This window comes from Pipistrellus hanaki (assembly GCF_964339955.1).
Source record: "Pipistrellus hanaki genome assembly, chromosome: 4".
NCBI lineage: Eukaryota > Metazoa > Chordata > Mammalia > Chiroptera > Vespertilionidae > Pipistrellus > Pipistrellus hanaki.
In genome coordinates this window covers 92,826,053-92,955,749 of record NC_140506.1, presented here as the reverse complement: position 1 = coordinate 92,955,749, position 129,697 = coordinate 92,826,053, and the positions used below count along the sequence as shown (strand labels likewise).

Here is a 129,697-nt window from a genome sequence, read left to right as displayed (position 1 = left end):
ATTGATTTTTGTACAGAGAGGAAGGGAGAGAGATAGAGAGTTAGAAACATCAATGAGAGAGTCATTGATCAGCTGCCTCTTGCACACCCCCTACTGGGGATATGCCCGCAACCAAGGTACATGCCCTTGACCGGAATCGAACCTGGGGCCCTTCAGTCCCCAAGCCGACACTCTATCCACTGAGCCAAACCGGTCCTGGCAGCAGTGTAGTTTTATATAAAAAAATTGATTATACCACCTCCGGTCAAGATGGTGGCAATGACTCTGGCAGGCTTGGCTCAGTGGTTAGAGCAAGCATGTAGAACTCATGACCAGTGCCAGCTGCGAGTTTGACATGCTTGGGTTAGAGTGTTGGCCCTTAGACCCAAGGATTGTGGATTTGATTCCCAGTCAAGGGCATGTACCTCTGTTGCTGGTTCAATCCTGTCCCTAGTTGGGGCATGTGGGAGAGGCAAAACCAGTGGATGTGTCTCTTCACCTTGATGTTTCTCTCTCCCTCTACCCCCTCCCCACTCTTCCCTCCCTTCCACTCTCCCTAAAAATCAATAGAAAAAATATACTCAGGTGAGGATTAAGAAAAAAAAAAAAAAAAAAGATGGCAGCATAAATAAATGTAATACTTGAATCCTCCCACAACCACAAAAAAATTACAACTAAATTACAGAACAACCATCATTCAGAAACACCCCAAATTTGGCTGAATGGAGTCCTATAGCTAGGGAATTGAAGACGTTACATCAAGACTCATAGGAAGAGGTGGAGACATGGAACATATGGTGGATAAAAATTGGGAGGGAGCCGAAACTGGTTTGGCTCAGTGGATAGAGCGTCGGTCTGCGGACTGAAAGGCCCCAGGTTCGATTCCGGTCAAGGGCATGTACATTGGTTGCGGGCACATCCCTGGCAGGAGGCAACTAGTGGATGTTTCTCTCTCATTGACATTTCTAGCTCTCTATCCCTCTTCCTTCCTCTCTGTGGAAAATCAATAAAATATATATTTAAGAAAAATTGGGAGGGATATTTTGGCTATGGAGGTCCCCCCTAAGGAGAGAGGAGTCCCAGCTCCATACTAGGCCCCCCCCACACACCCCCGCCCCCAGCCCAGGGTTCCAGTGCCGGGAAGAGAAGTCCTCATAACTTTTAGCTGCAAAAACCAGCGGGGATTGAGGCTGAGGGAGATGGAGGGCTGTTGGAGACCCAGGCAGTTCCTCTTAAAGGGCCCACACAGGGACTTACTTGGATTCACTCCCCGCTGAGCTTCAATACTGGGGCAACAGCTTGAAAGGCACCAGAGACATAAGGGGGGTGGAACTGAATTGTCTGGCATAGGGTGAGAGATGCGGGGGCGGGGCAGCTTTCTCCCAGACAGAAGTGCTGGCAGAGGCCATTGTTCCTTTGATAAACTCTCCCCCCACAGACCAGCAGACAGGTGCCTTATCAGAGTCTCCATCAACCTGGCTAACACTGTTTACTCTGCCCTGGTGATTCCCTGAGACCCCACTCCACCCAACTTTCAGGCCCACCTAAGCTGTTTCCTATGGCTTTTCCATACAAATGGCCTGACTTGGCTCATGCTTCCTAAAATCTATTAAACAAGAAGCATCTGGCTTTAGTGTGCCCTGTACCTCTCATTATGTGGTTCCAGGCCAGCACGCCATTGTGTGAGAGACAGATCCATGGTACCATCCACCATGAGGCTTCAACCTCAGCATGAACTGAAAACTCAAGCAACAGCTGTGGGCAATTGGATTGTGAAAAGAGAGTAAACTCACAATGGATAAAAGTCTTAAATGGAAGCTGTGAAACCATAAAAATCATAGAAGAAACCATAGGCAGCAAAATCTCACACATCTCTGGTAGCAACATGTTTACTGATATATCTTCTAGGGCAAAGAAAACTAAGGAGAAAATAAACAAGTGGGACTACATAAAAATAAAATATTCTGCACAGCCAAAGAAACCATCAACAAAATGAAAAGAGAGCCCACTGCATGGGAGAACATATTTGGCAAGGATACATCTGATAAAGGGTTAATATCCAAAATATATAAGGAACTCCTACAACTTAATAAAAAGGAGACAAACAATTTAATAAAGAAATAGGCAAAGGACCTAAATAGACACTTCTCCAAAGAGGACATACAGAAGGCCAAGGGACATATGAAAAAATGCTCAGTCACTGATCATCTGAGAGATGCAAATAAAAACTATAATGAGGTATCACCTCACACCTACCAGAATGGCTGCCATCAATGAGTCAACAAATGACAAGTGCTGGTGAGGATGTGGAGAAAAGGGAACCCCAGTACACTGGTGGTGGGAATGCAGCTGGTGCAGCCATTATGAAAAACAGTATGGAGTTTCCTCAAATCATTAAATATGAAGTGAGCTCACAAGGGATGCGATGAAGACCGCAGCCAGCGGACTAGCTGGCAGATAAAATGGGTCATGCTCAGAGCCACACATGACCAAAACTGACTCAAGACGAAACAGACCACCTGAACAGCACTGTAAGGGATGTAGAGACTAAAGGAGTAATTTACAAATCTACCAGAGTAATTTACACATCTGCTCGGGCCCAGGCTGTGTCGCGGTGACTGTATTAAACGTTGAAGGAAGTCGGGCCGTGAGCTGGGGCAGCGGCTCCTCAGGCCGGGGGAGGACCGTGCTCTCGGGACAGCTCTGTCTGAGTGCTGCCCTGGGGCAGGCGGTAGACCCTGGTGAGGCCGTGGTCTGGTGTTGGCCAAGGCCCTTCTGCTTGGGTGGCTCCAGGGGACGCCCTGTGTGAGGCACAGGCCTTGTCAAGGTTGTGCCTTTTCAAGGATTAAAATCTTTGCAAAATGTCAAAATGTTAGAATGGCCCTAGCCGGTTTGGCCCAGTGGATAGAGCGTTGACCTGGTGACTCAAGAGTCTTGGGATCAATTCTAGTCAAGGGCACATGCCTGGGTTGTGGGCTCGATCCCCAGCAGGGGGCATGCAGGAGGCAGCCAATCAATAATTCTCTCTCATCATCAATGTTTCTCTCTCTCTCTCCCTCTCCCTTCCTCTCTGAAAATGAATGAAGCTATATTTTAAAAAAGTTAGACTGGTATCTGAGGAGACCGCCTGGTCAGAGCCTTGCAGCCTAACCAGCCAGCCAAGGGGCCCTGGAATCTGGGCCAGCCTCTCCCGCCTCTAGCTGTCATGGATGATGGTACCCCGAAATCACGCCCATGTGGTGATGTCTCTCTGAGGGTCCCCAAACCAAGAGTCCTTACTTGGCTGAGCCTGGATCCGGGGAGACCACACTGGGGACTGCAGCCTCTTTAGCTCTGGGCTCTGAGGACGGGGTGGGGGTGGGGGTGGGGGGTGGGCGGCGGGTGTTGAGGGGAGAGGAGTCACCTGCAGAAGTGGATGCAGGGCCATGGGTGGTCCGGGTGACACTCTGGGACATGGTGCGCATCTGCCATTCTCTCCCATCCGAGGTGATGGCCGCCCTGCCTCTCCCGGACTGCCTGCCCCTCCTGCCCCGGCTCCTCAGAACAAAGGGGTCAGTTCCCACTGTGTGGTCAGACGGTACTGTCCTCCAGCCCCGGGCATGTGTCTGTGAGCTCGGAGGCCACCTGGTGGGAGCCCAGCCATGTGTGCCTGAGACCCGGGTGGGAAGCACTGAGGGAGCCTGTAGGGCGCCCTGTGAGCACAGGGGGAGGGTGGGTGGGGAGAGTTCGCAGTCGGAGGCCCTGTCCTCACTGTGGGCGGTCCCAGAAGGGGCACAGAGAGGGATTGGCCTGGGGGTGCCCTGGGGTCACAGGCTGTGTGTGAATATGCAGGGCTGGGTGATGGCAGCCCGGCACAGCAGGGGCCAGGGCACGGCCCGGGACCCTCTGGGCTCAGAGGCTGTGCTAGCTGTGGTGCCTGCCGCCTCCCAGCCCCCCAACAGTATGTTCTCCAGACCCGTGAACGTGACTTTGTCTGGAGAGGATCGTCACAGATCCTGAAGTGAAGGGTGAGGGGTCAGGCTATGGGGTGGGACCCTCAAGGCCTTAGCCTCACCGGGGCTGTCCCTCAGGAGGAAACCCAGGCCCGCAGAGGACCAGAGACAGCGGAGGCCCCGCACGCCTGCCGTTGGCTCCTTATATCATGAAGCAGTGACCCTACAGTTTGGTGGCTTTGGGCAAATGTTCCCTCAGGAGTGATCCTGCCTGTCTGTCCCAGCACCCAAAATCCCGCCAGCCTCTCCGTGAGCCGGGAGGAGCCCCGTGGCTGACACCCACCTGTTCTACGGCCGCCCGTGCCTCCCTCAGCGCGATGACCTCTCCCTGCTGCTTTGTTCCCTTTTTGCCCCTGGCTGCTCTGAGGCCCCGCCTGGTGCTGACAGGGTGGGAGCGGGATGGGGAGCGGGATGGCGGGTGCAGGGCCTCGTCTTGCCCAGGTCTCACCGAAGCTGTCAGTCCTCCCGGCGGCCTGTGAGGACAGCTGTGGGCTCTCCACCTGCCTTTACCAGTTAAGAAAATTCCCTCCTATCTAGTTTACAGAGTTTAAACAAAAATTATAAATGCACGTTGAATCTTTTTTCTGTATCTATTGGTATGACCATGTGGTTTTTCTTATTGAGCCCTTTAACTGGTTTTGAAGTTTTGAAGTCGCCGTGCGTCCCCGGGGAGGCCCAGGCCATGGCGTGGAGCTCCCGTGTGTGCTGCCGGCGCAGGGGCTGGGGCTCTTCTGTCCGTGCTCACGAGGGTGCCGTTTGCTGCGCCGTCCCCTCCTGGCTGGCCTCAGGGTGCCCTCCTGGCCCCTCCCGGAAAGAGCTGGGTGAGCTGGTGCTACTTCCTTAAATGCGGGGGAGGCATCTCCAGTGAGACCGCCTGGGCCTGAACTGGGCCTGGACCTTCCTCTCACGTTTTTATCTGCAGATTCAGTGTCTTTGCTGGCGGTGGGCCTCCTCGGCCCGGCCGCCTTCCAGAAGGGCGTGGTGTTTGGGGTGCGGAGGAACTGGTCCGTCTCCTCTGAGCTGTCAGGGGAGATGTCTCTGCATCTGACTCGGGGTGTCCAGTGTGGCCAGAGGCCACGGGCGAGCCTTGATGGGGCCGCGAGGAGCAGGTGCCGGCAGGGCTGACGGAGGGGGAGGAGGAGGCCTGGGCCGTGGGGCCGCTCCCATCACACCCCCATGCGGGCTGCGGGGTGGCGGGCGGGCTGTCTGTGACCGCATAGCAAGCCGGCACCCACTGGGTAGCTTAGCACAACGGAAACCTACTTTCTCCCTTTGGGGTCAGAGGTCGGAGGTCAAGGTGCTCGGGGCTGTGCTCGCCCCCGGGCTCCAGGGGAGGCTCCCATCCCAGCATCTAGTGGCTTCAGGCATCCCTGGGGCTGTGGCTGCGTCACTCTGGTCCCTGCTGCCATCTCACGCGGCTTCCTCTCTGTGTCTGTCTGTCTGTCTGTCTGTCTCCTCTTTGGTCTCCTGTAAGGACACCTGTTGTTGGATTTAGACCCATCCTGGTAAGCCAGGTGATCTCTTCAAAAGATCCTTAATTTGATTAGAATGCAAATTCCCAAGGAAGGTCATATCCACAGGTTTTGGGAACCAGGGCAGGGACACAGCTTTGGGGTACGTGGCTGAGCCCCCCTGGTCGCAGCTCCTGCTGAGGGCTGCTCGCTGTGGAGGGCACATGGCTCGTGTTGGGATGGGGGGTGGGTGGGGAGGGGCGAGGGATGGGGGGTGCCTCCCCTTCCTGGCCCAGTTTGGACTCTGAAAGGCAGAGCTGGAAGCTCTTTGAACCCTCGGGGCAGCTCACTGGCTGTGGCTGCAGGGTGATCTGGGAGGCGGGCTGGTTCCCCCCCACAGGCCAGTGAGGCCAGCTCCACGCTGACCCGTCTGCCAGCCCCTCGCCTGTGCCGGGCTCTCTCCTGCCTTCACTGGGGCCCAGCGGCTGCGGGGTGGTGGGGAGGGGGCGGCGGGGTCTCCAGGGCCTCTCAGGGGGACAGAGACCCGGGCTAGGAGCTCCCGATGTCCGTCCGCCTGGCCCAGGGTGGGCGCTGCCAGCCGTGCCGCCCGGAGGCCTGCCTCTGGCTCCTGCCAGCAGTGTGTGGCACCGATTGGAATTCCGAGCACAGCGTGGGCACTTTGTTCTCCTGGATCCGAGTCTGGGCTCTTGCCGTCGGCACAGCTGTGGTGCCTGAGCCCTGACAGGTGACGGGCCAGCTGTCCTCGGCCCGGGGTGGGGTGGCGTCCCTCTCGCTGCTTAACCCTCGCCTGCCAGGCTCGCCCGGACGGAGGGCAGCTGCGTGCCAGCTCCTTGGCCCGCCCCCCCCCCTCCCCCAGCCTGCCTGGGAAGACAAGTTCCATTTACATCCTATTCCCTGGGGACCTGAGTGGAGACCCTGGCCCCCAAAAGGAGTATTCCACTGAGCCCAGGACCCTTGTATCTCCCTTTGGCCCGGGCAGAGGGGGTGCCCAGGGTCCGAGTGGCCCAGATCTGTCTTGTGGCAGCGCTGTCCCCTTGGCCTGTAGGCAAGGCAGGGCTGGGGAGAGCTGATGCGGGAAGCTGGGTCCCTCCAACACCCCTTTACCAGCTCTGGGACGTGAGGCGGGAATAGAAACCGCTGTCTCAGGGGCGGCAGCTGGTGGAGCTGCGGAGTTGCTGCCTCCCCCCGGAGGCCCTCCAGGCTTTGCCGCTATTTGGCCCCAGCTCTCAAGGGGGGTCCCCTTAGTAACTGTGTCCCACCACCGGGACCCTGACACCAGCAAATGTGGGACGAGCTGATGGGCTGCTGCCGTGGGCCTTGGGCTCCTGCCTGGGCTCACTGCTGTCACCGCTGCCGGCGGGCCAGTCAGCGCAGCTCCAGTGGCCAGGGGCTCCCTGCAGCCAGATGGTGTCATCCTGGTGCCGTCTTGGCTCCTGGGAGGGCCTGGTGGACACAGCGCGGCCAGGAGTCCTTGGAGAGAACGCGAGGACAGGTCCCCAAGAGGAGGGGGCAGGTGCCAGGCAGGCTGAGGGCGCCCTCCCTCTGGGAGGCCTGTGGGAGAATTTAATGACGTCCTCTCTCTGGACCTGCCCTTCGTTGGTGGTTCTGAGAGCAGCATCCTGCCGTCCGTGAGCACAGGACCAGGGCAGGGAGGTGCTGGGGGCCTGGGGCCCGCTCCTCCCCAGGGAGAGGCTGGTCCCTTGGGCCGTCAGTGTCACCCTCCTCCAGGGACTTTTCACTGTTGATCCTCGTGCAGTGAGGACAGCGCGCCCTGGGCAGGCACCTCGGGACCCGGTGGCTCTGGCTGGGCGGGAAGGGCTCGAAGGGGGAGCCAGGACTCCCAGGGCCACGTGAGCATCAAGGGTCCAGACTGTTTGGGGTGCTGTGTGGGCTGAGGGGGTCCTGCTGCCTTGCACTCCTGATCCTCTCAGGTGGGGCCACTGCTCCAGGAGGTGCCCCGCCCCCTGCCCCCTACACAGCCTGCACAGCCAGAACCGGCAGGCGAGGCTCCCTGAGTCCGGAGTGGCTGCCTGCCCTCCTGGGGGTGAGTGGCCGGGGCCAGGACACGGGGAGCTGAGGAAGCAGAAAGGCAGCCTCACTGGAGGCCGGAGGCTGAGACGAGGTGTCTCCAGGCCTCGGGGGGCGGGCCTCTGCCTCCCAGCTCCCGGCGGCTCTGCATCTCCTGGGCGGTGGCTGTATCCCCCATCTCTGCCTGTGGTCACATGGCTTTTCCCGTGCCTCTGTGTCTCCTCTTATAAGGACATTGGACGTGGGTCCCACCCTTTTCCAGCATGACCTCCAAAGGTCACATGCTGAGGTTCAGGTGGATGGGAATTGGGGGACACTATTCAACCCACTACAGTTGACCCACAGGCCCTTCTGGGGGGCTGGTGCTCTATGAGGGGACGGAGGCAGCAGGAAGCTCCAGGCCCCAGTGACGCCGGCCCAGGGAAGGGCAGTGGAAGGAGGGCCTGTGAGCTGAGACCCAGGGGATGGGGAGCCATCCTGTCAGGGGTGGTTAGTGTGGGGAGGGCTCTGCACGGGTGGCCTGACTTGATTGACAAGAACCACCCGTCCTCCCCAGGGGAGCTGGCCTGGGACCGGTTGGGGGAGGATCGGGACCCCTGGGGGCTGTGCAGCCAGCCAGGAGGGACAGCAGTGAGGGGCTCTGAGTGAGGGTGGGGTGTGGGTATTGGCTGGGCTCGTCCCCTCAGGCCTGTGCATGAGCTCTGAACACGGTGTCCACTTCCGCTTGGCGGCTCAGGGGAAGGGCACGGTGGGTGCGGTGCCCATGACCTCAGACAGACGGAGGGATGGAGCCCAGCCTGGCGGCTTGCTCAGCGCTAGCCCTGCAGCTGCGCAGCGGCCACAATGGACTGAGGGGCATTGATGGGGACACAGTTGGTCCCTGATAACTTGCTAATAGCGCTTCATATTTTTTTTTTTCTTCGTTTAGAAGAATTGTGTGTGAAAACCGAGTGGGGAGATGAGGCCACTTGATGAAGAGCCTGGAGCCCACCCCTTAAAGGAACAAGGCGCGTTTTCCCCCCATTTTTTTCATGTGGCTCAGACAGCTGGCTCCTTAAATATTAATCAGGAGTTATTGAGATGCAAATGTGTGCCCACCACTGAAAGCCTGCAGCTGCGGGGCTGGCGCTGAATGCCCTCGGCCCAGGTGCAGGGCCTGGCCAGAGCCAGCGCAAGGAGGAGGTGACTTGTGGCCGACCCTCCCTGAGGACAAATGGAGTTGGTTTACACCCTTGACTGGAGACAAGGGGAGGGGAGAGGCATCGCCTTGTCTTATTGACTTTGCCTGGAAAATAAGGTGACCTGACAGGTGGACATGGGGTGAGGGGCCTCCGCTCCTCTGAGGGAGGCTTTGAGAAGTGAGGACACGTTGCTGGGTTCCAACGACTTCAGAAGCTACACTCACAGGAGCAGCAACGCCAGCCTGAGCAGAGGCCCGGGGGTTCCCATTCCTGCCCGGGGCCCCGTCTGGGCCCCAGCAGGTCAGACTTAGAAACTTAGGGAACAGAAAACATTTCCAAAGAGTGAACAGGGAGGGAGGGGAGGGGTTGCAATAACCAGGGACGTGCAGTCAAAACACAAAATAAGTTGGACGAAATCTGGGTCATGTCTGGGGTTTCAGTGCACCCAGATCTGCTTACACTTTCCTACACATGCCTGTGCAGACAGACCCAGCCCAAGGCTCTCCGTAATAAACACATCGGAAAGGAAGTAGGATCTAACATTCGACAATGAAACAGATTTTCCTGCTTAAAAACGTTTTCGCTGTGAATCGGAACACATACAGACAAGTCCACCCCACGTGTGAGCTCAGGAAATGTCCACAATCTGGATGTCCGCGCGACCACCACCAGCTCAAGAACTCGGACCTCGTGGCCCCTTATGTGTCCCGGGCAGAAGCACGCCCCTGGTCTTGGCGCGGTCTGGTCCGTATGCCTGTGGGTGCGGAGTGACATCCTGTGGCACGCGCGTCCTCCTGCCGATGATTTGGTTTCTATTGCGTCTCACCTTCTGCGCAGCGGCACGCCCGGGACATTCACCCTGTGTCCCCCGTATGGATTCTCTGGGCTGTGAGACATTCCATCGGGGAAGCACACGAACGTCATTTGATCATTTGTCCATCCTCCTCTTGATGGACTTCGGGTTGTTTGCTGCTTTTGTCTTGAACGGGCTGCTGTGAACGTTAGCACATGCCTCCTGGGGACATCTGTCCCTGCGTGTCTGCACCCCCCAGAGATGGGCTGCTGGGTCCTGGGCATGTACCTACAGTTCGGTAATGCTGCCAACTCCGATGCCGACCAGCACTCCCACGGCCCTCCTCAGCGTTAGCACTGGCATTGCGTTTTACTTTTTCCAGCCTGGAGTAATGGTATTTCAGTGTTTTTTCTTTGTTTTCAAAATCAGCTCAACAAAGGTGTAAGTGGTGGTGTGCTGGCGCTGGCTTGTTCCACTGCACAAGATCCAGCCATCCACATCCTTCTGGCTCTGTGTTGAGCGGTGACACTGTGGGGGTACTTCCATCACAGACATTAAGCCCACACTGCAAGTCAGGGCTTTAGCCAGAGTCAGTTATAATACACATAAAGTAAAATGTGATCAGCTTGGTGGTTTTTGACAAATGTGTACACCTATGTATTTACCACACAAGAGAGATACAGAACATTTCCAGCCCCTCCCCCGATGTCCCCTTGTTCTAGGTCCCAGTCAGTTCCTCCCCAGCCCCAGGTAACCAAGGGCCGGTTTTCTGTCACTGTAGTTGAGACTGTTTCCCTCCTAGAGTTCTGTATAAATGGAATCATATGCTATGTATTATTCTGTCTCTGGATTCATTAGCTAAGCATGTTTTAGAGGTTTACACATGTTGCTATGTGTCAATTAACTTGATCTCTCTTTTTTTTAATTGTTTAAAGCAGCAGTCATCAACTGGTGGTCCGTGGACCACTGGTGGTCCATGTTGGCGACGGCTGGTTTAAAGTATTACGCACATATGTCTCATTTTCCCTGATTGACACCCCCCCTCCACCCAATTTGATCTCTTTATTGCTAAGGATAATTTGTTGTGTGGACACAACACAGTGGGATCATCCACTCCCCTGCTGATGGACTCCTGGACAGTTCTGTGTTTTGGCTCTTATGAATAAATCTGCTAGTACCATTGCTTACAGGTCTCTTTGCTTTCATTTCTCTTGGGTAGATACGAAGGAGAAATGGCTGGGTTGAATGGTAGCACATGCTTAATGTTTTCAGAAATGCCAAGTTGCTTTCCAGTGTTGTACTTTGTTATATTATGATCAGTAGTGAACAAGGTTTCCTCTTTCATTTTCTGAAAGTTTATATAGCACGATATAATTTCTTAATTAAATGTTGGCTAGAACTCACCAATCCAGTCATCTTGGCCTGAAATTTTCTTTGTGAGATTTTAAATTATGAATTCAGTTTCCTAAATTGTTACAGGGCTAGTTGGGCTTTCTCTCTCTTCATGAGTCAGTTTTAGTAATTTGTATCTTTCATGGAGTTTTATTTCCATGTCTAGGATGTAAAATCTATTAGAATTGCTGTTCACAATAGTCTCTATCCTTTCAGTGTTGATAGGATCTGTAGTGATGGCCCCTCTTCTCTTCTCAATATTGGTAATTTGTGTTTTCTCTTCTTTTGCTTAATCATTGTAGCTGGAGGTTTACCCATTTTATTGATATTTAACTTCCCCCCTCCCCCCAGATTGAGTTTCATTTTGTTCTCTGATGTTTTAGCCCTGAAAGGGTTCTAGTTTTATGCAAAGGCCTTTGGACTCAGTGCGAGTACATCAATCACAGAAATTTAAAAAACATACTACAAATCAGGGGTTTATCCAGAGTCATAAGGATAAAGTACTTCTTCCCTTCAGCTTGGGATGCACCATTCTGGTTTTAAGCTTCTCTTCTTTTATTGCACCCAGATTATTCCTTCTTCTTCTTCTTTTTTTTTGTTGTTGTTATTCTTCCCTTTTGTTTTTCTTGAAGTTGACATTAACATAAAATTAAGCATTTGAGAAGTGAATAATCAGCAGCATTTAGTACATCAGTGTTGTATAACCAGCACCTCCATCTAGTTCCAAAGTATTTCATGCCCTCCAAAGGAAACCCTGTGCATCGGCAGTTACTCCTCATTCTTATCTCCCCCAGCCTCTGGCAATCACTCATCTTTCCATCCTTATGGATGTACCTATTCTGGGTATTTTGTGGAACCATATAATAGGCAACCTTCCATGTCTGGCTTCTTTTACTGAACATAGTTTTCAAGGTTTACCCACATTGTAGCATGTGTCAATGTTTTATTCCTTTTTGTGGCTGAATAATATTCCATTGCATGGATAGATCACATTCTGTTTATCCATTCACCTATTGGTGGATATTTGGGTTGTTTTGAGTATTACGAATAATGCTGTTGTGAACAAGTATCTCCTCGAGTTCCTATTTTCAATTTTTTGGACGTATACCCAGAAATATTGATGAATCATATGGTAATTCTATGTTTAACTCTCCATTTCCCACAGTGGCTATACCATTTTACATTACCACACACAATGGACAAAGGTTCCAGTTTCTCCACATCTTCGCCAGCACTTGTTATTCTCTATTTAAAAAATGAAAGCAATCCTGTTGGGTGTGAAGTGGTATCTCATTGTGGTTTTCATGTGCATTCCCCTAATGACTGAGAATGCTGAGCATCTTTTCATGTACTTGTTGGCCATTTGTATGTATTCTTTGGAGAAATGTCTATTCAAGCTCTTTTAAATTGGGGTGTTTGTCTTTTTGTTGCTTCATTGTAAGAATTCCTTATATATTGTGAATACTAGACTCTTATAAGCTATATGACTTGCAAATATTTTCTCCCATTCTGTTGGTTGTCCTTTCTTCATAACATTCTTAGATGCACTAACGTTTTAAATTTTGATGAAGTCTAATTTTTCTTTTGTTTCTCCTGCCTTTGGCATCACATTTAAGAATCCATTGCCAAATCCAAGGTCATTAAGATTTACTTATTTCCTTCAAGAGTTTTAATAGTGTTAGTTCTTATGTTTGGGTCTTTCATCCACTTGAGTTAATTTTTGAATATTGTGTGAGGTAAGGGTTCAACTTCATTCTTTAGTGTTTAGATCCTTCCCCCTCCCCTTCCCCAGCACCATGTGTTGAAAAGACTCCTTTCCCCATTGAATCATCTTGGTACTCTTGTCAGAAATAATTTGAGCAAATGTGTGAGGGTTTATTTCTAGGTTTTCCATTTTTTCCATTGGTCTATATCTGTGGTCGGCAAACTGCGGCTTGTGAGCCACATGCAGCTCTTTGGCACCTTGAGTGTGGCTCTTGAAGTGGCGTTGGAAGTTTGTTTAAAAAATTTGGCTCTCAAAAGAAATTTCAATTGTTGTACTGTTGATATTTGGCTCTGTTGACTAATGAGTTTGCCGACCACTGGTCTATATGTCTGTTCTTATGCCAGTAGCACAGTTTTGATTACTGTAGCTTTGTACCAAGTTTTGAAATCAGGAAGTGTTAGTCCTTCAACCCCCCCCCACCCAAGATTATTTTCATTATTTGGGGCCCTTGCAATCCCATATGAACTTGAAGACTGTCTGTTTCTATTTCTTCAAAAACAGCCATTGGAATTTTGATAGTTTCATTCACTTTGTAGACCACTTTGGGTAGTGTCATCTGAACAGTATTAACTCATCCAACACATGAACACAGATGCCTCTCCATTTATTTAGATCATTTTTAACTTCTTTTGCAATGTCTTGTAGTTTTTAAGAGTACAGTCTTTCACCTCCTTGGTTAGATTTATTCCTAGGTATTTTATTCTTTTGGATGCTATTGTGAGTGAAATTGTTTCTTTTTGTGATTGTTCATTGCTGGAATATAGAAACACATCTGACTTTTGTGCGTTGATCTTGTACTTTTCAACTTTGCTGAATTAGTTTATTAACTAATGTGTTTTTGTGGATCACTGGAACTTTCTCTGGTCATTCACTACATAATGATGGACCAAATGTATGACGGTGGTCCCAAGTTTATAATGGAGACAAAAAATTCCTATCACCTGGATGTCATGTGTGACATCATACTGTTTGTGGTGATGACAGGCATATAAAAGTATGGCAAAAACAATTATGTTAGGTACATAATACTTGGTAATAATGACTATGTTCCTGGTTTATATACTTACTATAATATATATTTTATCATTAGAGTCTATTCTTTTGACATAAAACAATAAGTTGGCTGGCCCTAGCTGGTTTGGCTCAGTGAATAGAGCGTCAGCCTATGGATTAAAGGGTCCAGGGTTTGATTCCAGTCAAGGTCCCTTACTTTGGTGGCAGGCTCCTCCCTGGCCCAGGTCCTGGTCAGGGCTCATGCAGGAGGCATCCAATTGATGTGTTTCTCTCACATCGATATTTCTGTCTTTCCCTCTCTCTTACACACACACACACACACACAACGTTGGCTGGAAAACAGTATACCTCATACACTTTGTCAGCCTCTCGAGTGCATCATTTTGTCCTGAGCTTGACTTAATCTCTGGTTACTTTGTATAGTAACATGCTATGCAGGTTCATAGCCTAGGAGCAACAGGTATGTATTAGGCTATGCCATCTAGGTTTGTGTAAGGGTACTCTAAGATGTAACAACAAAATCCATGACTGTACATAGGATCATGTCATGTGATTAATTTCACTCCTGGTGAATGGCAGTGGGCATCTTTGTCTTGGTCCTGTTCTTTTTCACCATTATGATGTTAGCTGCGGATTTTTCATAAATGCCTTTTTGTTAAGGAGTCCCCTTCTACTCCTAGTTTTATGTGTGATTTTTATCATGAAAGCATGTTGGATTTTGTCAAATGCTTTCTGCATCAATTGAGATGGTCATGTGGCTTCCCCCACTCTGTATTCTGTTAACGTGGTGTCTTGTGTCAATTGATTTTATGTTGAACACTCTGACATTCCTCGGATAGTTCCCACTTGGTCATGGTGTATGACCTTAATATGTTGTTAGATTTGTTTTGCTAGTTCTTTTGTTGAGAATATTTGCATCTATAGTCTCAAAGGATATTGGTATCTGTCTATCAGGGTAACGCAGGCCTCACAGGATGAGTTATGTGTTCCCTCCTAAGTCTGTGGAGGAGCTTGAGGATAAATTCTTGGTAGAACTCAGTAATGAAACCTCAGGCCCAGTATTTTTCTCTGTTGGGAGGTTTTTGGATTATCGATTCAAGCTCATTACTCCTTACAGATCCATTCAAAATTTCTGCTTCTTTCGGAGTCACTTTTAGTAGTTTGTGTGTGTCTAGGAATTTGTCCATCTCATCTAAGTTATCTAATTTGTTGGCACATATTTGTTCATAGTACTGTTTTCATTTCTGTAAGGTCGGTAGTAATGCCCTCACTTTTAAAAATGTTATCTGCATCTTCTTTTATCAATCAAGTTAAAGACGTGCCAATTTTGTTGATCATGTTAGCAGTTTTGAAGTTGGTTGGCTGATATATTGAGTTCCACCTTACCTAGTGGCACTGGAACTGAATCCCTGAGGACGAATGTCTCACCTGAGCAAGGTTGAGGGGAGCACATGCTTGGCCTAAGCAGGAGCCAAAAAATGCACTTTATCACCTTTAAGTGAGTGAAAAACCATCTCAGCAAATGTGACACCAAGAGCCCCTTTGGCTTGGTAAAGGCTCAAACACACCCTGCCTCATGTGCCATGGAGCTGTGCCCTGTGCCCCTCATCTGGTTGCTAGAGCAGGAGGGGAGGCAGGGTGTGAGTCCTCCCTGCGCAGGCTGCTGGCTAAGCCTGCTGCTCTGGGTGGGGCTAACGGCCAGCCCAGGGGGCCATCGGACACAGCACTGTCTGATGGGTGATGCCTTGGTGTCTAGAGTCCCGTCTCACGTCCCGGGAGAGGCAGTGGCACAGGTGGTCCTCCCTATCTGGTGGGGCAGCGATCTCACCTACAGGCCCCTCTACCTAGGTGTTTTCAGAGGGGTGAGCGAAAGGGGAAGGATATGCCTCCATCCTCTCAGACTCAGCTGTCTGGAGGGAAGGGGGGGGGTGCTAACACCCCGGCCTCATGTCCCTGAACACTTGTCTCATCCCCCACCCCCACCCCCCCGTTCCTTTTGGGCTGACCAAGAAACAGTAGATCTGCATGAGAGAGGGCAGTGCCAGGTGGAGCAGATGTGAAGTGTTTGGGCCTTTTTCTGACAATAGATGGATGGCTTACCCAGAAGACCTGTGGTGCCACTGGCACTGGGGCAGCAGGTCCAGATCCCCACCAGCCTAGAGCGTGATCAGGAGCAGCTTGGGCTCCGGTGAGGGCAGGCCTGACCCATGGGCAGGTGTGCGGAAAGAAGAGGATGCAGATGTGGCTGGGGTAATGGGCAGTGACCCAGATTCATGCGCAGCAGGTGGGGCTGTGGGAGGGTTCTGAGTGGAGGAAGGGTCTAGCGGACTCCCTCTGATGGCAGTGGCCGTAGGCCAGGCTCCAAAGGCTGGACAGACGTGGGTGGTGGGGGGCACCGTGCCTCTGGGAGGAGGAGAGGCTGTGGGAGAAACAGGTCTGGTGGGTCCTCCTGGGTCAGAACCGGCCACTGCGCCCTCACAACCTGGACCTGGAGTCACCTGTGATGTGTCCTGTCCCAGGATGGGGACAGGGCTGCCTGGTTCCTGAGGGCCTGAGCCAAGGGGCCTCCTATGACACTTGGTCATTGGCTCCATCCCTGCCCCCACCTAAACATCCCCTCCTGTGTGTGTCTTAGGGGGTTCTGGAGGCTTGGGGGCATGGCTGGATGGGGGCCCAGAGGAGTCCATAGTCAGCAGTGCGGGGTCCTAGGGCTCCCTTGTCCAGCCCCGGTGGTAACAAGGCTGGGGGGAGGGGTGAACCACCATGGCCCCTGGCAGGGAGGCCTCTGAGGTCGGGTAGGGAGTGTGCAGAACCACCGGAGCCGAGGTACAGGGTCTCTTCAGGCCCCCTGGTGCCCCCACCCATTGGCAGAGCCCCCAGGACGACCCCCCAGGAAGGGCTGCCGGGCTGCGGCTGGCGCTTGGCTGCCGCGGGCAGACTTGCTGGCTCCAGGCTCCCCGTCTGAGGCCCTGTCTGTCCGCTCAGACACAGGGCGCCTGTTCCCTGTGAGCAGGAACACGGCCTCTCTGTTGGCACCTGGGCCGGCCCCCCAGGCGGCAGGGAGGCCGCTCCACACAGACCTGTGCTTGTACCACCTCAGCCAGCCTCTTGGCCGGCACCACCTCTCCGGCTCTCCGCAGGATGGCCAGGCTGGTGGGTGGGGGTGGGTGGGAGGAAGGGGAGGAGGGAGGGCTGCCAGCACCCCTGGCCCCTGTCCCCTGGCTGAGCGGGGCTGGGGCGGCACCACTGGGTGCCAGCTTATTTGTCTGGCAGGACCCTACCCTGTTCACTCACAACTCACGTCAGGCAGCAAAGATTCTGGGCTGCACCCAGTTCTCACTGCCACGGAGCCCCTGGATTGCCAAGCAAAACATAATTAGTCCACTTTAACTTCTGACAACCGGGCCTCAGAACCGCTCCGTGGGGACCCTGCCGCCCCAGCACCCAGGCTGGGCCTGCGGCTCTGCTGTCCCCTGCCCGCAGGTCAGCAGCAGGAGGCCATGGCGGGCTGCGGAGACGCGGTCACAGGGGACACGAGGATGCACTTCGCTCACTGGAGGGGGACAAAGGGCTCTGGACGCTGCCTCTGGGGAGGAAGCAGGGCCCAGACCAGCTGTGGGGGGGGGAGGGTTTGAGGAGGGGCGGGCATGAGGGGGGATTGGGGGGAAGGTGAGGGGCAGTGGAGGAGAGGCAGGGGGCGAGGACTCCTCACGCCACACCCGGTGCACACCAGGGGCTTGGCCTTCTGTAGACCAGCAGCCCAGGCGCCTAGGACCCTGAGGGAGCCTCCTGGCCCAGCCATGGCCAATGGGGGAACCGAGCTCCGGGTAGTGGGTGCCGGATCAGCCACAGCTCCCTTGGAACGCCCATGTCTGGGGCCTGTGACAAGGGAGATGACCAGGGGCTCCTGGGGACCCTCTGTGAGGGATGAGGAAAGCAGAGAGGCCGCCCACAGCCCCAGCGGACCCCAAGGCCACCCTGGCTTGCTCTCCTGGACATCTGGTGCAGGTGGGGTGCGGGGTGCTAACGTCTCCCCACTTTATTTCTCTGCCGGCGCTGGGAGCGGCCACTCCCGTGACCTGAAGTAGTCCTTCAGGTTCTGGAGGCTGAGAGGCGGGAAGTAGGGGCCGATCCTCTTCCGGATCCACCACTTGCCATCTGTGGCGTGCAGGCCCCCGGGGCGGCTGAACTTGTACCTGTAGTGCTCTCCCCGGACCCACCTGCAGGGAGAGGACTGTCAGCCCGCAGCTCCCCCAGAGCGGCAGCCTCCAGGGGCCCCAGGGCTCAGGGCCCAGGTTCGCACTCAGGAGGGGCTGTGTCTGTCCAGGCGCTCCTGGGTGTGAGAGGCTGCTCAGGGGGCCGGAGGGACCCCGAGGAGTCCCCATCACCACCAGGCCCTGGCCCAGGGGCCGTGTTTGGCCTCCAGGAAGGCTGAGTGCTGGGTGGCAGCTTCCAGAGCCACCAGGACGGAGGCTGGGACTGGCTATAGAGGGCCCACCCCCTTCCCAGAATCGGGTCCTTCCAGCAGGTGAGCGGTGCTAGGAAAGGGGTCACGGCCCGAGGGCTATGGATCTTTGCACCTGGCACACCCCAGGAGTGGGGCTTGGCCCCCAGAACACATTCTGCATTTGGGGGAGCAGCCAGGAGAGGCAGCTGAAGCCACTGTGGGTGGGGTCCCGTCTGGGAGAGGAGTCTTACCTGGGGGGGCCCCTGTCCGCAAAGGGGTTCAGGGCCAGCAGGGACAGCACCTCGGCGTCGTTGGCCAGGAGCCGGCCCGCCAGGTGGATGACCCACTCGTGCTGCTCGTAGGTCTGGGGGCAAGAAGAGAAGGGGGGCTTGGGCTGCGGCCGCTGGGTTGGCACTGGGTGCCCGCAGGACCAGGCCACCAGCCCGAGCCCTGTTGTGGGCAGGAACCCTCAGGGAGGGCACGCTCTCTGCTCCCTCCCGCCCTCCAGAGGGCCCTGCCCGGCCGGCCGGTCACTCCATCAGGCTGCTGTCCTGGTGTCTCACTGCCGTGTGGTCAGTGGCTGCTCGGGGGCCACACCCCATTGCTTTGGGTTAGGTCCCCCCAGAGGGGCTGCCAGCTTCTGTTATCACCCGTCAGCCCGATGAGTGTGAACTGTTCTTTCGTGTGCCGGGCCCCCGCCCCGTCCTGTCCTTGGGTAACTCGGATGCAGCAGGCACAGGGCCCAGCCAGCTCACCTCTGGGCTTTGCCACCTGGGAGCCCTGGGCTCTCAGGCAGGAGACGGAGCCCTCCTGAGGCTGTCACCTGGGAGATGGGTCAGCAGGAGATGTGGCCCCTCCGGCTCTCTGGCCTGAGCTAATGTCTGTCGTGACTTTTGTGGTGAAAAGGTGCTCTGAGAAGCTGGCCGTGGCGCCTGGTCCTTGTGCGAGGGCATCTGAGAGAGGCCCTGGGGACCCTGCCTGAGGGGCCCCATGTGCAGAGGCAGAGCCTGGCCTCTGACCCCCACACAGCCGGATGTGAGCCTGGGTGCCAGCTGCTCAGGGGGAAGACCCTGCCCCAGAAGGGTGGGAGCCGGGAGAGTGTCGTGTATGCTACGGCCGGGCCTCAGTCGCAGCCCCGATCTCAGGCGGCTGGCAGTGAGGTGAGCCCTGCCTCTCGGTCTGGGGCGGGAGTGGATGAAGCTGCTCCATAGCTGACGCCCCCACCAGGAATCCAGCCTGACCTCCATGTCCTCAGGGGCCCAGGTGGGTCGTGTGAGGCTGGTCAGAGTCGGGGCTGCATGGGCACCCAGGGCTGAGTGTGAGTGGCCTATGACACTGTTTCCGGCGGGGTCACATCACCCCACCCCACCCCACATCCGGCGGGGTCACATCACCCCACCTGCCCTCTGAGGGCCCAGCCTGCTGACACCTCCATTACAGCCTCAGACTCTACTGGAGGGCCCGTAGCCTTGGGGATGCTGGAGTGTCGGAGCCTGAGTCCACACTGAGCACGGGACATGGGGTTTGGGGAGATGGTGGAGCGGGAGAAGAGGGCCTTACCTGGAAGGCTGCGAACCACATGAGCCAGTCGAGGCGGTGGTGGTAGGGGGAGATGAGGCATGGCCGTCTCCTCAGGTCACCCGGCTTGCACTTGAACTCGTAGTCCTCCCACACAGCGTCCGGAGCGCTGGCGTTGGGGCTGGCCGTGCCCTGCAGGATGACTTCTGTTCGCTCCCTGGTGATGCTGTCGGGGAGACCAAGTCAGGGCGGGCTGGGCTCTGTGCAGTTGCAGGCGGTGGCTGCCTCTCCGCCCAGAGCAGACCAGGTGGGGCTGGAGCTGTGGCTGTGGACGGAGCAGGAGCAGGTGGGGGCTGGCCTCGGGGGAGGGAGAGCAGACCCCTCAACCCCACCCTGGCCAAGAGTGCCCACCTGGCTGGTCAGGGCCGGGCCTCCCTGGGGTCTCCATGTGGTGGATGGAGAGCAGAGACCACACCCAGGCCAGAGAGGCAGCCGAGACGGGACCCGCCGGCAATCACAGTACCTTCCAAAGGCTCCGTATGTGTTGACGATTCTGAGGGGGTTGAAGGAGGTGTTCATGACCTGCTTGGGGCTCAGCAAGTTAATGACCACAGGGATGCTGAGCCAGGCGAGCAGGACACCCAGGGCCAGGTTGGCCGCCTGCCGCACCATGCAGCCTGGGCTCGGAGAGAGAGGGGGGCAGTAGGTAAGCTTCCGCCCCCTGGGCCGGGGCCCCAACCACAGGGAGGAAATGAGGCTGTCCCATGCCCCGTCAGTGGGCCCTCCAGACCCTGGCCTCTGTCTGGCCCCTCTGAGCTCACGGCTGAGGGTGGTGCCACTGGCCCCGACTGGGAGTCTGCCCACAGCTCCCATCTCCCCCAGCCAAGGACACTTTCTGAGGCTGATGTGGAAACTGAGTCATGACAACTGCCCTTATGGGGTGGGCCTGGCTATCGCTCAGTAAGAATGGGCCAGCACTTCTGAGGACCAGCTATCCTGGGCCAGGAGTAAAAGCCTCTGTCCATGTCCCCAGGTGTCCACCCACCGTATGTCGGCGTAGGCCGGGCCTCCCGGGCTTCCTCCTCCTGCATCTTTAGGACTTGGTCCTTGAGGCTGCCAGGCCCGGAGGGAAATAAGAACCCCACGGTGGCGTCATCGAAGCAGGCGATGCTGGGCACGATGGTCAGCCAGTTCAGGAAGCTCAGGTTCCCGCTGACAATGAGGACCACCTGAGGGAAGGAGCAGTGTGAGCGAGACCGAGGACAGCTGCCTGCCCCAAACTCGGGGCTTGGTGTGCTTGTGCTGGTGGCAGCCTAGATGTCCCCTCCAGCGGCCTGTGTGTTCCACCTACTCCACCAGGACCCAGCCACTCACAAGAGTCCCGGCAACCCAGAGGTGCTGGGGTGGAGGGATTCTGGTTTCTTCCTGGAAGCACACGCGGGTGCCTGTGCTATTTCCCAGGAGACCAACATGGCAGGCGACCATGGTCCTGGCCCTGCTCCCCCCACAACAGGTTGCACACCTGGCCTCCCTAGACCTCTGGCCCAAGGATGACCAAGCCCCAAATGACCCTGAAGGCAGACTCTTCCCAGCGCCCTCTGTAGGAGTGAGGGCCCAGTCTGCTGACACCTCCATGCTGCCTCTGAAACTATTTGAGGCCACAGCCAAGGCTGCCCAGATTTCTGACCTCCAGAACTGCGCAGTCACACGTGTACTGTTTGATGCTGTGGTCTGCGTTTGGTGCAGTTGTTACGGTGATTATTAATCAACTAGAGGCCTGGTGCACGAAATTCATGCACGGGAATGTGTGTGTGTCCCTCAGTCCAGCCTGCACCCTCTCCAATCTGGGACCCATTGAGGGATGTCCAACTGCCTGTTTAGGCCTGATCTCACCTGTCTGCCTTCTGATTGCCCCTAACTGCTTCTGCCTGCCAGCCTGATCATCCCCTACCCACTCTCCTGACAGCCTGATAGATGCCTAACTGCTCCCCTGCCAGCCTGATTGCACCTAACTGCTCTCCCCTGCCAGCCTGGTCACCCTTAACTGCTCTCCCCTGCCAGCCTGGTCACCCTTAACTGCCCTCCCCTGCCAGCCTAGTTGCCCCCAACTGCTCTCCCCTGTAGGCCTGTCCCCCCCCCCCCGCCCCCCCACCCCAACTGCCCTTTCCCGCAGGCTTGATTGCCCTCAACTGCCCTCCCTTGCAGGCCTTGTCCCTCCCAACTGCCCTCCCCTGACGGGCATCTTGTGGCAACCATCTTGTGCCCACATGGGGGCAGCCATATTGTGTGTGGGAATGACAATCAATTTGCATATTATTCTTTTATTAGATAGGATAGAGGCCTAGTGCACGGGTGGGGGCTGGCTGGTTTGCCCTGAAGGGTGTCCATGATCAGGGTGGGGGTTCCCTTGGGGATTGGGGTGGCCTGGGAAAGGGGCCTGTGGTGGTTTGCAGGCCAGCCACGCCCACCAGGAACCAAAGAGGAGGCCCAGGTGTCTGGGATTTATTTATCTTATAATTGAAACTTTGTAGCCTTGAGCGGAGGCCAGGGTGGGGGAAACTTGACTTCCTCCATCGCCGGGGGCAACCCAAGCCTCCAGCTGGCTCCAGCTCTGTGGCTGTGGCCATCTTTGTTGGGATTTATTTATCTTCTATAATTGAAACTTCTATAATTGAGTGGAGGCCAGGGCAGGCCACGGTGGGGGAAGGTTGGCTCTCTCCATCGCCGGGGGCAATCCAAGCCTCTTGCTTGCTCAAGCTCCGTGGCTGTTTGGCTAGGTTAATTTGCATACTCACTCCTGATTGGCTGGTGGGCATTGCTAGTGAGTATAGCAGAGGTACGGTCAATTTGCATGTTTCTCTTTTATTAGATAGGATATAGGCCCAGGGTAGGGTCCTACAGCCTGGGCTCCTTTCCAGGGAGGGGCTCTGATGTCAGGACTGTGCCTGGGTCATGTGAGAGGTAGGTGGGGTTCACTGCTCTCCCTATCAAGGTTGGGGGAGATGGGGATGCATGTGCCTGGGCACCCTGGGATGGGTATAACAGGTTCTTAGGGGGCTGTGTGTTGAGCTACCTTTGGATATGGCTTAGATGAAGCCCAACTTCCTGTACTTTCTCAGTGACCACAGGAAAAGGGCCAGGGCTGGGCTGTCTGCTGGGCAGCTGTCTGAGAGGCTGGTCACTGCTCCTCCTCAGAGGCCTCGAGCTGCCCAGGTGCTTCTGATGCCAGGCCCGTGGTGACCCTGGATGGTGCAAGGTCCAGGAAACCCAAATATGCTCAGTGAGAAACTGGCATGTCCCCTAAATCCCACTGAAATGGTGACCAGGGAGGAGAGGCTGCTCTGTGTCCCAGACCCGCCGGGTTCATCTCTGGCATGGCACCAACTCAGTGACCCAGAGGCTTTCCGATCAGAACCACCCCCAAACGCCTGAGGCTTCTGTCCACGAACTAAGGCCATGAATGGATGAGGTACTGACAGCAAGGGGATTTCCCACGCCCAGCTGTCGCAGGGCCACATCCTGGAGCCGCCTGCCAGCCAGAACTCCCGGAAGTTCCTTCTCAAGGGCACTCCTGAAGAGAGCACCTTTGTGTGCCCTGTTGCTGGGTGGTTGGTAGCACAGAGTGTGAATGGTCTTCCCTTGAGGGGAGGCCTCAGGGCATCCCACACCCCTCAGAGGACATCTGCGGGTGTCTTCCTGTCCTGTGGCATCAGGTGCTCAAGTCTACATGAATATTTACGCAGAGGTGTTGACAAGTTTGGGGTCATGTGGCAGTCTGACGCCGAGCCCTGCCCTGGGCCTGTGACAGAAGCTGGCTGATCTTACCTGCTGTTTCCTGTTGGCAGCGACCTTGAGAGTCTCTGCCTGTGCTCGCTGGACTTCACATGTTCTCTGTGAAGTGCTTGTTCAAGTTTCTCCCCATTTAAAACATAAACAACTGGCCGAGGCCTTGGGTTTTGGGTGTCCTCTGTCCGATATGCCTATGTTGTGATGTTTCTGCCAGCTGGTGTGGCCTGCCCTTTTATTCTGGTTATGGTATCTTTGGAAGAGGTTGAAGTTTTACTTTTTTGTGAAGTCCAAGTTATCAATTTTTAAAAAAGTTTACAATTTGTGCTTTTGTGTCCCATCTAAGAAATCTTTGCCCCAAGGTTATAAAGATCTTCTAAAAGGTTTGCAAGTAGAGCTCTGGCCTATAAAAAAACTACCTCACCCGAGGATATGTTTGATTTGAGAGAGAGGAAGGGAGAGAGAACATCGCCTGGTTGTCTCCGCACAGGCCCCGGCCAGGACTTGAACACACAACCTTTCAGTGCACGAGAACATGCCAACCAATGGAGCCACCCGGCCAGGCTGGAACTCTGATCCATTTGTTAGTTTTCCACATGTGGTGTGAGTTGAAGTTCAGAACTCTCCTCTCCTTGTGGAAACTCAGTATGATTCAACCCCACCAGCTCCCTTGCAGGCCCAGGAACCAGCCCAGGAGGAGAGAGAGGATGAGGGCGAGCCGCGGCCAGGCCTACAGCGCGAGTCCCAAGTCCTAGGAAGAGCAGGAAGGTGGCCACGCCTTCCAGGAGGCGCAGGGAAAGGGAGCAACCAGGACGGATCAGGAGTCCAGGGTGACTGGGCAAAGGAGGGGGCAGAGCCAGGGGTGCTGGGAGGTGAGGGGGGTGGACCGTCCACGGTGGACACAGAATGCCTGCAGGGAGATGAGCTGCCCTGGCCTCAGAAAAGAGGAAACAAGAGCCTGGAGCTGGAGGAGCAGCCCCCGGAGGCCAGCAACACACACGAAACAAAGGACAGACTGGAGCGGAACTAAACAAGAGCACAGGCATGGGTCACGTGAGGGAAGTGGCCAGAAGGACACACTTCAGAAGGGGCTTTGCGAAAAAGATGAAACAAGAACAAATAAACAGGGAATTTCATGAAATTCAACGTGTAAAAATCCTCATACCTACACAAGTGAACACATTTTGAAAGAAACAAGACGGTAACAAGCCAACAGTCACTAAGCAGACAGACACCGCCTCCCACCAGGTGACGTGACAGGTGTGTATGAATCCCAGAGAGCAGACAGCGGGTCTGTGCTGTTACTGCGGAAAAGCGCGGAGAGGGAGCAGCACAGAAAGAGGGGAGGTGACGGGCGCGGGGGTGACGGCTGCCCACCTGCCCCAAGGGCACTCCTCCTCGGAGGGCAGCAGGGACTGTCATCTCTGTGTGGCCCAGCCCCAGTCGCCCTTCTCCACGGCCGATGCCCTGCCCCTCACTTTCTGCATGGTGCTGAAAGCTGGTCTTGATCCCAGCCGTCTGGAGGAGCACGAGGTCACAGACGACAGCCTAATGAGGGGCTGTGGAGGAGCCAGGCTTTCGATGGGTCTTGTCAGTTTTATGGATCATGATGGAGTTTTATGATGTGTGACACGAGACTGGATTCACAGCTCTCCCTGCATTAATCTGGAAAACTAGTTTTCCTGGCTCTGGGCCCCCCCACATTATTTCTTATTCTTCTCTGCCCATATTAACAAGCCCCATGCCAAAACACGGCCGCCCCTGTACCTGCCCGGGGCTGGCGAGCTTCTTCCTGTGTCTGTGGAGTGCCACAGGCTCCCGACAGCTTGGGCATTGGGCGCCTGTACTGTGGCTATTGCAGGAACCGTGCAGGTGGCAGGTGGGGTCATTGTCCATACCCCAGCCCCTCTTCCACCCCGGGGCAAGGTGTGGGGCTGGGACCGAGCCCTTCGGCCACTCCAGCGCCAGCCTCTTTCACATCCCCTTGTGGTTGGTCTAAGCCAGGGGTCCTCAAACTTTTTAAAGTGGGGGCCAGATCACGGTCCCTCAGAGAGCTGGAGGGCCGGACTATATGAACTACTAATTCCTACTGTAACACCTCGGCTGCGCTCACTGCCCAAAAAACCTGGCGGGCCGGATCAGACTCCTCTGTGGGCCGCATGTGGCCCGCGGGCCATAGTTTGAAGACCCCTGGTCTAAGCCAACCTCGCCCAGGATGGGAGAGCATCCCTCTCACTGTCCCTCCTCCTGTGAGTCTGACCTCGTTCTCATCCCCACAGACCTCTCCCAGCTGTGCTGGCGACCTGCAGGGACCATGTCACAGACGTTCCCCTCTCTGGCATTTTGGCTGCTCAGGAGCTGGTTGCCCTGCACTTTCTGGTAAATGCCTCACGCTGTCGGGCGTGGCTCAGTGGCTCAGTGGACAGCGTGGCTGCAGCACTGGAGTCCTGTCTCTGTGGCTCAGCCATGTGGCTAAGGCCACTGTGCCTTAGGACAGGACAGGACAGCCGCCACCCTGAGGGGCTGCTGTCTGGGGCACATGGTGAGAAAGCAGTGACGGTCCTTCCCTGCTCAGCTCATGGCTTAGATGGCTGCCGAAGCCAAGGAGCCCAGAGCATGGCTTCCCTTCCACTAGAAATGCTCCACAGCGAAGGTGCTGCAGGAGGGAGACGGAGGGCGGACAACCAGCTCCTGCCCTTGGTGCCCACAGGCCTCAGGAGGCCTGGTTCTAGAAGCTCCCCTCTGGTCCGGCCGGGACACTGTCCTCCTGTGCTGGGAGGGCGACGGGATACAGGCCTGGGGGGAAGCACCTCACACCCGCTCGGAGCAGGCCCTGCAGGAAGCTGAGGGATTCGGCAGCTGCCTGTCCTCACACTCTCCACCTGATAGCCCTCTTGCCCTGTGGTGCCCTGTCCTCTGCGGCAGCTGCCCTCTGGGCAAAGAGCCACACCCACCTCCACCCTGAGGGCTCGTCTGGGCCACCGGCAGACAGGGCCACCATGACCTGCAAGACTTAGCAGGGCGGCCGAAACCGGTTTGGCTCAGTGGTAGAGCGTCGGTCTGTGGACTGCAAGGTCCTGGGTTTGATTCTGGTCAAGGGCATGTACCTTGGTTGCGGGCACATCCTCAGTAGGGGGTGTGCAAGAGGCAGCTGGTCAATGTTTCTCTCTCATCGACGTTTCTAGCTCTCTATCTCTCTCCCTTCCTCTCTGTAAAAAATCAATAAAATAAAAAAAAAATAAAAAAAAAGACTTAGCAGGGTGGGCTGGTGGCTGACTGGGTGCTGACCTGCCCAGGGAGCCCACTGTGATGGGCCTGCTGGCCTGGTCCCCCAGCACATGCACTGAGGCCCAGTCATGGCTCCTCGGAGACCCAGAAGGCCTGGTGCAGGGAGAGGCATGCGGAGAAACACAGGCCAAAACCCCGCTAATATGGAAGTCCCCATTCAGTAAGGCGTTATTCAGCCACACCCGCTGTAACAGGGGGCACAGCGTAAGGACTGTAACAAGTGCACAGCAGATGGGACTGCTGAGGCCTGAGCCAGTGGTGGGAAAGCTGACTGGAGAAACGCCGCCTGAACGTGTGCAGAAATGGAAGAACCAATGAGGGAAACGATACAGGTCCAGCCAGGTCGCTGGCTTTGTGACCAGCTTTCCAGGAGAAGAATGATGTGAAGAGACAGAACCGAGACTCCCAACGCAGGAGCAGCCGGGCCTCGGGTACAGGACGGATCACAGGAGCGAGAGGCAGCCCTCAAAGTCGGGCAGTTTCTCGTTTCCATGGATGAATCAGAGTGAAAACAATACAAACATTTAGACTGAAACTATAAAAAATGAATAAAAAAGCAAAGAGGGAAACCATGGGAAAGGTAGTCCAAGTAGGGCCGAGCCTCTCGCCTGAAAATGGAGAACCAGGCCCTGAGCAGTGCTGGCGCGCTCTGGGCGAAGGACCGCCTTCTGTTCTAGGTCTGCCACATGGGGCTCCTGTGAGGGCACAGAGAGGGCCACTCGCCCACCTCTTGTGAACCACATCAGCTGGGCATGGCGGGCGGGGCAGGCACATCTGCGCAGTCATGGGGCTTCTTGGCAGCAACGGAATGTTTGGAAGGACAATCAGGACACAGCCTCCACGTCTGGCTCCCAGCTGAGGACTGAGCAACGTGGCTGTGCGGTCCCCCCCCCCGCCTCCCCGTCCCCCCGTCCCATGTCTAAACACCTACTGCGGGGGACAAGGACTGAGAGGACAGTCCCAGAGACAACCGCACCAGCGCCCTCTCCCGCTCCCCATCCTGCCTGCTTCCCTGAAGCCACTTGGGTCCCGCTCCCAGGCGTGCGGAGCAGAGCTGGTCAGAAAAGGACCCGGGTGCCCCCAAACCACACTGAGGCGCGGCAGCCGCGCACACCACCTCCACCCTCCTTCACCCCCAGAAGCAGGGCCCGGGTCCGCGCCATCCTAGTCTGCCTCCTGGCTCTGATCCACATTCCGGGGATGAGAGTGTTCAAGGTTAAAACTCCACCAGAGACTGCTCCAGGCCAGGAGGGAGGAAGTAGTACTGGAACCTCCACCGCCAACACAAACAACTGGATATGGAACAAAACAGATGAAGCAACTGTTGTGTGACATGTGGCTTCGGCCCTACAGGACTCTCGACTCGAGAGAGAAGGGAAACAAACAGACCTGTGGCGGCCCCAGTGTGGAGGCGGTTAGCAGGCTCACACACGGGGGAGCTCGGGAAGGCAGAGCGCGAAGGTGGGTAGGTCGAGGGCTGGAGCTCGCCACACAGCAGCAGCGTGCAGACAAGGAGCGGTAGGAATCAGTCTGAGTCCCCGTGTAGGAACAGCATGAGCCGACCACTGTGCTCACAGGCACACAGGAGCCGCCACAGGGCCAGGGAGGGCGCACCACCCGGAGGGCTGGCAGGTGCCCAGTGCACACAGGTGTGGAGGCTTGGAGCTCTGATGAACCCACGCGAGAGAGCTCGGGGGAAGCCAGCTATCGATGCAGCAGAGATCCCAGTGCCATCCTACAAGCAGGCGGACCGAGCCTGCAGTGAGGGCTGTTTCAGACCCACCCAGAGGATCTGAAGATGAGTGTCAAGATGACAAAACTGACTTGCAGGTAAATCAACTGCTTGTCAGGAGAGCATTCAACGCCACAACACAATAGCCAGTATCCAGTCAACAGTTAACAGACGGGCAAGTTAGTAGCAGCGTGGAAGCCACAGCTAGAGAAAAGGACAGGTTCATGAAACAGAATCAGAAACAGGAGACGATGTGGAGCGAGGAGATGAGAATGCTAAAACAGCTACCGTCAACAATTAAAGGATTTAAAAGAAAACATGATCATGACAAAGAAATAGGAAAATGATAAAGAGGAAACAAGAAGTAACTCAAGATTTCTGTTTTCTTTTTGAGAGACACACAGAGAAGAGAGCCTGAAACATCGCTATAAGAGAGAAATGTGGATCGGTTGCCTCTGGTACACGCCTGACTGGGATGAAACCTGTAACCTTTCTGCTGTACAGGACGGAGCCACCCGGCTGGTGCTACTCCGAGATTTTTAAAGGTAACATACGAAATGGAGAGGCTTCAGACAAAACTGACACAAAGAAAAGTTACTGCTGAGTGAGAACGCTCTCAACTGAAGCACAGTGTGCACAGAGCTGAGCGGCCCCTCAGGGACCTGGGGGACACGCACTCTGTTCTGAACATGCGTGGTTCGTGTCCCAGAAAGGGGAGGCCAGCAGAAACAATGATGAAGAAATCATGTCCAAACAGCCTCCTAATTTGATGAAAACTATAAATGCAGAGATCAGAGAAGCCTAAGAAATCATAAACAGGACAAACACAAAGAAATTCGCACCATGGCACAGCAAGTCAAACTGCTGAAAACTGTGAAAAAGAGAAAGATCTGAAGCAGCCAGAGAGGAAGTTGCATGACAAACCAGGACAGGGGACAAGTATTTGGGCAAAAATAACAGATGGGTCTTCACTGAAAGACACCATCACCAGGCTGCAGCATCACAGCTAGAAAAAACCTGAGAAGATGGTGGTGGAAGTAAAGACATCCATCAGCAGCCTCCATGAAGACACGATAAAAAACAAATGGAGCCGAAACAGGTTTGGCTCAGTGGATAGAGCGTCAGCCTGGGGACTGAAGGGTCCCAGGTTCGATTCGGTCAAGGGCATGTACCTTGGTTGCTGGCACATTCCCAGTAGGGGATGTGCAGGAGGCAGCTGAGTCAGTGTTTCTAACTATCTGTTACTCTCTCTTCCACTCTGTGAAAAATTAATAAAGTATATTAAAAACAAAAAACAAAAACAAAAACAAAACAAAAAACAAATGGAACATTCTTCCAGCAGAAGGAACATGATTTCTGTGGAGACTGGGTCTGCACAGAGGAAAGCAGGGTGTTGAAATGGTGAACATGTGGATTAATACTAAATAAATATCTGGCCCTAGCTGGTTTGGCTCAGTGGATGGAGCGTCAGCCTGCAGACTGAAGGGTCCCAGGTTAGATTCCGGTCCAGGGCACATGCCCGGGTTGTAGGCTCAATCCCCAGTAGGGGGCGTGCAGGAGGCAGCCGATCAATGATTCTCATCACTGATGTTTCTCTCTCTCTCCCTTCCTCCCTGGAATCAATAAAGATATATTTAAGAAAAAACAACAACCAAAAACTAAATATCTGAAAAAAATATTAAAAATTTTTCCTAAACATAAGTGAATAATTATTTAAAAAATTTGTGAATGATGGTTATGGCTATTGAAAACAATGATTGTAAAGCTTACAATGACAAGTGAAATCAGCCATATAGAATGTTGTGTGAGCTGTGATCATAGTTGGGCAGGTGCACTTCTGTGACAGGAATCTCTACCACAGCCTCAGCCTGTGATGCAGACGTCCTTAAGAACTGTCACCCAGCCAGTGCGGCTCAGTGGTTGAGTGTCAACCTATGAACCAGGAGTTCAGAGTTTGATTCTCTTCAATGCATATGCCTGGGTTGTAGGCCCCATTGTGGGAGGCAGGCAGTGTGCAGGAGGCAGCTGATCAATGATTCTCTGTCATCATTGATGTTTCTCTCTCTCTCTCCCTCTCCCTCCCTCTCTGAAATCAATAGAAATATATTAAAAACAAACAAAAAAACTGTCTTGGACATTTTTAAAGCCCCAGGCAGGTGGCAACTGGACTCAGTGTGTCATGTGTCTCTTGCTGAGTGGCCCAGGCCCAGCTCTGGTGACAGGCAGCCTTGGTTGCACCCAATCAAAACAGAAAAAAAAAAAAAATAGTTCAAGGGACCTCTGGGATTACATCAGACATACCAACATTTGCATCATAGAGGTACCAGATGGAGAAGAAGATAGAGCAAGGGATTGAAAACCTATTTGAAGAAATAGTGATGAAAAACTTCCCTAACCTGGTGAAGGAAACAGACATGCAAATCCAGGAAGTATAGAGACTTGTGTATGATGGTTATGGTTGTTGAAAACAATGCTACTGAAGAATGAATGGATTAACAATGAGGTTATGAAAGAAACCATAGGGAGTCCCAAATAAGATGAACCCAAAGAGGCCTACACCAAGACACATTATAATAAAAACTAGAGGCCCGGTGCATGAAATTTGTGCACTCAAGGGGGGCAGGAGTGAGGGTCCCTGAGCCTGGCCTGTGCCCTCTCGCAGTCTGGGAGCCCTCAAGGATGTCAGTCGGATATCCTTAGTGCTGCTGCAGAGGCGGGAGAGACTCCTGCCACCACCATTGCACTTGCCAGCCATGAGTCCAGCTTCTGGCTGAGCGGCGCTCTCAGGGGGAAGCTCCTGAGTTGCCTGTCCCCTCATGGTCAGGTGAGTCATAGCAACTCATCATTCCGCTGTTTGGTCTATTTGCATATTAGCCTTTTATTATATAGGATGGCAAAGGTTAAAGACAAAGAGAGAATCTTAAAAGCAGCAAGAGAAAAGCAGTTAGATACACACAAGGAAGTTCTCATAGGACTGTCAGTTGATTTTCCAACAGACAGAGGGTGGCTGAATGGATAAGAAAACAAGATTCATACATATGCCATCTACAAGAGATCCATTTCAGATTGAAAGACACACAGACTGAAAGTAAAGACAAGTACTTCTTATAAATGGAAATAACAATAAAAAAAGCTGGGATAGCAATAATTCTATCAGACAAAGGAGAATTTTTTTTTATTTTTTATTTTATTGATTTTATACAGAGAGGAAGGGGGAGAGAGAGAGAGTTAGAAACATCGATGAGAGAGAGTCATCGATCAGCTGCCTCTTGCACACCCCCTACTGGGGATATGCCCGCAACCAAGGTACATGCCCTTGACCGGAATCGAACCCGGGACCTTTCAGTCCCCAAGCCGACGCTCTATCCACTGAGCCAGACCGGTCCCGGCCAGACAAAGGAGAATTTAAAACGAAGGGTATAATAAGAGACCAAGAATGACATTGCATAATAATAAAGGGACCAATCCAACAAGAGGCTATAACCCTTATAAACATTTATGTACCCAACATAGGAGCACCTAAATACATAAAGCAAATGTTGATGAATATAAAAGGAGGGGTCAACGGGTAATACAGGGATAGTAGGGGACTTTAACATCCCATTGACATCAATGGATAGATCATACAGACTGAAAATCAGCAAGGAAACAGTGGCCTCAAATGACACATTAGACCAGATGGATTTAATTGATATTTTAGAGCATTTCACCCCAAAGCAGCAGAATATACATTCTTTTCAAGCACACATGGAACTTTTTTCAGGACAGACCACATGTTAGGTCACAAAACAAGTTTCAATAAATTTAAAAAGACTGAAATCATATCAAGCATCTTCTTTGACCACAATGGTCTGAATCTAGAAATCAATGACAAGAAAACTGAAAACATACATGGAGGCTAAAACACATGCTTACTAAACAATGAATGGGTTAACAATGAAGTTAAGAAACAAAAAGATGGCTTGAGACAAATGAAAATAAAAACACAGCCTAACCAGTGTGGCTCAGTGGTTGAGCATCGACTGAGGAACCAAAAGGGCGCCTGTTCGATTCCTGGTCAGGGCACATGCCTGGGTTGTAGGCTTGATCCCCAGTAGGGAGCGTGTAGGAGGCAGCCCATCTATGATGTTCCTCTCTTATTGATGTTTCTATCTCTCTATCCCTCTCGCCTCATCTCTCTATAAAAACCAAATAAAAAACATATTAAAAAAAGAAAATGAAAACACAATGACTCCAAATCTATGGGACACAGTGAAAACAGAAAAATCACAGCATTATAGGCCTATCTCAAGAAACAAGAAACATTTCAAATAAACAATCCAACCTATATCTAAGGAAACTAGAAAAAGAATAAACAAAGCTTAAAGTGAGTAGAAGGAAGGAAATAATAAAGATCAGAGAAGAAATAAGTGAAATAGAGCCTAAAAAAATATAAAAGTTTAATGAAACCAATAGCTGGTTCTTTGAAAAGATAAACAGAATTGATAAACCTTTAACAAGACTAAAAAAAAAAAAATAATAAAGAGGATCCAAATAAATCAGAAATGAAAGAAGAGAAGAAACAACTGACACCTCAGAAATACAAAGGATTATAAGAAAATACTACAGACAATTATATGCCAACAAATTGGACAATCTGGAAGAAATCAATAAATTCCTAGAAACATACAATCTTCCAAGAAGAAAGAGAAAATCTGGACAGACTAAGAACTACTAATAAAATTGAGTCAATAATTAAACTACCAACAAAAGTCCTGGGCTGAATGGCTTCACAAGGGAATTTTATCAAATATTCAAAGAACTAACACCTATCCTTCTCCAACTATTCCAAAAATTCAAGAGGAGGAAAGGCTTCCAAGTTCATTTTATGGGGCTAGCATTACCATGATTTCAAAACCAGACAAAAACATTACAAAAAAAAAAAAAAAAAAAAAAAAAAATTAGAGGCAAATATCCCTGATTAACATAGCTGCAAAAATCTTCAACAAAATAAAAGCAAACTGAATTCAGCAATACATTAAAAAGATCATATACTGTGATCAAATGAATTTATTCCTGGGGTTCAAAGTTGGTTCAATATCCACAAATCAATTACTGTGATACACCACAAACAAAATAAAGGGTAAAAAATCATATGATCATATCAATAGATGCAGAAAAAGCATTTGACAAAATCTAGCATCCATTTATGATAAAAACTCTCAGCAAAGTGACAAAGAGGGATCATACCTCAACATAATAAAGGCCATATCTGATAAACCTACAGCTAACTTCATACTCAATGGGGAAGAACTGAACACATTTCCCTTAAGATCAGGAAGGAGACAGGAATATATCCACTTTCCCCACTCTTATTCAAGACTAGAGGCCGCAGTCTTGCTTCCCTCTGTGGGATGTAACTGGGTGGGCAGATCAGGGAATTGTGCCGGCTGGGAAGTGGCTGGCTCCCACTCCCCTCATCACCCCTCTGCCATCACTGGTCGCTGCCACCCACCCCTTGCCCCCATTGCTGTCCCCTCCCTCTCCCCGCTGGCACTCGCCTTGGCTGGCCTGATTCCACGTGCTGGCTGGCCCTGCCCCCTGCCAACTGGTGGTTCCCTGTTCGATCAATTTGCATATTAGGGTTTTATTTTATAGGATACTACTGGAAGTCCTAACCACAGCAATAAAACAAGAAGAAAAAATAAAAGGTATCCAAATTGGAAAGGAGGAAGTAAAACTGTCATTGTAATTTCCAAACTACCTAAAGTAATCTATAGATTCAATGCAATCCCTATTAAGATACCAATGTCATTTTTCACAGAACTAGAATAAATAATCCCAAAATTTATGTGGAGCCACAAAAGACCCTGAAGAGCCACAAAAATCTTGAGAAAGAAGAACAAAGTTGGAGGCATAATGTTACCTGATATCAAACTATACTATAAGGCTATAGTAATCAAACCATGTGGTACTGGTATAAAAACACACACACATTGATCAATGGAACAGAATAGAGAGCCCAGAAATAAAGCCATGCTTACATGGTTAATTAATCTGTGACAAAGGATGTAAGAATATACAATGGGGTAAAGACAGTCTCTTCAATAAATGATGTTAGAAATTGGTCGTACATGCAAAAAAAATAAAACAAAACTAGACCCCTTTCTTATACCATATATTATATAAGAATGAACAAAAAATGGATTAAAAAAATCGTAAGACAGGAAACTATAAAACTCCTAGAAGAAAACTTAGGCAGTAAACTCTTTGATTTTGCTCTTAGTAATTTTTTTTGGACATATCTCCTCAGATAAGGGAAATAAAACAAAATAAATAAATGAGACTACATCAAACTAAAAAGTTTTGCAAAGCAAAGAAAACCATCAACAAAACGAAAACTCAACCCACCAAATGGGAGAAGGTATTGGCCAATGATACATCGATAAGAGGTTAATATCCAAAATTTATAAAGAATTCACATAACTTAACACCAAAAATCCACAAAAATTCAATTAAAAATGGGCAGAGGAACCAAACAGTCATTTCTCCAAAGAGGACATACAGATGGACAATGGACAAATGAGAAGATGCTCATTATCACTAATCATCAGAGAAATGCATATTAAGACCACAATGAGATATCATCTCACACTTATCAGAAAGGCTATCATCAACAAATCAACACAAGTTTTGGTGAGGATTTGGAGAAAAGGAAACCCTTGTGCACTGTTGGTGGGACTACAAATTGGTGTGGCCACTATGGAAAACAATATGGAGGTTCCTTAATAAATTAAAAATAGAACCAACTTATGACCCAGCCATTCCAAGTCTAAGTATACAAAGAAATCTAAAACACTAATTTGAAAAGATATATGAATCCTCATGTTCATTGCAACATACTTTACAATAGTCAAGGTATGGAAGCAGCCTATGCAGTCCATTAACAGATGACTGGATAAAGAAGACGTGGTGCACATATACAATGGAATATTACTTGGTCATAGAAAAGAACAAACTCTTACCACTTACATCAGCATAGATAGACTTATAGTACATTAAGCTAAGTGAAGTGAAGCAACTGAAAAGACAAACACTGTATGGTTTCACTATATATGGAATTAAAAAAAACACACAAATGAAAAACACAAAAATACAGAAAATAAACTGATTGCCAGATGGGAGGAAGGGTTGGGAGACTGGGTGAAAGGTGAAGGGATTAAGAAGTACAAATGGGTAGTTACAAACAGTCACAAGGATATGAACTGCAGCATAGGGAATACTGTCAATAATAAAAGTACCAAGGGGCCAAAACTGGTTTGGCTCAATGGATAGAGCGTCGGCTTGGGGACTGAAGGGACCTGGGTTCGATTCCGGTCAAGGGCATGTACCTTGGTTGCGGGCATATCCCAGGTAGGGGGTGTGCAGGAGGCAGCTGATCGATGACTCTTTCTCATCGATGTTTCTAACTCTCTCTCTCCCTTCCTCTCTGTACAAAATCAATAAAATATATTTTAAAAAAAAAAGTACCAAGGGGACTCTTAGTGCCCCTGGGGTCGCTGTTTATTCCAGACACGTGAGGGCCATACCCACTGGCATGGACAGTGGCCCTGAGATGCGATTGGTGATGCTGCAGAGGCTCCAGGGGGCTTTTCCTGGCTTTGATTTGGAACCCTGTCGTCTGCTAGCTACAACCCAAGCCTCTCTGGGCGGCAGACAGCCCAGGCTATCCCTGATGCTCCAAATTCCACCCACTATGGTGAATAAGGGGGTTGGTGGTGGCCAACAGGGCAGACCTGACCAGGGCCGTCGGTGAGTGACAGACTCCCAGGGGAGAGGGCCCAGCTGCTCAGCACAGGCAGGGATGGGACCCACGTGAATCTTTGAAAAAAAGAAATGGAAAAAATAACCAGTTACCCCACAACCTCACACAAGCACCAGCGGGAGATCCATATCCCTGCGGCCCTGGTGCTCCAGCCCGGCCCTGTCTGATGCTGTGGTAGACATAAGCCTGGGCCACTGGAACGAGGACACAGCACAGCCAGGCCGGACACCTCCCAGGAGTCAAGCCTTCTTCCTGAGGTTCGGGGTGGCATTGCTGTCCATCTGGCACCACTATCTTGATGGACAGTAGCTTTGAATCTGTGCCTGGTGACACCAGCTCTGCTGCAGACCTGGGTGGAGCCAGCCCCTGGGAGGGTCATTCTCTGTACCTGGCCCACATGACCCTGATCCAGAATGATCTGGTACAACAGGACCCCCAAGGCCTGACAGGTTTATCTGGGTGAGAACTCGGGAGTGCACTTCGAAAGGCACGGCCACATGGCCCTAAATGACCTCTGAGCAACGCCTGGCCCTCCTGGAGGTCCCATCTTCGTGGGTCCGGGTGGGGTGGCCCCAGCACAAGCATATTTCCAAAGAACTCCCTCGGGCTATTCCAATGTGAGTGCAGCTGGGTGGCCCTGACCTAGAGAACTAGGGTTCAACAGTTTGGGGATGAAACCCTGTTTCTAATAAAGCAGCAGAAACCATGGGGACATCACTTGGCTGTGCTCAGAGCCCTTGTCAGGCACACACCGGCCGTGTGTCCCCTTTATCTGCCCCATCCATCTGGATGGCCATGTTTTTAATAGGAAAAATGGAGCCTGGCGTCACGTGCTGGAGAGGGCTGTGATCTTTCTTGGCTTTGCTGCAGCGTCTCCTCTGAGGGAGATTCATCCATCACAGGGTCCATCTGTGTTTACACCGGTCGGTGGAGCCCTAATTGCACCCTCAGTGCACCGTGCAGCCTGCAGGAGACCCGGATGGGGCAGTGGACCAAGGCCTGTGCTGGGGCGGCCGGAGCTGGACCGTGGGCAGGAAGATGAGTGGTGAGCGCTGGAATCTTGGGCCCAGGAGACGCGGCAGCAGATGTTCTAGGATGACACAACACAACCCCGAGGAGGGAGGGATGGGCTTCTGGAACTCCCTGCTGTGCGCTCAGCTTGCACGGCCTTGCAGAGGACACATGCACACTCGCAGGAGACTTTCTGCAACCAGGAGCCCAGGGGCAGATATCCCGTGACCCCAATCTGGGCAAGGAACTCAGGGCCGGTGGAGGCAGCTCTCGGTGCCCACAGCCATGGGGATGGCCCACTGCGAGACAGCTCCAGGACTCCAGGCAAAGTCAGAGATTAGAAAGAGCAGGACGTGGTGGGAGGAGAAGGAGAATCTGGTCTGGGATCCAAGAATTCGGTCTGCACTGACCAGGAGTGTTGCCTGGCGAATGCCCGTCCCGGGCTAGGTTGGGCCGTTTGCCCAGCCCCACGGTGGAACCCGACGCCCCCTCCAGGGTCTCTCCCTCAGGCTTGTGGCTTGGCATTAGAGCAGGGGGCTGAGCTGGGGTGGTGCACCTCTCTAGCAGACAATGGCCTTGCAGAATCCTCCGGAACAGCTGTGTAAACTCAGTGTGGGAGGAGGTGAGGTACTCATATCCTCAATCCTCTCCCAAGGGAATGGACGGAAACAAACAGAACCAGAAACGCCTCTTGGGGTCTCCGGCAGAGACCGGAGCTTGGCCTCTGTCAGGGTACCTCATAAGCCCATGCAGCGCACCTAACACAGGGCACTCCCCAAAGTGACCGACATGCCCAAGGCCTGTGCAGCAGCCCCATGGAGAGCTGAACCCCCGCCAGGAGCCTGCACCCTGTGGCCCCCAACCCGAGACCCCACCCTGCCTGCCAGGGCTGAACACCTTGCAGCTGCGCCAGCTGGCACTCGTCCTCTGCTCTGGACACCTCAGCCTGACTCCTGAAGGCGCGACAGACCAGGGGCTCCCAGGACCGTCGGGGTGGAAGGCAAATATGTGGGCTAGTCTTCTGGAACAATGTCCAGAGCTGCGGGTTGGCAGCCAGGCCCTTCAAGGTCTAGCTCTGGCCCTCTTCTGCCCAGTGTTTCTGGGCCACTAGACCCACCACTGTGCACCTGGGCAGCGGAACCCAGAACTAAGTCAAGACCTAGCCATTTGGCCCGAGGCTGCTGGGAGTCGTTTATACTGAGCCCTGGGCCACTGCCCATCCCCCTTCCCACCTGGGTGTCAGGTGCCCTGGCTGGGCCAGGATTCAGACACGCCCCCAGGCCAGGTCCAGATAGCTGGTCCATGCCCTGACTCAAAGTGAGACTCGAGCCAAGTGCACTGTGAACAAGCAGGGCATTTCGAGACCCCTGGTTCCGGGGTCAATGTAAGGATCTTCCCGGATCTGACTTACACATGCACTAGTAACCAAACTTCGCTCAATTATTTTTGTAGGTAACAGGACAACTTGTTTTTCATTAGCGCTTGTCAAAGCCAGCTGCAGTTGACTGGAACAGAAAGCCAGTCAGTGTAGCCTGAGGGATGCCTGAAGGCCCAGTTGAGTTTATAGCCTCAGAGGGTCCCACTGTTTCAACACTTATAAAAGCAGCAAAAGCAGAGACTAATTAATGCCCTGCAGCCCCAGGAGTGGGTCTCGATCCCCTGGTAGCCATGAAGTCATAGCAGGCCTCATTCCTCCTACGGCTGTGCCAGGCAGGGCCCTGAGCTGCCTCAGAGCCGGACCCATGTTCTCCATTGGGAGGGGAGGCGGGAGCCGCTGGCGGGGCATCCTCAGACAACAGGGGAAGGCCCAGCATGAGGTGGCACCTGTGCTGGTGGATGCTCAAGCCTCTGCCTGGAGCCTTGACCACTGGCTTGAGACCACAGGGCCATGGGGCCTCATGACGTACGGAGTGGGTACAGTGCAGAATGCCCCTGGCTGCTGGCAAGGGTCATTGGCCAGCCAAGGCTCTGTATTCAACCAGCTCTGGATAGTTTATAGCCTCAGAGGGTCCCACTGATTCAACATCCAGAAAACGGAATATTATTCAGCAATGAAAAGAAATGAGCTCTCAAGGCACAAAAAAGACAAGAGGAACCTCAAATGCATATTACTGCGTAAAGAAGCCAGCCTGAAATGCTACATCCTTGATAATTCTAACTACATGACACTCTGGAAAAGGTAAAACTATGCAGACAGTAAAGAGATCAGTGGTTGACAGGGGTGGGGGCCGGAGGGGGAAGAATGAACCTTGAGAGCACAGAGGACTCCAGGCAGTGACCATACTGCAGTGATGGATACATGGCACATCTATCTGTCCAAACCCACAGAGAGTACAGCACCTGAGACACCCGGAGTAGAAATGGGACTTCAGTTAATAATGAAGCACCAATGTTGGCTCACCAGTTATAACTAACCCATCACAAGATGTTCATGATGGGGAAACTGTGCGGGGAGGAGGGTTAAGGGAATCCTCTTTACACTGCTCAGTTTTCTGTAAATCTAAATCTGTTCTAAAACAGTCTATTAATTGAAAAACAAAAAAATAGAGCGTAAATACTGGGGCAGTGAAAGCAAACGAGCAGACAGGGACAGAGACAGTTAAAGCATTCTAAGGCTTTAGGGCCTTCCGGTGCAAAGATAGGGATTAAATTTAGACTTTCAGTTAACTAAGTATATACTCACTTGAAAGAAATACGAGTGTATAACTTACTAATTAGGAGGGGAAAATAATGGAATGAGAAAAACCTCTAAAGAAAGCTAAAAGGGACAAAAAGAAAAAAACACACGAAGATATGGAAATGAACCCAGACACCAGCGAGATGAATGGGCTTGTTATGTAGAAGAGAGTGAAAGTCGGCCTCATTTTTAAAAGAATCTTGCTCTGTGCTAAGAGCTGCACTGGAGAGAAGGACATGGGCTGAAAGAGAAGGTCACAAACTCAGACTCTGCAAATATAAGAGAATATTATGACTTTCTGTTGTTGTTTTTTGGCCAATAAATTTGAAAACAGATGAAACGGACAAATTCCCAGGAAAATGTCACTAAAGCTGCCTTCAGGAGAAATGAAAACCCTGCATGTCTGACAGTCACCAAAGGCATTCATGGATGACCACAGAGACCCAGAGGCCCGTGAACTCATTCAGAGAAGGGAGCCAGCCCTCGATGACTCTGTAGTGTCAGTAAAACCTGAACAGAGCCAGTTAAGGCCAGTGCAAAATGGAAAATTACAGACCAGTGTCATTCACTGTCAACCAGGCAAAATCCAAAACAAAATATTAACGAATCATGCAACATCTTGATATACACAGCATGACTAAGCTGAGTTTTTCTTAGGGATGTAAAATTGGTTCAACATTAGCAGTATTAATGCAATTCGCCACGTTTACAGATTAGAGAGAAAGAAAAAGTGATCTCACGACTGGTGGAGAAAATTCAACATTTGTTAAAATTCAGCATTTAGCCCAATTGGTATGACTCAGCTGTCAACCTATGAACCAGGAGGTTGCCGTTCTATTCCCTGTCAGGGGACTTGCGTGGGCTGCAGGCATCATCCCCAGTAGTGGGTGTGCAGGAGGCAGCCAATCAATGATTCTCTCTCATCATTGATGTTTCTATCACTCTCTCTCACCCTCCCTTTTCCTCTCTGAAATCAATAAAAATGTATTTAAAAAAAATTCAACATTCATTCAAGATTAAAAATACCCAAAACAAAAACCACAAACAAAACTTCCTAGTGAACTAGAAATGGAAGAGAACTTGATAAAGGCAGTCACAGAACCCACCACCAGACCACCAACCCACAGCCACACCCAGTAGCCAGAGAGCCTCTCCTTGGAATCAGTGGGGCCTCTCCTGCTGCCCAATGAACCTGCAAGCCCGCACCGCACAGACCCCAGACAACAAGGGAAAAGACAGGAGCACGACTAGAAGTCCCGAGGGCATCCCTATTACAGCTTGTAGGTTACACTCAACAAAAACAAACAGTAAGCAGGACAGAAACTGAAAATCCCAACAGTGTTTTCTTGGGAACTGACAAGCGGCGCTCAGGCCCCCAGGGGTCTGCAGGCCTCACCTGGAAGAAGATCTGTAAGGCGCCATGGAGCACGCACATCCGCCGTCCGAGGAAGACGAAGAAGGGCACCACCAGCTCCAGGAAGTGGTTGCTGAGGGTCTCGAAGCGGTGGACCCACCATGGGGAGTGATGCAGGAAGTAGGCCATGGGGTTGGGCACCGGCTGCGTCTGTGGGACAGGAGGAGACCTGTGAGCTACACCCTGAGCTGCATCCCACAGGACCCCGCCTGCCTGCACTGCTCTGGTTCCTGGGAGCCCAGATGCTGGGAGGCGGTGGTGAGAGCCCTGAGCAGCACTGGGCACTAGAAAGCCCCATGCGGAGGACAGGGCACGGGGGAGGGGCAGAATGTGGGGCCTGTCTCAGGCGAATACTCACATACGGTTTGGTTTCTGCTTAAAGGGCAATGAAGGCTGGGGAACAGGGTCCCGGCCCCGAGTGTGTGTTCCTGGGAACACACATGTTGAAAGTGGGTGGGCACGATGCAACCCAGGAGGCTGCGTGTTGACTCAGCCGTGGTGCTGGCCACCCCAGGGCCCATCTGACAGGCTCGGTACCTCTGACCACAAGCCCTGTGCTCTCCCACCGCCATCTGTAGCTGAGGCTGGGAGCAGGCCACGTGGCCATCAACGCTCAGAGGAGCCAGCTGTGCCAACACTGTGTGGGGCTGGGTACATTCCTACCCACGAAGGTCTGGACATGCCTTAAACTGGGCTCACGGTCCCATTACGGAGGTCCCAGTGGGACATCCAGCTGTTGGTGAAGGCACGATCTCGTGCACAGGGACCCTCCATGCTGAGGGACACCAGCTCTAACGTGAGCTGGCTCCCTTTCCCGTCTGTGGAGAATGGTGATACGTGAAGGGTGTGGTGAGGTCTACTGTACCCACCTCCCTCCCCTCCCCAAGGCCTGGGCCTCCTCACGCTCCCAAGCACACACACAGGTACCCTTCTCACTCCTGGGCACTTGTGTTCACATGTACACATCCCACACGCCCCGTAGCCACCGTCAGGGAAAGGCTGGGCAAACAGATGGGTAATACCCGTTGTGCCAACATGACTCCAATTTTGAAACTTAACGATGTTCCTGATATTGAATGGACTTGACCTTGTCACACATGGTTTAGATCCCAGAGGAAGGAAGCGCAGCTGCCGCTTGTGACCTGGCTGCTCCTCTGTCACCTGGTCCTCCAGGCCCCGGCCCCTCAGGTACCCCAGCTCTGGTGTGGTTGCAGCCTGGCTCCTACCTCGACCCTGGGCATGCGTCCTCTCAGATTTGCTGTGGACACAAGAAAAGTCCCTGGCCTGTTGGTCCCCTATTGTGGGGAGGGCACAGGGAGGTGACTGCTGGCTCTAAGGAGACACTGGTCAAAGCACAACAGCCTGTGCGCCCTGAAGCCTGACACTCCGGTGGCGGGAATGAATGAGAGGCAGCGGGAAGAAGTCATGAAAATGGTGACGCCCTTGGCAGCTCAGGTGGGAGGGCAGCTGTGGCAGGGTCGCTGACCCCTCTGGGAAAGGGTTTTTTCCCCGCTAACTTTTCATTTGGACATGCTTTTGACTTAAGAAAAGTTACAAGAATAGTAAAGAAAACCCCTGAACCTTCAGAAGTTTCCATGGTACCACTCCCTCCCCCGTCCCCCAGGCATGCATGTCTCCTGTGCTATTTAAGAGGCAGCTGAAACACCAAGCACTTCAGTGTGAACTTCCCCAAAGGAGGGCGTTCTCCCGGTGCACGGTGATCACACGCAGGCCTCAGCAACAGCTGTCAGCGGCGGGCCTCGCTCCTCGCGTGGTGTCCGCCGTGAGGAGAGGCTGCCCGGCCTCTCCGGGGTGCCCTTGTGCCACTGTGGACGTGTGAGTTATTTTACCCAGTGGGTTACAGTCCTGTGTTCTGACATCCACACCACTTTCTAAGCATTTTTCTACTTTCTGGCACTAAACATGCTCCAGGATCACCTGACCCCCCCCTTGTCCTGCCCTGGGCACCGCTGTGTCTCCTGGGAGCAGGTCCTTCTGACTGGGCACCACTGTCTCTGGGCTGCTCAGCAGACCCCGAGTCCGTGTCAATCTAGCTCATCGATCTCGGGGTTTAACTGTGCTCTGAGGGGGTTTCTGTTGTTCTGGGGAGCACGCAGCAGGCCTCTCCCAGCAAGAGTGCCTGCTCTCACTTGTGCATGTGGAGGGAGGGCAAGATGGAGAGGCAGGGGGAGGGGAGCCACGGGGGTGGGACAGACACGGGGGTGTCTCTACTCAGAGGCCTGAGCTTTCTGACCACAGATGCGCTACACGCCAGGTAATGTCTGAGCCACGTGAAACCCTCACAGTCCTAAAGCTGCAGATAGTCTGGTGGTTAACAGCAGTATCACCAACACCAGAAAAAAAACCATCAAAATTAGTTCCAAATGTTTTGGCTTTTTTTTTTTTTTTTTACAGCAGAGCTCTCTCTGGATTCAGTACGTGTGTAGGCGCACGTGTGAATGTGCAAGCCTACCCCAAGGTGCCTGTGGCCCCGGACAGGAATGTGTACCAGGCGCCCAGCACCTGGGCCAAGAAGTGCCGGGGGGGGGGGGGGCCAGAGGGACCACAGGTGAGGGTGCTCGTCTGCAGGCGGGGGGCTGGCTCCCTGCAGGAGCCCACCGGGAGAGGGGACCCCACCGCACAGGCTGTTCTCTCCGGCAGCACCAGGAAGAAGGCTGGCACGTGGTGACAGAACAACCACTCCTTGTCCCCCAAGTCAGGATGAGGCCCCCCCCAGCCCCGTGACATTTCAGGGCTCAGTTTCAGAAAGCTCTCGGTGGCCCACACAGGTGAGGGCAGCAGGCCGCTGGGCCCTGGTTTTGGCAGAGGGACAGTGGGCCCTGTCTACTTCTTTGATGGTAAAGGCCCTGCTTTTACCAACAGTCCCAGCCAGCCAGGGAGGGTGAGTTTTGACAAGATTGCCGTGTCCTGCCACGGAGAGGGGAGGCGGAAATGGGGGCCCCTTATGCACCCCAGCTTCCCCGTGGGCTCCTGTCATCAACACAGCTCCTCCGCCCACAACCACCAGGTAGAGCGAGAAGGTAGAGGCCCAGGGCCCTCTGTGCCCCCACCCACCCCACCCCGCCAGCACAGGAGGGCTGGTTAAAGCAGGCGGGATGGTGTGGCTGCATCCATGGCTATGTCAGCATCGTCACTGGCTCCGGGCTGAGCTGGCCCTGACCCCTTACCTGGTGGAGTGGACACCCTGAGTTCCACCCATGGGATGTGGCCAGCCCAGGTCGGGGCACAAATGTGGGTCTGAGGACCTTCTCTTCTCACCCCCTGGGCCCTTGTTGAAAAGGGCACTGTGTTCCTGGGCTAGAGAGACTGGACTTTATAAATCCAGTTCGGGACTGGCCTGAGGGCACCTGAGGGCAGGGAGCTTCGCTGGCTGGGAAATGGGCCACACACAAGGATGGGGGGCCTGGGGCTGAGCGGGGCCCTGCTGCCAGCCAGTAGGGAAACAGACTTTGAGCAGAAATGTCCCTGTCAGTCCTGCCTGTCCCCTGAGTCCTGGAGACGCCCACAGGGACAGCCATGAGCAGGTTGGGGCCGGGGGCCACCCAGCTCAGTCCTGGGCCGAGGCGGAGGCCGGAAGTGCACAGGCCCACCTGTCCATGCTGCCTGTGGGCCTTGCTTTGTCTCTCCTGAGGTTTCTGCTATGCCAGCCCCCAGCCCTGGCGGAGTGGACACACCGCGCCCAGGAGTGGCGGACACTCGGGTGGGCTGGAAGGCACGGCCCTCTCCCGCCGGCGGCAGGCACACAGCAGGGCTCGCGGAGCACGGCTCCCTGCTCGCTTCGCCCGGCCCTGACTGCCCTCGGGTCCCCTGCAGAGGCCCCAGGCCCTCACCCTCAGAGCAGCCTGACGAGGGGGCCCGGTGAGCACAGAGGACTGGGCACCAGGTGTGCAGAACGGCCAGCGGAGCTTATATGCACAGCCACGGGGGGGGACGGGACCTGCGTCCGGGCCTCCTCACTCGGGGTCCAGCGGGTGAGAACAAACTCAGAGAAGCATCCGCGAGGGGAATGAACCGGCCACATGGGGAGGGACGTGCTTCCGCGTGACCTCCAGAGCAGTCACGGCTGAGCATCCCGAAGCGGCTCCTTCTCCGGCGGCCTGGGGCCTCTGCATCCCGGGGGGTTTCTCAAGGAGCCCGCGCCTCCCCGACGGGCAGCCCCGCTACGTGTGCAGCCATAAAAGTGAGAACACAAACAGTCCGCTTGTTGCTCGCTCAGAGCTGGGGAAGCAGCCAGGCCCTTTACCGAGCGATGCAGGAGGGCAGGCGCCTGCACAGCCCGTCTTCGGAGGGAACAGCAGCGGAGAAGCGGGCGCTGGCGGCAGAGATCAGGCTTAACGACACCCCCTAAGCGTTTCCAAAATAAATAAACAGCCTGGGTCTAAAAGGAGTAAATCGCTGAGCAGTGCCCACGACCAGCACACAGAACCCGCCACAGCCGAGCGGCTGCGTGTTCTCAGCCCCGCGGCCACCTCGGTAGCACTCCTTCCTTCCCACTGAGGTTCCAGGCCCGTCCTGGCACCCGGCAGGGCACCCGGGCTCCGGGCTGGGGCTCCGGTGCTTTTCGTTTCCTGAACATAAGTGCACATTCGGTGTGCGCCGGCCCTCCAGGCACCGCACCACAGGGACCACGTTTCCCAGGCTGCATGAGTCACTGTGTCCTCCCGGAGCCCCCGCCTCTGGGTCCATGCCTCGGGAGCCTGGACAGAGGACTCGAATGCTGGCGAAGGGGCACATCAGGCTTGAGCAGGGGAAGGACATGACCCCACTAATGAGCTGGGACGCCTGCTGCAAGTTCCTGCTGCTTCAGATTTATGTGCTGTTCCTTAGCTCCCACAGGTGAGGTGCTGGGAGGGAGAGCATGCGCCATGGAAGCACCGACCAATGGGGCCTGGGCGCGGTGGGGGGCTGGAAGGCCAGTGGCTCCCCGCTCCTGGGGGTTAAGGAGTCGATACTTCAGGTGGGAGCCCCCAGGCGGGCCCTATGCCCTCAGCCCGCCTGGGGCTTCACTGCGCCATGTAAACGAGAACAAATACGGTGACGGTGACACTCGCAGTCCCTGACAACATGGAATTCCTTGAAAGGAAGGCTCTATTTTCCAAGAGCCTGGCTCCCTGGGAGCACCACGTGCGGCTCCGTATGAGGATTTATGACCTGCCGGGAGGCGGGGGTACGGGTGGGGCCTGCTCCGTGTGCTGACCCCTGCAGACACGGAGCCCTGCTGGTCTGGGCTGCGGCGCTGGGAGGGCCCGCGGCCTCCCTTCTCCTGCGAGCCCAGGACAGTTTTATTTCTGTTTGCACTGAGCTGGAAAAAAACCACCATGTCGTAAAATGTGGTTGTAAACCGTGGAAGTGGCGACTGGAGCATCACACCCCATAAAGCATGGGAAGGAGCGCCCAGTGCTCCTGTGACGGCCGCTGGCCACGCTCACTCCCAGGGCGATGCGTCCCGAGCACAGCCCAGCCGCGGCCCAACACCCAGACCCTTGCAGTGGTTTACAAGGGGTTCCCCTACAGAGACCGTTTTAAATAAGGAGACCATGATGCAAATAAGAGGAGTGATGAAAACCGTTCAGGGATTTAGAAGGTAACAAATCTTTGGGGAGAACAATGTCACTTCCTGTGGGGGACCAGTACTCTCCTCCGACACCCGCCTCCCGTCCCTCAGTGAGAAGTCCGAGAAGAACAGAAATGTGGTTTTTTTCAGCCAGTTTCCCATTTTAGGGGCCATAAATCATGTGTCTGGGGTTTTAATGAGAAGGGGAACACACCACATGTGATTCTTGTCTGAAGAATGAGCTTCTTAAACTCGCAAGCTCCACTGTTCCATTTTAACAGAACCCCTGTGGGTGTACTCCTCCCACTGACCCAGGACCCCTGTCCCTTGCAGGGCCATCAGGCGGGGTTTTCCAGGCGGGGTGCCTCCTGTGGACACTGTAGGTGTTGATGTGTGTCTGTATTGGTGGCTTCCCCATGGGAGGGGAAAGGGACGTACCATATACCTTTCAGGTGAGGGTCTTAGGATAAAAAGGTTAAGACCTACTATGGGCTCTCACATGCAGCTGGCGGCTGGCCCAATGTTGGGGCTGAAGGCTTCTCTCCCAGGGCACAGCTGAGGTGCCCAGTGGCCCCTTATGCTCACCTTGTGAACCCGAGCCTCCCCACAGCTGCTTCCCACCTCCTGTTAAGGCGAGTGGGAATGGGAAAAAGAAGAATGAGTTATAAATGTGGATAAACACAGTACACACAGGCCGGGGACCACCGAAACACTGAAGGGAAGTGGACAATGTGTCGTCAGGATCATTCATTGCGGTGGCTCCTCAAGAGCTACCACCCACCAGGCCCCAGTGTACACATCCCACCTGACTCAGAGAAGCCTGGTCCCAGGAGATGACAGCGCACAGCATCCTTAAAGCCTGGTCCCAGGAGATGACAGCGCACAGCACGGGAACAGCCCTGTTAGCCCAGCACTGCGTTCTGTCAAAAGTCTCTTCAAAACCAAAGTGGGTGGAAGTGGGAAGGACCCTCACCTGCACACTGGAGGTGGAAGCCAGACCCGGGTCACGCCCAGGGCGGAGAAACCTGGGACAGTCGGCATTAGTGGATAAATGTGTGGGGTTCTCTCTCCAATTTAATTGAATGTCTTTAAAGAGTAAACTGACTATTTATACAAAAATAATAACACAGTACATGACTGGTATAAAAGTAAACACATGACAGCACCAGCAAAAAGATGCAGGAGGGAAAAGTGGGAGAACACCACTGTCCAGTTCTTTATCGTTTATGAAGTAAGTCGAGTTATCACGGGAAGGCAAGCTGTGATGAATTAGATTTATACTATAAACCTTAAAACAGCCACAAAAAGTAAAACAACAAAGAGGTACAGCTAATAAGCCAAGAAGGGAAATAAAAAGGAGTCATAAAGAAAACATTCAACTAATCCAAAAGAAGCAGGAAAAGATGAAAAAAGAAATAAAGACTGAAACTTAATGATCACTTCAATGCAAATGATCTAAATATGCAATTAAAAGGCAGAAGTTGTCAGACTTAATAAAGAAACAAGACCCAACTACATGCTGCCCATAAAAGACACACTTCCAATATGAAGACACATGTAGGTCAAAGGTTAGAGCTTGGAAACATGCATATCGTGCGGACACTCATTAAAAGAAAGCAAGAGTCACTATATTACCATCAGGCAAAGAAACGTCAGAGCAAATAAAACGTCAGAGCCATCAGGAATACAGGTCATTTCAAAACGCTAACAGGTGTGCTCATCAGGAGGCCACACTGCAACACTGATGCACCTAAAACAGGCTTCCAAGCACACAAAGCGGAAACGGAGAGAAGTGCAAGTAGAAATAGACAAACCCACCATCCCAGTCAGAGGTTTAAATCCCGTCTTACTGCCCGATAGACAAGCAGACAAAAAGCGAGCGAGGACACGGAAGACCCGAAAAGCTCTGTGGCCCAACTTGAGTTAATGAAATTGTAGAACACAGAACACACACTCCTTTCCAGGCCCGCAGGGAACACTCACTGAGATAGACGGTATTCTGGGCCACAAAACAAGTCTGAATAAATTAAAGATTCAGGTCACATTCTGTATGTTCTCTGACAATAAAGGAATTATATTAGATCTCACTTACAGAAAGATGGCTGGAAAATTCTCACATTTGTAAACTCAGCTACACACTCTAACTAGCTTTCATGGATTTTACATTTCAGTGTATAGCGCATCACTCAATTCACAGAACAACCCTGAAGTTATCAATTTAAAGTTAGGAAGACAGACTATGACCAGTAGGTAACTTGTTTAAGAAGCACCTACTCACAAGTCAGAGTGGGCACCCCAAGAGGACTGGAGCACAGCATCCAAAATGGGACCTGGGTTCAAGTTTGGATGCTACCACTCAGGAGCTCTCTGTTCTAAAAGCAATGGCCATCGCTGACCCTGAGGCTGCACCTCACCTTTCACGGGTGTGGCCTTAGTCTGGTGGGGCTGGCCCTTCTTGGTGTCCCCAGGGCATGGGCCCCACCAAAACCCCCCTGCGGTCAGTCACCCAGCCAGGCCAGGTCCCCCTGCTGGCCCTGACATTACCTAAGCCCAACAGCCCTCCCCCTCTCCAGTCCCCAATACACACATAAAACATCCTCTTCTTACAGGATCAATAAAACTGCCAGGGGACAAAGCAAATAAGCCACAACTCCCAACCTCCTGGCGGTAACTCAGTCACAGCTTCCAGCAAGTTAACATTTACAGCTTTCACAGTCACGTCAACCTTGATTCAAATCATTTCCAGATTGGTAGGCCCCTGTATCTAAGGGTGCTTGATGACCCCCATCCAATTACAGTACAAAACAGGTGGTAGCCCAGGTCCCAGGGTGGCATTCAAAAATAGGACCCACTGGGCTGGGACGCAGACAGAAGCCACCGTGTTGGAGCGGGTCTGCAGCGCAGGGGGACGGAGGCTCTGCTGTGCTGTGCGGGGGGTCGGCAGGCAGCCGACTGCGCTCACTCATGGCTGTGCCCTGGGCCCAGGGACCGTGAAACACACTGCTCACAGGGGGCTGGGCTGGACCAGTGTTCGCAGGTGGATTACTACAGCTCACCCAGAGGCCGAGTCAGCATTTGGTGAGCAGCCTTCCTTGACAATGCCTATTACCAGGAGGGCAGCTGACCACCTGGGAGGTGGGGAGGGTGCTGGAAGGGACTGGAGAATCCCACTGGCACTGCCGGCCTGGGCAGCAGGGCCTGTCCATGGGGCTCAGCCCACATTGCTCATGGCTGCCACGGGGAAGGAGTGCCTGGCCTGGTCTGGGGTCAGTGTGCTGACCATGACCACAGCTTGTGGAGGGATGAAGAGTGTCCAGGGCCAGGGAGCCATGAGTTGAGAGATACTGGGACGAGGGCCATTTCCACCTTGTCATATGTGAAGACATGACCTAGACAGGCAGCGACCTTCCTGATCTCAAGAGAAGGAGGAAGAGCTTCTCCTAGAAAGGCCAGCAGGAGGTGTCCTCACACTCACGTCACAGAGAGCAGAGTCGCAGGAAGTGTGTCTCAAGCAACTTGCAGGGGTTCTGTGTGAGGGCAGGGGCGAGTGTGATGTCGTGGTGCCTCGCGTGGACCGCCCATGTGCGCCTGGAGGAGTGGCAGGCAGGAGCACACCCAGTCACAAGTTCCTGTCTAGCTGCACATGAAGGCTCTGCCCCAACAGCCAGGCTCTGGATGGGTCCTGGAGGTGCCTGTGAGTCAGCTGTTCCTGCCGTGGGCTGGAAACTCTAGCTTCAAAACTCAACTGATGTGACACAAGGCCTCTGTTATGTGCTGTGAGGCTGTGGGACTTTACAAACAATAGGAGTGGAAAGTGAATGATATTCCTGGATTAAAGGTCAGCTCTGCCTGCAGGACTCTGGAGTACAAGTGTATAAACTTGTTTGAACTCATTCATGTATTCCTGGGGGTGGGGGAGGAACACGGAAAAGATCGCACCGGCTCAAGCACCGGGACTCAGAGGGGCTGCAGGCGGGACCCACGGTGGGCGAAGGGACCCAGTGAGACTAGGACACCTCTGACAGCTCAACGACCAAAACCACATGCTCCTTACCTGTGAATCAGCAAGCGGTAAGGTGAAGGCTATTTTATATGAGTGTTATGTCCAATACAAAGGAATTTAAGGAATAAATTTGTGCAACCAAAGTATTTACCAAACTTTAAAAGTTCAAATTTGACTAATCTGTGTTGTGGACACTGAGACAGAAGATACCCACTAACAAGGTCTCCTGGTGGCTAACTGGGCCCAAATAAAACAACAAGAACAAGCCATTCCCAGGTAGGGCTCGCTCACGAAAACTGCACTTCAGGGAGAAGCCTGCACTGAGTTGCCTGCCTGCAGGGTGTATCTTTTTTCAACCAATAGGACTGAGGCTTTCCCTCTCCAACAGCTGCTGTGAAGCGACCAGCCAGAGAGGCTCTCCGCTGTCCAATCAGGACAGTGCCTTTTGGACCAATCAAACTGAAGATTTAGATCAGCGGTTCTCAACCTTCCTAATGCTGCGACCCTTTAATACAGTTCCTCATGTTGTGGTGACCCCAACCATAAAATTATGTTTGTTGCTACTTCATAACTGTAATTTTGCTACTGTTGTGAATCGTGATGTAAATATCTGTGTTTTCCGATGGCCTTAGGTCTCGACCCACAGGTTGAGAACCGCTAGCAGGGTCGCCTAAGACCATCGGAAAGCACAGATATTTACATTATGATTCTTAACAGTAGCAAAATTACAGTTATGAAGTAGCAACAAAAATAATTTTATGGTTGGGGTCACCACAACATGTATTAAAGGGTTGTGGCATTAGAAAGGTTGAGAACCACTGATTTAGGGTCTTCATTTGCACGAGGACAGACCAATCAGGGACCAGGGCTGGGACTTCTGTCTATATAAGCCAGCTCCCCTCTGCCTTTGGGCATGCACTTTACCTTTCCACCTACGACTGAAAATTGTGTTTCCTTGGCTGAGCTAAAATACCAAAGATGTCTCTCTAGAGCAGAGTGGAGCACACCAGTGCAGGCCAGGCAGATTGGTCCGGAATGGAGCAGACCACAGCAGAAGGGCGCAGACCAGTGTAGCATAAAGTAGACCGGTATGGAGCAAAGCTGTCTGGCCAGAGAGGGGCCTGGCCCAAGGCGGTCTCTCAGCCATGCTCTTTGCACAGCTCTGCTGCATCGCACCGAACAGATCCCTTCTTCGACACACTCCGAATTGGAGATTCCTGTTGGCACTGAATTGGCGCCAACGACCCTCAGTTGACATTACAGAGCAGAGTGGCACACACAGAAGTGCAAGTTTGCTGCTAAGAGCATTTTCTTGCTGTACCAAGTGGAATGCTGCATATTTTAAAGGTAATTGGATAAGACATAAAACTGCTAGCGGGGAGCTGTATCTGATTTTCTCCCTTTCCTTCAGCATCTGACAGCCGAGGTGCGCCTGTGGGCATTTCCTGTGGACGGTTTCCTGAGTGTTGGAGCAGGGCCCGCCCGTTTGTGGATGGAGGCTTTCAGAACACTGTTCTGCCCTGGATGTGCGCAGGGACACTGGCTTTGTGTGAGTGCAGGCATGGCCATCGCCATCGCCAGATCTGCAGGCACGGCACTCAGTGGTGCAGCATCGCATGGGGCCTGCCGGCCTTTTCCCTCGCTGTGACTGACGGTTTGCGCTTGAAGACGTTTGCCCTGTGCTGCTTGCGATCGGACTGGCTGAACTCACCAACAACCACCTCTTCGTTACCAGTAGATGGAAGACAAGGGGCTGAGTAGGCATCTGGGCCAAAGCTGCATGGCAGGCGAGGGTCTGTCCTGCCCAACAGTGTGCAGGTTCCTGGACCTGAGCACTGAATCGGACGGCAATACTGTTTATCTCGCTCCCTGTGCTGCTGAAAGACATCGGGTGCAATGTGACCAGGCTCCTGCCAAGTGCTCTAAGTCTCTAGACACAAGGGGCAGAGATGGCGTATCCCTGACCCTGACGCCTGGTCCAGCTGGTGAGGGTATACTAGTAGAAAACAGCACAAGGACCTCGCGCCTCACACAGAAATCCCGTTATGAGGAGCTGAGCTCTGCCCAAGAGGCAGGAGGGCAGCCCACCAGCCCTCCACTCACTGGCCGGGTCCGGGGGAGCGGAGCTCAGTGTCCACTCCATCGCAGGGTAGGGATGCTGGGGGGAATTCACATGCCAGGGCTCAGCTCTGTGCCCTCCTGATTCCTAGACCTTCACCAGGCCTCGCTGTGGTAGCCCCATGCAAACAGCCAAGTTCAAGGTGGAATAGAAATAATGGTGAGAGGGGAGAGAAGCCTGAGCTCTTGTCATACTGGGAGCCCCTCCCTGTTGTCCAGGCTGCTCCTGACCCCCACTGGCTTGGCAGACTCCCCAAGAGGGTCCCTCTGTGAGGCCTCTGCCAGTGGAGCCATGGCAGTGAGTGAGGCACTCTCTCCATTACCCGGGGCCCTGCTGCCCCTGGCCAGGGACTGGAGGAGTCCAGGTCACAGAGGACAGGCCACGTGGCCCACCATCCTTGTCCCAGGGGCACAGATAATTCAAAGGGATGAATCGAATGGTCTGCAGTCAGCACACAGCATGGCCTGGCTCCTAAGGAGACATCAGTCCGTGTCCTCACTCCAATCCACCTTACAAAGCGGGCGTTGAAACAGGCTTTGCTGAGGAAAGGCTCTGCAGCTGCAGAGAGCGGTGGGTTCAGCTCCTCCAGAGGGCCGCCTTGGATGCCATGGGCCCGATTCCTCGTGAGGGCAGCACTGAGCTCCCAGGGCCTCCGAGCACTGCTCTGCTCAGCCCTGGGTCCCGGGGGATCGCTGGCCATCACATTCCTGATTGCTGATGAGCCTCAACTCAGCCTTTCCTAGAACGTCGATTCCAAGTGGCCCCGGCCTCCCCCGCACCAGAGCCATAGCCTGCTGGCAGCCTGTCCCAGGACTTAGTTCACAAGTCACATTCCCGCTGCCTGCCCCAATCTCAGGCAGGCCCTGGTGTGTGCCAACGCCATGCCCTTGTAGGGACGCTCACCATCCCTGCCCTCCACTCGCCACAGCTCCTTCCACTGTCCTAACACAGGAGCCCTAGAGCTGCCGCCATCCTGGCACAGAGTTGCACGCACAGCGAGCACGGGCATTCGCATCCAGCGGACTGACAGGCGCTGCCTGTTTACCGTGCCCCGAGGCCCTCTGTGGGGACACACAGTCTCCACACAGCAGGCCAGTGTTGACAAGGTGGCTGAGGGGCCTGTGGACAGGTCCAGGACAGAGCAGAAGTCTCGTGGCCCAGTCCATGGGGTTCCATGCTCCCTCCTGCCAAGCCGGAAGCATTTCATTGCTGGCACTTTTGGAAAGGTCAGCTCTAGGACCGAGGGTGGGCCGCATGGGTCCTTCGAGCAGGAGGGGAGGACATTCTGAGGCACGTTAGGTGGGATGTGGGCTGATATCCAGACCCTGAAGACAAAGCCCGGCTTCTTAAATGCAGGGCACAGAGAATGACCCAGCCCGGGCTGCTTAATCACTAACACAGCCCCGCAACACACACGGGCACAGCAGTGAGGGGGCGGCACCCCAGGACTCAGAGGTGACATCCAGGACTGAACACACTTGGGACTGAGAGCCACAGAAGACATAAGATGGCTACAAGCCGCCTTTTAGAAGAAGAGCAGGTAAAACCGCTCTCCTGTATTTGAGCCCTAAGCAAGGAGCAGGGAACAGGGCGGCAGCATTCTGTCTGACGGCGGTGCTCTAGGCATGTCAGAGCTTTCACCGCCAATAAAAGCAACACGAGCCCAACGTGAGAACGGGCGCCTGACAGGCATGCACCATGTGTGCGAATGAGCCAACATTACTGAGTCGACGAAGGACACTTCAATGCCAAATGCCCTCGAATTAATTCATAAGGAAAGGTGATCCCAGCCCCCCACTGAACAGGCGAGCAGTCAGCAGGGATGTCTGGAGGGGCTCTGGCCAGCGCCTGGTCCTGGGGTCGGGACTATGCCCAAAGCCCTGGGCCAAGGTAGAGAGGGGGTTTGGGTGGTCTGAATAACAGACAGTAGGACTGGAGCCTGCCCCCGGGGGAGCGGGGACACCCCTGTACCCACATCCACGGAGGCTGGGAGCTCAGTATAGGGCCGGAAGGGCCAGCTCAGCCTCTAGGAGGGAGGGAGCCCAGCCTGACACCCAGGGCCTGGGCAGGGCTGTGGACAGCAGCAGAGGGACTCGCTGCCCCAAACCAGAATGAACCAGACCCACAACCACTCTGCCAGCCCCAGCAAGCGGGACACTCTGCCTCCCAAGGGAGGGAGCAGGAAGGGCTCCCACCGGAGCTGGAGTCTGCGTCCTCCCCTCACGGTCACGGCTCTCACCTCGTAGTGGAAGTCCATGCAGGTGAGGTCTCGCCAGCACTGGTCCCCCCGGATCTTGATCAGGCCCTGCCAAGGCAAGAAGGAGAAAGAGCAGCGTGAACAGGCCGCCTCCCCAGAACGGCAAGGAGCCCTTGGGACGGGGAGTCTCTGCCGGGGAAGAGCCTGCGCTGAAAGGAACGTGAGGGAGCAGCACATTTGGGGGTACACCTGAAGTGAGGTGGGGGGAGACTTAAAGGAAGTTTCACAAAGGCTGCAATGACGAAAAGTCAGCAACTGCTCCGGGGAAAAAGAAACACCGCTTCCTTGTTAGAACCGCTTCCTTCTCCGCTCTTTAAAACTCAGTAATACAACCCTGAGGCTTTAAAACTGGACGAATTTGCAAAGCTACGTATTCACGTAACCTTACTGATACTTCTACAGATGCCAAGGAGGATGTCAAAGCTACAATGACACGCCATGCAGAGCTCAGGTGGGCTGGACGGAATCTCCATCCACCTCCTAAATGGTCACCTCTGTTTCAAGGCACTCAGGACCCTGCCCGTGTGCAGGCCTGAGAGTGCCTCCAGGGAGCTGCTGCTGCTTCTTTTTCTTAAATGTATTTTATTGATTTTTTACAGAGAGGAAGGGAGAGGGATAGAGAGTTAGAAACATTGATCAGCTGCCTCCTGCATACTCCCTACTGGGGATGTGCCTGCAGCCAAGGTACATGCTCTTGGCCAGAACTGAACCTGAGACCCTTCAGTCTGCAGGCCGACTCTCCATCCACTGAGCCAAACCAGTTAGGGCCAGGGAGCTGCTTTGCTGCCCGGTCCCCTGGGAAAGTGGCTGCAGGGAGAGGGGACTCTGCTGACCAGCCTGTGGACGAGTTTCCGGGAGCTGGCCAGCTGCCCCAGCACAGCTGGCTGCCCCGCAACCCTGCGCAGCTGCCAGGACGTCATGCAGCAGGGGTCTTCAAACTACGGCCCGAGTCTGATCTGGCCCGCCAGGTTTTTTGGGCAGTGAGCGCAGCCGAGGTGTTACAGTAGGAATTAGTAGTTCATATAGTCCGGCCCTCCAGCTCTCTAAGGGACCGTGATCTGGCCCCCACTTTAAAAAGTTTGAGGACCCCTGTCATGCAGAGTCCACGTCGTGGCTGGTCTGCAGTCACAGGGAGGACAGTCTGCTCACGTGCCTGTCAGATGCAGCCCCACCCCGACAGCCCCCTTTCTCTCCGCATGATTCCTTCCTAAGCCAGAAACCAACTGGTCCCCACCAGGAATAAAAACTCTGCTTGAGATGCAGAGACTCAGTTCCAATTTCTGTCTCTTACATAACAGTCGGATTAGAGGGGAAAAAGAAACTGCACCGATAAAGAAACAACCCCAATGCAGCTCGGTTTTCTCTTGTGTCGGTGGTTTCTGCAGTTGTGATTACCTGAGTTTCATCCAAACAGCCATGCACCCACCCACCCATCCACCACCCACCATGCACCCGTCCAGATTGCCCGGGATAGTATTTCTCATTAAAGTCAAATGATCATGAACTTTCTAAAAAAATTAAATAAATAAATATTGATTTCAGAGAGGAAGGGAGAGGGTAGATAGAAACACAAATGATGAGAGAGAATCACTGATTGGCTGCCTTCTACACTCCCCCCCCCCCGCCCCCCCCAGGAATCGAGACTGCAACCCAGGCATGTGCCTGACTGGGAATCGAACCATGACTTTCAAGCTCATAGGTTGATGCTCAATCACTGAGCCACACCAGTCAGACTGATCATGAACTTAAAAAAAATATATTTTTTTTTTATTGATTTCAGAGAGGAAGGGAGAGGGAGAGAGAGAAGCATCAACGATGAGACTCATTGATCGGCTGCCTCCTGCATACCCCTTACTGGGGATCAAGCCCACAACCCGGGCTTGTGCCCTGACGGGGAATCCAACTGTGACCTCAACCACTCATAGGTCAGTGCTCAACCATTGAGCCGCACTGGTTGGGCTGATCATGAATTTTAATGACGTCTGTGAAACACTTGCTGCAACCATGAGATTAGGGTTTGATTGAATAACTAGGGTGATGGCTAAAGCTGGTTGACACATGAAACTAACGTTTGTGCCTGGGAGACTTTGGGGAGGCTGAGGGCCCTGAGCCACATACAAGGGTGTGAGCTGATGGCTGCTCTGGTGGCCATGCAGCCAGCAAGGCACAATGACTGTTCCGGAAGTGGGATGTGTCCAGTTCCAGACATGTGGAGCCTCAGGATGGGCCAAGGGGTTGGAGCAGGTGTGGGATGGGGAGCAGCCAAGACCTCTGGCCTGGACCCCTGGTGGGCGGCACAAACTCAGCAACACCCTGAGGAGGAGAATGTGGAGTGACGTGTGGCGGCCACACGGCTTCTACAGTGAACCTGGATGGCAGAGCTATGCGGTGCGTGCGGGCTGGACTGAGAAACACGGGTGCACCTAACAGCGGTTTACAATACACCCCAAAGGGACTGCAGTCCTAACGTTGCCGGCTCCACTGAGACCCAGAGGCTATTCTGAAGCTGGTTCTGGAGGAGCCACTTCTGCTTCCGCAGCCACCTCGCTGGGACTGCATTCCTCGGTGGGGCAGAAGCCGCCCGGCCCGCAGCCACCGGCCACTCCCAGCTGCTCCCAGCGCCACCGAGCTCGCACCTTCGGGGAGCTGCGCCCCAAGGATAAAAGCTTTGGAGTGCATCGCTTTGGAAAGTGGAGGCACATCTTTCTGGAAACTGGGTTTGCTTAGATCACAAAGTGCTAGAGGGACAACTCGTTTGAATTTCACCATACACAGTTATGTCGTGTGAAAACAGGCGACCCAGGTCTGAGTGGGCTGTCTGCCTGTGGGAGGACTGCTGGCTTCGGATGCACCCCTCGTTCCGTGGAAAACCTCAGCCGTGCGGGCACACGAGGCTCCCCGCATCCTTTCAGAACCCGAGGGTGAATCTTTGGAGATTCAAACCGGCGAAGAAGAAAAAAAACAAAATAATTAAAATGTCATTCAAACTCTAAGCTGATATGAGACACTTAAAAATCTGAGACATTCTTTCAGGAGCGGAAGATAATTATATTCCTCCCCATCTACTGATTTCTCCCTACAATGCAGATGTCAGATTTTCCACAGATTTTTTTTCTCCCAGAGTAAGTGTCAAAGGAACAAAGCCTTCTTTGAGACGTTTTCAGGCCAAAATTAATTCTGAAGGAAAAAAAAAAAAAAAAACCTCCACAGAAAACGGCAGATAGGCCACTCACAAGGCAGACCCAGAGAGAGGGGAGTGACCCACAGCTGCCCATACGACCCCTGCTCCGATGCTGGGACATTCGCAGCCACTGAGAAAGCCCCGGGCCTTCCCGGCGATGGTGGGAGGAGGAGCACAAAGGCAGGGGCCTGTGGGATGCAGATGGGCTCCTCTCTGAAGCACAGGGGGCTGAGCACATGCACCTTCAAAACTCCCCTTTGGGAATGGGCGGGTCCGAGGCCCCACACCACAGAGCACCCATTTCTGTGAAGCTGCACAAGTCCTGCACACTGGCCCCCCGGGGGGGGGGGCGGAAAGGGAGACAGGTGCCCCCTTCCATCAGGGCACCTGTACCACCCTGGAGAGCTCTGTCTGCAGTGTCTTGCTTTGACATACACCCGTTCTCTCATCGTCAGGGTCTGCCAGCTTCTTTCCCACAAAGGAGAATCTGCGAGGACCCTGGAGTCCTGAGCACTGACAGTGGTTCACAGTGTGGGTGTGTGTTGGGGGGTGAGGGGGTGAGGAGGACAGACCATTGCTCCCACAAGCAGGCATGGTGTCTGGGGCACCACTCACGGGTGACTGGGAGTTGGGCCGGTGGGGGCCTGGGAAGCCTGGGTCTGCCCTGACCTAAGTAGCATGCCGCTTCTCTCCTGTGGGAGCTGAGGTGGGCCCACAAGATCCCATGTGTACCTTCAGTAGGTGGGGGCACCCCATGTGCTCTGTGAGCAGAGAGAGCATGTGGTGACGGCTGCATTTAAGATTTACTTCCCATCTGAAGGGTCCCATTAAACTCAGAGTTGCCACTTGGCCCCATTTTTTACTCTCCAGCGTCAGTCTTATGTGTTGATACCTTTCTGACCCCAAGGTACAATGAAATAGAAATGCAACATTTAAAGCCTCAAGCGGAGCACTGCGCATAGTCAGTTCCAGTCAGTTATGGGATGTGGCTTGGCTGAACTGTGCTGAGGAAGAGAGGCCACGACAGCCGTTGGCTGTGCAGTGCGATCTGCCCTCTCCCAGACAGGAGGTCCTCTGAGAACTGCCGTGGGGCTCCTGCCTGCAACAGACCTGGAAGTGGGGCTGGTGGAGTGGGTGGAAGGACTGTCACACGTCCTGGAGGCAGTTAGGACCCGGTTACTCTCTAGACCACCGGGAATGGCTGTCTTCCTGCTGAGGGTGGTTCCAAGGCAAGTGGCTGGAAATAGAGGCACAAAGAGGGTGCTGAGGAGCCTGGGAGCCTGTGTGAGTTGGGGGTCGGGGGCTGTAGCTGGGGGCCATAGGCCAGACCATTGCAGACATTTTTTACCAGAAATACCCACGCTGCCCCCAGGCTGGAGTCCGGGGTCTGGCCTCCCGGGAGCTCCTGCAGGAGGGAAGAAAGCCCCTTTCTTCGGCTCTGCCCGCACTAATGCAATAAAACCAATTGGGGTAATTGCTCTCCTCGGGGAGAGGGGATCCCAGGACAGGGCTGGCTGGCCAAGGAAATGACAATGACGTCCGTTGATTGGGTCTTCATGGGGCATGCTGCATTCCGACATTTATTTCATTACATGTAATACAATTTCACCGGAGGCAACATAATTCCCAGAAAGAGCTCCTGACTCCAAACTCTCATTTTCCTTTAGCGACTTAGCTCCTTGCTTCTCTTCACTAACCTCTCAGTGCCTCCGGGGGCTGGGGCGCCTCTGGGCCGTGCACACACGAGGCAAGCTAGCCATCACTCTGAGTCCCCGGGCCTCCACGGTAAGAGCAGAGATCCAAGTGCAAAATCGCTGAACTTCCTGGTTGAAGCCTCATCTCAGCCCGAGAACATCCTTTTCATCAGACAGATGTGTGAACCTCAGGGTGGGAGCCGCGGAGCCGATGGCCAGGCGTGGCTTGGACTCCGCAGCAGCAAGCAGCGATGCCCGAAGCAGACACGGATGAGCGTGCACTCACTGCCACGTTGTCAGCAGGCATCAGGGCTGACTCCTGATTGCACTCCAAACACTGCTCCCGTGAAGAGAAGTCAGCGGTCTGCACAGCTGCCCTCTGTTTGGTGCTGAGGTGCCCAAGGGCTGGGGTGACCGCAAGGCTCTCCCAACGTTAGCAATGGTAGCTCCCGCATTATCCCCAAGATGTGCAGAGTTTACGGGGCTCATCTCACTAGTGATCATTATATGTGAAAAGCAAACTCACGATTAAGTCTGAGGGTTGACCTCCAATTTACATGAAAGAATACAAACTAACCTTTAAGTGTTCAGTTCAATGTGTTCATGGAACTGTGTGTAATCAGATACCTAGTACCTCAAACAGGATACAACATTCCCTGGGACTCCTTTCCACGCAATTCCACGCCCCACTCAGCAGGAAGCTGTGCAGCCAGGCCCTGCTCTGCCTGGCGCTGGGATCTCCCAGGCCGACTGAGGCGTCAGTGCTCTGGCTCTGGGTTCGGGCGGGTCATGCTGCACATGCTTTGGGTTCATCTATGTGTTGCTGCATCAGGACTTGATTCCCTTCTGCAGCTGAGTGTCGGTCGTCCCTAGTGTGACTGCATCACAGTGTATCCACACTGCTGGTGGACGTGTGCTCGTTCCCCAGGCCTGGCAGTTATGAATGAGGCTGTAGTGGCTGTGTGTGGCCTCTGTTTGGACATCCGTCTTCGTTTCTCTCAGGCAAATGTCCCGCAATGGAAGACTGGCTCCCAGAGCAGGCACAGTGTTACCTTGGAGGACACTGCCAACTGTTCTTCAAGATGCCATCTTTTACCCCAATAGCGATGAAACCCACTAGGAATTCCAGTCGCCTGCACCTCACCAGCATGGGGTGCTGACAGCATTTCAGATATGACCCCCTCGGGGGTTAAGTGCTGTCTCCAAGCTTTTCATGCACTTGTCTCCTTTTTTATATCTTCATTAGTGAAGTATGTTCAGGTCCTATGTCCTGTTATTGAGATTTGTATGTTTTTGGTTAGACCTATGCACTGCTAATACTTTTCCAGTTTCTGGTTTGCCTATTCATTTTCTTAATGGTGTCTTTTGATTATGGAAAATTTTAATATCGATATTTTTTTCTTTAATGCTTAGTGCTTTTTTGTGCCCTGTCCAATAAATTTTGTCAACCTCAAAGTAACTATGTTATCTTTGAAAACATTATGATTTTGGCGTTCATGTTTATAAAAACAAAGCAAAACAAAACACTTTCCTTGCCCCACTGTTTTGACTTAGTGTTTTGATTGAAAATCAATTGACTATATCTTTGTGACTGTGTTTCTGAAAGATACTTTTCATGATTTCTCTTATGAACTTTAAGGTTTTGCTTTTACATTTAGGTACATGATGTCTTTCAAATTAGAGTTTAGTATAAATGAAATTGTAGTCAAAGCTCATTTTATTTTTTATACAGATAGCCAATGATTTTAACACTATTTATTAAAAAATGTCTTTTCTTTACCCATGGATTTGATACTTTAATATCAATCGACAATAGAGATTGGATCTGTTTCTGGACTATTCTCTTCTGATCTTGTTTGTTTGTTTTTAGTTTAGATCAATGCCAAATACTTCAGTCTTAAATTAAGCTATAAAATCAGGAAGTATAAGTCCTCCAGCTTTGTTCTTCTTTCTCAAGATCCTCTGTATTTCCATGTAAATTTTAGAACTGGCATGTCGATTTCTCCAAAAAGGCCCCCTGGGTGTTTGATAGAAATTGCCTTGAATCTACATATAAATTTGGGTAAAACAGATATCTTAACAACAGTGAGTCTTCTCTGTTGTTATGGCACATCGCTTCATTTATGTAGGTCTTTTAAATTCCTGTCAGCAATGTTGTGCAGTTTTAGTGTACACATCTTGGGCCTCCTTAATCAGATTTATTATGTGGGTATTTGGGGGCTGTTGATGCAACCGTAGACAGTATTCTCAGTTGTTTTTGTGTTCTGTTTTATTTTCTAATGATTTCTTAATAGTACAGAACAGTTACCTTCTCATTGACCTTTATCCTGCAACCTTGTGAAATTCGTGTATTCATTTTAGTAACTGCTTTTTAGATTCCCCTGGATATTCCACATACACGATCATATCCATGAATAACAGTTTTATTTCTTTTTCTTTTCTGATTGCACTAAGACTTCCAGGAGAGTGTTGAAGAGCAGAATGAGGAACAGACATCCGGGCCTGGTTTCTAACCGCACGTGAAAGCTTCCTCCTCACCATGAAGAGCCGTGTGAGCTGAGGCGTCACAGAGGCCTTTGTCAGGCTGAGGAAGTTCTGTCATGAGTGGGTGCTGAATTGTATCCTGTGCTTTTTTTTTTTTTTTGCATTTGAGATGATAAAATACTTCATCTATATTCTGTTACTATAGTGAATTGCATTAATTGGCTTTCAAATGTTAAAACCGCCTCACACTCCTGAGAGAGAGCATGCCTTTTTACATTGCCGGGTTTGATTTGCTGGTGTTTTGCAGAGGGTGTCTATGCCTTTGCTCACGAGGGACAGCAGCCTCTACTTTCCTTTGGCTGATGTCCTCGTCAGCTTTTGGTATCACTGCTCTGCCGGTCACGTAAAACGATTTGGGAAGTGTTCCCTCCTCTGCTATTTTCCAAAAGAGTTTGCGTGTACGATTGCCATTGTCTCCTCCTAACGCATTTGATAGATTCCACTGGTGAAGCCATCTGGGCTTGCACTTTTCTTTCTGGAATGGTTTTTGATTACAAATTCAATTTATTTCACAGGTATGGAGCCACTTAGATTTCCTGTTTCCTTTTGTCTCCATTTTAGTAAGCTACATTTGTCCATTTCATCTAAATCGTTGAATTTATTGGCCCAAAGCTTTCATAATATCCCAGGTGACTCTTTATGGCAGGATCTCGGACGCAATTACCAGTTATTTGAGGAGAGTGTTTTCTCACTGTGCCCTTCCATCTGTGGCTCCCGGCTCTGCTGAATTCTGACCTGAAAGCTATGGGCCCTCTGGGCCTGTGCTTTCTGCATTTCAGATATGGCTTTTCCCCTCTGTGTTAACAAGACAGTAGGACAGTCTGCACACAAGGAGCTTCAGGAGGCCCCCCTGTGGGCGCTGCAGCCAGGTGTGAGCACAGAGCCGCAAGCAGCGCAGGTGTTTAGCAGTCAAGCCCCTGCTGATAAATGACTAAGGACTTGAAGCCACATGGAAAGTGCACCAGCATCTTGTCACTGCTTTCCGCAGCTGTAGGTTATTCGGGGGTCACCGAAATGTATAGACAGGAACGCTAATCCTCACGTCAGCTTCTGAGAGGCGTCCGAGGCTCTTGTTCATGCCCCAATTCACCAGGTCCTGACCCTTTGTTCCTCCTTTCATACCGTGTGGACGATAAAGGGGTTCCATGGAAAGTAAACACTCAAGGTGATCTGATCATAAATTCTTAACTGAGCAAATCACAGTGGGCAGTCAAGTCCCAGACATATAACTTTTTAGTGACGGGTCTGTCTCTGACTTAAGCAAGCCCTGCCCATTGTTTCTGTGTTTCTAGGTTAACACACCTTGGAAGTAAACAGCATATAATCCCTTTAACTGTCCTGTAATTCAATCCCACCTCCCACCCTCATCCCACCTTCCCGGATTTCAGATGCACACAGGAACTGTGGAACTGTCCAGAGCATCTGAGATCTTGCTCTCTGGCATAGGTCATCAGCTAGGCTCAAATAAACTCTTACAGAAATTTTCTGCAGGTTTCAATATTACTTATGTAGATGGTTGCACCCCTCCACTTCCACCATATAAAAATGGCCTGCTCCAGCACAGCAAATACGCAACTTGAATGAAAACTGCTAATTTTAGTCCGGCTAGTATGGCTCAGTGGTTGAGTGTCGACCTATGAACCAGGAGGTCAAGGTTTGATTACCGGCCAAGGCAAATGCCAGGGTTGCGGACTCCATCCCCAGTGTGGGGTGTGCAGGAGGTAGCCGATCAATGATTCTCTCATCATTGATGTTTCTAGCTCTCTCCCTCTTCCTTCCTCTCTGAAATCAATACAAACATGTTTTAAAAAATAAAAACAAACCTGCTAATTTTAGCTGTGATTTTGCAACATAAGAGTTGAGGGTACTAAGTATTTAACTCCTAAAAGATCTTCAAGCAATAATAAAAATGATGTGCTATCGGGAGGAATGTGGAACAAGACTCAGGAAACAAAAGCCACGCTGGCACACTGAGTGCAAGCAGGAGCAGCTGTGCGAGGAGGCGCATCCCCAGAAGTGGAATTCGTCAGCAATCAGGTTCCCCACACCTTCTGTCCTTATTCCCACGACTCTGGAGAGCGTTTGGACACCAAAAGTATTTTTTCACTTGCCATTCATTGTTCAGGTTTGCACGTTCTCTGAAAGGCAATGCTTACACCAAAGCAGGTTCCTGCAGGAGGAGAGAGATGGCAGCAAAGAGCCCTGCACATGTGCTGCTGCCAAAGCCGACGGCCCTGTGCACATGCCCCAGACAGAGGCCAGGCAGAGGGCGGAGAGCTGGGAAGAGGGAGGTGCAGAAGAGAGTGGGCTTCGGTGTCTCAATTCTTGGGGTGGGGGTGGGGGTCAAACTAAAACCGCATGGTACTATCCAGGTCTGACAATTCCCAGCAACCAGGGCACTGGCTCAATTCCCAGAATTTTAGCAATTGAGAGCTCTAAACCCTCAGCACACACAGTTCATCAGCCTGGGACAGTGTGACATAATCAAGGACAGCTCCAGCTCCCAAGGCCCGTGTGGAAAATCCATTGTCTGCTCCGCCCGAGAAGCGCAGGGGTCAGAAGCAAAGGGCTCCAGGCTTCGGTGACAGGTTTTTGCTGAGCTCTGGGGTAAAAACTTGGGCTGGTATGAACTCAGTCACACACACATATATTCTGTCTTGACAAAAACTGCGATTGAGGAAAAAGTGAAAACTTTTTTTTAAAAGCATAAAGGCAATCTGCTGCCTTAAACACAGTGATTGAGACACTCACGCTATTTTCCATGTCTATGAGAGACTGTCCACTCTAATATGATTGAAATCTATGCATTTAGAACAGAAAATTGAGCCCAAAATCGGAGAAACGAACCCGAGCTCTCCCAAAAAGTCACCTAGTGTGCGTTTGCCCCATTCCAGAGGGAAGGCCCAGCTGTGCGTCCTAAGCTGACTGTGACAGCTCTGAGGAAGGAAGCTGAGTGGGGTCACGTGGGCACACACAGCCACTCTGCGCTGCCATCCTGCCACTGGAGGTAGGAGAACAGGGAGACGAGACTGCTCCACCTTCTCAGGGGAGGGGCGGCGGGACTCCATGCTGCCCACACCTGGCTTCGGGAGGCAAACTCATGGAGCCCCAGCTGAGGCTGCCGGGAGCCGCAGAGGAGCCTATGTTGCTTGAACTCCAGCTTCAATCCAGTCATGTCAACAGGGGGGAACCGCCTTGCCTCCACCAGCACCACCACATGGTGACAGTGTGGGGCCGTCATGTCACTTCCCATCAGTGGGCACCACAAATGAGCAGAAACAGGAAGTCCCACCCCACTCAGCCCAGGTCCTCAGTTGGCACAGGGAGCCGGGCAGCAAGCTGCGTCCCGTGGGTCTGTTTTGAACGGCGGCCTCTGGCCAGGTGGATGGTCTTCCCAGGGCTTGAAGGCACGTGGTTCATAACTGGTGCTCAAGGGAGGAACACAGGAAAATCTGGCTCGCTGGGAACTCTGTTCTCCAGTCCCGCCCACAAATAGATGTCTCTGGGTCATCTCCTCTGAAGCTGCTGACCTCTTGCCAGGCTTCAAAAGTACTTTGTCCTGCCCGGAAGTGTGTGGCCGAGGAGCTTTGTGGATGTGCATGCCTGAAGGGCCCTCATCCCATCAGCACACAGGACGTTTTCATCACCCCGAAAGTTCCCACAGGTCCTGCAACCCCAGTCAGTCCCCACCCTGAATCCCAGAGGCAATGCCTCCCAGTCTGTGGTATTTTGTTAGCGCGGCCCAGAAAACTAAAGCACATTCCAGTATTTGCTTTTGTCCCTCTTTAATTTTAGCTATTCTTGTGGGCATGCGATGGTATCTCATTGTAGATTTACTAGCATCTCCCTAACAGCCAATAAAGCTGAGCGATTTTTCAAGTGCTTATAATAGCCATTTGTATGTCTTCCTTTGTGAAGTATTGAAATGTCTTTATTACTGAGGTTTTTGGTTCTTTACATATCCCAGTAGAGGTTCTTAGGTATTAATGGTATTTTGAATATTTTCTCTCAATCTATCACTTGCCATTATCAATGCTGTCTTTTGTAGAACAGAAGATTTTAATCTCGATCAAGTCCAATTTATGCATTTTTTTTTTCTTTTATGGTTAATGTTCTCACGCTGTGCTGGAGGAAATTTTTGCCTATCCCAAAACTGCAAAAATATTCTTTTATGTAATCTTCAAGAAGTGCTATAATTTTAAGTTTTATGTTTACAGTCCATCTCAGACTAATTTTGTTTCTGTTGTGATAGAAGGATTGGGCTTTGTTTCACTCTATGTAGATAACCAGGTATCCCAGCACCATTGTTAAAAAGACTTTTCTTTTTCAGACTGACTTTGTGCCTTGTCCAAAAATCATTTGACTATGATTTCAATATGGTACTAATTCTAGATTATCTAATCTACTTCATCCTGTGCCTACATCACTTTGTCTCTATGACTATGGGAAGTCATGAACAATTTGACTCTTATTCAAAACTAGAGGCCGATGCACAAAATTTGTGCAAGAGTAGGCCTTCCTTCCTCCGCACCAGCTTCCCTCTGGCACCTGGGACCCAGGCTTCCCTCCGGCTGCCGGCAGGCACCCGGGGCCTGGGCTTCCCTTGCAGCCCCAGTTCCGTTTGGAAAATCATCCAGAAGGACATCCAGTCTAATTAGCATATTATGCTGTTCCTAGAGGCCTGGTGCATGACATTTGTGCATGGGTAGGGTCCCGAGGCCTGGCGGACCATCAGGGCCAATCAGGGCCTTCAGGATGCCAGCCAGGGCCTTCTTTTGTTCCGCGCTGTCCCCTGGTGGTCAGTGCATATCATAGTGAGCGATTGAATTCCTGGTCTTACGGTCGAACTCCTGAGGGGACACTTTGCATATTAGCCTTTTACATAAATAGATTATTATAGATTGTTCTGGCTATTCTAGGTCCTTGGCAATTCATCAATTTTTAAGAAGGAAATCCTTCTAGATTACATTTGGGTTGCATAAAATCTGTAGATCAATTTGAGACTTTTGATTCACAAACATGGTCTAAGTTTCTTTAATTTCTCTCAGCAATGTTTGGTAGCTTTTAAGGTCCAAGTGCTGTACTTTCGTTAAAATTTCCTAAGGAGTTTAGGGATGTTGTTATTAGTAATATATTTTATAATTTCAAAATTTTGCTAGAATATAGGAATACTATTTTTAATTATTTTATTGATTTTTTACAGAGAAGAAGAGAGAGAGATAGAGTTAGAAACATCGATGAGAGAGAAACATCGATCAGCTGCCTCCTGCACACCCCCTACTGGGGATGTGCCCGCAACCAAGGCACATGCCCTTGACCGGAATCGAACCTGGGACCCTTCAGTCCGCAGGCGGATGCTCTATCCACTGAGCCAAACCGGCTTCGGCTAGGAATACTATTTTTTATTCTGCCTATGAATCTTGCACTCAAGTTAAATTCAATCACTGGTTCTAAGAATCTTTATGATCTTCCATACATATGAACTTTGCATCGATGAATATAGATGATTTTATGTCTTCCATTCTAGTCTTCAGGGATTTTATTCCTCTTTCTGGCTTTATTACACTAGTTAAGATCTTCATGTCAAATAGATGTGATGAGAGTAGACAACCCTGCCTTATTCCCAATCTTATGGGAAAAACATTCAGTCTTTCACCATTAAGTACAGTATTAGCTGTAGGTAGTTTATATGCTTACCTTTTATTGGGTTGAGGATGCTTCCTTCTACTCCTAGTTTGCTGAGATTTTAAAAAAATTGTTTAATTTTGTCTAATACTTTTCTCACATTGAGATGATCATATCCTTTAAAAACCATTTTTATTGATTTGAGAGAGAGAGAAAGGGAGAGGGAAGAGAGAAACACTGATGTGATAGAGAAATATCGATTGGCTGACTTCTTCACAACCCCCACTGGGAAATGAACCTGTAACCTGGGCATGTGCCCTGACCGGGAATCGAACCAGCAACCCTTTTATGCACAGAACGATGTGCCACACTGGTCAGGGCAGATGGTCATATCATTTTATATCTTTCTCTCTTAATTTGGTATTTAATGAATTACATCAATTCATTCATGTTCAGCCAATCTTGCATTCTGGAAAAAATCCCACATGGTATTGATGCATTATGCTTTTCATGTACTGCTGCACTCATCTAAACTAATAAAAGGGTAATATGCAAATTGACTAGATGGCGGAACAACCGGTTCCTATGACACTCACTGACCACAGGGGACAGACACTCAATGCAAGAGCTGCCCCTGGTGGTCAGTGCATTCTCACAGGGCGAGCGCCGTTTAGCCAGAAGTGAGCTCCTTGACAACCTGGCTCACGACTGGCGAGCACAGTGCTAAGAAGGTCCGACTGCCAGCTTAGGCTGGCTCCTGGAGGCTGGGTTGAAGGACCCCCCTGAGCGCACTTATTTCATGTACCGTGCCTCTAGTTTACTAATAATTCCTTCAGAATTTAATATCTGCTCTTAAAAAATCTGCTTGGTAATTTCCTATTCTTGACATGACCTTGTTTTTGCCAGCCTCAGAAAAATGAATTGGGAAGGGCTCCCTCTCCTCTGCTTTCTGAATGTGTATAGGATTCATATAGTTTCTTCCTTAAATATTTCATAGAGTTCATCAGGAAAGGCTCCTAGGCCTGGAGTTTTCTCAATGGAAGGGTGCTTTTGGTCTGTCTGTGTTCATGACCTCTATTTATAGAACTGCTCACATTCCCGTCTCTTCCTCTGTTAGTGTTGCTCATCCACGTCTTTGAAGAAATTTAACCATTTCCTTGAATCACTTGCTCTATGTGCATAAAGTTGTTCATACTATTTCTCTTCAACTTTTTATTTTGAAAAATTCTTTGACTTCAGAAAAGCTGTAAAAATCGTCTGGAGTTCCTGCATACCTCTTGCTATTAATTCAATACTATTACACTACCAACCTTACTTGGATTTCACCAGTTTTCCCATTAATGTCTTTTCTGTACCAGAAACAATCCAGTGGGCCACATTAACTGTCATGTTCCCCGAGTCTGACAATGCCTCAGTCTTTAATTGCATCTCATAATCTTGATACTTGAAAACTCTGGCTGGTAATTTTGAAGAGTGCCCCTCAGTTGGGGTCTGTCTGATGCTTCCTCATGATGAGATGAGAGCAATGCATTTTTGTAAGACTGCAGTGAAAGTAATGTTATGTCTTGGAGCTCCTTCAGTGCACAGATTCCTCTCCTCTATATCCTGCCCTGGAATTCCAAAAGGGTTAGGGATGAGGAATGCCCTCCTGCCTTCCATCCTCCTCCACTCACAGTGGGCAAGGTCCGCCCTCTGCCTGCCTCCTTCCTCCGTGGGTCTTCCCCCTCTACCCGCCTCTCCCTGACTCCCCACAGAAAGCCAGGTTGTCAAGGAGCTCACTTCATGCATTTCCCTCTGGACCCCCGTCCCACACTGTCTATTGTCCGATATGAAAACAGCTGCATCATGCAGTGTGTCCGGGTCCAGTTGTTCACAGAGAGCAGGTAGCCTGGGCCATCTCTCCACCAATACTCACTCCCCTCCTCCCCAGCACTGCAGGGGGCAGAAGGGCTCAGTACGCAGAAGCCTTAAGGACAGGAGCCATGCTGACCCCATCTCAGGCTCCTGGGACGAGCGGGCCTTCTGTGGGCACAGAGGCCAGGCGGCTTCCTCTCCTTCCGCTCAGCCCTTCACCTGCACAGCTTTGGGTTCCCTGAGACTGAGCTCTCCACAAGCCCCTCCGTCTTCCAGGGCATTTGAACCACTGGCAGCTGACAAAGAACACAGTGGTTTCTGAGGGTTCAGAGCAGTGACCTCTACGCTGATTCTGGTACTGGTTCTGACCCAGTAGCACATCGGGGGCTGAACAGGGGCTTCATTCACAGTGTCTCCAGGTCTGCTGTAGTTTCTCCACCTCACAGAGGGATGGACATTTTGCTGCTGGCACTCTATTTTTGTCAAGTCAACTCTATTTTCTGCTTGCTACTGAAGGAAGATTAATAATATCCAACATACAGACTAAATCAAGTAATTATACCTTTTAGTGCACCTGGTAATTTCTCACCCAGCTGGCACTAACAGTCAATCAAATGCCATAAAAGGTGCTTTAGGATGTGCTAATGTTCCACTGCACTCTGCCAGGCATGGAGGGATTTGTTCAACTCGCAGCATCACACACCACACACAAAACAGCCTGACAGGTCGGCCGCCCAGAGCTTCCCCGCCCGGGCTGCCCGGGCTGTCTCTGCACTGGGGCCTCTTGCTTTATGTGTCCCACCTATTGAAGCTGCCATTCCACGGGTCCCAATGAAACCTTGAAACATTTCATACATTTAAAAAAATTAGTCCTCACCCAAGGATATGTTTTTATTGATTTTAGAGAAAGGGAGGGAGAGAAAGAGGGAAAAATATCTATCAGTTGTCTCTTGTACAAACCCCAGCTGGGGATTAAACCCGAAACCTAGGACCAGGAATTAAACCCCAAAACTTTTGACACACAGGACAATGCTCCAATCATCTGAGCCACCTCGCCAGGGCACATTTCATACATTTTTGTACTTTATAAGCCAGCCAAGGAGAAATCCATGGAGTGTGTCAAGTCAGGAACATTGTCAACCTTGCCTGCTCCTAATGGGACGCTCCAGATTTCTACAACCAGCACTGCCACAGCCCCTGGGGGCCTGTTCACCCCCCAAGTGGATGTGACCAGTCACACGGGCCCCGGCCCCAGGCCTGCTGCCGTAGGTGGAGCTTGGCCCTCAGCATCCAGCTGCTTCCAGTGCCTGGGGGCCCTGGGCCAGTTTACCAAACCACAGCTGGCCATGGTGCTATGAGGAAAGCTACCGAAGAGGGGATCTGAAGTGTGTGTGAGTGGGCTCTCGACAGTAACAGAAAGAACTGGGAGGTGTGTGCCTTTAGGACTCTGGTCCCACGCAATGTCTGGCACGCTGTCCCTTCACGGAGCCGATGTCGGTCAGTGCTAGTTAAGAGCTGGCATTGGTCAGTTCCTGTGTATGGATGTGGAAGCTGACAGTGAAGAAGGCTGATAGGAAAGACTGACTCATTTGAAATATGGTGCTGGAGGGGAGCTTTATGGATCCTCTAGACCAGTGGTCGCCAACCGGTGGTCTGTGAGGCCCAAAAGGTTGGAGCCTGCTCCTAATGGGATGCCTGGAGCAGCGGTCGCCAAATGAAAGGTGAACCAGCAGAAAGATGAACAGGTAGGTCCGAGAGCAAATTAAGCCTGAAACCTTGCTGGTGGCAAAAATGACGCAACCGAAGCTGCCCTACTTTGGCAGGGTATCCTGAGAAGGCGGGGTTCTTTGGAAAGACAATAATGCCGGGGAATGGAAGGCAGCAGGGAAGGAGGAAGACCAGCTCTGAGTAGGCTGGCTCCATGGAAGAAGCCAGGGGCATGAGTCTATAGGAGCTGAGCAGGGCTGTTGAGGACAGGACACTGATGACATCACTCATTCACAGGGTCACAGGAGTCGGAGTCGACTTGAGGGCATGAACAACTGGTCAGGATTTGAGGTTGACGGAGCACAAAACAGATACAAGGAACGAGGGCATCACAGGGCGACAGCCACGGTGAGGTTAAAGGGCTGCGCTGGACAGAGGGCACACAAGAGTGCAGGCTCACGGCCAAAAGCGTACCAGTAAACGGAACCTCTGCTGAGGAATGGGACAGCACATAATTTTAGAGGCCTTACCACAAAATGCTCACTAATTACACTGTGGGAAAAAGTGACACCGAGAGGACCAGCTGAGCCCACTGGAGTCAGTGAGGGGACAGGTGGATGCTGCCCCAAAGAGAGGCGTGCAGGGCCTCCTGGCAGGGATGCCCACCGCAGGCTGGTCGGAGCAGGGAGACTGAGGACCGTCGGGACCAGAGGGGACACAGCGAGGTGTCCCTGTGGATGGAGCAGCTTGTGCTCAGGCAGGTCAGGAGCAAGTGCTCTGCCCCATCCCCCGACAGTTCTGCACGTTTGTGACTGTCCCCCAAGGAAACACTTACAGCAAACACATACTTAGCATATCTGTATGACAAGGTTTCCAATTTAAGAGATTTTAATATTTTATAATGTTTTAATAAAAAATTAAGACCTTATTTACTTAATAGAAGAGAGAGTGAAAAAGCAGGGAAAACTGCCAAATTCTATTGTCTACAGCTGGAAATAAGAAGGAACCACGGTGCTCCTCATTTTAAGGCTTAGATAATGTTTCTGAAAAGCTTTAGGGCAGCTGCCAGTGAGGTTAAAAGTGGGGTACGCACTTTCAGAGGCTCTGCAGAAGGGGGAAGCTAAGGAACCCTAGTCTCCAGGGTTGAGCAAGAAAGCGTAAGAGGTGAACACAGGCGAGCAGCACACAGAGCGCACAACTGCCCCCAATGGCCACACGGGAGTAAAGTAACAGCTGAGCCCCCTTCAAACCCCCCCCAATCCATGAGCATGGTGTCCAAGAGAAAAGACTAACAGCAGAGACAGAGGGAAGCTCGCGTGGCTACCTCCGGGTGAGGATTCAGGTGACGAGGTGCCCTTCTGACTGATTTAAAGTGATGGGAAATGTTTCGGACATTCCAGAGACCATGGGAAGGCTGGGGAGAAAGAGGAACTGAGAGGCCGTACCCCAAGAGTCTGTGTGAAATGGACTGAGCCATGGTTGGGCACAGAAAGTGGTCGTGTGAAGGACCAGGGAAGCCAATGGAGTTTCCAGGGCTCTGTGATAGGCCACTGGATATCACAGAAAGAGGGAGAAGGGGCCCAGCTGGCACAGCCCAACCAACAGGAGGACAGTACATTTATCCCCAAATATTACAAATTAAAGTTCTACTTACTGCTCCGAGCATGATTCTGAAAATCAGCCACCGAAAGCCCCACAGAACGATCCGGGACGTGGGGGTCTTCCTGGGCAGCCGAGACAGAGTCCACAGAGGGCACAGGAAAATCCCCAGGAACCCCGTTTCCAGAAGCTGGGACTCCCATCCTGATGGTGACAGGAAGAACAAAGGGCCATGTTAGCCACAGCTGGACACTCTCTATAAAGACGGTCCCACCAAATTCATTTAACCTAACAGTCCTGAACACAGGATAGATGGAGACCAAGAAGCACGTGTCAGCCCACAGTCAAGATGCACCTCGGTGGCAGCTTGTGGCACCGTGCCCCAGCGCCCGAGCCAGCCCCCACTGCATTCAGACCGCAGTCTCCTGTCCTTCTCAGGGCACTGCAACTGTGGCACAGCCTCATGCTGAGCACACACCGCCAACGGGGGCTGGCGAGGCCTCTCCCATCCATAGGCTTGCATTTGCAATCATGACTTTCTGCATTCTTCCCAGAGGAGCATTTACCAGGAAGGACAACATGCACCGAGGAGGCCAGAGACCATATGGGAGGTTCTGACTGCAAAGCTGACTCTGCTCCCTGTCTGCCCGAGGTGAGGGAGCAGGTCAGGGGAGAAGCAGGAACAGGTGATGGTGGCTCCGGATGAAATTGCCTCGTGTCAGCCCCATGTGGGCTCAGTCCCTACGGCAGCAGCTCTACAGGTGTGATGTGAGGGGTGCTAGCCAGTCCTTCCTGCTGGGAGCCCCATGTGAGACATGTGGGTGAGCGTAGTGCATCCGAAAGCACATTCTTGCAGAGGAGATGCATTCCAAACCCTAACAGCTCACTGAGTTGGCCCCACTGTACAACAGCTGATCAGTGTCACCCAGAACCCAGAACAGCTTCAGGCAGTTGTAAACTGGGCTCTTCAAAATGAACATGCATATGCACAAGCTCCTGTTAATACAATATTATGCTGCATTACATATTCGGTACATTTTCTGTGGTTCCATTTATAGAAGGTTCTAGAATGAGGAAAACTGATCAGGTGAAAGAAATCGGGACACAGCTGCCTGGAGAGACGGGCCGGGGACATGAGTCTGCGCCTGCTCAGGGAGTGTGCTCCTGAGACTCACCAGGGGAACCTTAGGGCCTGAGCATCGTTTCCTCCTCAGACACAAACCTACAGGAATCCTGAACCCTCATTCTACGCTGATGGAAGGTCTTCAGCCTGAAACTTACTTGAGGGGCACCGAATACTGAACTGAGCAATGAACAGACATGTGAGGAAGCCAGCCGAGCGAAAGACGAGCCGCAGAGTCCAGCCAGGGGCGCGCATAGGTTTCGCTGTACAACTGTTCGACACTCTGAAGTTTGAGATTTTTTGTTAGATGCAGGATGGCAGGATTCCACTTACTCTCACATGTTTGTAGATTTCTTTTGAGAGAACAGGTCTTTCGTAGCAATGCAGTGCCTGTGTGCGCAGTGCCTCACACAGGGTGACAGTGACTGTCACTGCCCAGAGGGGCAGGTAGTCTCGCCTGGGTGAGCAGCTGGTGTCAGTGGACCCAAGTGCCCTGTGCTAGTGTCTCTGGGGAGATGATTCCAGAAGCAGAAAGAAGCCTGAACAGTGCCGGGCACCAAGGCAAGGTGGGCAGACGGAGCACAGCTCTGCCAGCTGTGGTGGCTCCTGTAGCACTGCTGTCAACTGAGGGAGAGAAAAGCTGACCGCAGGGCGCTCTGGCCAGGCCAGGAAGGGGAGACTGGATGCATGCGATGCCCACATGGCTCAGTCCCGCCCTCCGGGGCCCCCTGCACTGCACCCAGCATTGGATACATATGGGCTTCCCTCAGAGGCTCAGGAGGGGAAAGTGCAGAAAGCGTCTACACTAGTTTTATGAGATTTCAGACACGGAGCAATTGCTTATTTTGAAAACCTTCGCATTACAACTTGCTTCAAAATCCCCTTCTCTGAGCCAGGAAAAAAACAAACTTTGTTACATATGCCAACTTCTATAATTTTATCTTAAGGTAAATTTATTAAACTTGAACTTATTTCACTTGGGGTGCATTTATAATACATGTGATTGGATGAGCAAAGGATACGCAGAATGTGGAAGTGGTGACAGTCACGGCTCGGAGTGTGCTTATATACAGACACGCCCTTTTTTTGAGAAAGCACCTCAAAGGCCACCCGTACCGATCCCTCCTCCACTTAGCGACGAGAGGCCTGTGCCTTCATGCAGTCCTGTAGGCAGAGCAGGCGGAGCTGGGGCTTCTGAGCAGAGAGAAAGCCAGCTTGGAACACCCCCCAGGATGCCTAGAGGGGCTGGCATACCACCCCAAGTGTGAGGTCCTCACTAACTCCACAGTGCAAAGCCCGCCTTGCTCACACTCCTGCAAACCCCTTGCTCACGCTCCTGCAAACCCCTGCAACTCAGATTCCACGTGGGTGAGCAGAGCCTGCCCTGGGTGTGGGCCTCCTTCTCTAATTGTCACCTCACTTTGCACAGATGTAATGAACTGAATTTTAATATGCTGTTTGAGTGACACCAATCAAAGTGATATGCAAATGGCGGAGCCCAGAGACCGTCTAAGTGCCAGGAAGCAGGTGACAGGGTAGGCAAGGGATGGGACACGCTGTCACCTTAGGGATGTGCGTGCACTAGCAGAGGGTCACCTACTGAGACGTTCCTTACCTGCTGGGGTGCATGGGAGAGGGGACACCCAGAAGCCACGGCGTGCAGGCTTCCGACTGCAGGACCGGCTGCTCCCACCTGCCCCACTCTCACTGGAGCTGGACACCGCCCCCCCGCATCAGCGCTCCCTGATACGGCTGGGGAGGAAAGGGTCGCCTGCAGACCCACCTGCTTCTGCTTTCTCTGCTTGGATCTAGTCAAATTTCAGCAGCTGTGCTGCCTGCACAAGGAACACCATTGTTCTCCGCCTCAGCGTGGTGGGGAGGCGCCCTCAGAAAAACAAATGCCCAGCGCGCTGCCGCGGCGGCTTCCTGCGGCGGAGGCTGTGTGTGTGCCTGCGGATGGCACAGCACACGGCACATGGCTGAGACGTGCTCACGGCTGTCAACAGGCTCCACTAGGTGCTTCTTACTCAGATTCAGTGCCATTTAGCCTGTGCTCAGTCTTTGCAAAGGCAATATCTGGCCCTTTCACTTGGCAAACACAATTATGGTAGCACTGGAAGGTTCTGTTCCATTGGAGGCATTAGCCCCGCCAGTGGCTTTGGGGGGTGATGATTAGCAAATGCCCATAAGGAAGCCATGAGCTGCACCTGCCTGTTTCTGGACTTCCACTTCTACGGCTGCTTGTTCACTTTGAAGAACACAACCAGCCCTGAACAAGCCACGTTGGGAAAATTCCCACATGAAACTGAAGGGAAAACACCTCTAGTTGTGGCCTGAGGAACTGGTGGAACTTCCAGCCCAGACATGACAGACCCAGCAGCCACTGGGGCACCGGGGGTGGCTGAGGAACAGCTAACTTGCCCACTGTCTCCCAGGGACGTCCGGACAGGCAGTGGAGTGGGGATGAACCACACCAGGGTAAGCGGCGGGCTCTCCAGCCTGGTCCTGACGGGCTAGTGAACCTTGACGCAGTGCTGACCAGAGCTTAAGGGCGGCCGTCGTCCATAGCCTCCAGGTCTGAGGGCGGCCATGGCCCCTCATCTTGTGGTCTGTGGGCAGCCTGGGCGCCCTGCTAGCTGGGTCCAGCCATGCCTGCGTAGACTCAAACAGTCAGAACAGCTGGATGCTCTCTTACTGGCTTGTGAGTTTAAATAAAACTCCTTGGCGCGGGGCACATGACCTGTGTCTGCCAGGACAGCTGCATGCAAAGTCCGAGGAAAGGTCCCATAAACCATTTGGACCCACGGCCTCCAGGCCCACGTTCTGACTTGTGGGGTCCCTCCTTCCTCTGGCCCAGGCTGGGGCAACTGCTCTCCAATAAAACTGACGTAAAAATGGTGCGGATGTTTCTCTTCTATCTGCTCAGGGGCAAGTGAAGGGTGAAGATGTTTTCTATTGAAGAGCCAGAGATCTCACCACCAAGAGGCCTGACCTGTGCCTGGCCACGTGCAGCGTGGCAAACGGGTGGGCGATGCGGCGCCTTCAGGATGAGCAGTGTGAGGGGCACCGGCCTGGCTCTGCCCCTGCTCTGCACAGGAAGAGGTGGGGAAGCCAGCGGATACGCTCCAGCCAACAAGTGGGCCGCTGGGCTGGGGGCTCAGAGGTCAAAGACGACACAGGACAGGCTGAGCCGCCTCTGACCAAGGAGGAAGGCAATCTAAACAATGCTTCAGCGGCGGAAGCTGCCGGGATGGCCACTCTAGAAAGAAAATGCCAACCGAGGCTTCATTTCCCTCCTTGAAACTATTAGAGTTACTTAGAAAGAGTGATTAATTTCGCGCATATGGATCCTTCAGAAATGACAGCCACCATCCCTGTGAGAAGTAGGAACCCATTAGCTTCACGTTAAAATCGGGGAAAATGGAGAAAAGCGCTTCCCTCCTGACGGGCTGTCACTCCTGTGCCGGGCCCCCGCCCTCGGCCGCCGGGGGCTCCTAATGATGCCCTGGAGACCACGCGAGCTCTTAAAAGTTATTTCCTTAATCTTTATGGGCTGTATGCTAGGATGGAAAGTTCCGGAGTGGCATACCAGATCTTGTCTGCAGTCACTGACATGGCAATGAGTTTCGGGGACAAGAAAGCACCCCTGATGCAGATGAGGGTGACCCTGTCTCCCCTACACGGAAGCACCAGACTTCTGCAGCAATGCAGAGCCTGCTGTGAGGGGGAGAGGGGTTCTGGGGGCCGATGCGCAGATGGGGAATGCATGTCCATGGTGGGGCACAAGTGAAGGGGCACTGTCCTTGGCACCCTCTGTGATGGTGGACGGTTCTGCTCATCCCACCCCACCCCCGGCCTCAAGGCACACAGTGAGGTCCAAAGGACTGGCGATGGCTCCTGGGGAGGTTTGGGCAGGGGGAGCCAGGCAGAGCTTGGTCAGCAAAATGGTGGGATGAGGTGGGCAGCTCAGACTTCACGCACTGGGACACTAGGTGCTGTTCACTCCAATCCCTGGTCCTCCCTCAGAGAGCTGCAGACCATGGGAGACACCCAGACTCTGCAGCCATAAGTACTGAGGCCACCTGGGTCTGCCCAAGACGTAGGGCCTGGCCACTGGGCTGTGCCATGGTGAGGGAGGCAGGCACTGGCCCCAGGCAGCAGGGAATGCTTTGACCTTGTCTGTGGGCGCGAGCTCACGGCCTACGGGCCCTGCTTCTCTGCGTGTCTCTGACCCGGGGGGAGTACCTCTGTGATAATGCATGCAGGAAGCTCGCTTCAAAGACGTGGGCTCTTATCTCGGCTTGGGAGGTCTTGCGGCTCTGAGCAGCATGCAGAGTCACGGTCGGTCAACGAAGGAGCCTTTCTTCTCAGCTGGCCCAGGGCTCAGGCTGGGCCTTCACAAACCCTGACCACTCCAAGCTGTTTCTGCTTGGGTGCTCCCAAGCCACGACATTCCTCCAAACCACATTTCAGAGTTTTAATCACTGTCACTCAGCATGTATGACTGTAGTGCCACTTAAGAAAAGTTGCATTTTGCAAGTGGAGTGGTGGTCAAGCGTGGAGGCCCTGCTACACAGAAGCAGCACCGCAAAGGAGCAGGCCCAGAGTGCACGGTGATGGGGGGCCAACTGGAGCCCCAACTCCACTGGTATGCGGCCTCGGATAAGTGAGGAAAGGACAGTTCTGCTGCAGTGTGTCTCCCTGGGAGCCGGCCTGAGGTGGCAGGGGCTGCAGTGTAGCCGGAAGCAGAGGGAGGTCCCTCATCCTGTGCGTGAACCAGCTCGCCTGCCACGCTTTCACCCAGACGGGACCTGGAAGAGGTGCCAGCCACCCAGTTACTGCTGCAAATACCACTGTTGCGAGGGGCGCATTCCACCAACTGATCAGCTAAAACATTTTCCTCTTTCACTGAGACAAAATATAACACGAGATCAGGTTAAAAAACACACAAGGGAGGCTAAGACAAAATTTAAAAGCGTTTAAAAATAGCATCCCGTTAGCAAGTGCCTGTCTAGCAAGTCATGGGGAAGATACATTTGTCTTTTCTTTACCTGCACAAGGCTGGCCAGCAACCTGCCCGGCCTATCCGGCAGTGGCCAGGGGTCTATATCTGGACAGCTCACATAGTTCTCTCCATCTTACATTCCCCTCCAACACACTCACCATGGCAACCAGCCACAGCCGAGAGGCACCACACATGTGCCTATAGGGCTCACCGTTTACAGGGCTTTGCCCAGGCCCACTAACCCCTTCTGGTTGTCAGAATGATCTGGCAGAGCCACTCTTGCCCTAAGGGGACAGACAAGGGCCATCCTTTATCCTCAGGGGCCAGGGTCAGCTCCCCTCCAGAGCTGACCCTGGCCCCTGCTCCCACCCACCCACCTCCCAGCCTGAACCCCACTCACTCCTGCCGGGCCTGGTCTGGAGCCTCCTATGTCCCCACTTTGGCCCACAAGACCCGCTTGGAACAGGGTCTGCCCAGGAATCTCTAGAACCAGCCTGAGCTGGGCAGGTCCCTTGGATAGAGCCTAACCACTAAAAGAAGCCAGCCACGGAGGACTTCACATTTCAGCCAGAGGTTAGACCGTAAATGAGAACGCATTTTCTAGCAAGATATTTTTGAAAGAGCAGGTTAAATGTTCCATGCTTTAAATAAAATCATTTTAAATTGCATACTCTGAACTATGAGGCGTTTAACAAATTGTTAATATATGTTTTAAGGATGTCCTCGGGCACTGCAGGGAACAGGAAGTGACCCGGGTAACCCACACACCCACACAGTGACCCTCCGTGGCCACTGCACTTTTCACGGTGCGGGCTAATACTTGGTTGCTGTGGCAACCAGACTTCCTAGCCCCAGGTGTCCCCTGTTGCTTAGATGTATGCAGGTGTCACCAGCTAGCCCCAGAACAAAATCTATAGTAATGACCTTAGCTAGCTCATTGGTTTAGATAAATAGGAAAATGCTTCCTGTCAACGGAAATTAGACTTAGCAACAGATTTTTTAGGATTAATATATTCCAAATATTTAACATATATCAGGCTGAAGGGCACAGTGCATTACCATTTCTTTGTCTTTTGTTTCCTGTGCATAAAAATTAGCCAAAGCTTGCCTCAGAGTGCCTTGTCGGAATCCAATGATGTGACAGTCAATTCTGCCCACAGGGCTGTCTGACAAGGGAACATTCTGGCTCTGTCTGTGCTGTCCAGCGCCCACTGACCACACGAAGGCTGCTGAGTCTTAAACTCAGCTTGAGGTGGACAGGGCAGACCTGGCCCTGCGCTCGGGAATCCCCAGAGGCACGTCTGCTCAGAGGCACTGTGTCCACAGGACCCGGTGGAGCAGGCCAGCCTGTTCCAGCACTGCAGATGAAAGCTCCTGTCCCCATGCCCAGAGGACTCTTGTGCCCACAGAAATGGGCACTGGGGGCAGAGATCTAAGTTGGGCCTGGGCTTCCAGCAAGGGAGAAGATCCTAGGGCAGAGCAGATACCAGGTGGATGAGGCAGGCAGTCAGTGGGGCATACAATCAGTGTCATGCTCATTCCTCACCCCACATTTGAGTGGGTGGTCACTATCCAGGGCCCAGTGTCCGTGGGTTTCACTCTCACCCCACATCTTAGTGGACCATCAGCATGTGAGGCCCTTGTAACCACAGAAGGAGTTACCCTCACTCACATCTTAGTGGGCTGTCAGCACACAGGGTCCTGTGTCCCGAGAAGTGGGTGTCACCCTCACCCCACATAGTCTTGGAGGATGACCTGTTGTCCCTCAGATTTAGTGAACCTGCTGCTTCCGGCCATCCTCCACGTTGGTGATGGGCACACCCTTGTCACATGAAGGGGTGGGGCCCGGCTTATGGGAGAGGCCAACATATCCAGCTAACACTTACACACACACATGTGTAAGAAATAATAGGGAGGGTCACTTCTACCTGGCACATGCATAGGTCAGAGGTCAGGGTGGTCCTCTAGCCTCTGGCCCACATAGATAATGTCTCCTCTGGGGTCAGTGCAGAGACACGCCAGCCTTCTTCCTTCCCTCCCCACACCTCTCTTTATCCGCTGTCCTAATTAGGGAACACACCTTGCTGACTGACTTCACACACACTCCTTTGAAAGCGAGTTGTCTCTGGCCCTGCAGCAAGGTCAGTGGTAACAGGCAGCTCTTGGGCAGAGACCCACTCTGGGCAGTGTGTGCACCCCATGGGGACAGGAAAGAGAGGGTCGAGCATCTTAGCCACAAAAACCAGGACCTGGTGAGCACTTCTGACGGTTATAATCTTGCTCAGAGGTCCTTTCAAAGGAGCCCTGGGCAGGGGTTCAGCGACTTGGGGAGGGGCAGTGACATTCTCAGGCATCTAGAAGGATCAGGTTTCAGCTAAGTGAGCTGACAAGAATTAACACAGGAAAACAGCACGTGAGTGACCACAGAAAGACCTTCAGTGAAAGGATGAAGCTGATCAGTGCCTGCCTCGTCCACCTGGTCTCTGCTCTGCCCTGGGATCTTCTCCTCTGCTGGAAGCCCAGGCCCACCGTAGGTTTCACCCCCCAGTGCCCAGCCCTATGGCCCTTTGTCAAGTCTCTCCTCAGATGCCACTTTTGCAGGGAGGCCTTCCCTGAATGTAACATTTATAACAGGGCCTTAGTCTATCCTGGCACTGCCTAACCAACTATACTTTCACCACTTCTCATACTTCATATCTAACCATGTCCATTCTCTATTCATACAGCACCTACAATGCAAGCTCCAAACAGACAAGGTAAAGCATCTATAATGAGCACTAGAGGCCTGGTGCACAAAATTCGGGCATGGGCGGGTGGGGGACGGGGAGAGGAGTCCCACAGCCAAGCCTGCACCCTCTCCAATCTGGGACCCCTCAGGGGATGTCCGATAGCCTCATAATCTGGGACCTAACTGCTCACCTGCCTGCCTGCCTGATGATTCCTAACCACTTCTGCCTGCCTGCCTGATTGTCCCTAACTGCTCCCCTGCTGGCCCAATCACTCCTAACTGCCTCTGCTTCACCCTGCACTCAGGACCCAAGCTTCCCTTCCTCTGGCTGGCCATAGGCACCCAGGACCCGGGCTTCTCTCCTTCTGGCTGGCCGTAGGCACCCAGGACCTGGGCCGGCTTTGCCCGTACCTGCCGCAACTGTAGGGGACTGTGGGCAGGTGGCTTTGCCCTGGCTCTAGCCGCAGGTGCTGGCACCTGGGACCACAGGGCGGGCAGCTTGTCCCTCTCCTGAGCCATAGGCACAGGCACAGCCACTGGCGCCTGGGACCATGAGGTGGGCAGTTTGTCCTTCTCCTGGGCTGCAGGTGCAGACGCAGATGCCGGTGCCTGGGACCACGGGGTGGATGGCTTGTCCTTCTCTAGGGCAGGGTCATAGTCGCAGGCAGGTGCAGCTGCTGGTGCCCAGGAGCATGGGGTGTGTGGCTTGTCTCTCTCCCAGGCCACCGGTGCAGCCACTGGCACTCAGGACTGTGGGATGGGCAGCTTGTCCCTTTCCCGGGCTGCAGCCTGGCTGGTCCCTATTCCTCTCCCATGAGCTCATTTGTGCCTGGCAGGTCCCCATTCCTCTCTCCCCACTGTTGAGTGTCTGAGCCATTATGGCGTGATGGTGTGATGACAATTTGCATATTAGCTCTTTATTATTAGGATAACCAAGGATGTAAAGAAAAAGATGCTCATAAGGCATTAACAGATGGGAATACTCAGCAGAGACACAGGGCTATATAAAAATAAAATATCTGAAAGTAAAAGTTTACTAAATGATCTTAATAGCAGGATAAAGTACAGTGAATAAAAAGGTAGTGAATATAAAGATAGTTCAACTGACGTTATTCCATCTGAAGAACAGAGACTTAAAAAAAAAATAACAAAAGAATGGACTCTCAGGGACTGGTGAAACAACATCAAAAGGTCTGATATACATGCAATTGGAATCCTAGAAGGAGACGAGAGAGAAATGCAGGAAAAAAAAATGTTGGCATAAATTACAGATTCAATAGGGAATCAGAAGCAGGATAATATTCAGCCCCCAGACTATCCAAATGCCACATGTAGTTAAGCCGCTGTAAGCCAGTACAGGGGGAGCCTGCTGCTCCGACTCTGCCACACAAATCCATGCTGGGAACATAGAGGAGGAGATTTAAAGAGACTAGAAGGAGACATCCATCAAATGTGTTGTATCGTTACATGGACAAACCAACTGTAGAAAGGCATTTATTCATGAGACAACTGGCAACACTGGAACGCTCACTAAATATTTGATATAATTCATCCTAATTTTTTAATTAAAAATTTTTCAGCAATCAAGGAATGCATAAATAAGTGGAATATCAAATCTATGTTTTTTCCCCTCTCAAATCAATAAATAAAATTAAAAGTTATTTTTCAATTATAGTTGATATATAGTATTATTCTGGGTTCAGGTATAAAAATTCATGCTAATTTTTTAGGTGTAATAGTGGTGCTATAGTTGCATGGCTTTAAAAGACCCAGTCTCTTAGAGGTCTACAATGAAGTATTTGCAAGTAAGTAACATGATGCCTAGGGTTTACTTTAAGCCAGAGCAGAAGGGAAGGTCGGTAAATAAAAGACGGGGCATGTGCTAGAGAACTGACAGTCTGAGATGACACACGGAGGTGCACGATGCCATTTCTTTACTTTGGTATTTGTTTGAAATTTTTCATCATCGAAAGTTAAAGAAAATAAACAAGCAGGAAAACTCTCCCAACTGCTGCCTGGGATGTTTAAAACTGACCACTGGAATTCTCATAACTGTAACAAACTGTGAAATACAATTTTTTAAAGTGCCATTTGTTCTAGAAGCCAAACTTATAGTGGGTATGGAAATAAGCCTTTGGAACAGCTGAAAGTCAGCATATCTGGGAGCTGGGGTGCCTGTAGGGGTGAGTCTAATCAGACTATTCAGGTCTAACTCTAAAAACAATTTAAAATGTTTTTCTAAAACAATGCAGGGGATCTATTTTTCAGTTACTGATCTCCCCAAGCAGATTGAGAATTAGAGACTGAAAGGGACTGAAAGGGACTTCTCTGTGTTCTGATTTGGAGGTCCCATTCCCAGCCTGCAGGGGCTTGCATCCTGGGCCCCTGCCCAGGACCACTGCCCTGAGACATAGCCCTCAAACAGAGCAGGGGCATTTTGTGGGACCGGAGGGAAGAAAGGCAGGGATCCTGGTGCCTGTGCATGGCCACAGTCTCCGAGAAAACTGTAGGATTTGCTCGAGTTCAGTGTTCACATGTTCACCCTAGACGTTCTGCTCCCAAACCAGAGAGCCTTCACATGTACATGCAAAACTCCCCAGAGGTCTGCTGCTCGGTCAACAGTCGTGCCAATGCTGCCACCTCACTGCTCATTCCAGCCACGGCTTCTGCTCTGCCACCGCCTAACGTGTACCTGCTGGCTACCTGCACGTCTGATATTTCCCAGCTGTTATTGTCACTGGGGATTATGACCATAATTGCTGATTTGGGCACAATTAAAAGGGAAATGAAGAAATAGAGTTGTCTACTTATTGACGATGAACCAAATGGACTTAATGGCACCAACTGTCTCACTGGAATCCAGGTCCTGAAGCCAAGTGACTAAATGGGGAGGCAAGATTTCATCAGGGAAGGTTGCATAATGGTGTTTACTTTGAAACGCTGATCTCATTGTCTTATGTAAATGGGGACCACCGTGACCCATTCCCTCATTCCCTCTGTTGCTGTAATAGGCAGCACATGGACACCAATCTAAAACCTGAAGATGTATTGATAACCTTGACAAAATTACACAAGTATACACACAGACACAGGCGCTTACAATTTAGGAAGAAGGGGCCTGGGCCGTTGAAAGCCCAGAAGATTCTGAGGCCTGGAGAGGTCCAGGGGACTCACAGCTCTTTGGGGCAATGAGAAGCAACATTTCTGTTTCCTGTGTCACTGCTTTTACCCCCAAGCTCTGGCTGCCTTTCCTAGGGCAGATCAAACAGCTCTGATGAAGATGAAATGAGATTTCTTGCCTTCAAAAAATACAAAACACAACACAACATGGCGAGCAGAGGACATGAAACTCACCAGGCTCTACTGAAGCTCCAAGGGCCCAGCCAGGTCCATTACCACACCGTGAGCAGAACAGGCCACCATGTCCACCACTCCACGTTTTACATCGCACCCCAGAGTGTTCTCGGCACAGAAAAAGTATTTTGCACGTTCTACATTCCTCAGTCTCCCTGGCTCTCACTTCCATGCCTGTCGCTGGCTTCACTGAAGCTCAAATCTCAAGACCATCATTTCTTCTGGCTGGTCAGGATCTGTCCTTCCTTACCTAATCAGGCCCAACCTCATCTCTGACCCTTCCTTGCACCTCCACACTCTCAGTCACCAACCATCTCCATGCCCAGCGCATCCTGCTGGGCAGTGGTGCAGAGTACAGGTCAACCCTGGGACTAGCTGGAGACAGATCCACAGACCCTTCCCAGAGGCTCAACACCCTGCCACCCTCTGCAGACGTCCGGCCCTCGCAGATCCCCAGCACTGACAGGTTGCCCCCTGAACCTGTCTGCTCCTGCCTCCACAGACAGACTTTACCGGTAGTCCCAGTGCCGGGAAAGAAGCCTTCCTACCAGGCTAAGGCATCCTGCTCCAGCTGGACACACGGGACCAGTGAGTGCCTCTGTCTCAGCAGGGCCCCCTTTGCGAAAGCCTTTTCCTCCCCTCCATTTCCCTCTCCAGGCTCTTCGATGCCTGCTGTCAACACCAGCTCAGCTCACATTTGTTCATCTTTTATTTCATTTTATTAAAACTTACTTATTTTTATTTATTTATTTTGTTAATCCTCACCTGATGATATATCTTGTTCATTGCTTTGCAGAGAGAGTGGAGGGGGTAAGGATAGAGAAAGAGATAGAAACATTGATGTGAGAGAGTCATATTAATTGGTTGCCTCCCATGCACACCGTGACTTGGGGTTGGAGAGTGAACCCGCAACCCAGGTACATGCCCTTGACTTGGAATTGAACCTGCGACCCTTTGGTGCATGGGCTGACTTTAACCACTGAGCAACACTGGCCAAGGCAAAACTAATTTATTAATCTTTAATCATAGGCAAAAATGTTCAGTGAAGATAAATTGGAACTATAGATGAGAAAGAAAAGCGATCTAATCACCCAGAGGTAAATATGGTTAATCTCGCTTGGCTGTGAATTTCAAAACAGTTTTGATAGAATATTTTTTAGAAAAAAAATAGAATATAGTACATACTATTTTAAACCCATTTTAACATATCATTAAAATATTTTAACATCATTAAGTGGTACTGTAGTCATTAAGTTGTATGGTAACCCACAGAGAAGAGATAAAAATTATTTAATTAATTCTCCGTGGCTGAACCTTTAAAGTATAACAATTTTCTTCTTCCATAAACATGGTGATGGAATCCTTCTAGCTGAGTCTTTGTGCACATTCCAAAACCTGCCATAGGAAACCTTAAACTGGGGCTGGGGACCAACAGGTGTGTAACCATGTGGCCACACTGTCTTCAGGGAGGTCGCACCAATTCAAGTGCTCCCCACGACACTTAACACATCTAATCATGCGGAAACCAGTTTGGCTCAATGGATAGAGCGTCAGCCTGCGGACTGAAAGGTCCCAGGTTCGATTCCGGTCAAGGGCATGTATCCTTGGTTGCGGCACATCCCCAGTGCGGGGTGTGCAAAAGGTAGCTAATCGATGTTTCTCACATCGATGTTTCTAACTCTCTATCCCTCTCTCTTCCTCTCTGTAAAAAAATCAATGAAATATATTTTAACAAACAAACATATCTAATCATGATAAAACACCAGGCAGACCCAATTTGAGGGACATTCTACCAAATACATGACCAGAACTGCTCTAAACTGTCAAGGTCATGAAAAGCCAGGAAGTCTAGGAGATTGCCACAGAGCAGAGGGCTGCGTGGTTCCGGGAGGGACCCTGGATGGAGAGAGCACTGGCAGGAAAGCTGGAGAAATTAAACAAAGGTCTGCTGCTCGGTCAACAGTCATGCCAATGCTGCCACCTCCGTGCGTCCACATGGTTAGGTAAGATGTGGACACTAGGGGAAGCTGGGTGAAGGCCGATGGAGATCCCTGTGCTATCTTTGCTACTCAGAAGAGCATCTTTCTAGAGTGCTACCAACATCATTTTCCCAGGTGTGGCTGTGGCCTTGGGCAGTGCCTGGCCTCAGCTGAGACACATCTAACTGCCCTGAGGAGGACAGAACTCAGAGGCTTTGCCTTACATACCCTGGCAACATGGGAACAAAGCATGGCATGGCCACTGCCAATCCTGCCATCACCCTGCTGATGTGAGGACAGCAAACCTCCGATGGGGCAGAGCTCTGTGGCCCCCAGTCTGGTTGTGCTCCATCACGCATTGCCTTTGGTTGGGTTCAAGCTACTGACTGTGGATGTTTTGCTCAGAGCTTCTCCTATAGCTGGCTCAGTGCCTAAGGAGAGGATGGGCCATGTTCACAGACCTGTGAACTGCCACCAAGGCCAAGGACATCCCTGAGGAGGGCTGTGCACATTCTCTCTCAGAAACACCACAGCTGTGCTAGCAGTTCTGGGTTCAAGAGACGTTTCACTAAAAAATCAAAGGAAACTAATCCGGTTTCTCGATTGTGTCACTCGCTATCAAGCATAGCCTTCCAAGGTGTGATGCCCCTTTAAGAGCGATGATGTAAGAGCATGCGGCGGCCACCAGACTATTTGCCGTCTTGTGACACCTACAAGTGGACTCAGAGTTCCTCGATTCCATGTGCAGACAAATTCCTCCCTATCCTACACACTATGGGATGAAGGAGATGGGCAAAACCCCGCCCCCATGGGCTGACAGTCTGGTGGGAGGAGGGGCAGGTATAGACATGATAAACAGACATACAAGATCCACGTCAGAGGGGGCAAGCTGGAGAACCACAAAGTGGGGCCTGGAGCTGGGCCTGGAGCTGTGCAGGTGTGGGAGGTGGAAGTGAGAAACACGTAGCTCCGGGGGCCATGTCTGACAGCGGGAATAGCCAGTATGGGGCCATCAGTGATAATGGACAGCACACAAAATTTACCACTGAATCCTATCTTCATGTCACTCTTCCAAATGCTCCAAAGACATTCACTGAGGCCGAAACCAAAAGGAAAACCAGTAACACTATACTGTTAAAGGAATATTAACGTGTGACCAGCCAACGTGCCCATAATAAACACAGGGGATACTGCTTTAAGAGGGGTGTAACATTCTTGATAAGAGGAGGACACAGGCATCAAGAAGAGATCTGTTATGTGCGCTTAGGAACCATTAACAGTACTAAAGCTGCACCGGTATTTGTGTCTCCATTCAGTGACTCCACACAGACAAGAGCTGCTATTGTAATAGCAACAAAGCATGGCCTCCTCGGCTAAAATTTCTGTTTTAAAATATCAAAGCATTTACAAAAGAAACTGGCACACAGCTGCTACTCCAGGGCTAACTTAACAATGCCTCTCCCTGTTACTCGCGTTGGCAAAGGTCAGGCTTGCCGATGTTGTATTCCTCTCACATCCAACAATGGGGCATTGGAGCCAGGAAGCTCCGGGGACACATGGCAGATTCTGGAGGTTCCAGGCCAGCCAGTGGCTGTGGTGGTGTCTGATGAGAGCAAAAGCCCTTCTCTGGCCTCTGGCGCTTACTGCAAGTTAGGACATATGAGTGTTTACCTGGCAGGGAAGCAGCACTGGGGCAACATGGATAAAATCAGCCTCACATGGGCAACTGCTAACGGCGGCGAAGTGGGGAGAAGCACCATCACGCCCAGCGCTTTTAGCTGTCTTTATAGAAGCGTGATCAAGAAAAGGGCTTAACTCCTAAAGGATAGCCCTCTATGTGCTTCCTCTTTCACTCAACAAACTGAGTATCAATATACACCTGGCACTGCGCTAGGAGCTAGGGCTGCAGCAGCAAATCAAGATAGAGTCCTTACCTTCAAATGAAAACTTATTTAAGTTGGTGGAGGCAGGCAATAAACAAATATAACAAGTAAACAAGTAGGATATATGTAATGGGTTACACATGCTATGAAGACAGGCCATGAGCAAACTGGGAGAAGAGAGTTATAGGCAGAAGGCACAGTAAGTACAAAGACCTTGAGTTGGGAACACATTTGATGTGATTGAGGGACAGCGATATAAAAAATGTTTTTTAATTATTTATGAATGAAGACAGTTTTCTACTATCCTCGAGAATTGATGGGCAGAATAATACTGAGTATGTGAATTTCAGAGTTTTGGGAGTCAGTGAGGAGATCTCTCATCCGTACTCAATGGGCAGATAATTTCTCTTCTCTACTCTGGTATCCCATTATTTGGAGAACCCAATCTCATATAAAGATGTAGATACAAATACAAAAACAAAAAAGTCAGAAAAAAGGAAACAGGATTACAAATGACCCTCCCTAAGGACACTGCTCTGGAACATGTAGGGAAGGAAGTGGTGGAGAGTGGCTGCATCTCTGAGCTTCACCCAGCACAACTAGGTATCTGCCCCTAGGAAGTAATAAGGACCCATAGGATGGGAAGAGGGGCAAGTCTGTCAGTGGTACCCAATCTGACAAAGGGTAACCTGCCCCATAATCTCCAACTCCAGGGGCCTAGATGGCACCCACTCCAGGCAGTAACTGAGAGCTTCTAAGCAGAAATCTCTATGAAGCAGGGAAAAGAAATAGAGATTACCTAATATGTTTGATTCAGTAAAAAACAGTATTGGGAAAGGTCAAGCAGTTGTGCTGGTGAATCTGGAACAAATTATTGAAACATGATCAGAGATGAAAAACAAAGCAAACCAAAAAAGGAGAGGCAACTATAAACTCCAAGAAAAACAAAGAGTTATTAGGAAAAAAATTATACTTCATTACTGAATTAGCAGTCAAAAGTATACAGACAGTGTCTAAAAGTGACACACCGAGAACCATCACACACTACTGAGACACCTGAAGGCAGATACCAGGCGCGCTAAGAGGGCGAAGAAGCTCCTTTGGAGAACAGAGTGGGGGAGAGGTGGCAGGTTCTGCTGATTTTGCTCTAAGCTGTATGACACAGTTTCACTTTCTAATCCATGCACACGTCTATGTTTTCCTTGATAACGAAAAGAATGACTTTCAGGCCTTATCATCTGGCCACAGTGTGATAAAACCAGAAATTGGTCAACAAAAATAACCTATAAAGCCCCAAGGGCTTGGCATTTTTTGAAGCTCTTCTCTAAGCAGCACTTGGACCAAAGAGGCATCAGCACTGAGGGTTATAAGCTATACCACCCGCCACTGTCAGGGAGACACTGGGGTCTCAACTGATGGGGTGGGCCAGGAACACAGTCAGAGGGGAGTGGGCACCTGCCTCCTTGCTTTCATTAGCAGATAAGAAGAGATGGAAAATTAATGATTTAAACAATCAACGTATGATCTTAGAAAATAATAAGCCCCTTCCTCTCAAGGGGAGGGGAAAGCAACCTATAAAAAGTAAAAATTAACGAGCTAGAACACTTTTGCTAAAAATCTGATAAATAAAACCACTTCTTTGATTGAAGAGGCCCATAACAAAAACAGCCTCTGGCTGTTTAGACCAGTACTTAGCATTACACAGGAGAGTCAGTAGGACTAGAGCTGGGGGTGGAAGTGCAGAGGCCACTCTGCACAGTAGACAGCCAGGAGGCAGCGGGGAAGAGCATGCGAGGTCAGACAGAGCCTCTGTCTGCGGGGGCTCGCAGCAAGTCTCTAGGTGACGAAACCCCTTCTTTAATGTTAGGGAGCAGTATTGAGAAAGTATTGGCACCCAGGAAACTCAACAGTCAGCTGATACTATCATTAATTATACTGTAAACTGAAAAGCAAATGCTAGTCAGACTTACACATCAACACAATACAAACAAAAGGTAATTTAGAAGCATCCCAGACAATTGCCATCCAAATGAATTCAGGACTGAAAGTGAATTACAGCAACAAAATACTTCTTCAATATACTAGAATTTGGCATATTAAAGAGGTAAGCATGTTTTAGAAGTACAAATAGGTAACCAGATGTGATGGGAGAAATTTAAAGCAGGCACAGTGTTAATGATAATGTAAGAAAAATGGTCTTTAAAATATACTTTCTTCTAGGTTCAACTAAGTAATTTTCATCAGACATTACTAAATGAGAAGAGAATGGCAGAAATGCAAAGACTACAGCCCCTCTGGGCAGACATGGACCTGGCCATGAGCATGTTGTGTGCCGCTCATGTTTGTGCGCAGGGCTCAGATCTGAGTGGGCACAAGGCTAGGAGGTGGGGGTTAGCTCCAGGGGGACAAAATCAGATGAAAAAGAGGACACTAAAGACATGCACTACCTACAGGAAGGAAGTAGAACTCACACCACGAGAGACTCCAGTGCCCCAGAACCAGTTTTCCCCCTTTGACATCCTGGTCTGAATGCCATGCACCCCCGACAGTCTGGAAACCTGGATGATTCGTGAGGTCCAGGGGACAACCGTGCCAAACAGGGTGACCGACCGCCAGGAGCACCACTTCTCCCTTTTGGGACGTACATCACCTTTAACCTCTTCCCCAGTGCCAACCCCTCCCCTGCTCACTCCTCCTCCACCCGCAACAGAAAGTCACTCCCTGGGCAGGTCCCTCCAAACCTTCACTGGTGTCCCAGCGGCCTGAGAGGAATGTGCCGTGTGGAGACAGAGAAGAATGAGGCAGAAACACCACCCCTGGATCAAGACTGATCCCAAGACCCTGGCTGAGAAGCTCCAGAGCCCAGAGCAGCGAGGGTCTCAGAGCAGAGCTGGGGGGCGGCTGGGTGAGGAGGAGGGAGGGCTCGGCAGTGGAGGCTCCTCAGAAAGGGCTTGCAGCCGTGGGCGAGCTCACGGTCGGGCGGATGAGGCTGCCTCTGATTATGGGAATAATTTAATTAAAAGAAACTGCTTTCTTGGACGTGGGGGCTGGGAAGAGAATCAGACGAACCATAATTAAACCAGAGGATATGAGAACCAGGCGAAGCGAGGACCTGGAGACGGTTTGGGGGGACCTGCTGCGGCCGAGGTGGCTCAGAGCTCCAAGGCAGCTAATCGCTTCCTGCAGGCAGGCTCCACTCCAGCACTAATAGGTTTTAATAAAAACTTCCAATTGGGCCAGTAAACCCCTCATTAAGCTGTTTTTAAAGCATGAATTTAAGAGCAGCAAGGGTGAGGGGTCACAGGGAGCATTTAATTCACAACGTCTGGTGGGAGGCGCTGCTGTGACTGAGTACACCGGGTTCAAGTGTCCAGGCCTCATAAGCACAGGACGCCAGCATCGGACCTGCCTGGAAAACAGACTTAGTAAGGCAGAAGCGAAGCGCCCCGCAGGAACAGAGCAAAAAGCTGCTCTCAGATTCAAAAGCAGCCTGTATGCAGTCCCTGCAGCGCAGGCCCCGCCACGCTCGCACAGGTGTGGTCCACTGCACATCAGCTTCCCTACCAGACACCTGCCTGTCCAGGGCCGCGCCACCTTGGAGGCTCCCCTAGCCCAGCCTTGGACGATCAGTCAATCCCACCCCCGAGGTTCAGCCATGGACCTGCTGCTGCAGCCCTGGTGTGTGCGATTCCTTCCTGTGCCCATGATGAGCATCTCCCGCAGAGACCTCCATGTGCTCACAGCTCACAGCTCACAGTGCATAATCTGGATCAGCCCCAAGGCCTCCTTCCTGGTCCTGCCCTCTGGCTCCTGTTCCCGGCAGAACTGGCTGATACCTGCCAGCCCCAAGGAAGACTCCATACTAGCTGACACTTGGTTTTCACATTAGGATCAAGCAGCAATTCATTGATGATGGTTCTTATTGAAATGAAGGATCCCTAAATCGTCCAACTCTTAGCCTGACAGGCCTGCAGCAAAACATGGAATGCTCTTCTCCCAGGGATTCCCTCCAGACCCCTCAATGCTCCTGGAGTGTGTCGTGTTCTTGCTGCCAATTCCTGTATGTCCCCACCCCTCCGGGCCCTTTAGCACCCCCCCCCCACCCAGAGGCCCCTCCACACAGGGTACCTGCTGCCTTACTACCCCCACCCTTGTTCCCAGCACTGCATGAGAACCCAAACCATGGATTTAATGCAGCTAATTTTGAGGCTCAATTTTACTGAGTTCTGCATTCTTTTATATTAAAACAATTACAGTATATTAGAGGGATCAATTCAGAACAAATATATTAGAGGGACAAGTCCAGAATCCATCCCATAGAAGCTTCCTGCATTAGCTGCCTTCCTTGATGCCCACATCTTTGAGTCTAGCTGTCTGAACCAGTGTGAATAGCCTGTGCTGGTTGAAGGACCCCTCAAAACGAGCCTCTCTGGGTTGCTCCGGGCCTGGGAGGAGCTGGCCTCTGAGGGAAGGCTGCAGAAGCTTTTGGGTGTTAAGTCACAGGACTCAGCCCCAAAAAAACAACTGCTATGGCCCTTGCTCAATCTAACCTCATCAGATGCAGAAAGACAGGAGCCCCTTCCAAGAGTGCTTGGTCCTTTAAGGCTGAAGGGCACGGCCAGGGGTAAGGGGTGGTGGGCTCAGCAGGACATCAGGAGGGCATGAAAAGACCAGCAAGCCCTTCCCGGAACCCTATGACGCCTGCCAGGTCCTGCACTATTTTCAAATGCACAAGGACGACATGAAGTTTCAAAAAAGGCTCCAGCCCCAAGCTCACAAATATCAAAAAGCTCACTTCCTACAGAGGAGCAGGAAACAGCATGTAGAGGGGCACTGAATTAATCACGTTTAGACCCATTCTTTGAAGTAAAAGTTACCAGACCGGCAGATTTCAAAGCACAGCCACATTCAATGCTTCAACAGAGACGCAGCTGGCGAGGCAGTGCGATCACAAATACTGCGGTTTTCCTGTGTCCTGGAGCAAACAGCCTCCGCTCACGTGCGGTCCCTTGACCCAGCAGTCACGCCCATGCAGACAGGAATGCAAGACCCCAGGGGACAGGGCCACAGGGTGGCAGCAGGTGACACCCACAATGAAGAGGGGACTTCAAGACCGTGGAGAAATGCTCACAGAAACTCAGAAATCCTGGGAACACCTGGTCACTGAATAAAGGAAAGAACCAGAGAGGTCTTGGCTGTGTCTCCTTCAGGCAGGAGACCAGCCACGTGTCCCTACTCCCAAACCGATGGGGTCACACTTACACCTGCCGAGAAGAGGTGGCTGAGCTCCCCAGGAGAAAATGTTAAGTAGCGGACATCCTCAGGCCAGCCGACCGTGGAACCTTCTATCGCGATGGAGATGGGCCGTGATCTGATCGGCCCACCTACGGCTGAGTGCTTGATGTGCCACAGGTGTGACTGGGGAGCGCCAGTTTTATTCCACTTAATTTTAATTAAGCAGAAAGCACAGATGGCTGGAGACGAGTATTAACAGTTGCTCGAGCAGCCTCGCTCAAGTGAGGGAATGCTGCTCCGTGGGGCAGCTTAGTATCTCAGCAGGTAATCCAGAGTTGCTTTATTTTCATCAAAGTCCATTTTGCAAAGTAAACACAATAGATATAATTAAGTTTTATGTTCGTTATTATGTCGGTATCTATATACCTATGTTCATTAATGAGAACATAGAGAAGTAAAAACAGGATAGGATGATCAGCTCATTCTGAAAACTAAGTTCTCATAGGCAGCCCCCAAATAAGACAAGTTGGGAAACTTCCCAAAAGGTCGAAGTCCCTTCAGTTTGGTTGTTCTGAACCTGACACCACAGTAACTGAAGAAACAGCAGAAATGCGTGGCGGTCACCCCGTGGCAAGCCAGCTGCTGTGGCTCTTAGGAGTCTTCAGAATCTGAGCTTGTGGACACTTAGTGGGGGTGGCCCACCAAGTGCTATAGAGAAGACAGCACATGACATTCAGTCCTACTCAGGACCCTCAGGAGGAAATGTAGCAAATCAAATGCTGGCTTCTCCAGCATTATTGCCTGCGACTAGAGAGGCAGTTAAACTTGTGAAGAGCACCAGATATACCAACAGAAGTATAAGTGGAGGACAGACTTGCTTTAATTCAGAGCAAAATGTAGCTCTTAGCCTAAGGGTCCTGTTAGCAGAGCCAGTCTGATGTGCTACCACCAACTGGGGCTGAAGATCTGGCTGGGGCTATGGCAAGCAGCTGTGGTTTGGGGAGGGGAGTCTAGAATCATCCTCAGCATGCAGCCTTTCTCAGATTAACATGTGATTTAAGGAACATTCATTCTTGCAGGCTGTTCTCTGTGCGATGCCCTGGCACCTCACTCCAATGCTTTTCCCACACCCTATTTACAAATGCCAGTTTCAGCAGGGGCACCAGCTCCATGTCGAAGACCCTGGGCCCCATCCCAGCTCTCACATCTGTCTTATGATCCTGTTGCCTCGCCTGAGACAGAACAGTGACCCTACCCCAAAGGTGGCTGCCAGGAAATCACGAGAGCATGCATTTGAGTGTCAGTTGCTTTTTGCTGCCTCTGCTACCTGTATCTGTCCATTCACGGGCCCCACCGTGTATGCTTGGTTTGCTCCCATAAAAGCTGATTTTATGGTGATTGCCTAGAATTCACTGCATCAAATCACAGGGCCTTCTCCCACCCTATCCAGGAGTTAGGGTCTGATGGTCTTATTTGTCCTAACAACTGGGAAAAGGAACATTGCTGCAGTTTTGGATAAATCAAATAAATAATATTTACTAAAACAAGAGGGCTTATCTAAATATTGATAAAGCAGGTTTCTTTGAGGATAATTTTGATATCAAATAAACCCTAATTCAGAAGGTGCAGGAAGCCTACTTCTTTCTCACGTCTAACTTCATTCCCTAACTTCTGAACGTTTCCTTTCCTTTGACACAAGTACATGTAACTCACAGGTTATAGAACCTGTTATGATTAGGCCATGCCAGATTTACAATTGGTAAAGAGAATATTTCCTGAAATAATTCCCCATTGCTTGCTTCTTCCTCTTCTACTTTTTTTTTTTTTTTTTTTTTTTAAGTACAAACCTGAGAAAAGGGAAAGAGTGTCAACACCTCAGACCACAAGGTCCTGGCAGCTCCCAACACAGCCATGTCACTGGACAGCTCTATTTGGAGGGTTAAGAAGTTGGTGAGTGACACTGGCTTGTGAGAGTCTGATTATTTTTGCTTTAAATTTTAAACTTAAATTTGTGTTCTGTTACCTACTTTTAAGGCAATTAAAAACCAGGAATTTTTTTTTTTTGTATTTACTCTCATTTTAACGAATTCCAATGCTTTGCCTGAAGAAATTCCTCTAACATTTTTGACATGCAGATCCTCTGAAAAATACTTCATTTTTGTCTTCATTGTTGAGGATAGTTTTGCTGGGTATAGAATTCTGGATTGATAGCCAGGTTTCCCTCCTTGCTGGCACTTTATGATGTCATTCCCTTGTCCTCTGGCTGGCACTGTTTCAAATGAATAGTGTGCTATAATTATTATCTCTGTCCCTCTGTACCTGTCTTTCCCACCTCTGGCTTCAATAGATTTTCTTTCTTTTTGATTTTTGACAATTTGACTATAACGTATCTAGGAATGTGTGTGGCAAGTGTAGTTTTCTTAGTGACTTCCAAAATTCTTCAATCTGTGGCATTTTGTCTCTCATTCCTTTTGGAAAATTGTTGGTCTTTATATCTTCAAATATTGTTTTACTCTTTCTCTCTTTAGTTATCTTTATGTTAAACTGTTTGATATCCCCCATCAGCCCTCATGTGCTCTATTCTGTTCTTTTTTTTTACCCACTTGTGTTTTATTTTTAATATCTTTAAATTCGCTGATTTTCCCCCCTCATCTGTTCTGCTCTGTTGCAAACCATGAGAGGAAGCCCAGCTCGAAATCTATTGTCTATTTCTCACATTTCCATCTGGCTCATTAGTAGTTTCCCCCTGTTTGTTGAAACAGCTCATCTATTCTTGTAGGTTGTCCACCTTTTCCATTAGAACCTCTGGCATGTTCACAACTGTCAATAAGGGTTCCTATTTGACAGCCCCAACAACTGAGTCATCTCTACTGCTGCATCTCTCAACAACCCACAGTGAGTGAGTCCATTTTTGTTTTTCAATGTTTGTCTAGTGATTTTTTAATTATGTCAAACATTGTGTGTAGAAACACAGTAGCTCCTGAGGTGAACACACTTATCCCAAAATGAGCATGCACAGTGAGGCTGTTGGGGAGGGATAGGATGGGGATGGGACAATCTAGCCAGAAAATTAGCTGGTTTTGAGTTTGTTGTTTCCTCATGATCCTCAGTGACCACAGGCTGCAACTTCCTAGGGAAGGGCTTCAGTCACCTGCTGTGCTCAGCCTGGGCCTTGGGGGCTTCTCACTTCCAGCAGCTCCAGTGCATCTGCCAGATCAGCCTCAGCCAAGCAGCTGCCTCTCCTTGGGTGCTGGACTCTCAGCTCCTGGTCCAGCCTCACTTGCAGTCTTGGTGGGGCCTTCTCAGAATTCCTTCAGATTCTCTTCCTACTCCACTCACCAGTAGCCCCCAGCAGTAGCAGAGCATGATTTGTATCAGACACAATCTGGGGCACCTCTCACAGATCCTCTTCTCTCAGGGACCTCCGTGCATAGGGTTGATGTCCCCTTCTGAGTGGTTCGAGGCTTCTGTTTCCTATAAAAGGAGAGTCTGGGCCAGGTGGGTATGCCAGTGGCCAGTCATCTCCTGCACTACACCACCCAGGAAACCCTATGTAGTCATCCCTCCTGCCCCAGTCTTTCTCACAAGCCTTAGATAATAGACCATAGCACTCAGGAAGCAAGAACTCCATGTCTGGTGACAACTGTCTCCCTAAGAATTCAACAGTGTATTGGTGGCTTTCTCCTTAACCTCTCCCTCTTTCACTTTGCTGAAGGTGAGGCCAGTCACAGGTCCATCCCTCCTCAGTCAGGGGAGGTGGGAATTTTGATCCATTAAGCTGCTGTGCTGAGTGAGTTCAAAAAAGTTGGCTTTTGCAGAACATCTAGCTCACTGTTAGGAGGGGGGAGACTCAGGAAAGCAGAATCTCAATATGATTTAATCCCCGTTCAATGTAATCCTGTATTCACCCTCGCCTATGGCTGGTGTTCCCAGTGGACAAACCATGAGTACATGAATAGGATATGTGTTCTCAGAAACACCCCTTAGAGCCAGTGTCAGGCAGTACTGTTCAGTGGGTCCATCCTTTTACCAATTTTCCATCTAGTTGTTCTGCCAACTGAGGGGAAGAGGGTGTAGAAATTCCTTCCCTGTCTCTCTTTAGTTGTCACCTTTTTTTGTCATCCAAAGATATGTTTATTGATTTGAGAGGGAGAGAGAAACATCGATGTGAGAAACTTGAATCAATTGCCTCCCATATGCGCCCAACTGGGAATTGAACCCACGCCTTTTGGTGTACAGACGAAGCTTCAACCAACTGAGCCACCGGGCCAGGGCTAGTTGTCACTTTTTCTATCTCATGTTCTTGGAGGTTTGTTACATCTTCCTGCCTGATGACTCGTCCTTAATCTCCAGGGATACTCGATCTTGAATGCTCCTTCTGACTATTGCCTCCAGTGTGCTTTTCCCATCCATTTCCTTTCAAACTTTCTGCATGTCTACATTTAATGTGTATTACCTCTAGAAGAATATAGCTGCATCTTACCTTTTCCTTAAGTTGTTCTATAGATTCCTGTCTTTTAACTGGAATGTTTAATCCATTAACACTTAATGTAATTATTGATATGGTGTTTAGGTTTACCACTTAATTTTTCATTTTCTATTAAACTCTTAGTTTTATATCTGTGCTCCTCCTTCCTGCCTTTTTGGGTCATTCAAATGTTTTCAGATCACCCCTTTAATGTGTCTATCAGACTTTTAACTGTCACTCCACATTTTCCTGGTGCATGTTCCAGGGACTAAAATACACGTCTTTAGCTTTTGAATATACTTAAAGTTAATACTATGCCGCTTCACATAAAATGTGGACACTGCAGCCACATGGGTCCATCTGCGCCTTCTGCCATGCTCCATGTCATGCCTGTCACATGTATTCCCCTCTGAGTGCATTATAAATCTCAGAAGACAAAGGACTCATTTCACTTTAAATAGTTATATGGATTCTGAAGTAAGAAAATGAAGGAAAACCATCTTCACATTTACCTATGTATTTACTGTTTTCTGTGTTCTGTACTCCTGCCCAGGGACCCACATTCTCATCTCCTGTTACTTTCCTTCAGCTGGAGAGCTGGCTGTGGCATTCCTGTAGCGCTCATCTGCCAGCAATGAATTCTCTCATTTCTCCTTATTTCAACGCCGTCCCTGGAGAACATAGTTTGCGTGCAGGATCCTGGTGGATTGTGTCCATCTTTCAGCACCACTGCTCCTGGGTGCCAGGGTCCAACCATTTCCAAGGCAATGGTAAGCTTCTCTGCTGCTTTCAAGCTTCTCCCTTCCCTTTGGTTTTTGATGTTGATTTCAGATGATGTCACAAGCAGCTTTCTTTTATTTTTGCTGTTTGGGGTTCACCAATCTTCCTGCATCTGTACACATGTGAGCCCCACCACACTGGGAAACTTTTCAGCCATTCTCTGTCCCCTCCTGGGGCTCTGGTCTCAGCCTTGATCTTTCATTCCTGTCACCTTCACCCTACTATCCAGCCTATTTAGTGAATTCCCTATTTCATATATTCTATTTTTTCAGTTCTGAAATCTCCACTTGGCTCTTTTCTAGATTTTCTGCTGTGAGCACTTTTTCTTCTTCTTCAGGAGCCTGATTTCCCACCTCGGTACGCAGTATTGACAGCTGCTCAGACCCTGTCTGAAAACTCCAGCATCTAGTCATCTTGGGGTTGGCCTCTGTCGACTGTCTGTTCTCTCTAGAATTGGGCTGATGTCCCGGTCCTCTGTTTTTTGAGTGGTTGGGGACTGTGTCCTAAACATGAGGATGTCAAGCTGAGGGGTATCTGGGTTCTGTGATGCCGGAGAGCACTGATGTCTTTGTTGTAATGGCATGTAAGCTGGTGAGACCCAAATAGAATGCTTGACATGGCTGGCCCTGTCCAGTCCTGTTCACTTAGGGGATGTCTTCTGCTTGTCCCCAGGCAGCAGGCCTGGTCCCACTGCCCATTCATTTCTGAACAAATCTTTACTTATTCTGCCCGCTCATCCTGGGTGCAGCATTTCCCCTGAGACTACAGCTGGGGGAACCCGAAGTCCTCCCCCTCCTCTGGGGAGGGTGTCCATGGGCTTGTGTCCACTGGGGACTCAGTGTGGCCTGGAGAGGGGAACACACGTCACAGGCCTTTTCATTCGGCCAGGGTTGGGGATGGATCCACAACATTCAATGAAACCACTGCTTGCTGTCACTATTGTGGGACTACTCTACCCAGTAATATAGAGACAGTCCCATATGCATGAAGCTAAAAATGCATGAGTTCCCTCCTTGGTATTAGTCCACCACTCTGGGCAAGGTGACTGGCTGAGGGTAGGAGTCCCAGGTTAGATAACAAACATAGTATCAGAACAACATAGTGAAACCTGAGGGCTAATGACAGATGCTTAAGCAATGAGAAAGCCAGAAAAGAAGGCAGGAGGATACATACCCCAATACAAAATGCAGATTTTTTTTCTAAGTGATTTTCACTTACCAAATGAATACCTGAAAAACAAAAGGAGAAAAATGTATTAAAATTTGGCATGCTTTGCCAAAAAATGTATAAGATTAAAGCATTGTGTTACCCCACTAAGTGGAGCCCATGTCCATGACCTGAGGTAAGTGTGGGGTCAGGGCACAGAGCTTATGAACATTAAATACAGCAGGAAGTGAAGATAGAGGGAAGATATGTCCTCAGGTGCTGAGTGGAGGGGAGAGTAGAGGGGAGACCTGCTCTCGGGTGCTGAGTGGAGATGAGTGTGGAGGGGAGACCTGTCCTCAGGTGCTGAGTGGAGATGAGTGTGGAGGGGAGACCTGCTCTCAGGTGCTGAGTGGAGATGAGTGTGGAGGGGAGATCTGTCTCGGATGATCTGAGTGGGGGTTTGGAGCCCCACCAGGCTGCCCCGGGGAATAAAAGCCTTTTCATGTCCAACCCCACCCCACAACAGGCCAATCAAAAAATATTTTGGAAAAAAGTAAATATAATCCTTGGTTTTCCTGCAGTAAATAATTGCAATCAAACAATGTAAGAATGTCCTACCCTAGAATCTGAAAATTTAAAAGATGGCATTACCCTGAGAACCTATTAGAAGAGGGCCCCAAATTAAAGGAATTGGGGGACTTGTCTCCTCTAAGGACTTGAGGTCTGCCTTTATTTGGAATCTAAGTAGAACTTTGAGTCCTCACATTGGCCTGGGGCTTCAGTGATACAGGCTCACTTTGGACCTTGGGAAGGGGAGACACATGAGCCCAAATCATAGACTGTAAATTCCCACAACATAATGGAACACAACTAAGGTGGGGGATTGCATGTGGCCTTGGAACAAATACCCTTCACATCTGTGCAGCTCTGGCACCTGTCTTCCAGCCCAAGTTAACAACAAAATCTACCACTTGGATAAAAAGACCATGCCCATCTTTACAAACATCACAACCTATTTTTTAGGAGTAAAAAGCAATGGGGAACTGACGCACCCTACAATGTGAATGAACCCTGAAAGCATCATGCTGAGTGAGATAAGCCAGACACAAAAGGCCACGTGGTGTGTGACTCCATTTATGTGAAACATTCAGAGCAGGTGCATCTACAGCGACAGAAAGTGGATCAGCGGGTGCCAGGGCCTGGGAGAGAAATGGGTGTACTGGCTAATTAAAGAAACAAGTTTACTCAGCAAATTCTCCCAGTAAATCACCTTATTGATGGAGAGGGGGAAGAGGCTGATTTTCACAAACTCATAAAGAATGAACGCTTCCCATTTTATCAGGTCTGATTAGAAGAGATAGAAGTCGGGCAGGTCAGAGTTAGCCTGGCACGACCTCTGCCCGCAGCCTGGGCCACCAGGACCCTGCGCCCGTGGAAACCAGGACGGGCCTGCGCTGTTACCACGATCACATTTATTGAGGGTATTAAAAAAATGTGTTCTTTCATAATTCACCTGTTTAGAATTTTGAATTTCAAGGCTGCCTAATATAAGATTTTTAAATATAGGTAAGTATATCTAATTACATGAAAAACTACAATATCTTTATTACTTTTATAGCTTTTATTATATTTTTTAACGGCTGAAACTTATTTAGGAGATGGCGGTCCATGGAGCTATTTTGGGGACGTACTGTTCGTTGTTGTTTTTCTCTTTTTCTACTGTTTTGTTCTTTAAAGAAACTCAAGCCCTTCCTTTTTCCAAGAGCCTAGATTTTGCTCCCGAATGGTCTGTGCTAACATGGTACCCCTGCCTGCCTATTCGGGACAGGGCCTCTACACAGAGGAAGGCCACCTCCTATGAAGGAAGTGACAGAACCAAGAAGGGGTGGAGCCTTGAACATCCAGGCTAACACGCTTTTGTGCCCACCACACAAAGCGGGTTTTGTCCACACCCCTTGGGGCTCAATCTACCCCAGTGACTTCTGTATGAGGCTCCTATTTTTACAAGGCCTCTGATTAGAAAAGTACACAAGGCTTCAGCACTGTTTTGTTTTGTAAAAAGGCTTCATGGATAAATATTTGTTAAACTAGAGGCCAGGTGCACACATTCGTGCACCGGTAGGGTCCCTCAGCCTGGCCTGCACCCCTCACAATCCACGACTTCTTGGCGGATATTGGGCTGCTGGTTTCAGCCCAACTGGGCCTGACCAGTGGGAATTGGACCAAATCCGGCAGTCCGACATCCCTTGAGGGCTGTAGTAGTACACAAAGCGGCAGGAGGCTGGGGAGGACCCCGAGCCCAGGCCGGGGACCAAGCTGCTCTCACTCATCCCAGCCCTGCTGCGCCTGCCGCTGCTCAGTAGCACTGCTGCGGAGGTGGGAAAGGCTCATGCCGTCACAGCTACGCTTGCCAGATGTGAGCCTGGCATCTGGCACCCGTCAGTCAGCTGAACAGCGGTCCTGCTGTGAGAGCACACTGACCACCAGGGGGCAGCTCCTGTGTTGAGTGTCTGCTCCCCAGTGGTTAGTGCATGTCATAGCGACTGGTCATCAGGTTGTTTGGTCATTTAGGCTTTTATACATATAGATTATGCTCATACCCTGGCTGTGGACAGGCAAACTGTGAATTTGTAAGAATTCCCCACCCTTTCTTGCCCAGCACAGAGCCCCCTGAGGGCTCACTCAGGAAGCAGGCAGACAGGGATTAGTAATAAAGCCTGTTCTTCCAAGCCACCTCTGATTCCTAATGCATATCTGTAGCTGATCTTATCATCCCACTGAAGCCCTTGTTGTATGATGATGGCAAACAGAAGCAGCTTGGGATGAAAATGCCACAGGAACTAAAACAGCAGCCCTCAATGTGCCCAACCCCAACCCCAACCTCTGGAAACCAGGGGTTTTGTCCACACCCTGTGGAAAAACTCATCACAGGACTGTGGGGAGTGAAGCCCACAGCACATCAGCTGTCTCAGTGCCGAGGTGCAAGAGCGAGGGGGGCCCTCTCTGTGGGTGAGAAGGGCTGTCTTCCTGTGGCCCAGCTGAGGAAGCTCTGAGAGAGCTGGACCTTTGTGAGCACAACTGTCTGACAAGAATGGAAGGGCCTACAGCCCTGCCCTCCTCCCTCACCACCTGGGACTGGGCCCCTGCCTGGCACTGGGTACCTGACCCTTATTACCAAAGAATGGAAATGGCACCACCCTGCTTCCTAGAACCTCATAAAACCGAAGGAGAAATTCATTTTATGCATCAAATGCATCTATACCTGATGAAAGTGATGGGCTATGAACCAGGGCGGGGGCAGCCATGGAGCAGCGTTGTATTAAGGCTCAGAGCTAAAGTCAGGGTCTCATTCTCAACAGTCAAGAGCGGAGTCTGCCCTGGTCCCCTCCACATCTCCTGGGCCTGCTGGCATCTGTTCTCGGCACTCTTTGAAGTTGATACCGTCCCTGTGTCAGAGGGACGTGCCAGAGGCAGCTTCCTCCACAGGAAGAGACCTCCTGAGCCGCCCAACCTCCGTCCAAGTTTCTAGAGATAATCCTTTCTTCTTTTTTGGGGGGGCCAGGAAAGTGGGGAAGAGAGAAGGACGGTTATACAGCCACCCTTAATAGCAACAAAGAAGCCCTCTAGGATTATTGCCAAAGTAAAGCACAGTCAAAAAGATCACAAATCCAGCTTTTTGGAAAAGCTGATGCTAAATTAACTGGAGAAACTGGGACAGAAGTCACAATTAGGATTTCCAATAAGGTTCCACCTTTCCCACGTCCAGACGAAAGGACCAGTGTTAGAAAGGCCTGTTCAGCTGTCTCCCACAGCCCATCCTCAGAAGGCAGAGAGTGTCTCCATCAACCAAACAAGAACATAATCAGAGCCTAACAGTGTTAATGGTGGTTAGGTTCTTCTTTAAGATCACCTACAATTTATCTATATATATAAAAAGCCAACAATTGGAACGCCATAACGACTGGGACAACCAGTCGCTATGGCGCTCCCTGCAGCCAGTGATCAGGTGGTAGGGCCGGCCAACCTCCCACAGCCCCTCCCCCTGGCTGGCCCCATCCCTGATCACTCCCCCCACCCCAATAGGGGGCAGGGCTGGACGGCCAACCTCTTGCAGCCCCTTTCCCTGGCCAGCCCTGCCCCTGATAGGCCCCCACCACCCCAAAAGGCCCATGGCCCCTTCCCCCAGCCAGCTCTGCCCCTGATCAGCCCGCCCCCCCCAACACACACACCAATCAGGAGTGGGGCTAGCCAGCCAACCACCCACGGCCCCTCTCCTGGCCATTGACCTCCAATCGCCATTCCCTATTCGGTACCAACATAGATGAACTTTGATGTATGCAGGGGTCCATACTGATAAATGATAGGATAAATAACATGGGGACAAAAGACACCCTCAAGGAACCATGACGTGGGCTGTGCTAGTGATGCCTCCAAAGATAACACATGGGATAGACTTGGGAGGAAAGGAAGGTTCACAGTGCAGACACTTAATAGCCATGACCTGGCTAGATACCAGGTCAGCATCATGGAGATGAGTTATGTCGATGGCACAGACTCAATACAATGGATGACGACAGCGCTGTGCCTCTGTGGTCTCTCCAAATCCACAACCCAGTCAATGATGAGAAAACACCAGACACATCCCGACAGAGGCATACTCACAGAACACCTGACCAGTGCTCCTCAAAACTGCTGAGGGATCAAAAGCAGGAGAGTCTGAGACATGGGCCCAGAGGAGCAGAAGGGACATGAAGACCAAACATCATGTGGGTCTTGGGGGGATTCTGGGACAAAGAGGGCGTTGGGAAGGAACTGAGGAAATGTGAATAAATAATACTGTGTTGACACTGGTTCATTAGGTGTGACAAATGTCCCATCCAATGAAAGAAGAAAAAAATAGGAGAAACTGGAGTGGCGTACAGAGGCATGCCCTGCACTATTTCTGTGATAATTCTATAAATCTAAAACTGTTCTAAAAAGTGAAGTTCATTAAATTAAAAACAAGTCAAGGAAGCTGGGCAGCAGCAGTATCTGTGCCTCAGGAGAGCCGCCTCCAACCTTGCCCATTCCTCACCAGCACCCAGAACAGAGCGCAGGCTGGGCCCAGGAAGGACTGCCATCCAGGTCCGGACAACAGACGCTTCCTTCCACTGGATGCAACATCTGGGGGCTCTAGGCAACATCTGGGCAGACAAACTCAATTCTCAGTAGGAAGAATGAAACAGTGCGAGTTCTCAAAGGCATCCCTACCTCAGTCCACCCCATTTGAGAAGAAGGGATAGAGTCCCACAGCAGTGAGTGCCTGCCACCTAATCTGAGGCACCTTGTTGGCCCATCGAATCGCAGGCTGCCTCTGTCTCCCAGCCCAACAGACACAATTCTGTGCCTTCTCCTAAGAAGGCCCCCTTATTTAAATAAAAAGGAACCATGAGTGGTCACTTAACTGCCCCCCAGCCAAAGTTATCCTCAGCATGACTTTGATACCTGTTATCACTACTGTACTTGAGCATTATCAATCAAAACTTATTCCAGTCATACTCGACTGATAACGAGAGAAAGTGGGCTCCTATAGAAGCTGAGGCCCCAAAGCCACCTGACACTGCTGCCCTGTGTCCTCAGAAACCTTGAGCCTCCACACGAGCTCACCCTGCACCCCTACTGTGAGCCTACAGCCTTGTTGAGTTCTAACTACCTGCTCGCAGTAGCCAACACAGAGGAATGTCTGGCCACATGGCACTGGGCCACACTCGTATTTCCTGTCTTGTAGAATACAGTCCTGAGTCCAGTCACCTTTCCCATGTCCAAAGAAAGGATCAATGTTAGAAAGTCCTGACCAGCTGTCTCCCACAGCCCATCCTCAGAAGGCAGAGAGTGCCTCCATCAACCAAACAAGAACATAATCAGAGGCTAAGAAAATGCCACGAAGGAAGAGAATCTGCTCCTCCTTTTCCCTCCCACCCAAGGGATTGTCTGACCCAGCCCCAAGCTCTGAACCGCCCAGGCCTACTTTGAGTCCATCTACTTGAACCTGGACCCTACAAGGTCTGCTCTCCTGGGATGTAAGATCGCTGCCTCCAAGAACGTGGTTATTAGCCTGTGAAGCACCGACTACGTAACTGAAGCCACTCTCCCCAAAATGAAGTCACTGCCATCGTGAAGTGCATTCATCAGGCTCCCACTTGCCTCGCCAAGTGTCAGGATCCAGACAGGAGAGTAAAGGAAGGGCAGTCATGGTTCGCGCATGTGCAGGATGTCACGTACGGCCCCCTGACACTGGCTTGGAAGCTCAAAGCACCGCCGAGAACAGGGTTTTACCCGTCTCCCTTGGCGGCAGTTTAAGGTCCCCACGTGTGCTGAGACATTCATTCCAGCACTGTGACGTCACCGTGGACACTGGGCCGGGTCAGGAAGAAGCCGAGGGGACACCCGTTTGAAGCAAAGGGAGAGAAGGGAAGCAGTGGCCACAGAATGCACTCAGCGAAGCTGGGCAACTCGCCGCAGGGCTGAGTGCCGGCGAAGTGCCATGTGCACCTGCCTGGCGCCTCCTCGCCCCACGGGGGCTTCCTGTCCCCGCCGCGGGACGCCAGCTGGACAACACTTGAAAGACGTTCCATCAACGGCGTCCATTATCTGAGCATCTCATCCCAAACAAATACTTTCCTCTCAACTTAAAATAAAGGAGACATGAAAGGGACAGATTGTGTCTAATTTTCATTTCAGGGTATCAGAAAAGAAAGCCCATTTTCCACTAAAGTGGTCCTCACTCTCTCAGTAAGCCCTCAATAACACTCTGACAGCTCAAATGCTATCCCCTGCCCCCCAGGGAAACGTGGGTCAGAAGCTGAGCTCAGGCACTGTCAGGGTGGAGGGTACCTGAATTGTGCTAACCACCCACCTGGCGCACATGGAGTCCCACCCCACAGCCCCCACGCCTGTGCCAAACCAGCCCACAGTTCAGCTGTGACCATGGACATCTGGATCAGGAACATGGGGAATACACCACCGGTCTCTGTTGGCAGATGTTTTCTTCTTTTACATTTTCCACATGAAACATCTCAGGTGTCATTTGTTTTATTTTGCTTGAGCGAGCTTAAATTAATTCAAATCACATTTTTTAACATACCCAAGGTAAGGGAGCAGAATATCTTTCCCAATGATAACATACAAGCCTGTATTTTTGGTCAAATGTGCTCAGACTTGTTTTCAAACTTTGAAGCATGGGGTTATCCATACACTTATCCTAGACACGAGTCAAAAATACTTTTTGAAGTAAAACTTAAAAGTTGATAAAGTTTGGCTGCCAGGTGTAATAAGGCACGACCCCTGCTGCCTGTTACACACGGAGCGTGCCATCTCTGGGACAAAGGCATCTGGGAACCTTCTTCTTCTAGGGCGGATTAAAATCCTGGTTCTCAAGAAAAAGAAGCCCAGTGGACACCACAGTGAAACCCAGCCAGAGGCCTCTTGCGCTGGTAAACAACTCCTGAGCAGGAGACTGCAGGCGGGCAGGAACCCCTGTGGCTGCCACGGAGGTCGGATGCCCTGAAGTGGCAGCACCCGTGAGGTCTGTGCAGGAAGGAGTAGGGCATCACTGTGCTCAGGGCCCACCTCAGACAGCCAGGCACTCCTTACCATGCACCAGCCCCTATTTCCAGGGCCACTGCTCTGTCCTTTATAAAAAGAAAATAAATCATACTTAATATATCCATCTCTCTTGGAAACCAACACAGTTTCTGTATGGAATTGAACACAGTGCATAGTGATAGGCTGTCAGTCACTCGGTGACCTGTGAACAGATGTGTGAACTCATAAAGATGCCACAGCTGAGTAACCAGTGGCACAGCCCCCGGTCTTTTTTCCGAAGCATGCAACTCACACCACAGTTGCGGGTGCTGAAGTTTCCCCAAGTCTCTTCCTAAATCCCAAGCTTTTGACTGCAGTGGTGCTTGCTCGCAGCAGTAACTCGTCAACAGAAGGCCCCATGGGTGGCAGAGTGGAGGGGACTTTGGGGTGATGAGATGCTGAGTCTCCTTTTAACAAGCTGAGTTTGGGGACAGCGAATTCTGCACACTACTGAGTTTCGTTCACACTGGCGCTGGCCCAAGCCCAGCACAAACCAGCACTCCCACAGCAGGAAGCGGCACGGAAGGATCCAGCCGGATGCCCTCTCACAGCCATGTGCATGTGCATTGGGGACCAGGGCACAGACGACGGAGCTAAGCGGGGACGGCCGCAGGGATCCCAGTCCATGCTACAGCCGTGGAACATTCAAAATAAACCAACAAGGGAACTGAAGGTCAGCTCCTCATGCCCAGGAGTTGGGCCTTCTCAGTTAAAGAGCCCTCTGTGGGAAGTGTCACTATCATGACCTGAGACCCAGTGACCCTCTCCATCCTGGGCCAGCACAGCACAGACTGCCAGACCACGGACAAAGCTTTTCTCCCAGAGGACAGATGGGCCCTGGAAGGACCATCCCAACAGCGGCCCCAGAGGTGTTGAACCTCCTACAGGTCTACACAACCAACCACCCACACATCTACTCCCTACATGTCAACACAGACACTAACCCTACATCTACTTCGTGCACATATACACTGACACCAACATGTCTACACAGACACCCACATCCATGTCTATTTTCTGTATGTCTACACATCCACCCCCACGTCTACCTCCCACACATGTACATAGAAACCCATCCCATAGCAACCTGCATATCTGCCTCCGGCATGCCTACAGACACCCACCCCTTCTGTCAAGGCTTGGTCTTATCTTCCCGAGTGTTCTGAGCTTCCTCTGGTGACCTTCCCTATTTGTGGAACCCAGAACCGGGAAGAAGAGCAGGATCCCCCTCCTTTGACCAGTTGAAACAACACTCCAGGCGCCCAACTTCATCCAGGCCACAGGCTGCCTGATACGCCCATGTGCCCTGTGCACATCCCACGGACTTCTCTGCTCTCCTCACCGCCATCACCACTTCTGGTTCCTTCGGCACTGAAGCCTATTGTCCCCAATGTGGCCAATCTGGTCTGTGACCCAATCTGGTACTGGCTGGTCAAGATTCCTCTTAACAAGGAAGGGACAGGAAAGGGTAAGGAGCAACAGGCTTAAGCCCCCAACTCAACCTGCCACCAGAAGCCCACCCAGTGCTTCCACGTCATCTCACCGTCTGCTGGCTCCAGGAGGCGGGCCATGCAGTCTCGGAGCAGCCATGCCACTCCCAGCAGAATCAGTGACTGCTCCCAAAGAAAGGCCCCTGCATTGTGATTGTTTGGCAATTAGCAGTCGCTACCCTGGCCTCGTTAAAATAATGATATTCTCCTGAGCTAAGGTAAGAAGAAAGCCTGCTCACCCCCTCCAGCTGCCAGGAGGTGTGGTTTGCTCTGCAGCGTTTTACACCCCCTAGGTGCTGAAGTACAGCACGCCTGGCTCACGTGTGCCCAGCTCTTCCCGCTTACCAGATCTGTCCCACGTTGACCAGGGACATGTAGAGGACCCAGAGCGCAGTCATGAGAACCATATTGGCACAGCCGGTAACCAGGACGAAGGATGAGATGCCCAGCCCGAGCAGTGCCAGGGCATCCAGGTTGGCGTCCATGTGTGACCAGTCCAGCAGCCAGAGGAGGGTAGGGGCATAGCTCACGGCGTCCCAGCCAACCTGCCCCCGGAAGTGCTGCTGCACACTCTTCAGGTACGCTCTGCAGGGCAGGAGTCCTCTGTCTCCGATCAGCTGCTTGTTCTGATGAAAAGCCACCAAGAATGCCACAACTGGAAGAAAAAGGAGAGGATAAAAGGAACGTGAGTAGGAACACACCATTCGTGGACACCAGTGGGTGCTTTTCCAACATGTGGGGACTCAGTTGGGCAAGATGAGGCAGAGTCTGACCAATGGTTTGGAACCAAAGCATGAACTCTGGGTCTGAGTATTTCTCAAAATATTGGGGAAAATTCTGGAAGACCAACCTGGGGAAGTCACGTGTATATGTTTATATACCTATATGTATCTACTTATACACATTGTATATGTATGTATAGATATACATGCATATAAAATGTGTGTCTGGTTGAATGTAAATGGTCAGTGAACCATCCAGATTGCACATGGCATTCCCATCATAAATACATCCTGATAACCCATGAGTCTGGTCAATGGTGCTACTCCTGGAGCTACCCACAGTGTTTGAAGCTTATGATAATGTTTACATGTAAGTCATGATTACCCTCCATTCAAACCACAAGTTTCTGAATTAGTTTCTAACAACTCCCACTCCTACAAGAGCACGGTCACGTCCTCTGGCTTCAGTGTCTGCACGGATATGCGCTGCACAGGATGCTGCAGGAGAGCACAGCACTGCTGTCTGTGAACGTGAGGAGCAGGGAAACCAGAGAGGAAAGGCAAGTGAAAAGCAGCTCCATACAGAGCGCTGGGATGGCCACTGGGACCCGGCTGGGTAGAAAACACACCGACACTGAAGGAGACGGAAGCTGCACTTTGTGAATAAAAACGCATCCCAGGCAGGACTGAGATTGAGATGGAGAACATGGTGGGGGGGGGGGGGGGGTAGGCTCGCAGGTGTAACAGTCAGCACCTGCCCTTTCAGGAAAGTGGGCACCCCTTGGTCTAAAGCATACAGCAACACCCTGGTCCAAAGCACACAGCAACAATGAACTGTGTGTTCACAGCATAAGTAAAGCAAAATATGTAAGAAATAGCACAAAGACTGAGGGGAGATACTGGAAATACACCGTCAGAAGGACCTTACACCACACAGAAAATGGCAGACTAGTATGAAAAGGAAATTAGTTTTACTAAGTTAGACTCATACTAACTTAGAACGTATTATATTGTAAATCCTGTGGGAGAGAGAAAAAAAATTGTTTAAAACAATTCTAGCCGGGACCGGCTTGGCTCAATGGATAGAGCGTCGGCTTGGGGACTGAAGGGTCCCGGGTTCGATTCCGGTCAAGGGCATGTACCTTGGTTGCGGGCATATCCCCAGTAGGGGGTGTGCAAAGGGCAGCTGATAGATGGCTCTCTCCCACCGATGTTTCTAACTCTCTATCTCTCTCCCTTCCTCTCTGTATAAAATCAATAAAATATATTTAAAAAAAACCCACAATTCTAAAGAAATAAATCAATACAGACACTAAAATAAAATAATTTAAAAATGCTCATTTAACCAAAAAGAAAGTAGGAAAAAAGCAATGAAGAATAGGAAGAACAAATAGAAAATAATTATCAAAATGGTAGACTTTAATCGATCACTTTAGCTGGAAATGTTCTAAACACATCAGCAAAGATAAGAACTTGTCAGATTGAATAAAAAACAGGACCCAGGCCTATTCTGCTTATACAAAACCCACTTTAAATATAAAGACACAGGTAGGTTACTAGTAAAGGCACAGAAAAAGATATCATGCAAACACTAATCCAAGAGAGCTGGATGGCTTTATCAATATCAGACAAAATATATGTAAACGCAAGAAATGATAAAAAAAAAAAAAGGGGGGGGGCATTGCATAGTGATAAGGAATCAACAAATGGACATTTAATACTAAATGTGCATGAACCTAACAACAAAGCACATGTATATATAAAATGAACTAACCTAGTACATATACTAGTATGTATATATTCTTTACACATATTAACTTGATCCAACTGACACAGATTTCTCTACAGTATAAAAAAACAAGACAAACTATATGACATATTCAGAGCATTCTATTTAAAAGATATTTTCAAGTATATATGGAACATTAAGACACACCACAGTATGAACCATAAAGCACATACCAACATATAGTAGAATTGAAATAGACAAAATATGTTTCTGACCACATAGAATTAAACTAGAAATCAGTAACAGGATATTACCTGGAAACATACTCAAATCTTTGCAGATTACACCACACACTTCTAAATAAACCATGGTTTTTTAAAGGAACAAGAGAAATTACAAAATATTTTTAATTGAAGAAAAGTTGAAAAAACATAGCAAAAATTGTGGGATGCTGCTAAAGCAGTGCTTAAAGGAAAATTTACAGTATAAATGTCCATGTTAGAGAAATAGAAAGGTTTCATATCTAGACTTTTCCTTTAAGAGATCAGGGAGGAAAAAACAAATTTATAAAACAAGCAGCAGGAAAGAAATTGTTTAAAATTAAAAACAGAAATCAATGAAATTGAGAATAAGAAGAAAAAAAAAACCCTAACCCTAACCCTAAACCCAATAAACCCAAAAGTTGGTTCTTTGAAAAGGTCACTATAACTAGTAGACTCTAGCCAAACTGACCAACTAAGAGAGAAAACACCAATATCGGAATAAAAAAGGAGACCGGCCAGTATGGCTCAGTGGTTGAGTGTCGACCTATGAACCAGGAGATCATGGTTTGATTCCTGGTCAGGGCACGTGCTTGGGTTGTGGGCTTGATCCCCAGTGTGGGGCATGCAGAAGGCAGCCAATCGATGATTCTCATCACTAATATTTCTCTCTCTCTTCCTTCCCCTTCCTCTCTGAAATAAATTCTTTAGTTTTGAGCAAAAAAAAAAAAAAAGTTTTTATTTATTTATTTAAAAAAACATGTTTTTAATACATACACACTAAAGCAGGAATTGGAGTGGTTGAAGACTGTTTTCAAAAGAAATGCAAAACTCATTACGATGTATATTAAATTTATACATTACATTTTTGTGTATCAATTACATCTCAATGAAGCTAAAAAATACATCAGTATGCTAACACTTATCCGTAAATGAAAAGTAAAACACTATTATTTTCACATATTAGATAAAGAGAGAAAGCCAGAAAATACCCACACTGGTGTGAGGTAACAGACCTTCTCAACCAATGCAGGTGGGGCATAATTGATGCAAACTCTTTGAAGACAGTTTGGCAATATCCGATTGCAGCCTCTGTTGGACCCAATACTACTACATCTAGGATCTCAAATGGTCAAAAAGAGTGAGGTAGGTTTTTCTGGGCTGCTTGGAACAATCTACAGGATACTGTTTGCTTTAAAAAAAAAAGTGTAGAGGACAGTGTGTGTCCGATGTTTTTGTTTGTATAAGATAAATATAAATAACTGGGAGTCAGTTTGATGGCTGGTATGTGTGTTTTAACTCCAATAAAACACATACACAAGTTATTGTACATAAAGGCCTGTATACAAACTCAATTGGTTGGGCATCATTCTGAGCACCTAAGGTTGCTGGTTCAATTCTCCATCAGGGCCCATGCTTGGATTTCAGGCTCGATCCCTGGTAGGGGGCATGCAGAAGGCAGCCAATATAGGCGCCCTGCTTTCACATGGATGTTTCTCTTTCTCCATCTCCCTGTCTCTCTCTCTCTAAAAAACAATAACAATATATATTTTTTAAATGAAGCCATTAACCCTAGCTGGTTTGGCTCAGTGGACAGAGTGTCAGCCTGCCAATTGAAGGGTCCCAAGTTCGATTCCAGTGAAGGGCACACGCCCGATTACAGGCTGGATTCCCGTATTGGGTGTTCAGGTGGCACCAGATTAATGATTCTTTTGCTTCATTGATTTTTTTTTTCTCTCTCTCCCTCTCCCTTCCTCTCTGAAGTCAATTTTAAAAAAGAAGATACATTGTTATTGATCCCACAGACATTAAAAAGATAATAAAAGAACACTATAATCTCTCTAAGATCATAAATTCAACAACTTTGATGAAATTACTTGGAAGACAAACTACTGAAACTCACAAAAGAAAAAATAAAGATAATATATCACAACAATTGTATCTCAGAAATGCAAGGCTGATTTAATACTCAAAATTGATCAATGTAGTTCGCCATACTAACACTAAATAAGAAAAACCATATGATAATATCAATCAACACACACATAAAAAGCATATGACGATTCAACATCCATTCATGATAAAAATGTTCAGCAAGTTAGGAAGAAAAAGAAACTTCATCAACTTATAAACAGTAGCTATGAAACCCAAAATCATACTAGAAGATGAGCAATTATGTTCCTCCTAAGATTTGGAACAAAGCAAGGGTGTCTCTCTCACTCCTCCTATTCAATATTGTATGGGAAGTCCTAGGCAGTGCAATGAGGCAAGCAAAAGTAAGAAGAGGCATACAGATCAGAAAGGAAGATATAAAACTGTCTTTATTAACAGAATATATAATTGTCTATATTTTAAAAATCCCAAATAATCTATTAAAAACACCCAAACTCTTAGAACTAATAAATGAGTTTATGAAGACCACAGAATACAAGATTAATACACAAAAAGTCAACTGTATTCCTCCTATATCAACAATGCACAACTATAATCTGAATTTTATAATAGTTGACAATATGAGAATAGCACCAAAAAGTGAATAGATAAAAATCTAACAGATTCTAACAGAATCTGTATGTGGAAAACTACAAAACATTGATGAAAGAAAATCTAAATAAATGGAGAGATACATCTTGTTCATAGATTGAAGAGTCAGCATGTCAATTCTCCTCACTTTAACCTATAGACTCAATGTAATCTCAATCAAAATATCCAGCAACCTTTTCTCTAGATTTTTGTTTTGTTTTCTCTAGATGTTTTGTGATTCTAAAATCTATCTGGAAAACCAACTTAGAACAAGCAAAATAATTCTGATAAAGAATGAAGTTGGAGGACTCATATTATTCAACGACAAGACTTACTCCAAAGCTACAGTAATCAAGGCAGTGTGATACTAGCAAAAAGACAGACACAGCCAAAAATAAAATATATTTTTTAAAAAAAAGAAAAGACAGACACATACTAATAAAACAATGGGACAGAAAAGAGCCTAGAAATAGATCTACACAAATACAGTCAACTGATTTATGATGAAGGCACAAAGACAATCTTTTCAAAAAATGGTACTGGAACAACTGAATGTCCATATACAAAAAGATGAACCTTGACACATACCTCACATCTTACACAAAAATTTACTCCAAAAAGACCGTGGCCCTCAATATAAAATATGAAAGTATAGCCGGGACCAGTTTGGCTCAGTGGATAGAGCTTCGGCCTGCAGACTGAAAGGTCCCGGGTTCGATTCCGGGCAAGAGCATGTACCTTGGTTGCGGGCACATCCCCAGTGGGAGGTGTGCAAGAGGCAGCTGGTCGATGTTTCTCTCTCATCGACGTTTCTAACTCTCTGTCCCTCTCAATTCCTCTCTGTGTAAAATCAATAAAATATATTTAAAAAAAGAAAAAGAAAGTATGGAACTTCTGGACGAAAATCTATGTGACTTGCATCTGGCAATGAGTTTTTAGATACAACACCAGAAGCATAATCCATGAAAGAAAACAACTGATAAATTTGTACTTTATCAAATGTAAAACTTTTGTTCTGTAATTAATCCTTTTAAGAAAATGAAAAGACAAGGCGTAGATAGGTAAAACATATTGCGAATCACGTATCTGATAAAGGACTTGTGTACAGAATAAAGTAACATTAAAACTTAATAAGAAAACAAAACCCAAGTTTTAAAATGGGCAAAAGATATGAACAGACATTGAAGGCATCTGTTTCACACAAAGAAGATACACAGATGTCAAATAAACACATGAAAAGATGCTCAATATCATTTGTTACTGGGGAAATGCCGATTAAAACCACAATGCAGTATCATCACACACCTATCATAACAGCCAAAATCCAAAAAACTGAAAACATCAAATGCTCCAGAGGATTCAGAACAACAGGAACTCTCATTCATTGCTGGTGGGAATGCAAATTGGTATGCCACTCTGGATGAATCTGGCAGTTCCTTGTAGAGTTAAACATAGATTTACCACACGATCCAGCAATTATACCCTCGGGTATTCACCCAAGTGAACTGAAAACACATTTACACAAAAACTGCATGCAAATGTTCATAGGAGCTTTGTTCATAATTGCTAAAACTGGAAAACAAACATCATTGTCCCTCAACATGGAAATGGATAAACAAACGGCGATACATTCATACAATGAAATAATATTCAGAGACAAGAATGCAGGACTGTTGATTCATGCAACATGGATGAGCCTTAAGTGCATTTTGCTAAGTAAAAGATCCCAGACCCCAAGTCTACATCTTGCAGGATTCCATTCATTTGGCACACAAGAAACAGCAAAACCACAGGGACAGCGCAGAGCAGAGCATGCCAGGAGCTGGTAGGAGGGAGTGGTGACTACGTGCACAAGCGATTTTCAGGGGATAGAACTATACTACAGAATACTGCATGATGGATAACTAAGCATTTGTCAAAAGCCATAGGCCTAACTGTACAAAAAATGAACCTTAATGTATACAGACTATCAAAACAACCTAGCCAGAAGGTCAGGGGATGCCAGGATGGAATGCAGACTGTGACAAATGAACTCTACTGCAAATGTATAACAGACCACACTGAACGGGAGGGTAAACGGAGGGCTGGCCTAAGTAACTTTGGAAAATGTTCCGAGAGAAAACTGTAAGGACAAAGACAAAAGGAATTGTATATAAACATTGGAGTCTAGTTGGTTTTTCTCACGGGGGTAGGTGAACAATTCTGAAACTGCTTTGCATGTGTACTGGGGGTGAGCAAATAAACAAACTGTGGTGGATAATGGGGTAAGATTTCTCACCGAAGGAGAAGAAAGCTGCAGACATGCAAGAATGGGAGGCCGTCCACCTGTGCACTGGATTAGACTCGGAGATGCCAGGGCAATAAATCTCACATGTACCTGAACATATATTCAGATGGATATGCAGAGAAGCAATCATACATGGGTGTACACACACATATATAACCTAGCTCTGTCCACTAAGAGGGTCTGAAAGCAATGGACACCCAGACTTGAGTGTCTAATACTCTCTAATAAAAAGAACCAGGGCTTCTGGAGAAAGGCTGTGTTTAAGTGTAGGAAATATGAAAGGAGCTGTAGCATATTATAGTACCAGAAAGGAAGGAAGTGCTGGAAGGATAAAGAACAGGGACATGGGACAAAGTGGGAAGACCCACCACCAACCAGAGCCAGACATTTGACACCACAATGAGTAACAGCGTTGGCCCACCCACAATCCCAAGAGAAACTAACTCTGAAGGCTGATAAAGGGGGGAAGACACATCTTCCTCACAGAGAAATTCCCGATAATGGAAATGCCTCCTCCATAGGGTAGCAGAGTCCTCCCCGCCCCTGGAGCATGAGCTGGACTCAGTGATGAGCTCCCAGAGAACAGAGAATGGACGGGGAAAGTAGAACTTGACCAAGACACACAGCAGATGTAGAGGGCTGTGACCCGGCAGAAGGCCGGGTGGGAGGGCAGTAGAGAGCTCTGTGCGCATGTCTCTTTCCTGACTCAGCCTGGTCCTAACACGCTACAGAACCCACCTGGGCTCTTCCCCACGGAGACCTAATTATCAACGGCCAAACAGCTGGATGTCCTTCTCCCCAAAACCACAATTCACACCCCAAATCTATCGAAGAAAAAATGAGATTTTGTCTCACCAATTAAATAACTTAAAAAGTAATTATAAGGTAAAAAGCATAGGAAACTTCCTAGCTTACTTATCAGAAAAAAAGAAAAGAAAAAAAAAAGAAAGCAGACTGAATTCCAATTTCAGGAAAAATAAAACTATTTCAATGTCCACTCCTGTTACAGAAATGATTAAGTAGAAAGAATAAACAAAAATTTAAAAAAATCATAGGATCTCAAAGCGAAACTAACCAAACAACCAACCAACCTCAGGAAGGCTCAGTCTCCCCCACCAGAGACTGATCTAGGCTAGGTAAACAGGCCACCTATATACCTATGCATGCATTATCAGGATGTCTGCAAATGTTCTTTAAACATAAAAAAGAGCCCTGGCCGGTGGCTTAGTTGGTAGGAGCATCATCCTGTACAACAGAAGGTTCTGGGTTCAATCCCCACATGGAGACAATTGATTGATGTTTCTCTCTTCATTGATGCTTCTCTCTTTCTCCCCTCCTCTCTCTCTAAAATCAATAAAAACATATCCTTAGGTGAGAATTAAAATAAGTATAAATAAAAAAGAAAGGGAATGGGGGATAAAGGGTGATGGAAGGATACTTGACTTGGAATAGTGAACACACAATATACAGATGATGTGTTATAGAATGTACATCTGAAAACTACATAATTTTATTAATCAATGTCACCCAATAAAGTCAAGAAAAAAGAAAAAAGTTAGTTTTCTCTTTCAGATAAATTACTATAAAACGGAATCAGAATCATCCCTAAAATGCCATTCTCCACCAGGCAGTTTTCAGTGACGGCAGTTAAATTCTGGCTTTGATAGAGAGCCTGATACTTCTTCTTTAGAGGCTTGTGCTACAGAGAGCTCAGAGGGAGGGCAGTGGGGTTTGTTTTTTAAACAAACCGGGAGCATTTTACAGAGAGGCTTGTAAAACCAAGCAGAGTGTTTCATTAGAATGAGAGTGGCCTGGAGAACAAGAAGGAATGTCCCAGAAACTCTCAGAATCACTGGGAGCTCAGAACAACTCCGAATGAGGCAAGATTGTAAGGATTCTTTTGGTTCCCCCTTTCCCTCAAAATGTCCAAAGAACAGCTAAGAGCTTAGCAAACATGGTGTGAATGGGTCTGCTCTGCAACTTCAATCCTGCGCTCTGGAGCCATCTGGGAGCCAGGCTGAGCCGCAGGATCCCAGGAGGCTTCATTTGTCGTCACCAAAAGTATAACAAGCTACCCCTTTTAGAAAGTGCAGCTGAGATTCACCTCAGAGTACAGTTCTCAACTAAGGAGAATTAATGGAGGGGGAACGGTAATAAAATTCTACTATATGTAATGTAAGGAAAGAGGCTAGACGAATTGCAAAAAATAAAAATATACATGACAAGCATGGTATCACAAGATGCATCTAAACAAACAAACAAAAAAAGGCACTATAAGCAAACCAGAAATTAGAGCTGACCAGAAACTAGCTTTGAGATACTTTGAAAGTTGAATTTTTAAAGAATGTTACCCCAGGGACTCTGAGGTAACAATGTGAAGCTGATGAGATAAGCAATTTTGTTCATGTGTCAAAAGTCCTTCATTGGCTCCAATGTTCACAGTTCCTTCTGGAAATGCCCACAGCACAGCCACCATTACCCTGATGGTCACAGAAGTCACAGAGGTGGGCTCCACATGGGGGCACAACTACCCGGACCTGAGGGAGCTCATCATCTTCTCCATCAGACCCTCGTTTAGCTTTCTGAAGTGGCTTTTCAGGATCCACCCAAACAGGGAGGCTAGATGGGTCGGTGGTCCCCCAACGGGGTGTTTGGGACATGGGCTCAAGCCAGCAGACTACATAGGACCAGAGAACATTCCAGAATAGGGCAGGAGTCTTGAGATTCCCCAGGGCCCCTGAGAAGAAACAAGGAAGGGACCTCACGTAGTCCTGACACTAAATAACAAGGACCAGAGCAAGGATGGGGAGACTGTAAAAGCTTCCAGAGAGAAAAACGGGTCCCTGTGATATCATCAGACAATAAATACTTCTTTGGTCTCCATCGCTGGTCCTGGCACAGAGCTCCTAAAAATTCTGGGATTTCCTTAGTGATGGGGTGAGAAGAACACTTGTTGCTATTCATTAGCACAGTCCTTTCAGCTTTACCTGGATTCATTCCCATGGGGTGACCCTTGGAGGAGGGCACTGGTTACCAGGGGAACCCACCTTGTGATTAGAGGTCTGGAACTCGCAGCCCTGTCCCCAAACTTCTTGAAGGGAGAAGGGCTAGAGACTAAGCTAATAGTGATTTAATCAACCAGCCTGTGTAATGGAACCTTCACAAAAACCCTAAATGACGGGGTTTGGGGAGCTTCTGGGTTGTTGAACACGTAGAGGTGCTGGGAACCTGGTGCTCCTGGAGAGGGCGGGGGAACTCTGTCCTCTTCCCGCACCTGCCCCGGGCACCTCTCCGAGCTGCGCTTCCTGAGTTGCATCCTTTATAACAGACCAGCAATGAAAGTGTTTCCCTGATTCTATGAGCCCTTTTAGCACATTGTGGAACCCGAGGAGGGCTCGTGGGACCCTGATTTACAGCTGGCCACTCAAAAGCACAGGTGACAGTGTGGCTGGGGCCGGAAGTGGGAATGGTCTTATGGGACTGAGACAGCCTGTGGGGTCTGATTAATGCCAGGCAGTCTCTGTCAGAATTGTTTAATGGAAAGAACTCACACATTTGGTGTCAGAGGTGTGTGCAGAGAAGAGTTTCCCGTTAGGCATTGCATAAGAGCAGGAGTCAGACTGGGTGAAGACTTCTCAACGCCAGGGAGTTCTGAGGAACACTGCTTTGACTAAGAGCTGTAGACTCAGGCAAACTGATCATCTCCATGAATGCAAGAAAAGACATCAAAGGTCACCTTCTCCATATCCTTTCTTAAAAAGCTGTTTGGGGAGATATTCCACCAAAAAAGAGAGAGTAAACCAATAAATAAGACTGAGATCTGAGGAATTATGGATACCACTGGAGGCAGAGCCAGGGGGCCTTGCAGGTGTGCAGTCTGTGAACTGAGTGTTCCCACCCAGGGACTAAGGATAATGTAGGAGCAGGCCATAGAGGGGAAGAAAACACGGTTGGAAAAATATCCGGTGGTGACACAGAACAATGACAAAATATTGTGTGCAAAGTCAAGCAAATTTTACAGAGCAGGAGGTACCCTGGAAGACAGAGGGGTCTGAATAAAACACTGTCTGTGCTGCAATGTGCTCACAGGTGGACGAACAGACTGGCGTGTTAACAACATGAAGGATTCTAAATGCATGGAGGGTGAAGGAGGAGTAGGGCAAGGGTCCCTTATTCAGCCTTGTGATGCGATTGGTAGTCCATGAGAGCAATTACAAAATTCATCAAGTGAAATGTGTGAAGAGCCCTATGGCTTTGTGGACAATTCCTGGGCCTTCGGGGACTCTGAAGTGGCTCCCAGTCCAGTGAGATCTGGAGCCCACTGGAGAGAGATCAGTGCAGGATCCCCAGCCATCTCAGCTAGACAACCTGTGCATGAATACTGATTTTACCCCAAGCATACTTGCAAGACAGAAAAAGAAAAAATGCATCTCCCAAGCCAATCATTCTGTGCTCAGCACAGACTATCTGCTTGACCCTCTGGCTCAAAACTGTTTCCTTTTGAAGTGAACAGAGAATCCCCACGGAGATCAAAGGCAGCCTGCTCCCTGGAAAGCTGAGGGCCAGGTTTTATAAAGTTGTGCTCTCTCTCTCTGCAAGCCAAGCCACTGGGGTTTTTCCACTGCTGTAGGCTCCCCTTTCCAAGGTCTCATAAAGCCTCACAGATTAACTCAGTCTTGACTTCATCTTTCGCTGAGTGACAGCTCAAACGTTTAGAATGATTACTTAATCCTGTGGAGGATAACGCAACATCGCAAGAACGATTTTTTGTGCAACTTAAAAGAGAAAGAGGGCTGGGCCCGACGCCCGCATTGGCAACCCCGTGACACATGGAGTCCCTCCAGGAAGCCATGCAGTGACAACCACGTGTCCACTGTGCGCCAGGAGAGCCTGCCTTGTCCCAGGGAGGGGAGCACCCAGCCTCACCCTCCTGGGATGCTGCCCGTTTGTGGAAGGTCACTGTCCGGAGAGCTGCAATTCTCGTTCTCCCTCGCGGGTGAAGGAAGAGATTTAGAAAGGAAGTGAGCCCTGCAGTGCCCGCAGCACACAATCACTGCCAGGGACTGGCACCAGAGTTGACTGACCACTCGCCCAGGCATCTCAGCCTGGAACTCTTCCCCATCCCCACTGGTCTGCCCCTCACTTATAGGTTTGTTTCAAGAATCTGAGAGTTTGGTTTTAGCCATCACTACAGGTTGGGCTCATGAAGCATGTACTTGTGTGTTCCCTACTGTGCAGTGCCCAGGGCCTTTGCGCCCTCCTGAGTGTAGGGACTGGGGTGGGGGAGGTGGACTCAACGCTGGCTGCCAGGCCCGGGGCTGGTGTTCTGGGCACAGACTGACTTCTCTGGGGCTCCGCAGGCTGGATGGGCAGGCCCCTGACTGCTGCCGGGTTTTCAGGCAGTTCTCAGCCTGATCAGATGTGCACACTCAGCCCCACAGGAAATGCGAAAGCTTCACCTGCTGCTGTCTCAAAGCTGCCAATAAACCTCTGGGGAACCTGAGGAGGTGGAGGTGAGGGTGGGGGACGCCTCGGACCCGCTGGGCCTCCGGGATGATGCAAGTTCCAGAGGCCCTGGGTCCCACAGGGGCTGCCCACCGGTTAGGGTGCGCTAGCGGGATCGGAGGCGCACAGAGTGGAGACACTGCTCTCTGCGGCTGGGCTGCTCCGGTGTCCAGGAAAGGGATGTTGCTCAGGGCGCTGGGCGCCCACGTTCTCGCGGCCCACAGGCCATAACGGACTAATTCACCTGAGTTTCTGTAGCGCCCAGGCCAGCCGAAGTCCTGCGAGGGTGCCCTGCGCAGTCCTCCTCAATTTGGGGTCCTGACTTGGGTCCCGGCAACTGACAGCCGGTGGGTGTGACTAGAGAAGAAGGGGGCAGGCAACTGAGGGCAAAGTGGGCTCCAGAAGTCACCTGCGAAGACCAAACCTACCGCCCCCTTCGCCTCCTCTGCCCCCCACCCCCGCTCCCCAAAACTAAGGTGACCAGACGTCCCGCTTTTGAACAATGTGTCCCCGCGACGGTTTAAAAAAAGTCCCGATTTTCAGAAAGAAAATGGGGACTTTTTTAAAACGCCGCGGGGATACATTCTTAAAAAGCGGGACTGTCCTACCCAAAGCGGGACGTCTGATCACCTTACCCAAAACCTCAGCCAGATCCCGGGGCCCGGGGGGAGGGCGTCGCGCGGTGGGGTGCCTGTGCAGTGGCGCGGGCGCACACGGCGGGGGGCTCCGCCGTGGACCCGCCTGAGGAGCGGCAGAGGCACTAGCGGGAGTCGCGTGCGCGCGCGGAGGAGCGATCCCCACGGAGCCCAGGCCCCGCGGACTCACAGTAAATGAAAGCCAGGGCCCTCAGGAGCACGATCCTGGTCAGCCAGAAGGTGCCCGCCCGGAGGCGGGCCGGGCAGCCCGCGGGGTCGTGCCCTGGCTCCGGCGGGGACGCAGGCTCCTGGCCCGCGTCCGCAGCCTTCCGCCTTCTCAGCTGCTCCCCGGGCGCCGCCATTGCGGGGCCGTCAAGGGGCATGCGCGGAGAGCAGTGCGCGCCGGGACGCCCCGCCCACAGAGGATAGGCCACGCCCATGGCGGGGAGGCCACGCCCACAGCAGAGAGGCCACGTCCACTCCCTCAGGCCAGGACCGCTACCCGGAGGACACGCCCACAGCAGAGAGGCCACGCCCACTCCCTCTGGTTCGGACTGCTACCCGGAGGACACACCCACGTGCGGGGAGTTGTCGCCTGGCCCGAGCGCGCGCGTGCCCCCAGCAGACTGGTAATAGTAAGGGCAAGGAGGTGGGTACCTAGGAAAACCATAAGCATCACCCCACTTGGAAGGGGTTGACCAACTCCATTCATTCATTCGTTCACTCACTCATTCATTAGCCAACATCGAAGAGGGCTCCCAGTGCATTCTCTGACCTAGACTTCAGCCCTCTTGGACCCGTACTCTAGGGAGGGGGCAGAAGGCACTCCAGAAATAGAAATGCAATGGGAAAGAGACTGTTAGAATGTTTGTGTCTGGCCAGTACGGCAAGGGGGTTTGTTGGGGTGGGGGGCGCGCTGGTCATCGTTCAGGGCAGCAGGGCTGTAGGCAGCTGAGTACCCTGGCAGGTACTTCACCCCCTCTGCGGCTCAGGGGGTGTGTGGAGTTGCAGTCCCACAGAGGAAAGGCTGGAGCAGTGGTTCAGCCCAGGGCCCCAGGCTGTTATTGCCTGTATGGGTGTGTGGCCAGGTGTCCCCTCCTGGATTTCTCATCTTTGCTGTCCAAGGAGGATGCTATGGTGGAAGTCACATCGTTGGTGAGGGACAGAGCAGGCCTTGAATGTTAGCTCAGGTCAGTAAAATCGCTGATAGATAGGCAGAATTCCTTCAGGCTCTCAAGCCTGGACCTCCACCCATGGTGGAATGGAATGGCCCCAGCAGAAGCCCAGTGAGGACACCAGCACGTCTACATTCTGAGGCCAGAGCAGTCCAGGCAGTGCTCAGGAGAGGGGGCTCCAAGAGGATGGAATCCTAGGCATTCCTTTGAAGAAAGAGGGGTGTGCTGGGTAAAATAGGATTAAAGCCCCAGGGGTCATTGGGTAAATTGTGGGACACTTGGAAGCAAATGATTGAGGTAGGTGTGAGTTTTTATTCATTTGTCAGAGCTCTCTATATTTTGAAGATCCTGTTATTTTGTGTTTATTGCAAATGTTTGTCCTGGGTTTTTTGTTTGTTTGTTTGTAAATCTTGTTCCGTGTTTTGACATATACATTATCAATACTTGTGTGGTCAAAGTATTAATCTTTGTTGCTTGTTTAATTGTATCCTCACCACCTGTAGTATGAGCTCCATAAGGTAAGGGACTGGCTCTGGACACAGAATCCCCCAAATCTAGGCCAGACCAGCAACTTCTGGAATCCCAACCCCAGCCTTTCCCCTCCCTTACCCTCCCCACCATTGTTGGAATAATAGCAAGTAACTGCATCTTACAGTGTGACTTTTCCCCAAGTTTCCTTTTCTTTCCAATGAAAAACCCTTTCTTTGGAACCCAACCCGGAAGGGGGACCTTATAAAAGATGCTGCAGTGGGCGGTGCAAATATCTTCTACATCCTGGTGAACCCCAGCAGGAAAGCTAGTGCCCAGAGGGCTCCCAGCCTTGAGGATCAGGAGAACTTTAGCTCTGGCTCATGCCCTGCTCCCAGTTACTTCCATGAAAACCCCAAACCTGCACTTCTCCTCCCTGTAGTCCAGGCACAGCACTTGGGGCAGCACAGCTCTTTGGGGAGAGCGGGGAGAATCCAGCACCCTCAGCCCCAGCTGGCCCATGCTTCCCTGGGTCTCCGTCCGGATGCCGGAGCCTCTCGGAGATAGAAGGCAAGGAAGGATAGCTCTGCATCAGGTGTGACCTTGGGCGCTGCTTTTCAGGTGGGGACAGACCTCGCCAATGGGCCCTTTGTCCTCGGCTTCCCCTGTCAGGGGGCTGCATTGTTCTCCCCGGAGAAGGGCACAATGGGGCATTGTGCACAGCAGAAAGGGGCCCCTTGTCTGGCCTTCAGCTCGCTGGGCTCCGGGCTCCCTCTTTGGGTTTGCCCAGAGCGGGAGAGGCCATCAAAGAGGTCTGCCGGGAGCTCGTGCTCTCATGTTTCCTCCAGGGTCTTCCTTCCTGGGACCTGACCGAAGAGGTCCAGTTCATCTGAGGGAGGGGACCCCACTGACAGGGCTCGGGTGGAGGATGGGCTCGGCTCTCGCCCATTCAGCCTGAATTTAATAAAAAGTGCACTGGTGTATGACTCAGCCATAAAGAGGTGTGAAGTATTGACACATGCTACAACATAGATGAACTGCAAAGCCATCATACTAAGTGAGAGAAACCAGACACACAAGGCCACATGTTGTCTGATTTCATTTATACAAAATTCCCAGAATAAGCAAATTCACAGAGACGAAGTAGACCCATGATTCCTAGGAGCTGGAGGAGAGGGGTGAGGAGTGACTGCTAATGGGTACAGGGTTTCCTTGCGGGGTGATGGAAATGTTGAGTAACTTCATAGAGGTGGTGGTGGCACAATATTGTGAATGTACTCAATGCCACTAATTTTACACTTAAAAATGCTTACTTTTACACTATGTGAGTTTCTCCTTCAAACAACAACTTAAACAAAATATGCTCTGCTGTTGTTTAAAATTACCTGGAAGGCACTGCTTTCACCTGCTAGGATGGGTGGTTTCATTTACACCAAACCTACCTCTTCATCTACATTAGGGAGCATGGAACCGTTTTAGAATAATAGTTAGATGTGGGTGTGTCTGTCTTATGCCGAAGGTGCTCCACTTAAAAACAAAACCTTTTTCTGCAAACTTTCGGGCTCCTGAACCTATATTTTCTCTTACAGTGTTTGGGTTTGCCCAGAGTGGGGAGATAGAGGCTGTGAGGTGCTGAGACTAGTTATAGGAGGACCCATGGCCAAGCCAGAGAGAAAGCTGAGAAAAGAGGAGAGGGGAGAAAAGGGAGGGCCCCCTAAGAGGAGCTGCCAGCTCAAGCTTGGGCTAGTGTCCTGGAGACCCACAAACAAGCTGGGAGCCCTAGCTGGGCCCAAGTCCCGGACGGGCCCGTCCGCAGCTCCTCCAGCTCAGCTCTGGAGCCGGGACACACACATAAGACCAAGAGCTGGCTGTGCTCCTAGCAGCTGAGAGACGGCTTCACAGAGGAATGAGCCCCGTGTCAGCACCTCGTCCAGCTGTCCCTAGGCACCCCGGCCTGGCAGCCGCTGCCACATCAGGACAATTGTCTCTGACGTGCACTTGCAGCTGTCTCTGGCACCCAGGAGAACCCAGCTTGGGCCCGAGAGTCTAATCGTGCACCCTTCATTTACCCTAATTTTTCATGTCTTGACATCTGTTGGTGGGGAGGGCAGAACCCACTGGCACTAACATCTGTCACTTTCTCTGGAAGGGTGATCAGTTTGGGCCCGCCCCACTATGACTGTCCAGCGGCCAAAACTCTCCAGTGAGGCTGGCAAGTGCGGGTGAGGGTGGGCAAGCAGGTGCTGGGCCATTTGCTGGTTGTTCTGGAACCGTGACTCACTCCCAGGCGGCTGTTCTGCTTGGCTTACCCGGCTCTCCTGCAGGCACCCTCTGCTCCGGCCCCTGAGCACTGCTGTGCCTGGACCCCAGAAGATGTGGCCCTGTGTGGCCCAGTGAGCCATGGTTGCTCAGCAGAGTAGAAAGCAAAAAATTCCAGTGCAATTCCATTAATTGCCTATAGAGCTCTGGGGTGGGTTGGGATGGAGTGGGGAGAGGGAGACAGGGAATGGACAATGTGGAGTTAAATTTTTCTTTTTTCTTTTACAGTCACATTCTAAACTGGGAGGAGTCTTGGGAATTGCCTAGGCCAGTGGCCACTAACAGGAGGCCTTTGGGCTGAATCCTGCCCACAGAGATGTATCAGTTATTATGGCCACAATAACGCCAAGTAACAAACAGTCTCAAAATCACAAGCCCCCGTGTCAGCCAGCCGTGCTCCCCATGAGCTGGGCGCAGGCATGTGTCTGTGGCCAGCTGAGGTCTGGGTGGCAGCAGGGCCCTGGCTGGCCACTGGGATGACGAGGGCCTCTCTCCAGCAGTCCATTGGCCCCGCCACTTCTTCCAACCTCGCCCGCGGCAGCTTCCACATCTCCTCTCCACCTGGCCCCTGATGCCACTTAGGACCAAGACCACTGATTTGGCCCAAGCCTCTTATTTCTTGGTGGGGGAGGGGAGCTGAGGGGAAGCTTGTGTCCAACGCCATCCATCCTCAGGCCTTCCCTTCCTGTGACCCTCCCCCAGTGGTTAAAGCACACAATCCATTTCTGGAGAGAGTGGGCGGCCTTCCGGTTCCATGTTCTCCTTGAAGGCATGCCCAGATGGGCCCACCCGCAGGAGTCGATAATGAATGCACAAGCCCAGAAAATACAACAAACACCAGGTGTCGGCCACTGCACGCCTGCCATTCTACATACATCAACCCACACAGGCCTTGTGGTGCCCTCAGGACAGGCATTCCTGACCCCTCTACTGCCCGCAGTGACCCCTTAACTTGCCCCAAGGGAAAGGGCCACTGAAGATGACAACAGGTCCCGTGACCTTAAACACCCTCCTTTCCAGAACCCCGAAGCCTTCCTGGAGGAGCCTACAACTCCCTCCTCCCTCTTCCCACACCCCAAGGGCTGTTGGCAGCCCCAAATGACAAACTACACTACGGTTCCTCGTTTTATGCTTTCTAGAATGCGTTGCCAGCCTGAGCTTCTGGAGGGCAGGGCCCTGTGGGTTCACACACACACACACACACACACACACCCTGATCCCAACACCACAGCAGCTCTGGCATGACGTAGAAGCTCCAGAAGTGTTTCTGGGAAAAGCTCCAGAATAGAAAACACCCTCCAGGATTTCATGTTATGGACCCACACCGTCACTGTGTGAGGGGCTTTCTGTCTCAGGATGGTCTACGTGTTAAAAGCCACCAGAAATGTGCTTCTAACGCCCTTGGGTTGTGTCATTACTTCCAAGGCACACTCAGGAACTTGCACTTGGCTGAGCAGACCACCTCTGCAAAGCCCACTCAGCACCTGTCCAAGGGGAAGCTACCCTCAACCCTCAACCATGAGGAAGCCCCAACCGAACTGCTTTTGAGGTCCCAGCTCCCTCCTCTGATAACCAGCCAGGGATGTAGCCCAGATAATGGGGGCTCCTGCTCTTGCCTTGCCAAGGAGCTGACTTTTTCTCACACCGGCACTATAGGTCACTGGGTGGGAACCACCTGCTTGAGCATCAAAATGTGCCTAACCGGTTTGGCTCAGTGGATAGAGCATCGGCCTGCGGACTCAAAGGTACCAGATTCAATTCTGGTCAAGGGCATGTACCTTGGTTGCAGGCACATCCCCAGTGGGGAGT

General features: G+C 50.7%; 1 protein-coding gene across 3 annotated transcripts; it reads right to left on the bottom strand.

Annotated features, from left to right (window-relative positions):
* Positions 1-8,714: 8,714 nt before the first annotated feature.
* LMF1 (lipase maturation factor 1) lies at positions 8,715-124,320 on the bottom strand. 3 transcript variants are annotated; one of them, XM_084881219.1, is made up of 11 exons: positions 124,117-124,320; positions 110,611-110,920; positions 101,225-101,235; positions 73,507-73,655; positions 55,230-55,295; positions 41,276-41,443; positions 20,627-20,810; positions 20,105-20,258; positions 19,704-19,807; positions 18,315-18,427; positions 8,715-17,836 (listed from the first exon to the last, which is right to left on the bottom strand). In XM_084881219.1, exons 1-11 carry the CDS (start codon positions 124,307-124,309, stop codon positions 17,459-17,461), a joined length of 1,830 nt encoding a protein of 609 aa, XP_084737345.1. In that variant the 5' UTR covers positions 124,310-124,320; the 3' UTR covers positions 8,715-17,458. The 3 variants fall into 3 exon arrangements, with proteins under 3 accessions (XP_084737345.1, XP_084737343.1, XP_084737344.1); XM_084881217.1 differs by having other exon boundaries at positions 17,638-17,836; positions 19,624-19,807; XM_084881218.1 differs by lacking the exon at positions 101,225-101,235 and having other exon boundaries at positions 17,638-17,836; positions 19,624-19,807; positions 55,230-55,359; positions 73,503-73,655.
* Positions 124,321-129,697: the final 5,377 nt, after the last annotated feature.

Excerpts from the sequence above, each read along its gene's own strand:
- LMF1 (XM_084881219.1), bottom strand. The coding sequence starts at position 124,309 with ATGCCCCTTGACGGCCCCGCAATGGCGGCGCCCGGGGAGCAGCTGAGA. Across the intron at positions 55,296-73,506 it reads TCAGAATCATGCTCGGAGCA|GGCCTGATCAAGATCCGGGG; the intron begins GTAAGTAGAACT and ends TTGCCTTGGCAG. Across the intron at positions 18,428-19,703 it reads CGAGTTCAAGTGCAAGCCGG|ACCTACGAGCAGCACGAGTG; the intron begins GTGACCTGAGGA and ends TCTTGCCCCCAG.